Source organism: Pararge aegeria, chromosome 14 (assembly GCF_905163445.1).
Source record: "Pararge aegeria chromosome 14, ilParAegt1.1, whole genome shotgun sequence".
NCBI classification, from domain to species: Eukaryota; Metazoa; Arthropoda; class Insecta; order Lepidoptera; family Nymphalidae; genus Pararge; species Pararge aegeria.
The window spans coordinates 13,806,660-13,926,205 of NC_053193.1; the positions used below are offsets into that span (position 1 = coordinate 13,806,660).

The 119,546-nt window shown below is 36.3% G+C and overlaps 4 protein-coding genes across 7 annotated transcripts; 2 read left to right on the forward strand and 2 right to left on the reverse strand.

Annotated features, from left to right (window-relative positions):
• Nucleotides 1-52,101: 52,101 nt before the first annotated feature.
• LOC120629480 lies at nucleotides 52,102-54,122 on the reverse strand. The gene is made up of 2 exons (XM_039898421.1): nucleotides 53,925-54,122; nucleotides 52,102-52,320 (listed from the first exon to the last, which is right to left on the reverse strand). Exons 1-2 carry the CDS (start codon nucleotides 53,985-53,987, stop codon nucleotides 52,102-52,104), a joined length of 282 nt encoding a protein of 93 aa, XP_039754355.1. The 5' UTR covers nucleotides 53,988-54,122.
• A 1,581-nt stretch (nucleotides 54,123-55,703) lies between these two features.
• Nucleotides 55,704-61,628, reverse strand: LOC120629402 (deoxyhypusine hydroxylase). The gene is made up of 5 exons (XM_039898338.1): nucleotides 61,259-61,628; nucleotides 60,083-60,406; nucleotides 59,776-59,883; nucleotides 58,876-58,957; nucleotides 55,704-55,907 (listed from the first exon to the last, which is right to left on the reverse strand). The coding sequence occupies exons 1-5, from the start codon at nucleotides 61,536-61,538 to the stop codon at nucleotides 55,787-55,789; spliced, it is 915 nt and encodes a 304-aa protein (XP_039754272.1). The 5' UTR covers nucleotides 61,539-61,628; the 3' UTR covers nucleotides 55,704-55,786.
• Nucleotides 61,629-68,677: 7,049 nt separating this feature from the next.
• Nucleotides 68,678-80,700, forward strand: LOC120629419 (cytoglobin-like). 2 transcript variants are annotated; one of them, XM_039898360.1, is made up of 4 exons: nucleotides 68,678-68,786; nucleotides 70,889-71,049; nucleotides 77,816-78,041; nucleotides 78,815-80,700. In XM_039898360.1, the coding sequence occupies exons 2-4, from the start codon at nucleotides 70,895-70,897 to the stop codon at nucleotides 78,953-78,955; spliced, it is 522 nt and encodes a 173-aa protein (XP_039754294.1). In that variant the 5' UTR covers nucleotides 68,678-68,786; nucleotides 70,889-70,894; the 3' UTR covers nucleotides 78,956-80,700. The 2 variants fall into 2 exon arrangements, with proteins under 2 accessions (XP_039754294.1, XP_039754293.1); XM_039898359.1 differs by lacking the exon at nucleotides 68,678-68,786 and adding an exon at nucleotides 70,391-70,464.
• A 9,919-nt stretch (nucleotides 80,701-90,619) lies between these two features.
• On the forward strand, nucleotides 90,620-115,403 carry LOC120629509 (cytoglobin-like). 3 transcript variants are annotated; one of them, XM_039898455.1, is made up of 4 exons: nucleotides 90,620-90,880; nucleotides 110,897-111,057; nucleotides 111,608-111,833; nucleotides 113,297-115,403. In XM_039898455.1, exons 2-4 carry the CDS (start codon nucleotides 110,903-110,905, stop codon nucleotides 113,432-113,434), a joined length of 519 nt encoding a protein of 172 aa, XP_039754389.1. In that variant the 5' UTR covers nucleotides 90,620-90,880; nucleotides 110,897-110,902; the 3' UTR covers nucleotides 113,435-115,403. The 3 variants fall into 3 exon arrangements, with proteins under 3 accessions (XP_039754389.1, XP_039754388.1, XP_039754390.1); XM_039898454.1 differs by lacking the exon at nucleotides 90,620-90,880 and adding an exon at nucleotides 107,405-107,556; XM_039898456.1 differs by lacking the exon at nucleotides 90,620-90,880 and adding an exon at nucleotides 110,475-110,518.
• Nucleotides 115,404-119,546: the final 4,143 nt, after the last annotated feature.

A 119,546-nucleotide genomic window follows, 5' to 3' on the forward strand; every position in this document is an offset into this window, starting at 1 on the left:
GTACAATGCCGTAGAAACCGATTAGGGTTATAGATTTAATATTACTTCCATACTACTAATAGCTTGGCCCGTAACCATCTTAGACTGCGTGGTTACTTACCACCAGGTGAAATAGCCAGTTAGCTAGCTAGTCAAAGGCTAACTTTTCAGGATAAAAAAAATGCATTTTAAGTAATGTTTTAACCCTTTCTCAATTGCAGAACGATTAAGCAAATTATTGACACCAATTGAGGCATATAGTATCAAACCCGGCAGTCTCCAGTCAGGGTCAAAAAAAAGTTAACAATGCAAATATTTTCTCTATGGTAAATTCTCCATTACGTAAAAGTTAAGGCGTTTCAAAGACGGCTATCTCTCATACAAGACGCAATTAAAAATGAATGTCGGTAACAAAACCGGCAACCTCCGCATTCATTTCTTTCAAACATGGCAGTCTCCGTTCCAACCAATCAGAGCTCGGCATTTAGTATGGCGTCTGCTGTCACAGCGCAAAGATCTGCACGTGGATTATTGTCATTTTTATTGGGATTTCTTATTATAAAGTGATATTAGTTGTGTAAAATAGACAAATGGATAATCTAGTACGACCCTGTTCACCTAGACAATCGAGAAAAAGGAAAAGTGATCCAGAAAATTGGAAAAGAAATGTGGCCAAGAGAGAGAGGTTTGTATACTGCGATATATGGTTTTGATACTTGCCCATTACTATATTCTTATGTTAGTTTGGTTCACTTTTTAAAGTGAAACTTCTTTAGGCGTGTTGAGAGTAAAATTTCAAGGTCGTGTGACGGAAATACGTCACGAATGGCAACGGAAGTCGAAATTTCAAAAGATGTCAAAGAAGTTTCACGTGTGCTCGGCACACACGCTTTATTTTTGATTTTTGATAATACCATGTAGTACTATAAAAATGCGTAAAATGGACTTGGCAAAGTTACAAAACTCGTAGTGTCATTTTATTTTTTATTCTCATATCTTTTATAGTAATTGACTGCCCATGATAAAATTACGTTAATTTATTTTCCTTTTTCACTTCTTGTAGGTATTCATCGAAGCAACTTCCTGAGCGGCCAAGATGCGGACATGACACAAAAGCATTTAAATGTGGAACTGTTTCTATAGCTGATGTAAAATATTTCCATGATGCCTTTTTTAAATACAAAGAAAAATCGAAGCAAGATGCATTCCTTTTAAAATATTGTAAGCCAAAACAAATTAAGAGACGACGTGGAACAAAGGGTCCTCAAAGACAGAAACTCTTACAAACAAAATATACAATGTACTGTTCAAATCAAAGATGTACCATTCCAATATGTCAACAGGCATTTTTGAGAATTTTGCATGTAACAAAACACAGGGTTCAAACAATCATGGCACATTTTTTTAAGACTGGTACTTTATTACCTGAAAATCGAGGTGGCAATCACAAACAGCACAAATTTGGAGAAAAACTAATTGCAGTCAAAACTTTCATGACACTGACAATAATGGGCTTCTTCACAGTTAAAGGAATTACCTTTAACTGTGAAGAAGCCCATTATTGTCGAGGGAAATCTAAACGATTTTATTTGCCAGCAGAACTTAGCATTAACAAAATGTTTAAAATGTACAATGCCCAAGCAAATGAAAACGTAAAAGTGAAAAGAGGATATTTTAGAACCGTTTTCAACAATTTCTATAATTTGGGATTCGGATCACCGAGAACCGACGTGTGTTCAACGTGTCTTCAGTATGATGAATTGATTAAAACGCACCAAAAAAACGACGACCTACAAAAAAAAACCGATGTCCTAATACAGAAGAGAGTGCACAAATTGCGAGCGAAAGCTTTTTTTCAGTTAGTTCAAGAAGAGCAAGATGGCATGATAACACTTTCTTTTGATTGCCAAAAAAATAGATCTATGCCAAAACTACCAGACCAAAGTACGTATTATTCCAGACAATTGTATTTGTATAATTTTACAATAGTGCAGGGAAGTTCAAAAGCTGCACTGTCTCCAAAGAATACATTTGCCTACTGTTGGACCGAGGATAAGTTCGCAAAAAGCTCTAATGAAATAGCGTCAGCTGTTTATCATCGGCTTTGTTCGACAGATTGGACAGATATTACTAAAGTTCGTTTGATTGCGGACGGCTGCGGGGGCCAAAATAAAAATACCACCATGGTGGGTATGCTTGCTAAATGGCTAACATCTAAAGCCCCAAGTCATGTGAAAAACGTAGAAATTGTATTTCCGGTTGTAGGACATTCCTTCATTCCTCCAGATAGAGTCTTCGGGCATATAGAACGAGATATCCGCAAAAGGGAAATAATAAAAAACGCTGATGGTTATTTGGATATTATTAAAAATTACAGTACCATTATTGAATTAGGAAAAGGTGATTGCAAGGTTTATGATTGGAGAGATAGTTTAAAAACTGTCCTGAAAGATGTCGGTTCATGGCATTTTGCTTTTCAAAAGAGCAAGCGATTCTACATTAGGAGAACAAAAAGCAAAGTTGACGTTGTAGTTAAAGGGGATCTTTACTATAGAGTAAGTGATGGAAAATTTGGAGGCATAACAAAAAAGAACAAAAATATGAACATGCTTAATCCGCCAGAAATTCATTCATCAGGGAAAGTTAACAGTAATAAATTGACAGATGTCAAAAAACTATTGCAAACGCACTACGGAGACAGCTGGATGGATGATGAAGAGCTTGTGTATTTCAGAAATTTGATTCTGCCTGTAAATAATATGTACGAGGATGCTATCCCCTTAAATGACAACGAAAATGATACACTTTGCGAATTCCAAGATGATTCCCCAGACTTAAAAATATGAATCTGTATTTTTAATAAATAAAAAGAATATTTGATTACTATATTAGGGTTTTATTTCTGAAATCAACATTTGCATGGTATTAATTTTTTTTTAAACTTTTATTAGATTTCGAAGTTCTATCCTAACACTCAAAATATGTAAGTATCAAATCTGGCTAGTCATGCAATCACGTATCAAGATGGCGGCGTTCAAATCAAATACGGCAATATCCAACACTGTCCATATCAAAGTTGGCAGTCTCCACAAGTGTATTTCAAATCCGGCAGTCTCCATTTTAATAATAAAGAATTTACTACTTAAATATTACAAAATAGTTATATTTCATTACTGAAATTAATTCAACAATTCTGTGAAGATAGAATTTGTCAATATACGCTGATATCTAAAATTAATAAACCTAAGAAATGTTTTTTGTTGATAACTCGAACTTGTGACAAGTGGAGATTGCCGACTTTGATATTATATGCCTCAATTGTAAGTCATGATAAACATCTTATTTTCCTTCCCTCATTACTTTCAGTTAAGGTATAAAATACAAACACTTACATACCTACTTAGATTACTCTACCGTGCTGCTGTCAATGATTGATGACAATATGCATTCGGTGATAAATTCATGTAATTTTAATTTTTTACTGTATTCTAATTCAAATGTTTTATTGTAATGAAAGAGTTTCAGCAATCCTGTTATTCAGTACCTGTAACTGTTTTGACTTATAATGTAACTTTTAAAAAATTCATATGTGTTGTGTACTTAAAAACGACACTGACTTGAGTAGGTTCGCCAACTTCGGCGTGGTATTAGTTTTCGCGTTTTATTTGTATCCTAGCAGAATATAACAGTAGATCTATTCAGCGAAATCCAATCAACTATCAAAAATTACTTTTTTAAAAACAAACACTTTATCACAGCCTTGCGGAACGCAAGGCTGTGATAAAGTGTTTGTTTTTAAAAAACACAACGAACGAAAGGGAATTTAAGGAAAAGTAAAACAAATTTGTCACTGCGTACAAGTAAGGGCATGTAAGTAACAATATTATTAACGCCGTGACAAGCGTCACGGTGCTAAATTATGACCCTTTCTCGTTCCAGCACTTAATAGGGTCGCAGAAAATAGTATTACTTTGGGCCGCTATCGTCACTGACACGTGTGGGCGTCTTCAGACAGGCAGCGTGACACGTTACTAATTTCACCTCTGTGTACGCGAGGGTCAAGCCAACCAACCGAATAAACTAGATAGAATTCAAAAAAGTAGGTAGTGTTTAATTGGGTTGTACTCTTTTATGTTTGTTACCTCAGAACTTCGTCATTAATGAACTGATTTGGAAAGCATTATTATCAGATTTGCCCTGCTGGAAAGTTGGATGGTTTATATCTTTTCAACAATATCCTAGTATAATTAACGATTATGACAATTATGACCTGTTCGTCAGTTCGTACGTTTGTCCTTCAGCAGGTAGCAGCAGTTTTGTAGATGAATTAGGACAACACCAAAAACACATGGCACATTTTGACAACAACGCTATTATCGTTATGTACAAAGTGTATTTTCATATTAATATTTTTGGTGAGAATTGTGTCAACTTTGTCGTCTAAAGCCTAAATGCTTTGCCATCATAATATTAAAGCAATCCAAATTTGCCTAAGAGAGTATTCTGAGAGTTATTCTAATAAGGTGACTACATAGTTGTTTCCTGATTTATTATCATAGTATTAAGAACTTTAGTGGGACCACCCGATGGTAAGTTGAAAACTTACCAGTCGGCCATCTGTTTTGTCCTTCAAATTATTATAGTAAAAAAAATTACCAATAGACGCCAATAAATCGTTATTTTTGTGTTAATACCTTATTTTGGGGTCTTTTAGACCGCTTTCGAGTAACAGTAAATGTTGGTTCCCGCTTAAATTTAGAAAAGGACCGTAATTTGTATGTCACTTAAGTACCACAAATTTTAGGTTTAATGACACTGTACAGTAACCAAAAAGCCTTATTTATATTGTGTCTTACTTTGTTCTCTCGAAACAATTCAGAAATAATATAAGAAAATAGTGAATGCTGTAATTATTTGCAACCAAGCTTTTCACACCTATGGCTTACTAGTAAACCTTCAAAACCTTAAAAGCTTGCATCCTGGAGACAGGCAAAAGATAGGTACCACTTAGCCCTATATGACAAACGGTTCCTGTAGATTTTATATACAACCGAAATAAACTCTGATGGAGAATAAGAATTCTATAGACAAACCTCGACAGAATTCTATACCAATATTTAATACTATTTTTGTTGTTGTCAAGCGATGAGGGCCTAGTGGTTTGGACTTCGGCATCACATTCAGGGGGACAGAGTTCGAACCCTGCACCTCTAATTTTTAAGCTACGTGCCTTTTATGCTGGTTGTTAGCAATTAAATATCACGGACAATGGTAAAGAAAAACATCGTGAAGAAATCTGCATACCTTAGAGTGCCCAATCGTCTCTGGATCGTGAATTTTAGAACGCCCTACAACAGAGCTAAGTCAAGTACATCTTTATTAAAACAGGTCACTGTTTGTTTGTTGGACAGTCTGCTCATTTTCGAACGAAGGGTGTTGAGACGAGTGTTTGGTGTTATACAGGATAAAGTTTTTTGGCGCATTTAAACTTTTTAGAGAACCGAATGTAGTCAAAACCATTAAACTGTTAAGAATGCAATGGGCGGGGGATGTGCAACACATAGAAGGCACGAGGGCCCCAAAGAGTAATACCTAGGACTACTGAGGATTACCGAGGACTATCTACATATGCGGGTTTTGGGAGTTCAAAGCTGGAAAGAAGCAGCTCCTGACCGCCTCAAATAGAGAAATTAGCTTGACCAAGCCAAGGCCCACCCAGGGCTGTAGAGCTTTGGCGATGATGATCATCATATAGATGGCCTAATTGATGGCTTCATTACGTTTAATTGGGTACATTATAGAGAGATAGTAGCAATAACTACAGGTGTACAATCAAAACTAAAGAAAGTTACGAGAGTTCCACGTGCGCCCTGGTCTAGAAGAAGAAGCCCACAACACACTTAGCCGGGTGGAGCTATATCCAGCAATGCACGTCAATCGGTTAAGGTGATGTTGATGATGGTGATGACAGTTACCCGAGAGCAGAACTTGCTCCACAAATCCTAAATATGTTGTTACAAAATACCTTTGTTGTAATTATGGTTCAATAAAGTGTATCAAGTTGGTAAATAATAAATTACTGTCAAAGTTCCACCGCAACGCCGTCTTAGCATCGTTTAGACGTTCGTAAAATATAATACGTGAGGTCAGTGCACCCTCGATATAGTCTAGTCACTCGTTATTTGTACCTAGGTGTGGTAACAGACTTTATAGTCTAAGAGATACTTCTTTAGTATGAAAGCTCATGTCTATGTAGTTGTATACGCGATCCCTACTGACTGTGGTTTGTGTTGTACCTGGGTATGAGGTCCTGGCTTCCTTTTTCAAAGAGTCCGTACTTTATTCTCCCGTAGCTTCCAGAAACCCTTCTCGTAGTGTACCCGTTCCCTATGGTTTTATATGATGATTCTCCATAGTTTAGATTAGTACATCTGCAAGGCAATTTTCAACATAAATTTAGAATTTAGAATTTCTTTTACCTTACACCTTTTTGTTTATTATTTTGTGTATTTTTCGCAACTTAGCAACCATTATTATATTGAATGTATGATACGGAAAAGCTTGTATCTTTAGTGTTGAAGCTCATACGATACAGTTGGTAAAATTTAAATGAATTATTTTTACCACTGCTCTTCCCAGGTTGGTCATACAACGAACATATTGCAGAATATCAATTTCTAGCTACAACATAATAATATAATTATAATTATAATGAAAAATTAAAAATGTTGGAATAAAATAATTAAGTAGCAAATGATATTTAAAATTATTTTTGCAATAAACTTACGTTACCTGGCGGCAGGTCCTACTGTATTAAATTTCAACCGTAAAATGTGTATTTTTCGCCCACTGTAATTAGTAACAAAGTTTTATTTATCACCAATTCAAAATTAATTTTCTAAACAGAATTGCTGGTACAACTTTGCCGTTCAATTAAGCCACCGGCTCTTGGTCTACGTACTGTATTAAGTTCCAGTCGTAAAAGGTGTGTTTTGCGAATCCATTAGGTAATTGAACAAGTAGCGTTCGCCCGCCGTAATTTCTAATAGAGTTTTACTACCGACTGTCTGCAGAATGAATTTTAAACCGTGGAGCTCGCATCTAAATCACACGAGCTCAACAATAAACCTCCAAGAATAAAGATTGATTGCTTCTGTTAAGAAATTGCATTCCATACTAATAAGTTAGATTAAGTTTTATATGCCGTGCCGTGTGGTGACGGTAAATCGGAATACAGTTGTCACCACCCCGTTCTCTTCCCGTAGGATTCCTACGAGACGACCAGGGTAGCCTCGTCGGGACAGGGTAGACGTAATCTGTGCTACTGATACCATCTTGTGCAATATTGGATGAAAGAAGGCGTTTCTTTGCGGAATTCTTAAGTTGAATTTGCTATACTCTGCGAAAACCAGGAGAATTATATGGTGTAATTTTAAAATTCTTCAATCTTTATAGTTTACATTTCATTTGAAAGTCAACATCTCCGATAAAGCCACCAAATTTTACTCTCTTGCTCTATGTGTATATCTCGGTAACCACTTTTTTCTTTGGTGTTCAATAAAAGGGTAAGTATTCATTCATCAAAGGATGAAATGAATGAATGAATGAAGGGTCCGCACCGGAGCAGGTGCGAAACCTGCATAAAGAGTACATTGCGGAAGATCTGTTGGGTGTGGAGTATAAAGATTGAAGAAATTATAAATTACACCATACAGATTCACCTGCTTTTCACGGAGTAAGACAAATTAAGCTTAATTTTCATAATAATCTATTGAAATTATCAACCCGTCTGCCCAGCGTTGTGATTACATAATAATACCAGACTTAACTATTTACTATTGTGTTTCATATAAAAGTATCATGTCATGAGTATTACGAGACTCATTCTTCAAAGAGCAGAATTAAGGGAAATAATTAAAGCCAAGAGCTGGTCAAACATAAAACTTTTATAGTAGAATCGTTAGCTCAACCCAGTGAAATAAACAGACAAAACATTGGGAGCCGGCCATAAAACCGGTCCACGACTTGCTAAAAATTTAAAATTTCAACGAGATTTTTAAGCATTTTGCGAATATTATCCCGTGAAACTAGTTTTAATACCGTAATAATACGTCCGAGGGAAGTTTCGTCCCTCGTAAAAGAAGCGTATTTTTGCAATTCAAAACTTAAGACACCGCAAACCTTCGAAACTAGTGCTTTTCATAAAGTTTTTAGAACTCCTTATTATGGTAATTGGGTCCAAACGCGAGTCTTCCTATTGTCTTCGTTTTTATGTTATTAATAAAAGCTCCATAGTTGTTGGTGCAAGAAGAAAGTAAGAATAAGTTAATGTAGATAAAATTGATTACTTTTTCTAAAACAAACAATCCATATAAATTCCGTTGGTCAACATCGCCCGAAGATGCTTCGGTGTCGGAGCAAGACGTGAATCCGCGATCTTCGTAAGCGTTTATTACGGTTTTTTTAAATCCTGTGGTAATCGTTTGTTCCCGGGATGATAAGAACGTCTTTTCAACTAACTCTATGCCAAAAACCTAGTCGATTGGTTGCTTGGTCGTCAAGTAAGAACAAGCAAACCAAAAAATGAAATAAATACACATTTTTGCATTATGGATTAATGGATAAATAAATAATAAAACGCACCATACAGATTTGCCTGGTTTTTGCGATTAATTCAAATTTTAACATTAGTTTAATGTTCATTGTGTAGCCATGGCCTTTCGCAACAGAGCGCATGCTTCTATCAAAATCGTTTAGAACTGAACTAGAAACGGTTGCCAACCTGACTGTTACCTACAGTACGCCATATTATGACGTCACTAGAAGATTCGTTAATAGAGAATAACTTATATACCTATTTATAATTTTCTGTATATAATTGGTAATATTTCAAATGTAAATATTTGATGTTTTTCCAAATGGATTAATAACTATTCAGTTTGTGAAATTTCTTAACGGATACTAAAATTGTAAAATAATATTATTGGTTCGTTTTGTTAGCAACATTGTAAACGGTATCCGAGGCGAATAAAAGTAGAAGCACTGCATTATAAATCATCAATTTTTAACGAATATTTGTTAGGTTAATCTCTGCACGGTTATAAAAAAATTGGAATAAGTGAAATCGAGTAGTATTATTAAAGTCCTATCACCAAGTTCTCTAACAAGTTAATTTCGTTACATATTAAAAATCCTGTGGATACAATTATATCACTCACGGCAAAAGTTAAACTTCTGAAAATTAGCCTACTTGATATTGACATGGATATAGTATTAGGAGTATTAGGCTACGTAAATACTAGTTGTTCATTATTTTTTACCTAGCTTTAAAATTATTAATTGTTATATTACACATATAATATTATTCAATTTCCATAGTAACTTAAACAGGAAACAAAATGTGTAATGTATTCTACCTCATTCTCTCCTGTACATTTTCTATGTTTGTGTTTTTTTCTAGGTATTATTCAGAATATAGGAAATATTATATATATTTCTTTTCCTTGATTGTATGTTTATTTCTTCATCTTGACCCTTTTTTGTTTCATCGAGTTTCAAATCACTTCTTTAGTATGCTTTAGCCTCACTTTTAAAGTATTGATTGCGATATATTGTAGGGTAAAATGAATTCCTGCGTTATATTTAATACTATATTACCTATCACTTCAAACGACAAAGTTTTCAAATAACACTACAATTACCTACAATTCGTCTCTCTTTGCCTTAATTCAAATTGGCTATAAAGGATATCTTGTCCAGAAGCGAGTAGCTCGTCTTGCCCCGCCGCGAGTTGGTTTTTTTGTACGTTTTTGTCTTGTAAGTTATGTTATAATCTATTATATATTTAGTCATAATCTCTTTATTTTGTATGCGGCTATACCAAACTTATTCGTTTGGAGGTTTTATTGAAGTTATACTTCTTTTGGCGCATTAGGGAAAAATGGTGAGAGTAAATTTTTACGATGCACGCGCAAACCGTCACAAAAAACCGACACCATGAAGTAGGCTATAAAAAAAATTTAAAATTTAAATTAAAATTTTAGGTTTGACAGTTGACTTTCAATAATTCAAACAATACCTTTTTCTATTCTTAGTGTAATTTTTACTGCAAACGTAGAATAAGGCAAAAGATACAATTTTTGAAAAAACTTTTATCTTGTTACTCCAAATAAGTATAACTTCTAACGCGTGTACAAGACTACACACACGTTTTTTTTTTATATATAATGTTATGAGTACCAAACTAACATAGGAAACAATTAGGTTTAAGTATTATAAATATGTTATTACTTACAAAATAAATAAAAACAAATTTCCCTAGCTGTTTGAGTAGTTTACACAAGTCCCACCATTACTTTAATCCTTGATCGGGCTTCGTCTTTGCCCGCTTCATATTTAAAATGTGAAAGTTTGGATGGGTGGATGTTTGTAATTCAATTACACCAGAACGGCTGAACTGATCTGGATGAAATAGATATAGATACCGAGGAATAGATTTTTTTTGCTTCACAGAGAATGAGATTGACATGTACAGTAGTGGCAGTTCATGGGTCAGAAAATATAACATATGCCTATGTTGCCTATACACATGAAAATTTCCACGCGAACATTATCGTGGGCAACAACTTGTATGTATAGTATAAATGCAAAAGTTATTGCAGCACAAACCAACGATGGAACTATTTTTCGCTGTAGTTAATCTGGGGCTTACAATGTTTTTTATTCCACAACAAGCTAGCCCTTGACAGCAATCACGTAGCGGGCTAACCGGTTAGGGATATGGCTATAGGAATAAATGTTATATTAAACCAATACCCGTAATCGATTTTTAATCGGTGTCGTACGCTAAATCGTCTTTTTCGACCTAGCTCCGGCCGAAATACGTATTCCAACAAGCGTTTTAGAATGAAAAGATAGATAGTTAATAAAACAGTTTTTGGTTTAATCCCATAGGAAACTTGCATTATTCCGACGTTAAAACGTGTACATAATCCGATCCACAAACAATATTCTATGTTTAAAAAATCACGTCGATCCGTTGCTCTGCTGCCACGTGATTAAAGAATAAACGAGCAAACAGACTTTCGCATTTATAATATTAGTAGGGGGATTACGTGCAACAATTTTTTGCGTGAGGAACATTTTATTAATATAAAATGGAAAATATTTTTCCTCTATCAAAATGTGCAATTTTATTTTTTAAATCTGCCACCAGCAAGAGCGTCGTGTTAATTAATCACGCCACGGCCTCGGGGACACCATTGCATTACATTATTTTCGAAATAAATTATTTGAAGGGTACATGTTTCGACTGTCATAAAGTTAACGAGTATCCTCATCACGCAGAGATGTATACAATTTATTTTTATCAACCCCCGACGCAAAAACTACGGGGTTCTATTGGTTTTACATCTGTGTGTGTGTGTTTGTGTGTGAGTGTTTGTGTGTGAGTATGTGTGTATGTGTGTTGTGTAATTGGAGCGTGTCGGTGTGTGAGTGTGTGTGAGTGGCATCGTAGCTCGCGAACGGATAAACCAATGCCAATTTAGGTAAAACCTTCATGAGCGGGTTAGCACTTTTTGGGTGGACAAAAATAGTGGAACTAGCATCATCGTAACCGAACGCTTTTATATATATTTTTAAAAAGTGTCAAAGATGGCCGCCACTTCAAAAATTATACTTTTTCTCAACTCCCTTAATAGGAGTATCAATTTACTGTGTCGGGATTTTGTAGACGAAAAGGGAACAGGAGGTGAAGAACAGAACTGAACTCCTTTGTGGGGTTGAGTATACGCTTTTACAACATGATTCCTAAGGAAATTCTTGACCTACCAATGCATACATTTAAAAAATGTGTAAAAACGCATCTAGTACAGCGAGGTTACTATACATTTGATGAATTCCTCAATGACAAGGTAGAATGGAAGCAGCCAGCCTCGCTCTCATCTCACGCAAGATAGCAAAATGATTGTAAATGTTGATGTTGGAAAAGAGCAACTACTGAGTTTCTTGCCGGCTCTTCTCGGTAGAATCTGCTTTCCGAACCGGCGGTAGAGTCACACAAACATGCATACTTGACGTTTCAAAAGTGCTTATAAAGTAGGCCTACTTGAAATAAATGAATTTGAATTTGAAGTGTTAAAACTGCTAATTCAGCCTATTGCGAAAAGCGTCCTAATCCCTAACGCTTATACACACCCCAGGTTTATAAATTTGGCGGCTTTTAATATTAGAACAGACATAACCTTAACATTATGCGTTGTGAAGTCAAAATCTCGCAAGGATGTTACTGATGGTAGGTAATAAAAAAATTGCCTATTAACAAAGCGACATTTCGCAGAGTATGCAAGGAACACGTGATACATTTTTTTTTAGCATAAACAGTCATCATATAGAAGTGACTTAATACATATATAATAACAATCTTATAACATAGACTAAACATTGGCAAAAAAGTACAGTTAATTTACAATAGTAGAAAATTTTAAAAGCATTGAGTAGAGCATTAGGACAGTAAGGGGTGGGAAAGAAAAGAATAGGTACATGATTAAGTCAAAGCAAGAAAGAAAAAGATATAGTTGAATATAGAGATACTCGTATATCAAAAGTAAAATAAATAAATATACTACGACAATACACACTGCGCCATCTAGCCCCAAAGTAAGCGTAGCTTGTGTTATGGGTGCTAAGATGACTGATAACTATTTTTTTTTATGAATAATATACATAAATACATATAAAATACCCAGACACTGAAAACATTCCTGTTCATCACACAAACATTTTCCAGTTGTGGGAATCAAACGCACGGCCTTTGACTCAGAAAGCAGGGTCGCTGCCCACTGCGCCAATCGGCCGTGTAAAGGTACATCAAAAGTATTTTTCAAAAGATGCAGTATTTCCGCACAGTGTCCATCAATATATATAAAAATGTTATGTTGGTTTGTGTACGCTTCAAAAACTCAATATGTTCTGCACCGATCGAGCTGAAATATAAGCATGATATATAATCCGCATCAAGGATTGTTTTTATCTATTTTTTGCATCAGTCACATATCCGCGACCGCGAAACTACAGTTTTTTTTATCGATCGATGTATCAGTGACCGCGCCATTTGCGGAAAGCGAGAAAAATACTCGCTGACATATGTAATGTATTCTTTGTTTTGTTTCTCGTTTCTCAACCATTCCATAAAAATGCCACAGCGAAGCGTGGCAGGGTACAACTAGTAATATATAAATATCAAGTGCATGGCAACCCCGCACAGGTAAACGCACCGTTGGTCGGCCCCAACGAGGTGGAGTCACGACATAAAACGAGTCGTTAGGAGCCGCTGGAAACAAGCGGCCCAGGACCGTGGATTTGTAACTCCCTACAAAAGTCCAGCAGTGGACTTCAATCGGTTGAAGTGATGATGATGAACAAGTGGGTGCAATTACACCGGCCACCACGTCCTTCAAGCCGAAACACAGCAACGCTGCTTGAAGAAATTATCACCACGCTGATCAGAGTAGATGGTGTCCTACCCTACTGAGGTGGCACAGCGGACGCTGCTGCTCGTTTTCGGTTATATTCCCATAATCGCTTCGTACAAATAAAAAAAAACACCCGGCTAAGTTTTTTGTGGGCTTCTTCTGAACGGGTTCCAAACGCGTCCTGGTCTAGGACGCGTTTGGAACCCTCGTAGCTTTAGTTTTAAGTTTACGAATGTGGTTATCGCCATCATCTCACTACCTTGTAATTCTTATGTACGCATCGAAAGTGCCACCTATGGGCCTACTTGAATAAAGATATTATTGACTTTGACTTTGACTTTGACTTTACCACACCCGTGGGATGAAGAGGGGTGTTCAACTGTACACTGATCAGCCGTCACCATATGGCAGCCATTGACATAAAAAATATTCACACAAAATATCAGTCAAATATTCACACTCATAATTTCAGCCTACGACCGCCCACTGCACATAGACGTTTTTTAAGCAACACCACACCCGCAGTGTGATTAGATATCTCACTACAGGTTTGCGATAGGCGTTAATGTTGCGAACACTGCTGTTAAATCTCACTCTTATATAGGTTATGTGGGACTCGTTTTATACTCGCATTATACGAGTTGAAATATTTTTCATGTTCCGTAAAAAGCTAAAATAGTTAAATGCAATCAAAGCCAAAAACGTCTTAAAGGTAACCTAACGATATTTAAGCTAAAAAAATCCTAGACTAACAAGCCAAACTCTTCAGCTTTAATTATTATTTGCTCTAGGAACTTCGTAAAAAAGTTATTCAAAAGTGCTCTGTTATATATACATTTTCATAGTTTCCAGTTTTGTATATGTTTATTAGTTATCAAATGGAATCGATTCGTTATATTTTCGCGCTCTTTTTATCATATCTCGAAACTTGGTTTTTGTAGTTAACAACACTTTAGCTTTAGGACGGCAGCATAGCCAAACTAAAAACCACCACGGCATGCGTCAACCACCCTCTTGTTGGCTTTACTAGACGCCCGGGGAACCCGTTGTAGGTTGTTCTTCGCGGACGTCTACCAACCGCCCCAACTGAGTGCCAGGGCTCCGACTGGTCTACCTTCCGAGTGAGAGAACAAACAGTGCAACTTTGTTTGCACCATAATATCTCCATTGTAGTTGGAAAATTACCAAATGAGTGTCTTGTTGTTACAATCTCTCACTCAAATAGTGATCTCTTTGTGTAATTTTTCCTGTATAATTGAGGAAGACTGGCTACTGAAACACAGTTTATACTAATTCATGAAGTAGTTTCAATAGTGACAATGAACAATTGGATTGTTTTACAATAACACACACATAGGTATTTGCGATGTAAAAGGTACCTAATAACTAAAACCTATAAATATAATTTGTGAAGTTTTTACTTATTTGTAGTTACTATGTGTACAATATGTAAATTAATTTAATAAATAAATAAATAAAAATAGATATAAATAAATAAATATAAAATATCTCTGGAAATTGACCACCGTGGTCAAAATGGTTGAATTCAAATACTCATTTACCACATATCTTGTTGTATATGAGTAACTCTCTAACTTTTAAAGCCTCCACATTCAGTTTCAAACACTAAAACATAACTACATAATATGGGCTATATTGACTCTAGAGGGCTCCATATATTTTGAAGGTAAATAATAATTCAATATAGGTTTATTCGTTATCCTTATAACATCAGACCCAATTAATGTTTGCCATGAGCTGACAAATACAATATTTTCTCGTATATAAGATTACTGGGAATATATTCTGATATTTTGCTTATTAATGTCAAATATCCCCCAAATATAATGATATAACATTTTTTGGGGTCGAACGCCTCAATAATAATGTGGCCAACCCATATAGGATTACTTTAATTTTTGTCTGTACGTCAGTCCATGGATCAACACTGACCTTGTTCTTAATCATGGTTTTAAATATAAAGAAAAGACATCTTTGTTGTGACACATTTGTGTAAAATTATAACATTTGTGTCAGTTTTTGTAGCGGTCTCCACATTACCGAAATAGATGGCGCCACAAAAATCCTGCATCGCGCTAGCGAAATGTTCGGACCTCTGTCGCCGAGCACGATCATCCGCTCGGAGAAAGATCTTCCTATTGCTACGGTCGAGCGTATCACCATAGCTCCCGTACAGATTTACATAAAAATGTGTAGCAAAGAAGCTGCCTCAGCCATATGTTTCAGCCAACTCCATATCTTCATCATCGCCGAATCCTCACGACTAACGAACAATCAAACATATGCGGAAGTGCGTCTATTTGTCTTTTACTTAGGTTAAGCTGTTGATGGTTCTGTCAACAGCTTAACCTAGGTAAATGAAATGAATCTTAAAGGACTTTCATACTATATTTCACCCGTTTGCATCCCATATCTATTTTTTATCCTAAAGACCCAAATGCCAAATTTCATAAATATAACAAAATGTAACAAATATGACTAAATTAATACAAACTTTCTTCCCAAGTTTAAATCCTTTAGGCGTAAAATTTTACAATAACCTCTCTTAATGCGCCTCCAGGATGTTCTTAGAAAATTTTCTCAAAACTTTTGAATTTCTACGCTCAACCGCTAGTCTTCCAGCTAATCAAGACAAAACATTCATAGTTTTAGATTTTATTTTTTAATTCAACATTCATTTATTTCTAAATCAGACTTAAAGTTATGATTAATAATAATCACAAACTAAAATTAATATTTACAATAAATATAAGCGTCACACTTATGGGCAGGGTACCCAAAATGATGGCGCTATTGCCCCTTTGATTGCTAGACTTAGTCGTTGGGCTAAATAAGCGCGATCTCTTGGGTCACCAGACGTCAAGACCAATTTTTGGGACACCTTGTCCACCAAATTTTTTGTGTCCGAAGACCATGGGCCCAGAGATTATTTAGATTATTTTATTGTAAATTGTGAATCTCTCAATTTAACCATAGACAACTTAGCGTGCTCTCCGAAGCATGGAATAAGTAAAGTAACTAATGCTCATTTTCACTAACGGCGAACATAGCAATTCCTCTCATTAAGTAAGGCCTAATATAAGGAGATTCCTAGGCATAGGTACATCTACCGTTCACCAATAGTTATCACCTAAACCATAAGACTAAACCAACCATAAGGTATTTGATGTAGGCAACAATTACGTTTAGTGAAAACGTCCATAAATGTTATTACCACATCTCAGCAACACATCGTTATTCGAACGCCGTGCGAAACTAAGTAGTTTTTAATCTATTTTATGTTCAACTTCTACAAGAATTGGCCGACGAAATTCCTAGTTGGAGCCAACTCTTCTAATTAGGGAATCTCTCATGTTCCGACCTACATTCAGGGAAAGCATCGAAACAAAAGAAGTCGCGAACAAATTAGCAGCTAATGCCAGGGCGTCGCAAACTTTGCAGTTACAAAGAATTATATAATAATTACTAAACCGTGTTCACACCTGTCTGTCTTTCTGTTGGACAACTCATAAAACCTAGATTTTGTAAATATTAGAAGCAAGCGTTACTATGTGTGCCTATAGCAAATTAAGCTCATTTTCATAGCCCTAGGTTAAGTTTGTTACAAAAAGGAAAAAATGTTTAAAAAAACAGTATAATAATCGAATTTAATTCATCATTATATAAAGTATAAAAGGCACCAAAACACACTTTACTTACTATTATCATAGGTATAAAAGTGGTAATTGCTTGTTAAATCTTTCGTGCAATAACGATCAAGTTTTCATAAACGTTAAAGTAATTGCAAGTAAAGAATGAAAAAGTTACCGTTTCCGCGTATGTCTGCTTTAAAATATTTTGAAAAGTGCTCTCACTCTCAGTTGAAATGTGGCAAAACACTGGATAACTATCCCAACGTTATAAAATGTTTATTTGTATTTCTTATTAAACCGTAAACCGCAGCATATTTTTTTTTTTTTTTATTTAATGTTCAAAATAAAAAGTTACAAATATTTTTCCAACATAATTATCCATCCCCTTAGAAACTATGCGTTTATGGTGGGGATGGCAGGTTCGCAAGTGTTTATCTTAAAAAAAAGAAAAAAATTATTCAATTACTTAATCTTAATGTAAAAATATTTAAACAATCTTAATCAAACAGTTTACAACATATGAACAAGGTTTAACGGTTTTTTTTACAACAATTATATTATAAAGAAAATAGAATATTAATGATGAGTCCTGATTAGATCTTTTGTTAGAAACTGGCGTTGGCGTTAAATTATAAATATTATGTCCACTAAAAAGCTCTGATTTAAAGACTTCTAATAAGTTTTCTTCCAACCTTGGTATGCAAGATAGGTATTTAAAGACGACATAATCTAAAAAAAATTGAAAATCAACTTCGAAAACAAACAAGAGTAGCTTTAACATAAATTCTATCTTTCTATATAACATAAGATCTATCCTATTATTTTAATATCAACGTAATGCACAAAATCGTATACATAAATCGAATTAGGAAAATGTATTATTAAATAGTAACAAATTTAAAACAACACAATCACATTACAAAATGATCATCTTATAAGGAGTTTATTTTAGATTACTAAATAAACAAGTGATTTAGGTTTATTTATTTAACTTTCGTTTTGCTACGTCATATTACAGCAAACATGCACAGCAACCTGGACTTGTCCTAAGGTCTTACAGACTTCGTTCGTAGTAAAATCCACAATCATATGGTAACACTAGTCAACTAGTGTTACCATATCATTTATTATTCAGTCAGTCAGTTATTCTTTTTTTTCTACTGTTTTTTATTCACGGATTCTTTTTTATTCACTTTAATTGTGCCGAGTTTATTTATGGTTTACTCAAAAATATCAATGTTATTAAAAAGTTCCTAACGCAGATCAACTTTCCTGCTTATCCATTAATTGTTCGAGCATTAAAATTAAACTTTCCTTGGCATGAAATTTACTCCGTCACAGGAATTCCTATTATTACGCATGAATATTTATTAAAAAACATTGAAGTTCTTCCTTTTATATTTTTTTATGTATTAAATATTTTAGCAATATAATTGAACTACCATTATCAATCAATAGCCTGAACTACTGCTGGACTAAAGGCTAGTCCCAACGGGAGGGTTTATGCTTAATTTACACGCTGGGCAGTCGGGCTGCTTATCGCAGTAGAAGTTCGCAGTAGCACTAAGGACGCTGCTGCCCGTTATCTATTATGCTGCCTTAGTCGCCTCATACGACATCTGCAGAAAGGGGTAATGACAACTGTATTCTGATCCGTCGCCATCACACACTGTATAAACTACCTGCAGTAGTAGTAAATGGATGGCATTAAATTCATGGTAACCTTATTCTGACGCAAAAAGTTGTCTCGTCCCTCGCAAGTAGACAAATCGTTTTCTATATTTTCAACACGTCCCTGATACACATTCAATGTTTTCCTAGAGGGATTACGGGAAGGATTCGCCGGCGCAAATCTCCTCCAATATTTCCCTCACGACCGTTTCGTTCAACACTGAGTTTTCGCGAGCTTTCCCAGAGTTATAGCTATTCAAAAAATATTGACACAAGCCAATGAGGAATATGCTAAATGGCAACCTGAGAATAGATCTATCTATACATATTTAAAATAATCATACAAACTACGGCCGATTGCGTTATGCGGGGGATCATCCCGGAACCACCACTCATCAGACAACAGAGCTCACCATTGCGCCAAGGAGGTCGACGAAGTTGTAGGTACAAGAATATAAAGGCTATGAGTCACTCAGCGGGTGATGAAGAGACCTAAGTCAGGAGTATCTCTACGTGATCAAATCAGAAATGAAGAGATTCGTAGAAGAACTAGATTTACCGACGTAGCTCAACGAGTCGCGAAGCTAAAGTGGCAACAGGCGGGGCACATAGCTAGGAAACTGATGGACGTTGGGACGTACCGGTAAAATCAGCGATGGTTAATCCTCAACGAGGTGGACAGAAGATATCAAGCGTGTCTCCAGGAGCCGCTGGAAGCGAAAAGCACAGGATGTGGATTTTTGAACTCCCTAAAAGACAAGTCCGGCAGTGGACGTCAATCGGTTAAAGTGATAATGACGATGATCAGGACATCCAATTAAAGACGGTTGGTTGCTAACTATGGGCCTCATAAGAAGGCTCAGAGTCCCTCAACGGGCGATGGAGAGAGCTATGTTAGGAGTATCTCTACGTGATCAAATCAGAAATGAGGAGATCCGTAGAAGAACTAGAGTTACCGATATCGCTCAGCGAGTTGCGAAGCTGAAGTGGCAATGGGCGGGGCACATAGCTCGGAGAACCGATGGACGTTGGGGTCTTAAGGTGCTGGAATGGCGACCCCGCACCGGTAAACGCAGCGTAGGTCGGCCCCAAACGAGGTGGACAGATGACATCAGGCGAGTAGCTGGGAGCCGTTGGAGGCAAGCGGCCCAGGACCGTGCATTGTGGAACTCCCTACAAAAGACCTATGTCCAGCAGAGGACGTCGATTGGTTGAGATGATGATGATGATGGTTGCTGAGTAATGTATCCACCCTCACTTATAGTACGCTAAAATTTTTTTGCTAAACACAGAAAGACTTTCACATTAGTAATGCAAAATAGCACGCCAAAGCAAAGAATATATGTTTGTTATGTATTGTAAGAAGTGGTGATAGCCCAAAGGGGTAGGGTAGGGTTAAGGTAAACTTGACTTTCGGGGGGCCGAGTTAGAATCCCAGCACGCTTTTAATAGATGATCTACGTTTTGTACCGAAAAATATAAATTCGGCAGGAAAAAAACAAATATTCCAGCGATCCAAGTCGCGGAAAATAGAGTTATTTATTTAAGCACGTTTTCTACAACGTCGCACAAAACTAATAAAGCTTAACAAAGTTTGTAGCAGCATTACTTGAACTACAATACTTAATGGCGTCAACTTGAGACTTCGGAAAGTATATCAATAAGAGTTTCCAGTTTTGCTGACCCGTGGCCGTAGTTTGAATTGACCCTTTCCATGACTTAGCAGACTACTTTGGTAGCAGTTTTCCCTGCTAACTTGGGCGAAAGAAAATTACCATGCCGAATGAAAAAAAATGTTCCTAAAGTAGAGAGTTGCTGAAATGTTTGACGACCTCCCTGTAGTAGCGGTGAGCGCTGTGTACTATGTGAGAGGTCCGGGTTCGAGCAATTTGGAAATTTATACTTTCTGAATTTTCTCTGGTCTGGTCTTGTGGCAGGCTTCAGCAGTGGCTACATACCACCCAACAGGCAACACTGTTCCGCCAAGCGATAAAAGAGTTCCGGTACGATTTAATACTATAGGAATATATTAAATCAATGGCTTAGTACAGTAAACAATAAGTGCAAAAGTAGAATATTAATTAATCGATGGTTCAATATAACAGCCATTAAATAACAGGTTATCAGGCAACCAGGTTCTACTCCGTGATTTTGCAGTCAAGGCATTGGCAGCGGTTTTTTTTTTTTTATTTATTTACACACAAAACAGATCATGACGAAACCTAAACATAAGAACAACAACTAATACAAATAAATCTAGCCATTCTCCACCACATGCGGGTATAAATGCAGCCTGAGATGATGACGAGACGGACTTACGTTCTTGGATAGTTTCATACAAAATAAAAAACAATTAACATATCATATAAAAGAATATAGTGTAAGAGAACTATAACGTAATAAAATTATATCCCCCGCTTATATTCCTTGATAAGGGATATAATTCACGTGTCCACCTGATAAAACACGGAAACATGGAATAGGAGAAGTCGTCCGCCGTTTATTATTACACATATATTATGCGGATTTCCACGTGTTCGCCAGTACATACTGCTGTAGTAGAAGATCAATTTTTATCCTTTCCCCGGGAAGAATCTTAGCAGTCTGCCCAGGTCGCCAAGTGCTGCGTTTGATATATGTATTAGTCTATGTTAATAAGTATCCTTTCTTATAATTTGTATAATTTTTATTAGTGTTTTTACCTACACTTGGAGGAATTATCAATTTCTAAATTTAAAATGCATATAAAAAAATAGATGACGCTACAGTCGCTACAAGACTGATGTGAAAGGCATTTACTAATTTCGGCATCGACGGTAGGAGAGTCGTAGCTAAATTGGAGAAAGCGCTCAGGCCGCGATTGCCAGAGAGTCGCAGGTTCAAATCCTGTCGGTTCCGAAATTTTTTATATGCACTTTAAATTTATAAATTGGATATCCTTTCTTACTATATGACTTACTCATAATCGTACATACTGGACAGTAGGTACATTCCTTTAAATTAACAACAAGTTTCCAATCATCATCATTATTATCAACCTCAAAGGGGCAAGGGTCTCCTCACAGAATCAGAATTAGGCCCCAAAAAAGAAGAAGAAGAGTTTAGGCCGTAGTCCACCACGATGGCCAAGTGCGGATTGGTGGACTTCAGACGAATTTGAGAACATTATGGAGAACTCTCAGGAGTGCAGGTTTCCTCACGATGTTTTCCTTCAACATCAAACCAAGAGATACTATATAGCTCAAACTCATATAGCTTAAAAAGGTTAGAGGTGCGTGCCGAGACACGAACTCAGCCCCCCCAAAAGTTAAGCCAAAGCCAAACACTAGCCTATCAGTATCCAATACCAGTTTATATTTTAAAAGAACAAACAGTTAAGTTGTTTTCTGAATTGTCAGAATAACAAGGAAATTAGTAACCCCTTCACAGCATGAATAATTATCAACTTTTACAGTACCGCCTAAATACGCTGGTCCAAATTTTACGTGGTGCCTGAATAATGTAAGAACGAAGTTGGTACATAATTCCTCGAACTAGTTCCCACCGCCCAAATTTATTGTTGCTTGGAAATTGCTACATCTAAATTACCCGTGCTTTAAGATATGATTTTGTAAACAAACTTGTTTAAATCTTGAGGGGAGTTTGCGGTGAAGTTCTTGAGGTGAATTTTATCAAAGTCAAGAGAACGCAAACTATAAAAACTTACTCCCTCACGTGGTTATAAGGTTGATTAAATGCAAGGTAGAAGTGCTGCCATTTTGCCAACGGCCTAGCGGCCAATTGTACAAATACTTCATGTCAATTCGGCCCTACTGTTCTATATCACACGTTATATATTGGCATGCGCTGTTTTTCAACTTAACAGTACTTGTTGTAACAGACTTGAATCTTTTCTGCGACTTGATATAACTTTCTGGAGGCGCGTTTCAGTGACTGAACTCTGAACTCTGGCTATGTATTTAGTCGGTAGTTAGTTTTATATTGTTTTATTTATTATTTTACTTGCATAGTCATGGGGCCCTGTCAGGGCGTAGCAATAAGAAACAGTTTGACTCTAATAATTATTACAAACACACGATTTCTGTCTTAGGATTTTCTAATTAGTGTTAGTAGAAATATATATATACTAGAGGACCAGCGCCATCTGTCGTGCTAAACCATCCAGGGTGCCTCTCAAACGCATACCGAAAAATTCATTCAAATCGGTCCAGCCGTTTAGGTCATTAATCACTACAGATTAATTATTGTTCGGCATTCTGTATATAGGGACTATTAGACTAATTTTTCTTTGTATAGTTACACAAATATAACATAATATGTCGTTAATATAGATATATATATATATATATATATATATATAGTTTATATATATATATATATATATATATATATATTGTTTTTATTGCACTACAAATGAGCCCTTGACTGCAATCTCACCAGTGATGATGCAGTTTAAGATGGAAGCGGACTAACATGTTTGAGAGTATGGCAGTTATATTTAACCCTTACTCATAATCGGTTTCTACACGACATCATACCGGAACGCTCAATCGCTTAGCGGCATGTCTTTGTCGGTAAGGTGCTAACTAGCTTCGGCCGATGGCTCCCAAAAGACATGATGGATAAAGGTCAATCAGAAAATTAAACCTACTATTCAACGAAACGAAAATATGCTAGTAAGGTAGGTATGGCATTTAACGCCCAATGTGGAATAACGCCCGAATGCTAAAAATTGGGGATACTGCCGCACGAGTTACGTTACACGCCACGCACACATAGAATAAAACAATAGGAACGCACAGACGCAATGCTACGGGGCTCACGCCACCAAATGCTCAGTTGCGAACTTTACCTCATGGACGCCGGCAGTGCACGCTGTTATTATAAAAAATACTCTGACAAATTCGTAAGTTTTAGTATATTTTCTATAATTAACATATCTAATTTTGTGATTAGCGTTTATTTTAGATACCTTTTTTTCATATTTCATTGACGATTTGATTGATTTTTTTTAATTATGTGTGAAAATATGAGTTTTAGGTAGAAGGTACTATTCGGGTAGTAACGCCCCGTAAAGTGAGGTTTGGGCGTGAATAGCCTGTATGGGCGCTATTATCCTTATGTGGGCGCATTTATACAAGGCGTAAATTTCTGTGTATCATAATGATTTGCTTTTTACAGATCGGTGAAATGAATCCATCTCATTCCACACGTAAGAGAAGAGGGGAGTCTTGGTCGGAAGATACTATGAAAGATTACTGATCTCATTCATGTTTAATGTTGTACCCAATTCAGGGCGTTAATTGACGCGCTAGTCTGGGACGTCATTAGCCATCTACGTTTAATAGCGCCCAATAAGCATTTCATAATTATCTATATTTTAATTAAAAATCCTTTAGATGTTGATATTATATACCCAAGTTAGAAGTGAGATATTTTTGTCAAAGATGAATATGAAGAAAGTACGTGATGTGTTGGACGTGTTACAAAATTTGAATATTGTAGTATTTGTTGTTCATATAATGATAATTATAGTGCTATCTAAAAAAGACAATATAATATACTTTTAGGTTTTGCACGGCTCTAAGTCGAAATATTTATGTTTATTAAGATAATACGTAAATTAATATATGGGCGTTACTAAAAACTGTATGTTCAATAACGTCCATGACAGGGTATTCAAAATGTCTTTGTTTGCATTATCTTAGATGACTGAAAGCACTTATGTGTTATTTTTCTGTGTTCTTTATTTGTCAATAAAACTATTTTTCAAAACAGTTTTTAAATTCAATCATTTCATTAAATAATATATAGGATACCTTATTAAAAGAATTCTTTGCCACGAAACATTAATTCAGACTTTTTATTACCTTATAATTCTATTATATTTTACATATGACATTCTTATAATGACAATTTTTTATTTTTAATATATTTGCAATTGTTAGTGAAGTGAAAAAAAGTGGTCATTTATAGTAAATTAAGATTTACATAACGTAGACTGCGACTAAACATGTATAATATTTGTCATGTTTTAAGCAAACAAAAGAATTTGTATTTGAAAAGGCAAAATTAAAAATTACGTTTGTGTTTCCTTATACAAAAGAAACATTCATAAGTTTGATCTTAATGAGGTGAATCTTTTGCCTTTTCACTGTCGTAGAAAAGTTGAAAAGGAAGTCAGCTTTAGAAGATGCTTTGCATAAAGAACTTTTAAAAGAAGAGAGGAAAAATTCTAAAAAGCAAGTTGACATGTCACTTTTCTAGATACTTTTATTTTTGCTTTGCATTTGACGGGGCGAACTTCAATTACTTAAGATATTTTTTATAGTTTGCGTTCTCTTGACTTTTTATTTAAAGCGAGTCATTGTTTTTATATTTTTTATAGTTTGCGTTCTCTTGACTTTTTATTTAAAGCGAGTCATTGTTTTTATAAATCGTTGTGCTTTTTACGGTTCTGTTACCATAATTTAAATAAATTATTTTTGAATTAAAAAATAAACCGACTTCAATATAGGTACACCCAGGAACTAAAAATCAAACAATTCGATTCAATTGAATTTAACGGGACAACCTGGTAAGTATGCCCTTTAAAACGAAAAATTTTTCAAATCGGTTTAGGCGTCTTCGCAAACCCGGTGCGACTGTGCACATGGAATAATAGATAAATAAATTATAAATATACTACGACAAAACACACATCGCCATCGAGCCCCAAATTAAGCGAAGCTTGTGTTATGGTTAATAAGAAGACTGCTGAATCTCTTTAAAAATAATAAACATAAAAACTTATTAAATACAGATAAACAATCAGACACTGAAATACATTCATGTTCATCACACAAATATTTTCCAGTTGTGGGAATCGAACCCACGGCCTTGGATTCAGAAAGCAGGATCACTGCCCATCGGCCGTTAATACTTAGTTTGGATGATGCTCGATTTAAAATACTTTTCTATCAATTCTTAATTTCAATATATCAAACAAATTTCATCATATAATACACTTGTATACATATTTTAGTCGTGGTTAGCATACCTAAGAGCCTACTGACAACGACTTAGACACCGAGTACCTCCCGGTCTTTGAACCGTTCGAGAGATATAGTACTGAAGTGTTACGATAATGCAGTCATATTCATATCAAAATACCCACCAACTCAATGTCATGAACATTGGTTTTTAAGTATACATAATTTTAATTGTTTCTGTAAATCTATTCATTAATTAAAAAATGCTTATCAAATTAATAAAATATCTGGGACATATGAAGTTATAGTTATAAAAAGTTAAATTATTTACCCACTTTATAAAATAACAGTAAGACATGCTAAGATGTAAATACGTACATTTTGTACTTTGCCAAGTGCAACCCCCTTGTCGGGGGATATAATTTTTGTCTCCTGCCCGTGCTATCCCCGCTGGAATGGCGACCCCGCACCAGAAAACGCAGCGTTGGTTGACCTCTAATACGTCGCAAGGATCCGCTGGGTACAGGTCGTGAAATTTGGTTATTACCGTTACTATATCCTGAGTGAACTTCTATCGGTTCATATGATGATTATGATGATGGCAGTGTCAGTTGCCCGTAATTATGTAGAAAGAAGACTTCGAGCGAGTTGCTGAAGACAAGCTGTTAAACATACCACATACTTAATACGTCCATAAACTTAAACTTAATTACAATCTAAATATCTTGCACCAAGAAATTATCGATGTTAGACAGTTTTTCTATGCAATAGCAACACAGTTTCAAACGGCATGCACGTCGTTCTCGTCGGAAGTTGGAGCTGTTGATGATGTAGATTAAGATGGTAACCGGCTCAGCTGTTGCTAGGGATGGCGGTTATATTAAACTCATAAAGGCAGTCTATACGTCAAGTCAAGTCTACGGCAGGATGCTAACTAGCCACGACCGCAGCCTCCAATCAGCGAGACTAAAGACAATTTATAATTTCACAAATTACCTCTGTTGGAGCTCCCGCTTATAAATCGATGAAAGAAAATATTCAATATTTATTGGGAACAAATATGACAAGAATTTATCAAGGCCCCGAGTTGAATTATACGTGTTTTCTGAGAAAAATTCTCTCTAGCGAGTCCGGGAAACTATGTCAACAGTTTAACGGTTATTTTTATAGAAATAAAGATATTTTTTTCAGCTCGCTCCTATAATTTAATTTCGAGCCCCGTACGCGAACCGCTTCAAACATTTATAATTAGTGAAATGCCAATCGTTTGCCAATAAAAGTTTTATAGTGCTGCCGCTATTGACGTAAACAAATAGTATAACTTGAAACGATCAGTATCGCTGCTATAAAGTACCTACTGGAAGAGACAAACATCATCATTTTATCGACCTTACTGGCGCAATAATGTGACGGTGAGATAATCTTTACGTATTCAGTTTTTTTTTTATTCTTTGTGATTGAGACTAGTGTTTTGAGTCTGTGGTGTTTTAAAAAGAGCTTAAAACCTCTTTACTTTTATTAGAATTACAACTACTACCTTAACACTTTACCTAGATTTTATAAACAACTTTTACAGTAAGCTTACAAATTAACGTCATTGACTTATGACATACCTATAAGACAAAACGACCAGCGATAAAACGCGCTAAGCGATTTAGCGTTCCTACCGGAACGACGCGATGTCGTGTAGAAACCTATAAGGGGTAACGGCTTAATATAACTCCCATACTCCATAACCGCCGGGTGTGATTGTTGTCAAGGTGCAAGATTGTAGTGGCATAATTTCTGGGCTAAACATAAGTACCAGGACTCCATCAAAATTTAGTAGTTCGCAAATACTCACAGGCTTGCGGGATTATTTTGTTTGTGACCACGAACGTGTACAAGAAGATATGGTTGAAATAAAGTTGCGGTCGGGGGAGCTCCGGCAGAAACGAAATTCAGTACTTACTCTACTACGACCATGGAAAAAGTAACATCATGATTTAAACTAGAATATGTACACCGGCCTGCGCTAAACGATAATACGAAATACGCCGAGCGGAACTAAGGAGCTCCCATAGACATAACGCACTTTACGCGACGACTGTTACCAGCTAACACCTACCGCAAACCACGTTATAGAAAAACGTTGTATAAGTATAGAAGATGATCTAGTAATTATATGGCAATGGTATCGTTATAATAGTTTAACCATTTCGCTAAAGTTCGAGCTACACAATGGTGACCGCAAGGGGTGCGGAGAACCACACAAATACAGGACTATTTCCTACTAGTCGGGTCCTACGACGTCGTCTGTGTATCAGGAAACTGCAAATGCCTGTTTTTACTGGGTGTTTGTATACTCATTGATTGAAATATAACCGTTTCTATAATATGACTAAAGATAGCATGACAATTTAAGGCTAGTTGAAGGGGGTATGCTGATATGGTCTGTAATACTCTATGCTAATAATAAAATACTTTTGGTGCTCTACTTTTTTCTTGTGATATTAAGACAAAAAACAGTGGGTTGCCGGTATGGACCAGTAGCCAAAGACTTTAGCCGGATTCTCGGGGATCCTTGCTCGATCCCGGACACGCTCCCCTAACTTTTTGAAATGATATGCGTTTTAAATAATTAAAATCAAAATAATACATAATTTAATTTTAATCATCAACTTACTTTTATAATAATAATTTAGTTTTTTTCCGTTTGTTTCTGTTTTGGCTTATTGTGATTGTTTTTTTCTTTTTTTTTGACTCAGTTTGAAAAATATTAGTTCTAAAATCATAAGCGAAATTAGCATGCAGTGTTTACCTTTAAATGGTTTTGAATCCTCTGTGTAATTTATATATGACTAGCTGACCTCAGCGCCATCTGTCAGGCTGATTTGAGAATCTAAACCGTCCAGGGTGCCACCCAAATGCATACCGAAAAACTCATTTCAATCGGTCCAACTGTCTAGGAGTTCAGTGACATGCACACAAGATTTTTTTTTTTTATTTAGCCTGAGTCTAGCACTTGGCTAGCGTGGGCCTTACACCCTTATCATTCTGAGAGGACTTCATTCTGGAAGGTCAAGGATTATTGTAATAACAAACGATCTTAGATCCACGTAATCGCACAAATTTGTGTCAAGTCATTACATTTAATTAGGGATGATATAATTTAATTTCTTGTAACCATAAATATTATGTTATAATTATTGTAGTCGCTGGTTTAATTTCTATACTGTTTTAACAAATTATCTAATAACGAGCAATTTTAATAAACACAATTTTGATTTGAATTAATTTGATGTGATCTTGAAATGGTGATTTGAGGCGACCATTTAGACAGGTTGTTGAATGATGAGGCGTCGAATTGTATGTCGTGACAAATTTTAATTCCGACTCAGCGTATACAGAATACGTAAGGCCATAGCTTTGCTGGCAACTGTGCCACAATAGAATTGCCGGCAAGTTACAGTTGTAAAAGCCCGTTTACGAGTCACTAACTCTTGATTGACAACAAGGTTAGATGTCTATGACCTATTTACAAGCCATGTGTTCGTAGTTATAATACCCCTCGTACAAGCTTCATACTTGCAGTTTCCAGCTAGCTGCAGTTCGAAAGACTCTGTACGACCCACATACACGTAGTTGCAAGGAAAGTGCAATTTTTAAAGCTCGTTTAGAAACTACATAATTGTAGTTTCCAACCAGCTGCAATTGTAATACCCCTCGTGCAAGCTACATGCTTGCAGTTTCAGCAAATTACAATTGTAACACCCGTCGCACAAGCTTCATACTTGCAGTTTCCAACAAGCTGCAATTATAGTACTCCTCGTAAAGGCTACATACTTGCAGTTTCCAGCAAGCTGCAATTGTAATACCCCTCGTACAAGTTACACACTTGCAGTTTCCAGCAAGCTGCAATTGTAATACCCCTCGTACAAGTTACATACTTGCAGTTTCCAGCAAGCTGCAATTGTAATACCCCTCGTACAAGTTACATAATTGCAGTTTCCAGCAAGCTGCAATTATAGTACACCTCGTAAAGGCTACATACTTGCAGTTTCTAGCAAGTTGCAGTTGTAATACCCCTCATACAAGCTACATACTTGTATACCCCTCGTATAAGCTAAAAGTTGCTTATACAGCTGTACAAGCTACATACTCGTAGTTTCCAGCAGGCTGCAATTGTTATAGTCCGTTTACAAGCCCTTCTACAGGAGAGATAAGCCAATATGTTGCGTGTCGTGTCAATACGATTGATGATACCCGGCCGATATAATTAATGTTGTCATTAATTATTGGCGCGTGATTGTACACTCGACGTACAATATACGTAACTCTGCGAAATATTAAGAACGTGGGTAAGCAGTAACGGCATTATGAATGCATTAATAAATAGGTACGAATCTCCGATTTACAAGCTTTAGCACGTAGGGCTCTACGTGGAGTTTAATATAATATTTATAAAATATTAAATTATTTTTAATTTAGAATTTCCATTTAAATTAGAATTTCTAATTTGTGACTTTTTGTATATTGAATATTAATATTTTATGTAAGTTTTTTTGATTTAGTTTAGTTTTTAGTTATTCTGTTTTGTAATATATAGTGTAGATGGGTCACACTTACTAAAAAAAAAATTTATTATTATTGATTTTCATTTTTTTTTTTATTCTTAATAATGCTTGGAAAAAAAAAACACTATTAAAAATTTATAAGAAAAAACATCCACCCTCCGCTTGCGGGGCTTTTGAATGCCCAAGCAACCGGCGGTCAGGGCTCCGGAGTGAGGAACCTCCTCACAATACGTGCGGTTTCAAGAACTACTGCCTTCTGTATCCGACCCTTGATCCAACAACCAAGCGAAAGATGTTGGTCGAAGCTTTTCGTGAGAAGACCATTGACTGAAACGACGATCGGAACAATAACGGTCGACTCAACATACCACATGGCAATAATCTCGTGAGTAAGGTCCAAGTATTTGGATACTTATATTATTATTATTATTATTATTAAGCACAGTATTTTTCTTTTATAGTTCTTATTGACGGACCAATCAGATGGCCCTATGTTCCGTGTTGCTCTGTTTATATGCGATCGTTGTGCTATTATCAATTTACATTACCATTCTTACTAATATCATTAATACGAAATTAGGTTTGTTAGTTTGTCCTTACTTTACGCGCTTACTAAGCTACCGAAAGGACGGAGAGTAACAGAGGCTACTTTTCATTCCATGCAAACCAACGGTTCCCACGGGATTTAAAAAAAACCTTAATAAACTCGGACGATGAACGTGGGCAACAGCTGGCCTTCAAGCCGAACAACTTCGCAAGGCTCGCAACGAACACGTCCTAAAAATTACCACTATGTCCACAGACCATCAACCTAAGAAGTAAGTAGAAAACTCATGTGCCTGCGACCTGCGATAATTACACGGGTAACCACGCCCTTAGACCGGTAGGGTGATTACGTATCTAAAGACAGGTTTGCGACGCCTGTAAATATTGCGATCATTGCTGTCAAACGTGACTTTTGCATACAAAAAAAAAGTAACGTTACTCACCAAAGAATGCAAGATTTACGACTGTCGCAAGCCTTTCTTGAGATACGTTACCACCCTGCGAACAACAACAACGCTGCTGAGATAACCATGGCGGTAGTACCTACTTCACCAGACGAGCTCTTATACATCTACTGCAACTGGCTATAGGTAAAACTAGTTGTATATAAGTTGTTACTTGGTAAGAACAAGGATATTTTGTGATATACTACGTTTATGTGATGCTGACTGTATGCGTCACCTACTTCTTGTTGAATTAAATGCGGTTAGCACGTTAATTTTATATTCCGTACACATTTTATCCCCGGGTTGCATTAATACTTTTAGCTATTGGTTAACGCACCAAGCGGATGGCCCACCTGATGGTAAGTGGAACACCACAGCTTATAAACAGAGCAAAAACTCAGCCAGCCTGTGTCCATTAATTTAAGGCGTAGGTGTTAGGCGTCAAGTGCCTATAATTACACCGGCAATCGCCATCAAGACCGGAACGCCGTTTTGAAACAATGCTGCTTAGCGGCAGAAATAAGCATGCTGATAGTACTTACCCGGATGAGCTCTGTCACAAAAAGCTGTATAGGTCCAGTATAGGTCCATTTTATAATCAAAATAACAACAAACATGACAAAGTAATAACTAGAACTAACGAGGGACAAGGCAATGCCTAAAGAAGTCACGCCTACTAGAAGAAGAATCTTGGGCATTCGTTTACCTTTCACTAATCGATTTTCACGACGCAACTCACATAGCCTAACTCTAAAATTGCCACAATGTGTTGTATTTTTTGTTTGTCTTATCATAGTATGGATTTAAGGTAATTTAAAAAAAAAAATTGAATACTCAAGCAATGATTATACGATTGAATAGGCTGTATGGTCAATGATCTTTGCCTGTCGTGAAGAGAACAAATTAAAAAAAACAAATCTCCTCTTTTGTATCTATCAAGTTTCAGTTTACGAGTTCCCTAAGCGAACCAAGATTCATCACATCAACCGATAGACGTCCACTGCTGGACATAGGTCTTTTGTAGGGAGTTCCAAGTTCCACGATTCTGAGCCGCTTGGATCCAACGGCTACCTGCGACGCGCTTAATGTCGTCTGTCCACCTCGTTGGGGGTCGACCAACGCTGCGCTTACCAGTACGGGGCTGCCATTCCAGCACCTTGGGACCCCAACGTCCATCCTTTCTCCGAACTATGTGCCCGGCCCATTGCCACTTAAGCTTCGCGACTCGTTGAGCTATGTCGGTAACTTTGGTTCTTCTACGAATCTCCACATTTCTGATTCGATCGCGTAGAGATACTCCGAGCATAGCTCTCTCCATCGCCCGCTGAGTGACTCTAAGCCTTCTTATGAGGCCCATAGTTAACGACCATGTTTCAGAGCCATAGGTCATCACTGGCAACACGCACTGTTCGAAGACTTTCGTCTTCAGGCACTGAGGGATTTCTGACGAAAAGATGGCACGGAGTTTCCCGAACGCTGCCCATCCGAGTTGGATTCGGCGGTTCACCTCCTTCTCGAAATTGGACCTACCTAACTGGATCGTGTGTCCTAGGTATACGTATTCGTCAACAATTTCGAGTGCAGTGTTCTCAACGATTACTGGTTGAAGCGGAACATGAGCATTAGACATAATCTTCGTCTTGCTCATGTTCATTCGTAGGCCAACCTGTTGAGAAGCTCTGCTGAGGCCATCGAGCATCGTATTTAGGTCTCCCAGAGTCTCTGCCATTATGACTACATCGTCGGCAAACCGAAGTTGAGTGATGTACTCGCCGTTAATGTTGATGCCAAGTCCGTTCCATTCCAGAAGCTTAAAGACGTCCTCCAACGCAGCGGTAAATAGTTTCGGGGAGATAACATCTCCCTGTCGCACGCCTCGCTGCAATTGGATTGGTCTCGTAGTCTGATCCTGTATACGAACTGACATAGTGGCGTTTTTGTACAAACACTGCAACACTTGGATATACCGGTAGTCAATTCGGCATCTCTGCAGTGACCTAAACACAGCCCAAGTTTCCACCGAATCAAAGGCTTTTTCATAGTCCACAAACGCTAAGCAAAGTGGCCGGTTATACTCTTCAGTCTTCTGTATAACCTGCCGCAGCGTATGAATGTGGTCTATGGTACTAAAGCCCTTACGGAAACCGGCTTGTTCGGGAGGCTGGAAGTCATCAAACCTACGAGCGAGACGATTCGTAATGACTCTCGAAAACAGCTTGTAGATATGACTCAGCAGCGAGATGGGTCTGTAATTCTTCAACAAGGTATTATCACCTTTTTTGAAGAACAGAACCACCACACTCCTGTGCCATGCCTCTGGCGTTGTGCCTTGGTGAATAACGGAATCAAACAATCGCTGAAGGACTCTCAGTATCGGTTTTCCACCTGCCTTCAGGAGTTCTGCCGTTATTCCGTCATCACCCGGCGCCTTGCCATTTTTAAGCTGCTTGAGAGCCACACTAATCTCGTATAGGCTGACGTCTGGGATATCTTCGGTATAGTGTCGAGTTAATTTGGCTCTAGGATCCTTAGCCAAATCTTCAACAGGCGTCTGTACTGTGGTGTACAACTGTCCATAAAAGTTCTCAACCTCACCCAAGATCTCAGGTTTGGAAGAGACAAGACTACCATTATTGGTCTTCAGTCGCATCAACTGGCTCTGACCGATAGACAGATCTCTAGCGAACACTTTAGAGCCTCTGTTTTGCTCGATGGCATTTTTAATACGCTCTGTATTGAAGTGCCGCATATCACGAGTCTGTGATTTAGAGATCTGCCTATTAATCCGCCGGTAAGCGGACGCGTCTGCTATAGACGGTGTGTAAGTGACGGGGGTGTAAGTGGGTGTGGCTAGTACCAGTCAGCCTCCCAAATTGCCAACCTCACCTGCACGTGGTGCACCCTGCCGTTTAACCGACGAGGCTCTGGCGACCGACAAGTGGCGGTATAACCACTTCGAATTGGCTAGGCTGAACAAATGGCACAGACCGGTGTCGGGCAGCAGCGACGCCGGGGCGATCAGTCTAGCCCTGCGATGACCAACCCGCCTGCCCAGCGTGGTCATTATCGGGCATATCTTTAATGGGAAGGAGAAAAAAACCACAGCCCCTAGTTCCCGGCGGCCCCGCTATTCCTGGCTCTGGCAGCGGTTATGGTAACGGCGGGGCAAGGGGTGTTAAGAATCTCCGGCAGAGATTCCGCTGCCAACCCCGACGACTTGACCTGGCAACATACAACGCACGCACGTTGAGGACCGATGGAAAGGTGATTGAGCTGGAAGAAGTGGTGAGCAAGTTGCGCTGGGATATTATAGGATTGTCTGAAGTCCGGCGAGAGGGGGAGGACTCGATAATCTTGGAATCCGGCAACTTGTTTTACTACCGGGAGGGTGACCAACAGTCACAGGGTGGTGTCGGGTTTATCGTCCACAAGTCTCTCGTCAACAATGTTGTAAAAGTCGAAAGTGTGTCGAGCAGGGTAGCATACCTTATACTCAGAATTACCAAACGGTATTCGTTGAAGGTCATACAGGTATACGCGCCGACTTCGGCACACCCAGACGAGGATGTAGAGGTTTTGTATGAGGACATTTCAAAAGCCATACATGCCTCGAACACCTACTACAATATTGTGATGGGGGATTTCAACGCGAAGCTTGGCGAGCGAACTGGTTCAGAGTTGAGGGTGGGGCAATTTGGGTATGGGCAACGGAACCACAGGGGTCAAATGTTGGCTGACTTCATGGAGAAGGAGGGCCTTTATATGATGAACTCCTTCTTCAAGAAGCGGCCACACAGGAAATGGACCTGGATAAGCCCCGATGGTTCCACGAGAAACGAGATCGACTTCATCATGTCGACCAAACGGCATGTATTCAATGATGTCTCTGTGATCAACAGGGTTAAAACCGGAAGTGATCACCGTATGGTAAGAGGCACATTGAGTATAAACGTTCAACTTGAAAGAGTCAGACTGGTGAAGTCTACACTCCGGCCTACTCGTGCCCATATTCAAAACCCCGAGAGCTTTCAACTAGAACTACAGAACCGGTTCGGTTGCCTAGCAGATTGCGACACTGTGGACGATTTGAACAACAGGCTGGTGGAAACTGTCCAAACAGTCGGGTCCAAATTCTACAAGGCCCACCGTAGAAACAAGGCCAATAGGTTCTCAACCAATACACTCAAGCTTATGACGGAGAGGCAAGAGATGAACCAAGATTATAGGTATAAAATACCGAATCAAATAAACTTAAATGTAAATAGGCTGAATATTTAATTAGAAGTAAGACAAAATTGGCAAAAGAAGTAATGGAATGGTATCCTAGATATAAAAAGAGAAGTAAAGGTAGACAGTATTGTAGATAGGAAGATGACGTTAAAAATGTGGCAGGAACGATTTGGAAGAGGAAAGCTATGGATAGGGATTTGATTTAGGGACACTTGGATGCTGGAGACCAAGACTATCAAAAAAGAGAGAGATAGACTATCAAACTAAAACGGTTTTTACTTTATTAGTACTAAGAAGAAATAAGATGAAATGTAATTTACCTATAAGATTGATAATAAAGGCAAAATTATTATTTATTGACTTTCATCATATATTTTTTTTATTCTTAAATGATATAATAAGAAACAACACTATAAAAAAAAGTATATAAAAATAATAGCAATACGTTGTTATAAAGTGAAAGTCTAGCCTTTAGAATAAATTGCATGTCATGAATTTAAAAATGACTTAATTTTTTGAATAATCAAGATATCACTTGGTTCAACGCTAAAGAAAAACATTGCGAGGAAACCTGCATGCCTGAAAGTACTTCATAATGTTCTCAAAGGCGTGTAGAGACCACCAATCCGCACTGGGCCAGGATGGTGGACTAACTAACCTAAACCATTATCATTGTGGGAGGTAATGGGGCAATGAGAAGATCTCCTGAGGATGCTTCGGTGTCAAGAGCGTATTTCTATCGTATCTTGGTGGTGTTGCTTGCAGAAAAAATCCATATTCTTTTATTTCACGAAAACCTATTTTTAACAGGCTTACATAAAAGGAGGAGGTTCACAATTCGGTTGTTTTTTTTTATTTATTTTATTACATCAGAACTCTGTCATTAAAGAGATTTAGATTAGATTAATAAATTATTTTTTTGGTTTGAAACGGTATCCTTCCCTGGTGGTCTTATTTTCATCAGGTTAAGATCTGCTGAAGAGATCCTGGAGTAATCAAGGAAACTCTTCAAATATACACACCTATAGCAAGGAGAGTATTTTTTAAAGTAATTTGAGCATTTACTTTCGAAAAGCAACATTTGGTCAAATGAAACTGATGATGAAGACCACGGATGGCCATCGGCACTACACAATAATAAGTATAGCACGGGTTGCGATTTGATTGTGGTATATGGTTCGTAAGCAATTTTTGCTCGTCACAATAAAGCTGCTGATGGTGAGCCGGGAGAACTTCTCAACCATTAACGCCCCATGTTCGGATAAAATAATTTAAATTCTACTCAAAATTTAAACATTAATGAATGTCTCCACACGTAGTCTATGGTTAAATTAAAAAAGGCCGTAAAAACCGCGTAGTTTCGAAATTAAGGACTACATTGTAATAAGCTGCATAGACCGTGTCTTTGCATAATAGAAGCTAATTGTAATTAGCCCGTAGGAAATTCAAAACAAACATTGTCTAATGCAATAACAGTGTTCCTGAAGATTTTTGTGCCGTTTTTCATTTATATTCTATTAGCGGGGGTTGTTCTTGAATACGATTTTATCTTACTGTAATTGTTTGCTCATACTACGTTTTAATAAGCGCAACGGTATTGCTCAGCGTAAATGTTAATGGAATATGAATTTTTACGTAGGCAGAGTATATGTCTTTTTGTACTGTTATTAGCTAAACCATTATGCTTTTGGGTATATCAATAAAAGTTATGCTTAAAGACAAGTACCCCTTAGTTGTTTTAAAGCATAACTTTTATAACAAGCCAAATGAGGTTTACTGTATTTGTAATAATTAAGTAACTGTACAAGAATAAGAAAAGGTGTTAGCCTAGTAGCTTTCGGCTTTCCTTTCGAGCTGAACTGAACTGAGTTCGAGCCCCGGCACGCACCACTGACATTTCAGTGTTATGTGCATTTTGAATTTTATTTAAATGTCACTTGCTTTATATAGGAAAACTGCATTCCTGAGAGTTCTCCATAGTGTTCTCAATGTGTAAACCCTTTTCATTGTAAGAAGGGCTTACGCGCCGGAGACCCGTACCCTGTGGTGGGCCGGCAATGGGCAAATGATGATGATGATGATAAACTGTACAAAAGTAGTCGTAAAACTACGCAGTGACAACCATAATATAAGCTGTTTTTACATCAAAGTCGGGGAGACAATGACTTCCGAAAGCTTGTGATCCGAGATTATATCAAAACAAAAATTCACGCACAGATTCAGGTGCCTTTGATTTCAAGCTTTTACTTTTCAAGTTAGAGAATTTTGGCGGCAAAATGAAAATGGAAATACTACAATAATTACAAAAAACTCGACTGCGTCAATATCTGCCATTTTTATTAAATTTATTGAAGAACTAAAAAGGTATAGAATATTTTATTTTGGTTTTGAACTAAAAAGATATAGAATATTTTATTTTGGTTCACATACGCTATCGGAGGTCAAACACGCTCACTAGTTATTATCTGGTTGGTGATATAGATGGAGCAACTAAATCTCGGAGTGAGCAGATGCCTTCGACTGCGTCTGTGAAAATAAGCATACAAACACACTTTTGCATTTATAATATTAGTCAGGATTTCCTTATGTAATTTTGGACCTTGATTTATAAAGCCATAGTCAACACTACGGGAGCCTGACGAATTGCTGAGACCAAATCCTTTTATTGACATTGCTCGCTGACCTGTTTAAATAGGATGTTTTCCATTACGCCAAATGATCAAAGTCAGATAAAAAGCTAATAATTTGCTTAGGGACAAATTATTTGCGCGTCACAGTCCCTTTGGCGACCCGAAGAGATGAGCATTTATCCCTTGACCTATTAATTTATTCAGACGCGTATAGGTCTTTTGAATGATACCGAAACGAAATGTAATGAAAATAAAACAAACTAGTTCGCTTCACGACGTTTCGTGGATTTCACCAATCGGATTATTAAAATACGATTAAAATTGTAGTTTATAAGACGGTTGCTTATATAGGTTTCGTTACGAAAACACAAATGTGAGTCGTCATTTTGTAAGAGATTTTTTTTTAACTTTTCATTGTAACTTTTTTTACATATTTAATATTTTTCTTTCAACGTACTCTTTGGCCACGGCCTCACCCCTTCCATTTTGTGAGAAGACCCGTGCCCTATAGTGGGATGGTAATCGATTTATATGATAAAGATGAATGTTTGAATTAATTTGTATTGGCAGTGGGATAAAACCTCTGGGTTTTAAAATGATGGACTACAAATTCTGGTGGACTTCAAAAAAAATGTTTTATACCAGTGCTATGGTGGGTTTCGTTCGTTTTTTAGTTATTTTATAAACCCGATGGGATGGAACTCTTAGGTTTTCTGAAGGGACTTCTTTAGGACGCCAAGCTACGTCTTTGAAAACTTTCGCCATGATCGGTCCAGTGGTTGAGCATAACGTTGGTAAAAAACAAAGGAATAAACAAGTCGACTCTTTATTGCAATCTTCATCATATTAAACCATTACCGGCCCACTACAGGGCACGGGAAGAAGAGTTTTAAGCCGTAGGCCACAACGCTGGCCTAGTCTGGATTGGTGGAATCCACACACCTTTAAGAACATTGTGGAGAACTCTCAGGCTTACAGGTTTCCTCACGATGTTTTCCTTCACCTTTGAAGCAAGTAATATTTACAAATCCCGTGAAAACCATTTGCTACCATAGATAAAAAGTAGCTTATGTTACTATCTGTCATATCAACTAACTATGCCCACAAACAAGTTGTTTGATTGCTTTGTTAGGGCGTTAGGGAAGGACAAACAAACAACCACACTTTCGCTTTTATAATATTAGCAAGGATATCACTATCGTAAACTTACTGAAAAATACATTCAATTACTACATTATACCCTGTATTATATTTTTATAGGTACTCGTAAATCGCTGTTACAACTGTACCGTTTGCCAGACAGTAACACAGGTGCTTCTCACTAACGAGCCTGCGATCTATATTTGTTGCACGTACAATACTTGCCAATCGAATGCCAAATAATATCCTGAAAAACTACTAATATCCCCCGACGCAAAAACGACAGGTTGTTATAATAAGTTTAAATAAATTAATGTACTATGACAATACACACATCGCCATCCAGCCCCAAAGTAAGCGGAATTTGTGTTATGGGCTTACCTAGATGACTGATAAATATTGTTATGAATAATATACATAAATTGTATACGGATATACTTGCTTATTATATACACGGATAAGCACCCAGATTCTGAAAAATATTCATGTTCATCACACAAACATTCTCCAGTTTTGGGAATCGAATCAACACTCACTCAAGGACTCAGAAAGCAGGGATCAGCCGTCAAGTTCCACGTATCTTTTTGTGTGTTTGTGCGTGTCTCTCTGTCACATAGTACTTTCCGAACGGATTAACCAACTTTGATTTTTTGTTTATTTGAAAGGTGCATCAGTCGGGAGTTTTCTTACCTATGTTTGTTGAAAATCGGTCCAAGACGGCCGCCGCCACAAAATGGCAGATAACATATTGTATCAAAACCTCCACAATATGGGTATCAAATAAAAGATTTTGACTAGTATAATAATGTACGGCATACAACAAATGGGGGGTTTATTAATTTTTAATTTATATATTTAGAGAATATTGGCTCTGAATTCATCTTTAGGTTGAGACAAATAAGTAATGCGCAAAGGTTTACCCGGGTAAACCGTATTAGAGCCAATTTTGGTCAATTGTAGGTATGATAAGTAAATACGTTTTCATATTATGTTTCTTATGAATGCCGCCCGTTGTTGCCCGTGACTTCGTTCGCGAGGATATTTAATAAATAAATTATAAAAGCACTCGTACAGGAACAGGTGGTACGTAAACGCGACTAACGAGCTAGCGATCTGCATATCGATAACGTAACGACCAATAGACCAATGGTGTTACATACCAGTATCACATACATCTAGAACATAGATTACGTACAGCCATGCACAAAATTCGAAAAAAAAGTTAGTTTAGCAGCAGGTCTTTCTATATCTGGCTGTGAGAACACAAGGGTGTGTTTGTGTGTGTATGTGCACGCGTGCAGTGTTGTGTGCTCCTTTTGCATTTTAGTGAGTATTCAACTGTTTGGCTTCTCTCTCCTACCAAACTACAGTAGAGCCACTTTGATCGCGTTCTTCTTTCTGAGATAATAGTGGGAAACCTAACCAAGTAGAAGAGTATCTAGGTAATGTTAAACGAGACTAACGAGGTATGTAATCTGCGTATCGATAACGTAACCATGTCACACAGGGGAACAGTCGCTATAAGACTGATGTGAAAGGCATAACTAATTTCGGCATCGAGGGTAGGAGAGCCGTAGCCTAATTGGATAAAGCGCTCAGGCCGCGATTGCCAGAGAGTCGCAGGTTCAAATCCTGTCGGTTCCGAAAATTTTTATATGCATTTTGAATTTATAAAATTGATAATTCCTCCAAGTGTAGGTAAAACACTAATAAAAATTATAAAAAAAAATTATTTGAACAGAGATTGTAAAAAGTCTCTGACTGTTTTGGTTCCAAAACAAAGTAACCCTTGACTGCTGCTATCTTACCTGGTGATGAAAATGATGTTACACGTCGACTTCTTCAGGGTATGACAGTTAAATTAAGTAAGGGTGTTAACTAGCCTCGGCCGCAGCCCCCACCAGATCAGACCAGGGAAAATCCTGAAATTATAAATTCCATAGTAGTAGGTAAGCATTTTTTTTGACGTAATTCAAAAGTAGAGAGAAAGTAAAAATCAATTTTATATTCGAGAGGTGCAGGCGATGTTTAAACGAAACTAACGAGTTGGTTATCACGTTACAAAGAATATCGGTGTTGCATTTTGGCGGTAGCCCGTACACCTATTAATATTCTAGAACGTATAATATAATAGAAGGAAAAACATCGTGAGGAAACCTGCATACCTGAGAGTTCTCTATGAAGTTCCTACTACAAACAAACTGACTTTACGTTACAAAAGTGTTAATATGGGCGGATACAGTACTCTCACAATCATGTTGGTTAATCTCTAGTAACAAACTCATCGTCTACAAAAAAGTTCAAACAAACCGTTCCGTTCCGTCGAAGGGTCGAAATATCGACAATTCCAAAATATTATTTTGGTACGTACCCGTTGAACTGTATTTAAGAAATGTTGATTAACCACGAAAATCTTAGTATTAAAATCTTTAATCACGGTTTAATTTATATATACCGCGTAGTCACGGTTTAATTTATAGCATACATTCAGTAGAATGTATACTGGGAAGTACTAACGCCATGTCTGAAGGTGTGGTTGCCGATATTATTATAGACACATGAGCCCCAACACATACGGCTCAGGTTGATGGACACATGGAGGCACTTTGTAAATGCTGTTACACGCCTGCGAAGTGTTGCTCTGTTTAAAAGCGGTTTTCCACCTACAACAGGTACTTTGTAGGTAAATTAAGGATTTCTAATAAAATAAAAATCTCAGTCACACATAGAACAGCTAGGAGTTAATAAGACGACCTTTTCATTTCCAATAAAGTTTTACCATTTCAAATAGTAAATGCGATCTCCTAACTTCCACGGAGGTGCGAAATTGAATTTTAACACACTATTACGTAGCCTTTATACCGCGAAGGCTTAACCCATATAAAGTTACGAGCCGCTATAATTAAACTTAACGGCTTAAGTAGTGTTCATTGAATGTGTATTGTGAACGGGCTGTAAATTGTATGTATTCAAATGTTAGGTAGTTAGTTTTCTCCTCGACAAAGCCGTATCGGCAAAAGACTTAGCTGGCCCATAGAATCGATGCCATATTCTAAATATCAAAACAATAAAGGTCTCCGGCGTTTACCTTTGCTAAATTAAGCCCTATTTAAGTTTTTAATTCTCAATAAATCATTATTTATATCTTGAAAACCCTACGAACACAACATAACAATTCGTTTTGTATTCAATATAGTTCAAAAATACGAAATGATAGTGCGACTTATTACGCTTTTAACGACATCTGTTGATGAAGTATAAACGCACGAAACTACGTGAACAAAACATTTAATGCTTGTAAACCTTACCTCGATTTGTTATTTTGGTAAGACTGCGAAATAACAGTTCAAAGTGGGGTTAACCTTGTTTATATAACTAAATACACATTGACGTAGATATTATGTGACAATGTATAGGAATTGATTGATAGAAGGCTTAGTTATTTTAGCATCCTGTTAATTATTTAGTTTTCAGAATACTACAAATTCATTGAATTTGTATTGTGAACGATGTACAAATTGTATATATTCAAGTTTTCCCCGCCGACAAGCCGTATCCGCAAGCGAGCAAGCTAACTGTGACGTAAACCTGTTTTAAGCAGCACACGAATATACTTTACTGACGGTTCACCACGACTTCGTCCCGTTCTTTGAATTAGTTTGAATGAATGAATGAATATACTTTCATTGCACACCACAAAAAAGTACATAAAAAACGAAAAGTATAACAAAACATCGTATTAAATTTGGCAGCCCTATCGCTTCATAGCGATTGATAAGTATCATATTATGCAAAGAAAAAAAATTAAAATCCGTCTGGTTATTCCCGACGTTAGCACGTTCAAACAAACAAACAAAATGAATGTCACGCTACGAACAACCATTTCAAATGATTTCAATAACGTAGCGAAACAATCTCTGAACCCCAAACTGTACACTAGTTCCGATGTTTAAAAGCTCATTAAAAAGAAACCTTTTAGAAAAGCACAGTATTTTTTTTAAATAAAAACTCTACCATTGCCTTTTTAAAAACAGAAACCTTTTTTACATGCATTTTTTCTGATAGAGTACTCAGTGATTTTTATACTTGGTCACCTCGATTCAATTGCATGTGTGATAGAATTTCATATCGACATAAATGTTTAATTCCTTTCCATATATTCCATACATTTCGTAAGGATCTTCGTGGATTAAGTACGGAAAATTTTAATGGGCATCACGAAATTCTATTTTGTATTTACTCTCGAGGTAGATAGTTAGGTATACTAGTATTTCTTTTATTTGCTTGTAATGCTAGTCACTATCACCTCTACACAAATCTCACATGGAGTTTTGTCAAAAGTTTTCGGGGGACGACATCGTTCTCGTAATAATAATGAGGTGGGAGACGAGGAAAATACAAATAGGTGTAACAATGTCCGACCTAATGAAATGATTTACCAGAGTAATCTTGTCTAGCTATGTAATAACACTTACGTGTCCCATCAAAGGAGCCCTATCACACTACTGCAGGCGTTTATACTCAAGTTGTACAAACTTATTATGTGTAACCGAATTACGATATACAGTTGAAGGGTGCAAAAGTATATCTCATAATGAATCAACCTATAAAAATATTAAATTCAAAGAAGCATATTTATTTTTAAATACAAAATAATTCAAAACATGCTAAATGTTTACTTATAACAACCCTATTGAAGATAAAGGACGATATGAGCATATTACATAAGCTACGCGAAAGTGAAGGAGTAACTTTATTTTAATTTAGCATGTGATGTTACGGCTGTATCTGAAATGAAATGAAATGAAATGAAATAAAATTTATATTTGCCCACAAAATCGCTTACAATTGTAATACAAAAAAATATCTAACAAAAATCATGTGGACAAACAGGGTTCCGCCTCAGCACGAAGCCGCAGCGAGCTGCAGCGCTGGTTTTCAGGAGGACACAGTTTATATCTAAGGTCCACACCAATATACGGTCTTATTCTATATAATAACTTAAGCCTAAAAAAGCAATTTCGAACGGCTTCCAACACATGGGATTCAAACTGCAGTGAAGAATCAAAAATAACACCCAAATTTCGATCTGATTTCTTTCAGTAAAAACTATGGCAGTGGTTTAATCAAAAACTATTAGCGAAACTGAAATTTCATGGATAAGTCTAAGATACAGTAAATAATGTACCTCTAAAGCCTGTGAAATGTGAAGTAATATATTGGGTTTTATATACACGTTGAATAACTCAATAAGCTAAGGCACAGAATAGTTAGTAGTGCATAAGCACTGTAAGTATAGAAGGGCCATATGGCACCCACCTGTCAATGGTACCACCATATAGTTACAACAGCAGTTTTTTAATGTATTAGTTTGTTGGCCGCTTTGATGTGTATATAAATTAAACTGTGTGGACTGTATATAAAGCTGGTTATAATGAGAATAACAACGCTGGTAACAATTGTCTATAAAATCGTTGATCGCGTCGTCGGTGGTCCGTTTGCGAGTGCCTTTCGCCGCCGCGACCATGCGATGTCCCCGTCGACCCGCCTGGCGCCCCGCGCATCTCCTCCCGTGCGTTACAAACGAGTACCTATATCGTTCCCGCACAAGTTAGTTAGTTGTTAGGTTAAGCTGTTAGTTTTTTAATAGATGTGTACATTATAAATAGCAACAAACAAAAAACACCTATTCATAAAATAGCTACTCTAACAAAACAGCCGTTAAATTGAAATTGGCTCGCAGCCGTGCTGTGCGGTTATTTTTATATTTACCTATACTGAGGTATTGCAAACAAAATTCAACTTTACACTACAAATTAGGATTATCTAATATAGACGCACTAAATTGCGTGCGATTGCGTTTTAAGATGCTAATTATTCCGAAAGAGAATGAAACAGCATATAATACTTTAGTAAGTACTTCCTATTATTTAATCTATGCGGCTATTCGGTGGTGAAAAAAAGGTATAAATTCTTGAACATATTTCTATATAGAATATTAACTATTTTCATTACCTAAAATTTTCTCTAAACATCTAAAAGACCACATTTAAAAGTGAAAGTGTTGTTACAAACACCAATAGGAACAAAAAGACTAGTAAATATGGAATTAAACAAACACCTTTAGGAGCCAAGCAAAGTCATAGAGCAGGTGGATGAAAAGACGCGGTGGGTAAGGGTTAATTGTATAGAACAGCGTAGGAACGTTTATATCGGAAAATTATTCAAAAAAAAACAAAATTCATTTATATCAAGTAGGACTTAGGACTAATATAAGCACTTTTGAAACGTCAAGTCTATCTGTGTGTAGTGACTCCACCACCGGTTCGGAATGCAGATTCTACCGAGAAGAAGCCGGCAAGAAACTCAGCTTTTTTCCTACATCAACTATTTACATTTCACATTTTAACATTCATTTTTCTTTCTTGTCTGTAATAAATGTGTTTTAACATATTCTTTTAACTTATCCATTGGTAGTTGGTTTATCTGAAGAAGTACGCGGACGACGTACTTGCTTATTGGTGGTACGCCCTATCAACCTTAATAATTATAAAAAATAAATAACCTTTATAATTAAAAAAATATAAATAACCATTAATGCACTTTGACAAAAGTGCAGAATTTTATGTTTTTTTTAATTATTGGCGAAAGAAAATCATGCTAGTTTTTCCAAAGTTGAAAACTGCTGATGCCTTTAAATAATAATATTATTCAAAAAGTTAAATGCCATAATAACTCTTCTTGATATGGGTATGACCGTAAATTTTGTTCACATGTAAGGGCGAATATTAACTCAGGTTGAAAGTCTCACGAGGACACGTTTAGAAAATATATGGCGTTTAATTATATTTTTGTTTTTGTAAAAGACAAAAATACATAACATATGTATAATATAAAAATAATCGAATGTTGCCTACCACAACGTCGGCAGGCAACATTCGATTATTTTTTGTTTTTTAAGTTGTGTACAATAAAAAAGTGTATATTCATTCATTCTTTCGATAATCAACTTCACGCCTAGAATCTACTTTCATGAGTTTAGAAAGTTACCTATACCTTTTCTTAGAGTTTATGTAGTTGTAGTATGTATCCTAGCATGTGTTTCACCAACTTTTGGATGATGAGTTAACGTTAGGCGCCATCTAAAGTTACGACACCAATTCGGCGGTGCGTAATATTTTAGGAACTCGCAAACTGACACTTGACAGATTAAAAAATATAAATTACGTTTTTTTAGTAACCTTAAATCTATACGAAAAATATGATAATTCAAACACAAAATAGTACACCTTGTGACATTGTCTTCTTCGTCGTTAGTGAAAACGGGCGTAAGGTTCTAGAATAAAAATATGTGTGCCACAAAACTTTTTTTATTATTCCACTACACAAGTTAGCCCTTTGCAATCACACCTGCTCGTAAGTAATGTTGCAGTCTAAGATGGCAATGGGTTAATCAGTTTCTTCGCGGCATCGTACCGAAACGCTAAATTGCTTAGCGGCACGTCTTTGTCGATTGGGTAGCCACGGCCGAAGCCTCCCAAAGCTTATCAGAAGTTGTACAGGAACGAAGTCATGGAGAATTGCTATTATTACATACAGCTTATAAAACTGGTATCGAAGATTTTGTATAAATAAAAAATGATATTACAAGCAATCGCTTGATAATCCCGCGCAAACAACTCCGTATCGAAAATGTGCTATGAAATCGGGGTTTTCTCCGAGGCGGCACCTTAAATTGGGGTCGTGAATTAAGGATAAATTCGTGTTTTGATTAAACCTATTCTATTTCAAATAACGCCGGAATATTCGCTCTTTCAATATTTTATCTAAATTAAATTCGGATTGAGATTTAGAAAAAATTTACTCAGTATGAAACTCGAGCTCTTTGCCCTAATGATTTCTTAGGTTCTGCAGCAAGATTTTCAATATAATATTACGGCCCCAACATGCGGGCTTTAGACTGTTATTACCAATAAGTGTGGTCGATTAATGTAATGAAAAAAAATATATATATATAATTTACAGTTAATAAAACTTCCGTCGGTAGTGAAATTGGTACCCACACAATTAGGCTGATTGCTAAAAGACTTCATTAATATTATATTACGCTATAGTTCTTTAAATGTTTATAAAGTTTTTTCATCAGACCTATTGTTGGAGATATCAGATCAACGAGAGACACACATATTATAATAGCAGAGGTTTGCTCCAATAAAAAAATCTTAACGTGTTCTTTATTGGATTTAAACTAAAGCCTTATATTCATCATCATCATCATCAACAGCCCACAAGGGTCCACTGTTGAACATAGACCTTTCCAAGAGCGCGCCACGGTCACACGGCCACACATGGTCTTCCGCCTTTCTCATCCAGCCGCTTTCAGCCACCTTCTTAAGGAAATCTGTCGAACGGGCTGGAGGTCGTCCCACCACATTTATAAAGGCATTGATTTTCTATACAAACTACAAATTAAAGCAAAGATTTGTTACGCGTATAACAGTGTTAAGTGTAGATAGAAAAACTAGATGCTGAGTAAACAAGCGATGCGTTGTTCACAACCTACTATCTACTCAAACTATAGATAAGGCAACCAATGCGGGTATATATTAACGACAAAAAGTATTGCCAGCAGTCTCGCTACGGGCTAGAATCTACACGGGCAATAATCGTGAAGCGTAGCACTGCTTTTGTCAATGGTATACTATGAGCTAATATCCACTAGCTACGCTGAAGTACGACGTTGCTATGCCAAAGTGATGGGACGGAATCTACCTGAAAAGCGGACTGTTAAAGCGAAGCACGGTTGCACCAGTGTATCTAAATAATATCGGCTACACGAGCCATTAATCTTAAATATAACAATGCTATGGATATAAAGGTTGAACTAGCCAAGCGGGCGAGCAATGTCTTGTGACGGCCCAGTATCTACCAGCAAAGCGAGCTATTAACATAAACCAGTGGAAGATTCACTACAGTCAGAAAGATTTCACCGCACCAGATGGCTTATAAAATAGGCGTCCCTTGCTACGCCAATGTAGGGCTGTATATCTACTAGCTACGCGGGCTATTTTACACAAAGCATAGCCGGGCTACGCGTAACTACGGCGAAGCGACAATCACACGTTCTCTTCTATACTATTCATATTCATATCAAAGTGGGCTTGTAACAATATTAATAGCAGAAATAAAAATAAACTTCTAGTGCAGTTTACTAGGTAGGCTGCATAAAATTAGTAATTCATATAAGGGTATATCTTTTTATAACAAATTACCAGATGAAATCCTTGAGATGTCTCTCAATAAGTTCAAAGTTTATATAAAACGTAAGCTTATAGAAAAATCATATTATAATATTAAGGATTACATATATGATAAAAAAGCTTGGATATGAATTTCTCTTACTTCATAGCTCAACATTAACTAGACTGTGAGATGGTGATAACAAAAAAAACCTTGCTAAGTTTGTTGTGGGCTCTTCTTAGACGCGTAGCTCTTGTTACGCGCGTTTGGAACCCTCCTAGCTTTAGTTATAGTTAACGAATGCAGTTGTCACCATCACTAACATCAGTGTAACATGTTAAATGTATGAACTCTTTATAAGTGCCTGTAATAAGGTCTACATGAATAAAACATTTTTGAATTAGAATTTGAATAATAAGGAATTAAAATCAAGATTTCATCTATCAACTTTTGGCATTGTGAATATTCAAAATCTACTTCGGAGTGGTGTAAAGTGAGCCACGCATAACTTTCTGGGCGCGCTCGTAATCAAATTGACATATTCGCACTACCCTACTCCTCACAGCTCGCTTTTGAAATTTAATTAGGATGTAAGTACGTGAGGCGTGAATATTATAACAGAAACTTGAATCTTAATAAATTGGAAGGTAGCTTCAATAACTTTTTCTCAAAGCGTTTGCGTTCACACCAAGTGACTTCGTACACACAAACTCATTTCTCAATAGTTTTATACAAAGTACATATAAATATACTGTAACCAAAAAGAATAGAGCCACGGTATCTTATGCGTAATTTTTTTTAAATAAAGTGACGACCCAATTGCTTTTACTAAGCTTTGATTGTAAACTGTGAAGTCAAAATGTTCTGAGGATGCTCCGGTGTTTTATCGAAAAGTGCTTCTCAGAGTACATTTTGGAAGATCTATTTATTGCAGTCTATTAAGATTGAAGAAACTATGAATCGAACTGCACAGATTCACCTTCTTTTTGCATATAACAACTTTTATAAATTAAGCTTAATATAGCCAATATTCAAGAAATAGAAGTACTTACAGTTGCTTCACAGTTCACAGTATATTGTTTTATATAAATATAGTTTTTTTAAGACAAAAAATTACTCTTTATAAACAAAAAGTAAATATAAACCATTGAGTTACAAGAAACTGGCATTAACAAGTGACAACTGCATACTGTGTGCGAAAGGTCGTGTTTTGTGCGGTTGAGTATATTTTTATTACAGAATTTTGGACTTTTGGGAAAAGTCAAAACAACAATACTTTACAATTAATATAATTTCTTATTGACTAGAGTGTTAGGAAGCACACCGCTCCGCTTTCTCTTGCAAGACAAAATCCAACATCAACACATTACGGGCCCACTATAGGGCACGGGTCTGCCTGCTGCAATGATAAGGGTTAGGGCCGTAATCCACCACGCTGGCCAAGTGCGGATTGGTGGACCGGGACCGAATTATACCTTAATTTGGAAAATACTGATGTTATCATCAGAAGAAGAAGCTGGCAGGAAAGAATTTGAATTTGAATTTCTCTCTAAAAATCTGCCTGATCACAACTGCACGGTACACAATATGGCAGGCGCTAACAGATTTGTATCCTTTTTGTCGCTTCGCTGCGGACTAACGATATGTTATGTAAACATACAGGCCGAAATTCGCAGGTCTATAGCAGTTTTGTATAATAGTATGTTTAGTATAATAATATTTTTTTCACCATCACGTGTTCACCTCTGAATACAGAAATAATTTAGTATTGCTTTGAAAGATTTAATTAAATAACTACGCGATGACAACCAACCAATACATCAGCTGTAAAGTTAAAAGTCAAAAAGAATCATGAATTACTATGACAACAGAGACAAGATTCTTATGTGAACTTGAATTCACGTGTTAATAATATTAACAATCATATGATCCTATTACCGGCCCACAGGGCACGGGGCTCCTCCGACAATGAGAAGGGGTGAAGGCCGTAGTCCGCCACGCTGGCCCAACGCGCATTGGTGGACTTCCCACACCTTTGAGAACATTACGGACAACTCTTAGGCATGCAGGTTTCCTCACGACGTTTTCCTTCACCGTTGAAGCAAGTAATATTTTAATTGCTAAAAAACGCATATAAGTTAGAGGTGCGTGCCGGGATTCGTACTCGCCCCCTCGAAGGTGAAGTCGAAGTTCTACCCACTGGGCTACCACCGCATTTTTTACGGAATATCATTAAAGGTATACCTAACTTACTATAGTCGCTTAATTTAGTAAATTAAGCTCATGTTCATTGTACAACATTTAAAATAATTAGGCTTGCCAATTTTTTTTTTATTAACTTAAATAAGTTACTTGAAATAATAATCATTTCTCTAAATCGAGTGTAAATTATAATTCCTTTATAAAGATATTTAATATTTTAGTAGGCATCACATTCCATTTTGGCTTTAATATTGAGTAACTACTTATTACTTAACTTAAATTCGGTCTGCTGGGAAGCTTTGGTGGTGCCTAGTTTCCACCCCCCAGAGATACCGACAAAAACGTACCGCCAAGATATTAAGCATTTCATTCTTTAGGTTTAGGTGGAAAGTAAAAAAAATAAAAAGTATAAAAAGTATCGGGAGAGTGCCAACTATTTAAAATACTGGGAAACAGTAGAAAAAACGTTAGTAGAAAATCTTATATTCACAATAACTTGGTGATACCAAGTTATTTCCGTGTGTTTTTAATGTGCTCGTTAGTTATTCTAAGCCGTTGCACTGCGAGCATTTACGCATAATATATTATTACACGGACACATGACGCGTATAATAAATTTCCCCGTAGAAGTTATTATAATCTAAACGCATAAAGCTTCTATTTCTTCTAACAATTAATCTGCTGTAGTGGAATTAGATTAGCTAAAATAGTTGATCTTGGCAGCTGGGCAAAGCTCTGCTCTTACAGTATCAACATTTTTAATCACATGTCATTTGTTTCATGCCTAATTTAGGCACTTTTGAAACATCAAGCCTGTGTCTCGACAACGTTACGTCACCCGTTCTCACACGAGATAGTTTGACGGTGAGAATGATGTTTCCGAGTTATCATCATACTCATATCGATTGTGAGGAAAAATAATGAGATTATAAAGCAATAACAAAATATATTTTTTTCATCGCGCCACTTCAAATAAAATGTTGTTTTTGGCTTGTTTCCTTCAGGCATCATAACAGGCAAAGATCATTGATCAAACAGCCTATTCTATTTGTTTTATCTTTGTCGGGAACTTGACATACCGTTTTTTAGGCTCTGGATTCCTGTTGTTGGAAAAAAGTCTATTAGAAACCTTACAATTTTTATTTCTGCTTTTAAAATGCAAGCATTGTATTACGTTTTAATATTTTGTATACACGTGAATATTTATTTACGCTGCGTTAAATAGATTGTCAGGGGATATAATTTTTGTCTCATCCTAGGCACAGCTTGCCTAGTAGCTGGTGTTATTGCCGAAATGATTGGGTCATAGAATAAAAAAAAAATTGTATCAATATACTTTTATTTTTATTTAATACTTTTATTTTAGTAATCGTCATATTTATCGCCATTCATCCTCCGTCCGTTGCCCACGAAGGGCGTGTCGTACGCGTCGAAGTATCTCTTGACACGCCGGTCGCCGCGCACGTGTTGATACACCGCCTTCTCGAGTTGCTCCACCGCTTCCAGCGTGCTGCCGCTGAGTACCACCTCGCGGGTTAACCCCAGGAATGAGGACTGTTCAGAATCCAATATGTCGGAGGACTACAAAAGTTTTTCATCAACCCATTACCCGCCCACTACAGCACACGGGTCTCTCTCTTCTCGCAACGGCTAGCATGGGCAGGAGATAATTATAAATAAATAAAATAAATATACTACGACAATACACACATCGCCACCTAGCCCAATGTAAGCGTAGCTTGAAAAACATTCATGTTCATCACACAAAAATTTTCCAGTTGTGGGAATCGAACCCGCGACCTTGGACTCAGAAAGCAGGGTCGCTGCCCACTGCGCCACTCGGCTGTCAAATTGTCTCCTGTCAATGCTAGCGGTATCTTCAACTATTATTTTATTAACTACTAGAGCACAAGTGGAAATAATATCCAAATAATATATTATGTGTAATAATAAACGGGGGTAAACTTCTCTAAGTCCATGTTCCCGTGCTTTAGCAGGTGGACACGTTAATTATATCCCTTATCAGGGGATATAATCAGGGTATATAATTTTTGTGTCTTGCCTATTCTAGCCCTCCTGAGTGAGGAGTTTAGTCCAGCAGCGTGGTGGACTTAACTGCGGCCAAGTACGGATTGGTAGACTTAACAGCCTTTGAGAACATCTCTCAGGCATGCAGGTTTCTTTCTTTACCTTCACCGTTAAAACAACTGATATTTAAATTGATTTAAATTAAAAATGCACATAGCTCGGAAAGGTTGCCCAGCAGTGCGTGCCAGGGATCGAACTCAGTCCCTTCGAAGGGGAGCGGTTTAACCACTAGAATATACAAAAAATACCTATACTTAATACCAATACGGCTTCAAAAATTCCCAATTCCTTATCTATGAAGAAAAGTTTAGACGGCCTCGCTTACGACGCTTCGAGCACCTGTCGTCTTAGTACGAAGTGCAGGCTATGTGGGGCTTTATAATATCATCATTTATAGCACTATAAATGCTGATATTTTCGTGTGTTGACTGTCACTTCTCCCTCGGTTATCGTACGAGGCGACCAAGGGAATATAACTGAGAACGGGTAACAACTTCCTATATGCTACTACTATCATATAATTTTTTATTTTACCCCGCTAAGTTTGTTGTGGGCTCTTCCTAGCCTGGTCTAAGGAGTTGGAACCCTCGTAGTTTAAATTGGTGAACGAAGTTATAGCCATCCCCTTATGATACTGTAAACATATATGTATGAACGCTTCATAAGTGCCTGTGATAGACCTACATGTTTTTTTTTTTTTTTAATTTAATGCGAGAGCCAACCAGTCTTCCTGGCCTGGTGATTATGGGTAAAAGGAGAGACCTCGAGTGTATCAGTTGACTGTTATAGGCTATTCATGAACTATTCCCGCATCGGGGCAGTGTGGAAGGCCAATCGAGAGACCAAGATAATCTATATATTTTTTTTAGTAGCTATCGTTAATTATATAGAACCTTTATTTGACCTATACCACATTATAAAATCATACACTCACAACCTGGTAGAGATCTCAGAGAGATATGCTTTCCTTTGCTTACTTCATATATTTATGTTTGTATAACAATTTCTGGTACATAAATTATAAATAAATAAATCTGCACCTATCAGTTAGACTTTAATAGGCTGAAGAGCTTTTAACAGAATTAAATAAAACTTACCACAGAAGTAAATAGAAAACTTATTTGTATAAAAACACAATAGTTCAAATGCGTCAAATCCATTTCACTATAATTATAAACAAATCTTTAAAATATTAGCATAATTTAGAAGTTACACTTTGATCATATTAACATTAGTAACAAGTAATCTAAGGTGTATTATTTGTAATACCATATACATAACTAGGTATATTCACGTGAATATCCAAAGGTTTGAGGCGAAAAAATAAAATAAACAATACATTTTATATTAGTACTTTTTTTATTGCTTATTGATACAAGTATAATAAACTGAAATAGAAAAGTTATAAATATTACCTTTATAGGTACAGATGTATGCAACAAAAAAGATACTATGGTATGTTCTTAGCTTCAATTTTAGGGTGCAATGTGGTTCCACCATTAGTGATTAATAGTTTAATATAAATTAATTGAAAAAAAAAGTTTTTTTTTCGAATCTATAAAGTTCATCGCAACATTATATTGATCATGTTTCTAACTAAATTTTTTTTCCGCGATTAAGTAAAATTTAAAGACAAACACAGACTTTAGACAGAGTTACCTCTAACGCTGCAGTAAGGTTTTTTAAATTCTGGGATAAAATAAAAAGTACTATAAACACATGGATAGCTGATTTAATGTTATGTTAAATTTTATACAGGCAACAAAAGATTGCAAAAAATTAGAAATGCAAAACTGCAGACCGGCCACCGAGCAATTTAGGTAGCTTTTTAGTTTGCAACGTTCTGAAGTAGAACCTAGTCACGGTCTTAAATACCAAGCGGCAATGCTAAGTGCACAGCTGGTGATGAAATGTATCTTATTGAATATTGTGAACGAATAGACTATCCTATCCTACTATAAAGAACTTTGCTGAACTCAGCAAAGTTCTTGTTGTTTATACAGCGAGACGCCGCCGTGAGCAAAAACAAACGAGACGTTTTTTTCACATTACTCGCTTGACAATTATTTTTATTGAAAGGTCAAGAACACATACATTCAATAAGCTTAGCGGGTAAGTAATGTTGTATTGGAGTCCCTCTAGGAGGCTTCATGATTTGAATAAAACTTGTTCATACTAATATTGCTATCTCGCTCTAACGTATGATGGCGTCCCTGTCGCTCACCAGTGACTGTGAAGGGCGAGCGATAGTAAAAAATCCTCGTCAAATGTTATTTTCTCGCGAGGTGTGAAAAGTGGAGTATTCAACTGAAGAGCTAACTTCAGGCTGATGTTGTGGGCGCCCCTCGTTTGCTGTTTTACCCCCTTCTTGACGTATCTGATACCTAGTGCTAAGATGTGGAACGTCTTCCAACTGTGTTTCCTTCCACGTATAACTTGAGTACCTTCAAGGCAAAAAATAGGCATAGTGTATGCTAGCACACGCCATCCTCATATGAACCGATTAACGGCCCACTGCAGAGCACGAGTCTCCCACACATGAGAAGGGTGTAGTCCACCACGCTGGCCTAGTGGGGATTGGTGGGGTCTGCGGATTGGTGGCGCACGCCAACCTAGACAAAATCATTGCTTTCCAACAGGCGTGTATAAAAAATAAATGAAAAAAAAGGGTATTTATTTTATGGGTATATGTGCTCAACCAAACTATTTTCTGTGTTTGTTTTCCTCGCCATTTTGCCTGGAAGATATCGCTATGAAGCGATAAGGCCGCCAAATTGTATACGTTGTTTTGTTAAACTTTTCTATTTTTTTGTACTTTTTGTGGTGTGCAATAAAAGTTTATTCATTCATTCATGGTTTATTTGTGTCCGGCTTTGTTTTTTTTGCAACTCAAAAATTACGAACTAATCACACTTGTAAGATAATGCAGCAGTAAAAGAAGTTTACAGTTTTTTCTGAATCAATTTTGAATTGTAAGCAATGTGTTCGCGTATTGGAATTCCGGACTGTTCTCATAATCCGACATATCTAGTGCCACCTCGCAACTTTCTCGAACAACGCGTCTCGGGTCATCCAGGTACCTGGAATAAACGTTACACATAAGTGTTGGATGGATTTTAGTCAGTAATAGTAGAGCTTTTTGTGACACACAGTTTGTCCGGGAACCAGGGGCGTGCACTTCATACATGCACATAAGCACTGCATACCCAAATTATTTTATATAGCTCGTATTGGAGGGAACTTTTTCCATTTTATGCCATGCACCTACTTTATGCTTACCCTGGTCAAAAACCCTGTGCACGCCACTGCCGGGAACGTACTACCGCCATGCTTATTTCTGCCGCCAAGCAGCATTGTTGCAATACTGTATTGCGGTTTAATTACAGCCACATGAGGCTAAACACCTCCTCCGCCTCTGGGTTTATGGACACAGGGCGGCAAATTGCAGGACGTGTTCCTTACATGCTCTGCGAAGTGACCCCTCTATATTATGAAAATTAAGCTTAATTTGCTATACTCCGCGAACAGCAGCAGAATCTGTATGGTGTAATTTATAATTACTTCAATCCGTATACACCACACCAAACAGATCCTCGGCAATGTTACCATCTACGCACGTTTCACTCCGAAACCGGAGCATCCTCAGGAGATGTTGACTTTACAATGAATAATTGTTAACAGTATTCAACAAGTGGAGTATACGGATTGAAGTAATTATAAATTACACCATACAGATTCTGCTGCTGTTCGCGGAGTATAGCAAATTAAGCTTAATTTTCATAATATATTATGGATTTCCGCAAAGTAACGCATGCTTTTATCCAAATGACCGTCTGTCTATAGGCGATTTTTTGGTAAAAACTCATACTGGATATTTTCTTCATATTATATAATACGCACTGGGCCAGCGTGGTGGACTATGGAATTAACCACTTCTCATTTTTGGAGACCTGTGCCCTGTACTGGGCCGGTAATGGGTTGATATGATGATGTCTGATTATGATATGATCTGCATACATATAAGCTTATATATACTAGCGGACACCAGCGCCATCTGTCGGGCTGATTTGTGAATCTAAGCCATCCAGGTTGCCACCCAAACGCATACCAAAAAATTCATTCAAATCGGTCCAGCCGTTTAGGAGTTCAGTCACATACACACGCACACAAGAAATCCCTACTAATATTATAAATGTCAATGTAAGTTTGCTTGTTACGCTTTCACGCAAAAACTACCTAACCGATCCTCATAAAACTCTGTACACATATTCTTGGAACTGTTGGAATAGTAATATAGAATTCTTTTTATCCCGAAATTAAGCTCGGTTCCTTTGGGAGAGGGGATGAAAGTGGTGTTTGAAGATTTTACACCATAACTCCGACAAATTATAACCGATTTAAATAATTATTTTTGTAATGTAGAGGTTATAATATTGTGTTTAATTTTGCCCAAACTTTGTGAAGATCTGATGAATGTGGTTGGAGAAAGAGGACAGAACTCCTCAGCGGACAGCAGCAAACCCCTCATTTAAGGCTTAGCGATACTGAATACTTAAATTTTTTTTAGAACTAGGTACAACTTAATTGAATGCCACATCAAAAAACAAAATCATGCGCAGACGAAGTCGCGGGCAACAGCTAGTATATATATATAAATATGGGCTTCCTTTAATTAAAAAGGACCTATCGATCATTATTTTGACATAAATAATATTAATAATTGATAGAATTAACCCAGGTGAAATTGCATTATGTTCGCCTGTCCGTCTGTCTCAAAGACCCACAACGCGCTACGGTGGCCTGCGAAACATTTAGTGACAAATGTATGGAAACATAACAAGCATTCCAGGGGGCTGCAGGGTGGATTTGTTCGCTTTATTCACGACGTGATTTGGTAAAGGAATAAAAAAGATTAAATGGACAAATAAATTAGGAAAATAGTACCTCCCATTTCAGAAGATTAAATTATAACTCAACATAATATTGTTTTTTATTGGTTATCCAAATAATTAATCATTAGTTCGACAGCCGATTGGCGCAGTGGACGATCATGCTTTCTGAGGCTGTGGAAAACGCTTGTGTGATGAAAATTAATGTTTTTAGTGTCGTGGTGTTTATATTAATATTGTAAGTATTTGTGTATATTATTCATAAAAAAAATATATACATCAGTCATCTTAGTTCGGATAACACAAGCTACGCTTACTTTGGGGCTAGATGGCAATGTGTATTGTCGTAGTACATTTATTTATTTACAAGCTTTAATCTCAAAAGAGTACTTCTTAAAAAAACCTACTTGCATGAATGTTCTTCTTGTTCTCAAGGTAATGTGAAGTCTATCTATCCACGTTTGGCCAGAGACCCTTCTCATTCTCAGAATAGAGATCCTGTGCACTGTTGTGTGAGATGATGAGTTAAGGACTTCTCAGCTGAGCTAACCCATATAAGCTTCTAGGGTATAATTGAGAACAAAACTATTCCTTTCTGTAAATTTCATAATTGACTATTTAGGTTAGCTACCTAGGTGTTTTGTCTCAGGGTCAGAATCCATATCAGTCTCTAATACCCATCTTGGAAAAATACGAAGACACCCAAAAGAAAATAACTTTTTAAACGATTTATAGCGCTTATTTTGACGAGTAAGTAATTTTTTTTTATGTTATTTATTGACCTGATAGGTGATCGAGGCTACACCGGGAGTTGGAGCGATTATGGACACTTTGTAAGTTCTAGAGAAAACGATAGGGTAAAATTATTGCACGGCTGCATTGTGCTCGACCAAAGATATTGGACATTGGACAGTGCCAATAAGATACGAGATGATGAAGTAGAAATATAAATACTTCATCTAGAACCCATTACCGGCCCACCACAGAACACGGGACTCGTCCCACGGATGAGAAGGGGTTATACGCAAGCCTAGTGCGGATTAGTGTACTCCACACACCTTTGAGAACAATATGGAGGACTCTCAGGAATGCGGGTTTCCTCACGATGTTTGCCTTAACCGTTGAAGCAAGTGAGATTTTCATTGCTAAAAAAACTTACCTCTTCAAAACTTCAGTGCAATCTTCAGTACCTATAGAGCCCAATGCTTCGGCAGCCTCGTGTCGAACCATCTCATGTTCATCTGAAAATAAATAAATGTCCATGAAAGAAAAGACCTAGCTCTCAGTAAAATCTTCAGAGTTTGGAGCATCGTGGAAATTTTTGCCTGGTAGGAGGCATCGGCCGTAGCAATTAAGCACACTACCGGCAAAGACATGCCGCTAAGCGATTAAGCGTTCCGGTACGATGTCGCGTAGAAACCAATTAGGGGTATGGGTTTAATATAACTTATCTTATGAGGTATTACTCATATTAGAATAAAATAAAGCATGTCTTTAGGTATTCTACGAGATTTATTTCGGAGTGTGCTCAAGAACTATTAGATCAAATTCTCCCCGACCCCTGTACTTATTTAACAGCGAACCGCGTATCACCTTCCTAGATATATTTAGACCTAGAGACGTTGTACCCAAGACCACCACGAAACCGCTAAGCGGCACGTATCTTTTGGTAGGGTGGTAACTAGCCACGGCCAAAGCCTCGCAGCAAAAAATTAAGAGGTGCATGCTGGTGGTCAAACACCGATACAGAAAGACTGAAGTTTTAACCACTAGGCTATCAATCCTTAAATCTTGTATAGGATACATTATTATAGACATATGGATCCGAGCAAAGTTTAAAATTATTTATTTATTAAAGGAACAACAATAGCATGTTCACAATAGAAAGTTACAAAGATTTTGTTTCTAATCATTGTGACAAACCACTTAAAGGTGGGCACACACAGGGCACACACACACGCACGCACAAAAATTATGACCCAAAAGTTTAGTCTGGATTGCTTGACAAAGCAGAAATAATAGCATGATTATAAATTATACATTATCATATTTATTTTACCTGTATCTTTCAGCGTCTGTATAAGGGCCGGCACGGATCGCTCATCTTGCATCTGGCCAAAGACAAATGCCACTTCATGACGGAACAGTGCACTGCTGGCTTGGAAACCTGAAATCAATATGAATTTTATTTTGAAGGTTCTTCATCTCATAATCATCTTTTACAGCTGTGACGCAGAAACATAGGCCTACACACAGTAGGTAGATTTAAAATAAAAGCATGAAGTGGGACTTGTACATGAAATTAATTATACATACAAGTAATATATAGTTTTAATGCCATATCTTAATACAAAACCAAACCTCACCTTTAGCCAAAGCCTTAATACTCTCTGTAGTACGCAAGTTGCGTAAACTAAACATTGCTCTGTATCTCTCAAACAATGATTTATTTTCATCCAATAATATATCTGTTAGCTCTTGGATATCAACGACTTTGCTTGGGGGTGCAGGATCTATTGACGTATAGAGACTTTTTGATAGATTACTATTTTCTATGCTCTCATCTTGTATCCATTTAAGACGTTGTAAGGCTATTTGACATGTCTCAGCAACTTCTATCGCTGGGTCATGTTGGTACTTCTCTAGTAATGACTGCAGGTTTGCATCACCAATTGCACCAAGGGCTTCACCTGAAACATAGGCAAACATAATATTATCACACTGGGGTCACTATTACTAATAATAATACATATTTAAGATATTATTTTTAGTAAAAACAACTTTATATTATAGAAATTAAGCTTAACTTGCTATACTTCACTAAAAGCAGGAGAATATTGAATTTACAATGAATAACTGTTAAGAATTATTCATAGTTAAGTCAACATCTACTGAGGATGAAACAAAACGTGCATAGAGGGCACATTGCTATAAAGGTATACAGATTAAGAAATTATTAACACCATACAGATATTACTCCATACAGATTCTTTTGCTTCTCGCTAACTTAAGTATAACTAAGGTTCTGTGGTTCAAAAATGTTTTATCTCAATAGTCAAAAAATGGCTATTCTTTTCACAATATTACCAGTGGCTTTCCACTAGTCCTAGTAATTTTGTTAGTTTATAAATGTGTGCAATAAAATTGGCAGTGATATCTACACAAAACCAATATTAACATTGTAGATGACTCAAATGGGTAAGAACGGGTCATAGAACAAAACTCAATATTGCTAAATAAATTGTATCTATATTATGTGTTTAATCTTTCCATTAGCATATAGCACCACCAGCAGTGATGCAGCCTGAGTTAGTGAAAGCTTGTGTAGATGCCTATTTGAAGCCAGAAGATGCGTTCGAAGTGCAAATTAAAAAAAAGGGAGCAACAATTAGTTACTTTGATTAAGGTATATTCAAAAACAAACAAAGTGTAGTAACACATTGTTAGTTTTTGTTGAAGTGTAAAGTACCTACGCCTAGTAATTATAAATACGAGTTAGAATAGAATTTTAAAATTAAAGAACAGAACACGTAAAAACATACCGGCTTCATGCCTCACTATCGGATCCTGATTTGCGTCTTCCAACATACGTATTAACACTGGTATAGCATTTGTATCCTGCATTTGACCTAGACAGTAAGCTAGTTCGTGTTTTAACAATACTGATTCATCCCTAAAGCATTCACTAATGCATTTGATAGCGGTTTCTCCCCCTATATTGCGAAGTGCGAAGAGTGCCCGAAACCGTTCTTTCATAGGCCTATTGGGATCATTTAACACGTTGCCGACACTTTTGATGGCATCATCGCTTACTTTAACCATTTTAACACTAAGTTTAAAGTTAGTCGAATTCAATAAATACTAGCACACCAACAACGTGCCTAACTTTACAATTTCATCGTCAGTTGTCAACTTCAGTCCGCAGTTGTCAACTCAAGTGTCAAAACGATGACATTTAATGGCTTTTTTTTCTTCTTTATTCTGTGATTCTTTCGCAAAGGGAAAAAACAGAGATGTTTAGACGTAAAGCCATGTTGTCATTTATTAACAGTTTCATGCGTAAATTTTAAATAAAACTGCGTTCAAAACTGTACGACAAGACAATATAAATTCAAATTTCTACAGAACACATGCCTCACACAATTCTGCTAGACCCACTGACCTCTATAAATAGTAGAAGTAATTTTATGGAGTAGGTACATTTTTTTTACCTTAAAAGTGTTTTTCCTTCATTAAATCAAAAGTTTTTCCTATGATCTCAGCCACATAGTTATTATCAAACAGAACGCAGCTGAAAAAAAATCACTTCAACGCTTCATACGCACCTTTTAGTTTCAAATTTGAAAATTTTGCGAAGATGAACATTCGGTCTGTAATTAAAAAGTTTTAAAGCAAAGGTGAAAATATTTAATTACATAATATTTTTCACTCAATATTTTTTTCGCATATAGCTACGTACAGTTATAATTATTCAACATCGACCACAAAAATCACGTTTTTCCTGTTTATGAAGCATTATAAGTCAGATTTGCAAGCAGTTTGGAACCTGACGAAAAAAAATATTTTTTTCTCCATTGCGTCAGAGAATGACTATCTAAATATTTTCGTCAATAAAACGTAAATAATAATTAAATTTTTATTCATACCTTACTTCTGTTAGTACCTACACATTTGTAGTTAGTTTATTTTTAAAGCGAACTTTAAGAGAAGCATCTTCAACCTATTCATGTCCCTGTGTATTTAAGACACATTAGGTACAAGTTTACCAATACGCACTGTGCCAACGTGGTGGACAGTGGCGTGCACTTCACACATTCATAAAAGCACTGTCTACCCTAAAATTGATATACTTATAACTCGTATAGGAGGAGAATTTTAGTCGTTTTATGGTGGTGGACTACGGCCTTAACCCTTTCTCATTATGGGACGAGACCCGTTCCCTCGCCGGGTATTGCTCTCCGAGATCTCCGAGGGTGAACTTCCTAACTCAGCTGCCCGCTTTTCAAACAAATTGCCACTTCGTGGTCTTTTTTATTGCAATAATTGACGTACGTAGCAGATGGCCCACCTGATGGTAATTTATTTATTTATTAAAGGTACACCAACAGCTTGTTCACAATACATAGTAAAGAAAAATTACAAATATTTTGTTTCTAATCTGTGGGACTAGCTACTTAAAGGTGTGCACATCATTTCCTACAAAATTACCGATATTAAAACTACAAACTACTTCTAATAAAAATGCGAAAAGTTAAACAAAACTAATCATACAATGAGAAAAATAACAAAAGAAAACTAAAAATTACAATCCAAAAGTGCAGTCCGGATTGCTTGACAAAGCAGAAATAATAGCACGTTTAAAAACCTTTGGCCTTTGACAAAATAGATGGTAAGGAATAACAAAATAAACATGCAGAAATACAAAGAAAGAAGTTAGGTAGGTACCTTGAGATATGGCTGAGCAATCTCTTACTTTTATTTGCGAAAAGATTTCCATTTAAAAAAAAACACGTGGGTAGAGATACTATGTAAGTAAGTATGTTTAAGTTTTATCACATGACCGCTAACTGTTGTTTGTCACAATCATAATTATTAGCATTATATTATCAAAGCGCGAGATTTTCTATCTAAAAACATCACCCGCCCACGTTAATTTTTAGAGTTCCTTCACCAAAATGGTGAAAACGATCCCTTATGGTGACTTGGTCCGTCTGTAACAACTGGAACATAGGTTAGTCAAAACCTATTAAGTAAAACTATTGATATTTGTGTGGTGATTCAAATTAGCTAATAAAAAAAAATTATAAAAACATCTTTATTTTCACTTTGTACCTACTAGAAACGGTGATAGATATTGGGTAAGACTTCAGTTCCCCGTTTGGTGGGACAGAGTTTGATCCCCGGCACGCAACACTGACTTTTCGGAGTTATGTGCGTTTTTAATGCAATATATGTACATATCATCACGCTAAGACCAATAGGAGCATAGCACTAATGAAGAATAGTTCAAAATTAAGGTTTTTTTTTCTTTTGAGAGCTTCCACTACGTGTGAGCCGGAAACGATTAAAGTTAAAAGTTAGTTTCGATAAAACAATGTATGAAAAAAGTTGTTCCCATTTAAAAGTTCTTAAAAAGAGTCCGCTACAGCAAATGTGACTATGTATATCTATTAACGTATCTTATCTTTTGAATTATACGCAGACGAAGTCGCGCGGGTCCACTAGTATAGTATAATATTGATCGAATATTTAAGCGCTAAAGACTCACAGACTAAACGTAAAAAACTAAACCCTCTTTTTGCGTTGGGAGTAAACGAAACTACTCCACGTAATTCCAATTCCAATCCACAGTCCAATTAACTCGCACGAAGCGTTTTCCATCCACGTTATTGTTACGGACCGCTATAAAGGTATGGCCCTTCCGGCGTCAGGCCACGTGTAACTTGAGTACTTTCATGGCATGAATAGGTAGTTAGACCTCTTCTAGACATACACGCACCAAAAAGTTTAGTGATTTCTTTGTTTTGTACATATTTTATGCCATTGGTAACTCTTTGTGCATATATATACATACGGATGTAAGTTAAGGTTTAGTATCTACTCGTAGAAGTGCCTTTCAGTAGATTCAAATTCAAAGTTCATTTATTTCAAGTAGGCCTAGTTTATAAGCACTTTAGTCAAGTTAGTCCCTTTGTAGTGACTCTACCACCGGTTCGGAAGGCAGATTCCACTGAGAAGAGCCGGCAAGAAACTCAACTAACTAATGAAATATTGAAGCCCCTTTCCTGTTTGACCTTTATCCATTCTATGTTATAATAACATTTATGTCTTCCATTTTATAAATTGAAAATGCATATAAAAATTTTCGGAACCGACAGGATTTGAACCTGCGACTCTCTGGCCTCAGACTGATATGAAAGGCATATACTAATTTCGGCACGAAACGGTAGGAGAGCCGTAGCATAATTGGATAAAGCGCTCAGGCCGCGATTGCCGCAGGTTCAAATCCTGTCGGTTCCGAAAATTTTTATATGCACATTTTCAATTTATAAAATTGATAATTCCTCCAAGTGTAGGAAAAAACACTTATAAAAATTATAAAAATTTATGTGTTCACCCGTACACGGTTTCCTAAAAGAGCCCGTTCGGGAAAGTGGAACCGCCATGCTTATTACTGCCGCTAAACAACAATATTGCAATGCAGTGTTCCAGTCTGGAAGGCGTTTTTGCCGGTGTAATTCCAAGCACATGACACCTTCGCGTCAGGTTGATGGGCACAGGGCGTTTGCTCTTTTTATAGGCGAGGGCTTTCCGAAAAAGAACAAGTCTTTGGAAGCCGATAACAGACTGATAGTCTTATGATGTACCTAAGCTTCATTTTCATTCAGTAGAAATCAGTAGAATATTCCAGGTTAGAAATTAAAATTGGATCGTAGTACAAAACTATAATCGTTAAATATAGTATTAGTATAGGTTAGTATAGGTTAAATCCTAGTATAGGGGCAGAAGTTTTTCTCCTAATATATATAGATAGAATTTTATCTAACTTTAGATTGTTGTAACAATTAATACTAAGATCATTTAACTGATAACTAACATTTATAGGATTACATGAACGATAATTGCGGATGCGGATTAGCAGTAAGAAAAAATACGTATGGACGCTTTATACAAGTAGCTGGGATAGATCTTGATTTTTTGATTTTAATTGTTTTTTTTATTTAATACTGTACTTCCTACTATAGGTTTCCTATTAATTAGCAAATTATTAATTAATTATTATCTATTATGACACCGGATTAGACGACCATAACGACAATGTGCTTACCCCAAAAAAGGTTACTTGGCTTTGGAATGCATGTGCATACAGAATACATAAGTGCCGCACAGGCAATAGATAGTTCCTAACAGTTTAGCTATCATACAGTTTGGAAGAGCAGGACTCTTCCGAACTGTCACTGTGCACCTCCGCAGTATTTCAATTTTGCTTTTCCAGTGAAAAGCAACATTGAAACCACCATATTTCATTACACAGAACACTGGTTCTGAAATTCTGCATGTGATGAAAGATGGTTCAAACTGAGCAACGTGTTATGTTGCCCTGTACCATTTGGATTTATTTTCATGGTTTTGCATAGCATTTCTGGGAAATTGTTAAGCTTTGATAATAATAAAAATTTGTTATTAAAACCTCAACTTCGGACAATACATCAAATTCAAGACAAAAACAGCTGGCAAGAAACTTGGCATTCTCAATAAGGTCAAGCATTACTTCACGCCTGAACAGCTTCTCACCTAGTACCAAGCTCAGGTTCGATCTTGCATGTTGTACTTCTCCCAGTTATGGGATGGCTCTGCCAAGTATCAGCTTGATGCCTTGGATTCAGTGGATCTCCGTTCTAAAAGGCTCATCGGTAGAAATCAGTAGAATATTCCTGGTTTGAAAGATTTGTATCGATACGTGGTTGATATACCATGGACGCGTACGAAGCGATTTGCATCTTCGTTTTTGATTCGCACAGCGAGGATCTGGAATGCCCATCCAGCTTCCGTTTTCTCCAGAACCTACATTATGGGACTGAATAGGCATCTTTTAGGCAAGCACACTTCACCTCAGGATGCATCATCACTTACCATCAGGTGTGATTGTGCAAGCGCTCGTTTATATTGTACACTAAAAAATAACAAAATAATAGAGATTAAAAGTATTTTGTTACTAATTATTCGTTTCGAAGTTCCGTCAAATGTCAAGTAGACAATGATATCTTTAATGAAAATGTACATTGAATGATAGGAAAAATCGTTAACTGAGTTTTGTCAAAAATATCGCGTACCAAAAAACTAAACCTGCTCTTACAAAATTGTAAATAAAGCAATCTCAGCGCACTAATTCTCACTATCCCACAATTGAATGAATAAAGTGCATTCAGTATACTACTGATTACAGGTCCATTTATTTTAAACTTGAATCAATAGATTTTCGATAATGGGGGTTAAAAAATTACAGACTACTGTATGATGTCTAAGCTGTGTCGTACATGAACTACGCAAAAATAAATTCCACTCAAGTAATCGCAATAAAGCTTAATTCATCAGCACAGCGTGCATTATGTAATACGCGAGGTCTATTTACGCCGGGGTCATCGGTGTAAACTGCCTACAAAATATTATATGTTATATAAATAAATACCTACAGAGCGACGGTAGTCATGTGATGAATGAAAAACAAAGATGATAAGAAATGTGTAATGAGTAGATATGAGTAAGTAAATGTTATCTTGTAAATAATATTTAATTCGCCAATAGCCGCGAGGCAATGAGTGTGGTACTAAGTTATTCAAAATTCAAAATTCATTTATTTCAAGTAGGCCTAATATAAGCACTTTTGAAACGTCAAGTCAGTCTGTGTGTAGTGACTCTACCACCGGTTTGGTAGGCAGATTCTACCGAGAAGAAGCCGGCAAGAAACTCAGCAGTTGATCTTTTCCAATATGAACAATTTACGTTTTACATTTTATAATTCATTTTTCTATCTTGTGAGAGATGAAAGCGGAGCCGGATGCTTCAAAGCAACCTTGTCATTAAGAAATTCATCAATTGTATAATAACCTCGCTGTAATAAATGTGTTTCGGTATGTCCAAAATTACCTTAGGAATCATATTATAAAAGCGTATACTCAATCCCACAAATGACTTCTGTCCCTTTCTCAATTCAAATAGCACCCTCTCATAAATATTGTCATTATTATCAACTCATTACTGCTCCACTGGTCCTCAACAGAGTGCAAAGTGTGAGATTTTATACCTTCGTTTACTAACTCGATCGCGTGAAAGTTAACTTAGATTTATATGCTATCGAAGGAGCGTCAGTTACAATTTCGGGAAACCGTACTGTCACTAGATGGCGATCTTACGATGCCATATAAGTCGAAGTTAACTTTGACGCGATCGAGTGAGTAAACGTAGGTAGAAAATCTGACACTTTGCTCTCTGCTAAGTAGGCGGCCTCTCCGAGTAAGCAGGGTTTAGGCCAGAAGGGTTTTTTTTTAGCATTAAATCATGTCATGATTATTGGTCATATGATCAAAAATTATGAATTCTTAAGTAAAATCGTCTCAAGTATTCAAAACAAAAGACTTTTCCCTTTTACTGCGTATAATTTAGACGAAGGTATGGAACCGCGAACATGTCATGATATTAAATTCAAAAATTCAAAATTCATTTATTTCAAGTAGGCCTAATATAAGCACTTTTGAAACGTCAAGTCTGTCTGTTTGAAGTGATTCTACCACCTAATTAATTCTATTAGACGGTTTTTTTTAATATTTTCAACATGTTAATCTACCTACTTAGAAATAATCTATGTTGGCTTATATCCGGTTGGAACTCCTGAAGGACTCTATAATATTTTGGTACCAAATAATAACATTACATCTAATATAGAATATATATCATCTTTGAGAAGTATTGCAAAAACTGGCAAAATTATTCTTTTTAATCGACTTACAAAAAATGAGGAGGTTCTCAATTCGGTTGTATTATTTTGGTTATGCTTGTTATCTCAGAAGTCTGTTATTTATAAACCATATTTATTTGTTTGAGACGGTATACTTCCCATGTGAACCGATTAGGGGTATAAGTTTAATATAATTGTTAAACCCTAACAGGTTAGCCCGTTACCATCTTAGATTGCATCATCACTTACCAGCACGTGAGAATGCAGTCAACTTGTAGTGGAATACAAAAAAAACTTACTGATCACAACACCAACGATCTCTCCTAATCTGGACCAATTTAGAGATATTATACACCTCGAATAAATAACCGCTCTCACACATATCCCTATAAGGCATACCGCTGCGCCAGAGGGGTCTTCAAACACATGCAATCAACTCAACAAATACCAACTGATATGAAAGCATAAGCTATCAACTATAATTCAATATGAACTCGTTAGTGCCGTGACAACATCGTACCGTATTGCACGTGCTGAATCGAGAGTGCCGAACGAAAACACGTGTTTGTTGATGACACGAAAGTTGACATATTGACCGGATTAGAGGAGAAACGGTACGCATATTTCTTTATTTCTATTTTATTTTAAAAGGTGTATTCTCTTTGCGATATATGTATCTATATCAATCTAAATAATTTATTACGTGTTTAATATTTTAAATTGCTATAATTGTACCTACTTAGAGTATGTAAACAGTAGGTAAACCGTAAGTTTTCTCATCTTTGTCAGAATTCTGACATTCAAAACATAAACCTCACCATAAAAGCATAGTTTCTAAGGGGATGGATAATTATGTTGGAAAATATTTGTAACATTTATTTTAAACAATAAATTTAAAAAAAAAGTATTGGGGTACTTCTTAAGGTATAAACCTGCATTCCTAAGAGTTCTCCATAATCTTCTCGAACGCGTGTGAAGTCTACCAATCCACACTTGGTCAGCGTTGTAGGCTTAAACCCTTCTCATTCTGGGAGAAGACCAGTGCTCTCTCAGTGTGGGACGGTAGTGTTTTGATAATGAAATGAAATGAAATGAAATTTATTGTTAAAATTTTAGTCATTTTACAATAGTGTTTGGAATCCTGAAGTCAGTTTTAAAATAATACCTGTGTCTCAGGGTCCCCGCTCTTCTCCGTTTACTTTTATCTATCTTAACATATGCAGGATTTACATTTTAGAAATAGTTCTAAATTAAATCAACACTTAATTTACACAAGTCTTCTCGTAAGCGAGGTCCGGGGGAAAGAGGGAATGATGATGTGATTTTTAGAGCTACAGGTTAGTTGACAAATAATATTCCGCACTTGCGGAAATAATTTGAGCTCCATGCCTACGAGAAATCATAAACTATCTGCATATCGTCTGCGAAAGGTACAGTGTCGTTTTCTTGTGGTACGTTGATTAATAATAATATAACTTTGACCACATTGGGTGCGAACTCAACAAAATACGAAACAAATTTTATCTAAAGGGGTCCACAAACGGTGCAATGTGTCGCTTATGGCAAGCGATTGAGTGCACGTGTATCATTGCAAAAACACAATTATTGACAATTTTTTTGATCAATACTTCAATCCTTTACGATACACAGACAGGCAATATTATTGGCAATGTTAATATTATTGACATTCATACACTGTCGTGTGTCTATTAAGATACCTAAATCGCAAGCGATTTTGAAGATCGCATGCAATCCAGTGAGTTTCCACATGCAATAACACTCGCATCAGTCTTGCAAGAGTTGCTTGCTGTACCGTTTACATTTCGTCCGTTAACATATTGCACATATTCAAAATACTTACATAGGTTACTTACTGCACATTGCATATACCATTACACAAGTAACTGACTGGGTCCTACTTGCACGATCTTTCGAGTTATAGCGGTTGATCGCAGAGACCGATTGCATGTGCAGCACTGTCTAATTACGTTCCACGATAGCGAAAATCGTATAATAAGTAATTGCTGCCCATTTCCTGCGACTGCGATTGCAGCGACGGGTGTGCCTGTGCCATGAGACCTTATTCAATAAAGATGACAATTTTCTTAAAACATCCTAGTAGGTATTACAGAATCTGTAGATAATAAGGTCATAATGCCAATACGTCGATCAGCGGGACTTCTAAGTAAATTGCTATTCTATCTATAATTATCCATAGTCCACTTCCAATTCTCGTGTGATATCGGCGTGTGCGACTGTTTTATTGTTACTACCACTTGAAATAAAAATCACGTGAGTATTTAATCAACTTACCAGTACTCATACCAGTTTCAAACTTTTAACCCATTACCGTCCTACTACAACCACGGGTCTCCTTTAAGAATAAGAAGGGTTAAGGCTGTCGCTGGCCAAGATTATGGAGAAATCTAAGGCGTGCAGGTTTCCTCACAACAATTTAATCCTTAATACGCATGTTCATCGACTTAAAAAATTACAAACTTTTCATAAAAAACTTTCATCTCCTACATAACCATCTCCGGGATTAAGATTAAAAAGTTATATAGCGTTTCTTAAAAATTGGGCTATTAAATACAAGAAAGGTTTTTCAAGTATGGATAAATTAGTAATTAATAAAAATATCTTTAATATCTTATTGTTAGTAAATTTATAAGTTATACAGGCCTTTTTGTAGAGTATTTTATTTGCACTCTCTCAGGTTCAAATGGGAGGTCTGGTCAGCCAGCTTTGGTGGGGTGGTGACCCTGACGAGATGAACCCTGTATCAGGGTTGACCAAACGCGACATCTACGCTGTACAGAAATCCTGGGCTCCAGTGCACGCTAATAACTTAGCTGTAGGAACTGAACTATTAAAAAGGTAATTTATTGTTACTACCTATCATTTTATTTGCCTTGCTAGCGGTTACATATTCAATAACGTATCTCGAGGTACTGTGATCGATTTGGGTTGGACCAAGAATTTTACATGAAAACCGGGGTTTTCTGTGAAAAAGTAAGTATATTGGCGGTGCCTTCCCTGTCGGTCTCGGTTTTTTTATCACTAAATAATTGTTAAAGTCCACATACCCTCATTGTAGTCGCATGGTCTGTGCTCTAAAAACTATATTTATACGGAGTATCTCTACGTGATCAAATAAGAAATGAAGATATCCGCAGAAGACCCGATAAAGCTGAATGAGTTGCTCATATGGCGAGGAATATATGTCGGAGAATATAAAGACGTGAGAGCCCGCTCTGAAATGCGTGGCATTGGTAGACGTCCCACTAGGAGGGAAGACAACATAGAGCGTTGATTGGTTGATAAAGCAAAATCATTGATTATGGAAATCCCTACATCTATTTCTATTAGTGGACATTCATCGATTGAATTTATAATGAAAAGAAAGTAACGTCAGCACATGTGAACATGTGGCAACAAAGCGCTTGATAAAATTGACTTCCGAAAAATATATTCAATTCGATGTCTTTTATTTATTTATTTTTCTTATTTATGTACCTACAAAAAACAGCGTACATATAAATAAAATAAAAAAGAAAAGCTTATCTCTTCCATCCGCCCTTTGTTTTATAAAGTGGTATAAGTGAAAAGCGGGTACAATAAAATTATTAATTATACGTACTAAATATACCTACACAATATATCTACACAATAACAAAATACGAGTATTAGTCTTGTCTCATCAAATTTAGAATGAAAGAGATGTTTTTCTGTGTTTATTGACCGAATTTATTAATACTTCTGCGTTTGTTCCACATCAGTGCCGTTTTATGAACCTTGGACTCCGATGATCTACCAAGGAACTCCTCAAAAGGAAATAGGAAATGTGTTGTGATTGCATTATTGTTACAGCATTTTTAGGCAAGTGTCGACAGGTACATAAAGAATACTAAACTATTAACTATTCTTGATTCAATTTAGTTAATATAACTTTGCGTCATCGTAAATTTAAAATATCAAGTGAAGCAAGCAAATAAAACTGTAGCTAATACCAAAATTATGGGACTCATTTATTCTTTTGCTCCAGGCTACATGTTAACGAGCAAAAAATACGTGTCTCGTTATCCGAAAACAAAATGGAGCTTTGTAGAGATGTAGAGATCTTGTTCAATTTCTAATTAGTTACTTGGTGGTTGGTAACAAACAGAATTTAGTTTTGACCACTTTTTCCACCCAGACCTATTATATATTGTGAACTTGTTGTTGCACGCGACTTCCTCCCCGTTTTTTTTGCGGTTTTTTATCAATCTTACAGAAATCCTCAGATTTGAGGGGATAAAGTAACATACTATATCCGTATCCAAGATACAAGTTCTATGCAAAGCACTAAGATCGGTCCAGATGTCAAGCTGTGCTTATGTAACAAAGGCTGTTTTTGTAGATACAAACGTCACCCGGATAAAAGTACCCATTGTCCATCTAAAGGACACAAGCAGTATAAGTGCAAAATTTCATCAAGATCGGTGCAATGGTCGAGCTGAACAAAATAAGTCTTAGTAGAACTTTTTGTGACCGAGCTCGTCCAAGAAAGTACTACAAGAAACATCAGATTATGTTCATACCATTTAATGAGTAGGTTTTTTGTGACAGCGTACGTCTGGGACAAGTCCTACTACGGCCATGCTTATTTCTGCCGCCAATTAGCATTCCTTACAGCATTGCTGTATTCCGGTCAGAAGGGTATTCTTGCCGGAACTTAGCATCTAAGCCTCAGACGACACGGACGGCACTATGTAGGAAATGTTCCTTGCATGCCCTGCGAAGTGTTTCTATGTAGGTGTTTCCCACTTATGTGGCCAATGAATATCATCGCCATCCCACAATGGGGTTAAGGCCCGTAGTCCACCACGCTGGCCCAGTGCGGATTGGTGGACTCAACCTTTTGAGAACATTACGTGAACTCTCAGGCATGCAGGTTTCCTCTTGAAGTTTTCCTTTACCGTTGAAGCAAGATATATTTTAATTGCTTAAAACGCACATAACTTAGAAAAGTCAGAGGTGCGTCGAAATCGGTCCCTGGAAAGTGAAGTCGAAGTCCTACCTAATGCGGCTATCACCGCTACACTATACTTTTAATATAATATAAAAAAAATACAAATAAGTAGACATTCAGATTTTTAATTATATGTGCAATGAATTAAGCATGGATTGATCAGTTAAATAAGCCTGCGTTAGTAAAATCGCTTTAAATATTTCCAATTTACAAGTCTTGTTATTGGAACACATTCCTATTAAAATGTTTATTGCGCCCAATTCGAGTGTTATTCTAAATGAATCTCAGCAAGTGCCACACAATACTGCAGTGATTCAATTACATTTTATTGCTCAGATTGGTCTCGGATACAATGGAATGCTGAATGTCTAGGGTTACGCTGCACTATCAGCAAAACGATAATAATAAGTTTTTTTTCCTTTGCATTCGTTTTAGCCACAATATTCTCAATAGACTAAAATTGATGCTTGATACAATACCCCATGTAGTAATAATAAATAGGAATAATGTGTTGGTTTTAAAAAGTCATTTTTCAATCATTATTTTATGCATTTAAAGACGTTTAAGCTATGAAATAACGCGTTACTGACACCATTATATACGAAATATTACAATTTAAAAAAAACCTTTGTAATTCACACACGTCAGAAGTGTAACTGGGATGGATATAGATTCTCAGGAGAATTAGGATAACTGTAAAGTTTATTAGTTTCACCAGTATATAATATTACATTAGGTAGGTATATTATAATTCAGTTTCCATAGTAAATAAAACAAAATGTGTAATGTTTACTATCTCATTCTCTCGAATAATTCGACTTAATTCTATTTTCCATCTAACGTGACATGTACTGTTTAATATTTATGTTTGTTTTCGTTTTTGTTCGTTTCATCTAGTTTCACAAAACATTGATTCTAAAGTAGTTTCACTATAAAAATATTTCAAAATTCGACACTCAGTTATTTCAAGTAAGTACTTAGGCCCAATGTTTGAAACGTTAAGTTTATCTGTTTGTGGTGATTGTTCCACCACCCGGTTCGAATGGCAGACTCTACCGAGAAGAAACCGGCAGTTGCTCTTTTCCAAAAAAAACATTTAGCAATTAAACATTAATTTTTCAATCTTGCGATATATAAAAGCAGATCCGATGCTTCGAAGCAAACTGCTGAGATTCTTGCCAGCTACTACTTGGTAGAATCTGCCTTCCGTAACGGTGGTACGCAGTCGCTACAAACAGACAGACATGACGTTTCAAAAGTGCTTATATTAGGCCTACTCGAAATAAATGTTTTTTTTTTTTATTTTAAACTTGTAATTTTAAATTTAATTAATCGTTTAGTAATGTTTTATTATATTGCACTGTGTGTTTTTTTGTCTTTGCTTATTCCTCAATTATGTACGAATCCCATGATATAATTTAATGAATTATTTATTCAATGAAAAAAACATAGATAATATCAAGGATCCAATTTCAACTCCATATATTACAGTGAAGAGGTAGGTCTATAAGTTTTGTAATTAATAAAAGAAAACAGACGTTTCTTTAGAGGAAAATGTTAATTAAAATACAACGTTTTTCAAACACTCAGTCAGAAACATAATCCACCTTAACATTTGAAATGAAATGCCAAAATAAACATAGTTGCTGCTATTTTGAAATAAACAAGTCAACGATTTCCGATCGAAATTGTTATTTTGGAAAGATTCCAATCCAATTTACATATTACTAAATACTATTTTGACGACCTACCTTTCGCAGTGGTACGCGTTGCGGGCTTATAAGCAGAGGTCTCGGGTTTGATTCCCAATTTCATGAATATTCATATCCCAATTTCATGGGAATTCATAATTTCTGAATATTCTCCGGTCTAGTCTAGGCTTCGGCCGTGGCTACTACCCTACCGATAAAGACATGCCACCAAGCGAGTTAGCGATTACGATGCCGCTTACCAACCGATCAGGGTATGGGTTTAATACTAGATTAAATAAAAAAGCTTGGGTATGAATTGCTCTAACTTCGTAACTAAATATTAATTGATGGTGATAAAAAAAAACCGGCTAAGTTTGCTGTGGGCTAGACCATGGTGCGTTTGGAACCCTCCCAGCTTAAGTTTTTAGTTAACGAATGTAGGTATCACCATCACTTAACAATAATGGTAACATCAAAGTATGAACGCTTCATAAGTGCCTGTGATACGTCTAGGTACATAAATAAAAAATAAAAAAAAATAAAATTGTATATACTGCTATACCCCTCACAGGTTAGCCCGCAATCATCTTAGACCGCATCATCACTTCCGGGTGAGATTAGAGTCAACTAAATATAACGACGAAATAACTTGTACAGGAATTAAAAAAAAACTTTTATGCCGCTTGGGGAAATGCAGAATTATATATATGAGGATCAATAATTGAACGTAATGGATAATCATTCGTTTTCAAGATAGGGAACCCTCCATACGTCACACTGACGCACACTTGGCCAGTTCCTTTAGAAGGAAACCGAGTTCAGCGATTCTTGGCGTTTTGGATGAATTATATTTAGGAGAATGCTCTCAAATAGATTAATCAATGCTTAACTCATTACTTAGCAATTCTACTTAAGCTATGCTTATAAAATATTGCGATCCGCAACGCTTTATTGAACATCTCTGGTGGAAAAGCAGTCCAAAGTATCAATTCCGACAACAAACCGGTGCTATAAAACATGACTTCTCGTAAAGTAGGCACCCGTAAATACAATCGTAAATCATGAGACTAAAAACTTAACATAAACATTTATATTCATCATATTCACCCATTACCGGATCACGAAGAGAAGGGTTAAAGCCATAGTCCACTACGCTGGCCCAGTGCCGATTGGTGCACTCTACACGCCTTTGAGAACATAATGGAGAACTCTCAGGCATGCAGGATTCCTCACGATGTTTTCCTCCAGCCTTGAAGCAAGTGATATTTTACTTAAAACGCACATTACTTACAAAAGTTGGAGGCTGGGATTCGAACTCGGCCCAACAAAAGCCGATGCCGCAACCACTAGGCTATAATAATAATAAATAATAATGTTGAGTCTAGCGTTATTGTTCCGATCGTCGTTTCAGTCAATGGTCTTCTCGCGAAAAGCTTCGACCAACATCTTAAGAAGCTTTCGCTTGGTTGTTGGATCAAGGGTCGGATACAGAAGGCAGTAGTTCTTGAAACGGCGCGTATTGTGAGGAGATTCCTCACTCTGGAGCCCTGACCGCCGGTTGCTTGGGCATTCAAAAGCCCCGCAAGCGGAGGGTGGATGTTTTTTTTTATACATTTTTAATAGCGTTTTTTATTTTATTTTTAAGCATTGTTAAGAATGAAAAAGAATAATAATAAATATACTACGACAATACACACATCGCCATCTACCCTCAAAGTAAGCTGAGCTTGTGTTATGGGTACTAAGATGACTGATGAATACTTTTATGAATAATATACATTTAAATACTTAGAGTATACATATAAACACCCAGCCACTGAAAAATATTCACGCTCATCACACAAACAATTTCCAGTCTTGGACTCAGAAAGCATGGTCGCTGCAAACTGCGCCAATCGGCCGTCCAAAACACACACCACATTTACATTAATAACCATTACAACAACAATTGATCTTGAACTATTTATTCAAGATCAATTGTTTTATTAGTTCTCATAGCACTCATTTTTAATGTTGCTCAATGAAATATTTTTCAACATGTATTAATCATCATCAACAGCTGAACTAAAGGCCTCTCCCGATCCTATGGAGAATTTTTCCATTATCACCACGCTGGGCAGACGAGCTAGAGATCGCAGTATATGGTTGTAGTAGCACAGATGCCACTGCTGCCCGAACTCCGTACTACCTTAGCCGCCTCGTCAGCACCCGCAGAAAGAAGAGGGGTGGTGACAACTGTATTCTGATCTACCGTCACCAACTGTATTCATCATTCTCAGCCAATTAATGCCCCGTTGCCCTAAAAAATTCTCCTTTCTATAGGAGAGGAAGTATTACAGTATGGAGTTGGAGTTTAGGGTACACCTGTTTCGTAACTCCGTCGTACTTTAATTTAAAATTATACTCGGCGTAGGTATTTTGCAGAGAGTTACAATTCCGTGGTCTTTTGCCGCTTGCGTCAAACTTTTCCCTGGGAGTCATTTGATGCCGTCTGCCTGTAGTAGTTGGGGTCTCATACCAGAACCTTGCGGATCTCCAAGCTACGAGCCCCATCCATTATCAAACAGCTTCGAGAATCGTTGAGCTATGTCGGTAACTCAGGTTCTTCTACGGATCTCCTCATTCCTGATTTGATCACAAAGAGATGTTTCAAGTTTAGCTCTCCCAGGCGCCTATTGGTCGACTCTGAATATTTTTATGGGGCACATTAACGTAGTTGGCGACTACACGCACTGTTTGTAGATTGTTGTCTTAAGGTTCTGCATTTTAGGTGAAAATTTTACACGAAGTTTCTTTTCCATCTCGCGGATTACCAGTTAATGACTATATTACATACTCATTTTTCTGGTATATTTCTTAGTGAATGATCTCATCCTCCCATCCCTAAATATCCCATCTCTATAATAAAAACGAATAAACTAATTTTCCTATTTGCCTCCAGATACTTCCGTGCATATCCAGAAGCGAAGCAATATTTCCGAATGCTAAGGAACCTCTCCGAAGAGGATTACGACAGCAACATACAGTTCAAAGCTCACGTCATAAGTTTGATGACCTCCCTGAACCTTGCGATCAGCACGCTCAACCAGCCAGAATTAGTTGCGACTCTGATGCAGAAGCTCGGTGAATCGCATGGAAAAAGGAAAATACAGGAGCAGCATTTTCACGTAAGTTCCATACATCTATTTAACCGGCCATCGGTGAAATGAATTTGAATTTCTCATTGACGGCTCCTTGGCGCAGTGGGCAGCGACCCTGCTCTCTGAGTCCTAGGCTGTCGATTCCCACAACTGGAAAATTTTTGTGTTTTGAACATGAATGTTTTTCAGGGTATGGGTGTTTTGTATATTGTTTAAAAAAAATATTCAACAGTCATCGTAGTACTACCCATAATACAATCTACTTTGGGGCGATATGGCGATATGTGTATTGTCGTAGTATATATTTTTTTTTTAATTCATTAGTGCCGCACACACAGTTGGTGATTTTCCAAATAATTTTACTTGCCATATTTTTTATGTTCTTCAACTCTAGAACAAAGCTATTTGATACCATACACCTCGTTAATTTAACTATTTATATTCATTAAATAATTTAACTCATAACATTTAATAAATTTAAAATGTCTTTAATAAATTTTTAGTTTACAAACCAGTATAGAAGCAAAGCTTTCTATCATTCGGAAGCATTTTAACCGTCTGTAGGCAACACATATATATAAGTTTATTTTATTTATACATTCACATATTCACACTAACTCATCCACATATCATAAATAAACCGTCCTTTAGCTTTAGCGGCTTACGGTGATGACTGATCCCAGCTAAAAATCTCCAGTCGACACAAAGTCCTGTGTAAATTCCCTATCCGAGGTTCCTTCAAGACGTACAGGAACTAAGCTTTAAAAAATCATAATTTTTAATCAATACCTTTTTTGCAGGATTTAAAAGGCGTAATTGTAAACATGTTCATTGAAGTACTGAAACTAGATGACGCAACGCTCGGCGCTTGGGGCAAGACTGTAGGTTTCTGGTACAAGCATATCTTCCAGACTTTATCAATCCCAGATGAGCAGAGATAACTAAATACTATTTAATAATATTATAAACGGATAAATAATTTAATAATATTATATACATTTTATAAAATATATCAATGATATGAGGTAATATTACATTTTTTTACAAGATGGTAAAGCAAAGCTTACGTTACGGGCACAGGGATAAATAGGAGGGTATTGTTTCTAGAATCCAGAGTGTAGCGAGGGGACAATCAAGTTTTGTAGTTTTTTTTTACAATCTATACTCTATGGTTCATGTTTCACATCATAAAAGCCCCTAGAGACTTCAGTACATTACATACCCGCCTAACCTATTAATGTATTGCCTAACTTGACCTTTCAATACTAGGCTATTTAATAAGGCATTGCCGAGCGAGTGGTGTGCAAAATACTTAAAAGATACTACAGTTTATCATAAACGTGGTTCGTAATACAGGCTAAGTTTATGAGGCAACCATGTTATATGTCAGCTACCCGACCTGTTAGAAAAATTAGGCTTAAAATATATATCTAGTGTTTTTGAACCGTATTTTAACTGCATTTACTAAAGGAAAATCTAAAAAATATCATTTAACCGAAATTGGTGACATTTTTAACACGTTTTTTTTCTTTTTGTAAAAATTTTGAGAATAGTGTTTTTAAAATTGTGGTTTTATTTATTCCGAGCAAGATGCAGGTTCAGTTTTCTTTAAAACAATCTTGCGATTTTCGATTCGATTGATTCAAATACTTTTTAATAATGAATACTTTTGTGAAAGTCTAGACTGATATTTACAACCAAATCTTCCTATTCCTAACGGTCATGCATAAACACTTCGTATAAATTTCATAATATTGCTTTCTGTGAGTTAAAACACTATATATAAACTTTGCAACAGTTACATGTGAGGAAAATTAGTATCAATATTATACTTTGTACTCCATAGCGGTCAAGTGCAAATCACAACGTTATCAACCTGTTGATAATTGATAGTTCAGTAAAATTACTTGTCTCTGGCAAATACAGCAGCGACCGATAAGTAATAACTGATAAAACATAAATGTACTATAAATATAGATAAACTATGTATTCAAATATCTAAAATATATATATGACTGACTGAAATTAAACTATGCAAAATATATATCTAAAATATAAATGGCTAAGTTAGCATGTATCAACAAACATATCGTTGAGAATGTTAATAATATAATAGTTATATAAAAATAGAAATTAAGTAAATATATCGTTAAATGAAAGGTGATAATATTTTTTTAATATTGGCATAGCTGGAACGTCAAAATGGCAGATGTTTAAAAATTCAGCAAGTCACATTTTTGAGTAAATCTAGTAGAGTTAAATATAATTCAAGCCCATTGTAAAAATTCTTGACGAGTAATTCTTATAAATTTGCGTAGTTATCTAAATTATGGTTTATTTCAATTTACTTGCTGTTTTTGCGATAGTATAAAACGGCATTATGTGTAATGTAATTATGAGGAGTCGGTACATATAATATGAAATACTAAGGTATTCAAACGCACATAATATACATTTTTTGCTATGTACACTGACATTAATTGAATAGGAAACAAAGCGTTTAAATCAATCTTGATTTAAATGGATTTTTATGACTTCTGCTGCAATTTGCATGACTGCTCATCAACTTTTGCTATTAAATGGCTTAATGGCTTTGAATAATTCAAAGTAAAATGAAAATATACAAATATTTACATCTTAAATAATTCCCAAAGATTAAATATACAAAGTAGATTAAGTTATAAGATAAGTGTATTATATAATAGTACAACAAAATTAATATGATCTATTATTTTTATATATTTTTTTATGAATAAATCAATTTGTAAATAAATAATAATGAGATTTTATTTTGTAATGTTAATGTCTTAAGTTGTCGAAGAATTAAATAAATTCTTAATAAATAGTGTTTTATTTGAAAACAGAAGGAATGCCTATAGTATATACAACTTGTGTTGACTAAAATGTATTTATAGTCGCTAAGTCTGGTGTCTGGGTGTTTATATGTATATTTTAAGTATTTATGTATCATATTCATAAAAATATTCATCAGCCATCTTAGTACTCATAACACAAGCTACGCTTACTTTGGGGCTAGATGGCGATGTGTGTATTGTCGTAGTATATTTATTTATTATTATTATTTATTATTATTTAAAACGGCAAGTATGTCTGTTTGTAGTGACTCTATAACTGGTTCGGAAGGTAGAGTCTTATCATGTGTGTATTTTTGTAAATAAATACTTCGGAAGTAGCGTCGTCGACTTTCTTAGTCAGATTTTTTGAAAACAGGTATTGTTTGCTTCCTCTGAGCATTCCAATTACCATAGAGTCACAAATATTCTCGGCAATCATGACATAGCAACTTAAAAAAATGAAGGGGGTTAACTTAAGACAGATTAATTAATATCTATATATTTTTAATGTCATAATTGTCGAGATTTCCCGTAACTCTATGACACGTGAAATGCTTGGAAGAAGCAAACGATACCGGTTTTATTAAAATCATCTAGAAAAAGGCGATGACGCTGTGGTGAAACATCAAAACATAAATAATAATGTATTTATTTACAAAAATACACACATCATAAGAATCTACCTACAGAACCAGTGGTAGAGTCAGGAGAAATTGACTTTACAATGAATAATTTTGCAGTCATTGTAAAGTCAACATCTCCTGAGGTTGCTCCGGTGTCGAAGAAAAACGTGCGTAGAGAGTACATTGCCGAAGATTTCTTTAGTGTGAAGTATAAAGATTGAAAAAATTAAAAATAGAAATTACGCTTAACTTTCATTGTACATCATGGAATTCCGCAAAGTATCGCCTGCTTCCAACCAATATTTATATTGTCAATAATATTGGCTGTGTGCAGGCGGCCATACAATTCCACCTTTCCAACCCATATAAACTTATAAAATTACATCGCTCGTCAACGCAACGACGTAAACGTTTTGAACGTATTTAGGATATAAGGAATAAACATTCATAACTGCTAAATTCCAAGTCACGCTCAATTTCACCGACCTACATATTTTATTACGTGTAAAATGAGTCAGTCCTTTGAAGATTAATGCCTACATATTGCTCTTTGATGTTCTCGGTAACTTTGTACCGAATACCTACATACAAAATCGCACCTTTTCATACCAACAGGCTTTTTACCGGGGTTCTGTCACTATTTATTACCATAAGGCAAAGGCCTGGAGTAACGGTATTTGACTACTGATCCACCGCGCTACTCCATACAGATTGGTAGGATTTTACGATTATTTTAAAATACTAGGGATGTTTACGTCGATAGATGGGTAAACGAGATCTCTCATCCACAGAAGTGGACCAAAAGACCATTGTCAATTTCTTAACCACGAGTCGGGGTACCTACTGAGATATATTAAACGAAAAACCAAATTATTTAAAACCAAATTATTTACTACTTAAGAACTTTTGGTCCAACCCGGAGATGGAGCCGAGAGCCTCGTGTACCAATTGGACATGCTTTGCACTAGAAGAAGGTAGTCCATCTGTTGGTAAAATTTGAAATGTGTTTTTTTTTTTACTTTGAACATTTTAAGCTCACATTTTATATATATATACCCAGGTTATTAGTTTCGAATTGGCAGAAGTAGGTTCATTATATGTAAGTAAGTATCTAACCAAGACCTATGTCCAGCAGTGGACGTAGATTGGTTGACATGATGAAGTACCTAACAACATCTTAGGTGCGACGTCGATGGCCGTGATAGAAGACAATGCGTTGTCTCATCCATGTTGAACGCCATCTGCCGTCAGGTCGCAGTGTTCGAAAACTCCACCTCGACTGCAGGTTGTCATTTTATCACCAGCCAGTCGCTATGGTCGTTGTCGACCGCATCTACCGGTCGTTTACTTTCGGTCGTTCTGGTCATAGACCGCGTCTGTCCGTCGTCTACTTTCCATCGGCCAATCGCTCTGTTCACTTTGATCGCTATCGACTGTCGCCTACCGAGTGCTCGTAGTCTCGGAACACTCAGCTACCGCTGCCGGTCCTTATATATCATAATCAGATCGCTATGGTCGTTGTCGACCGTATCTACCGGTCGTTTAATTTCCATCAGCCAAAAGCCGGTCGATTTGGTTATTGTCGACCGCATATACCAGTCGTCTACTTTCTGTCAGCCGGTAGCCGGTTGATCTGGTCGCAATAGCCGCGTCTGTCCGTTGTCTACTTTCTATCAGCCAGACAATCGGGTCACTTTGGTAATTGTCGACCGCATATACCAGTCGTCTACTTTCTGTCAGCCAATCGCTCTGATCACTTCTTCTTCTTTTTTGAGTTAATGGCTTTTTGTCATGCCTGCCTCTGATCACTTTGGTCGCTGTCGACCATCGCCTACCGAGTGCTCGTAGTCTTGGAACACTCAGCTACAACTGCCGGTCTTTATCATAATCAGATCGCTATTGTCGTTATCGACCGCGCCTATCAGCCGATCACACTGGTCTTATCTTCCGGTCGTTTACTATCCATCCGCTAGCCGGCCAGCATGTTTGTAGCATCTACCATCGTCCATCATTGACCCCACTTCCCTGTGACGTAATGACGAGGTAGGTGGAAAATTTCTTCACATTCAAAATAATAAGTTCTTACATAATGGAGCTAGTCTCAACCAACATAAAATGTGATACAACTCGGAGAAATAAAACGTGCATTTAGATACAAGAGCCCTATACATATTTAACACTTTCGCTCAGTCACGTCTACCTCATTTCCTAAACACGTTCGGCGTGACAACTCCCTCGAAATTGTATTTTGGCACATGTTCCGTTCCACCTTCATGTTCCAATGTACTGCTATGTAGAACTTGATATTTATATTAATACCTCATGCGAAACACACTGTTAACTGACTGGTTGTACTTAGTATGTTTGATCACGAGGTCTGAGCTCCGATTATCGGGTCAGACTAAAAGTTGATTGAATTTGGGTTTTTCTGTATAGGTAAGAAATTATAAGCAGTTTATTTATACATAACAAATGATTAAGAAACATTTAACTCAACTAAAGGTAACAGCGAGTTAGAATCTATCTCTCTTTGAATAAAAGATGAGGGCCGTCCATGGGACACTCCATCGATCCACGATACACTTGACTGGCCGCTCTGCCTCCGAAGTTTTTTTAACACAATAGATCTTGCCATATACACTCAATACAGGTATATAGGCATAAAGTGACACCGAAAATAAAATAACAGCATCTTTAAATTAACATAATTAATTAATACTCAAATAACTTAAAATCTCATTATTTCAATAACTTTAATTGCACACTCGCAAAGTATTTTTTTTCATAATTATACCATTATTAATTACATTGCAATACCTTATGTAGATGGCGAAGCAAAAAAAGGTGCATTTCTCTGGTTACATTTTTTACCAGAAATATACCAAAAAATGTTTTTTTAATTTAACATAAATCCTGCGGGAACCGTACATTTTCCTAGGATAAAAAGCAGCCTATGTGTCAATCCAGGGAATAATCTATCTCCATTCCAAAATTCAGTCAAATTTATTTCGTCTACAAACATTCGCATTTATACCTACTCGTAATATTAGTAGGATTATTTGTTTATTCATTTAATTACTAATATTACGCAAGAGAAAGTTGAATTAAGGTAAATCTCACAGCAGAGGTATATGGAGGTGTTTATATATAAACCACTCGCACATACGTATATACTCGTAAATATGTATACAAGCACCTTAATTTTCAGCCACTCGCCGCAATCATTGAGGTAGCAGTTGCGTCGAAGGGCTTGTTGCAGATCCACAAGTCGAGCCCCAAGAGCCGTAATTGGGTCTGAATTACTCCGGACATACCATTTTTGGTTCGTCAGTCTTGACGTAGAACTCTTTGGGGTTCGAGAGTTCTGCGTGTCGTCTATTTGTCGTCAGCCGGTCGACCTTGGGGTAAGGAAACCTTTAACAGTAATAGAATTACTGTTAAAGGTTTCCTTATAAGGTATATATAATATTTTCTCTAATATATCATGTAAAAGCTGCATCTGCGATCGTACATCTCGCTCTCGGTGGGGCCAAGTTTGATCCTCGGCAGGCGCCTCTAACTTCCAAATCTTTGCGCGTTTGAGCAATGAAATATCACTTGGCTAAACAGTGTAGGAGAACATCGTAAGGAAACATGCATGCCTAAGAGTTCTCTAAAATGTTCTCAAAGGCGTGTGAATTCCACCATTCCTTAATTTGCCAGTGTCCTTCTCATTTGGAGAGGACACACATGCCCAGTAGTGGGCCGGTAATGAGTTCATGTTCACATCTTGTGCTTTTTCTCTTTCTGTTGTATATGACCTGCCAGATACTTTCTTAAATTATCTTAATATCTATATATATATATATATATAAATATATATATAGATATTATGTAGGTTACGATAATATCTATATATATATATATATATATATATATATATATATATATATATATATTATCGTAACCTATGCTATGCGCTTAGCTGCTTTGTGAGATGTCATTGTATTGTTTGTTATTGACTACTTAATGGTTTTCCCTAGAGACTGAATCCCAATTGCATCCATAGTGTCAACATGCATGTATCTGTGATCAATATTCTACTCTATAACTATAATTTAGCACACGCCGCCGGACAATGGGTCGTTATAGATAATTATCATCGATTATCCATCTTAAGACAACGGCTTCGCACCTCATGGCAGAGGTGACAAACCATAGGTAGGGAAGCTAGCACGGAAATCAGCTAAGTTCTAATAAAACTACGAGATGGCGTTGGCAAAAAGAATATCTCCTGATGTAGATTGTGATTCTTGAATAAGTTAAAGCTGCGTGTATCTAAAAGTTAACGAATGTACTTATCACCATCACACAGAAAACAAAAAAAATGTTGGCCACCACGGCGCTACCGGTAGACATCATTTATAATTAATAAAATATGTTTTACATTTTATATATTAATAATATTTTATTAAAATTTTGAGTCATATATTATTATGTAGCTTACAGAGTTTGGCTTAACAAAAACCGTTGACATTAATGTTTTGCTTACATACTTATTGAACAGTCGGTGATACGACCGATGTCGTGGTATCTCTTTCGCGTAATATTCGGGCAGTTACTTGTTGATATATTGTGCAAAAGATATAGCGCGAAATCGGTCGCCATTTATAAATATCTATTCTTTAATGGCGCAGGTTATACCTTTTATTTTTTATTCCAATACAAGTTAACCCTTGAATGCAAAAATCACCACAGATGGTAATGGACTAACCTGTTTAGGGATATGACTGTTATAAGCCATATCCCTTTTTAGTTTCGGCACGTTTTTGTCGGTTGGGTGGTAACTAGCCACAGCCTATGAATCTCTCATCACCTAAGAATTAACTTAGTATTAAATGGCCAGTGCCATCGCATCAACGCCATTGCTACATTCGTGAATATTTTTATTACATAATAGACTAAGCAGCTTTCGCTGAGTCTATATCATATCTTGTTCTTTTTCTCTTTATGATGTTTGTAAAGTTTTTTCTTAAACTGATTTAGTTATACTCCATTATGGGCAAGGCATTCTATTTGTATAACTCTATTGCTGATATAAGTCTGGAGTCCATATTTTGTTAAAGATACAGGGATACTTGAAAAGGTTCAGAGAGGAGCCACTAAACTGCCAAGGGAATTCAGAAACCTTTTATATGAGCAAAGGCTTGCGAGCCAGCACCATCAAAAGTAAGCGAGAAAGAGGCCATCTCAGTGAAATTAATAAAATATTGAATAAGTATTACAAAATGCTAAGTGACTAACCGTTTGTTCGAGAAACCATTCTAAAGTGGAGTGGTTTTTAATGCTTAAGTGTTAGTCGTGGTCACGGTTTCTGTATGTAACAATTAATTTTTTTTTTCCAGAACATTCAATCGACGAACTGGCAGACAAAGTGGTTCAAGCCCCCGCTTCCAAACTCGCCTATTGGTTGGTCATTATAAAATGTTCGCCATCCCTGGTAAAGTGTGGAGAGTGATTGTTTATAGGTTGCATTGTCTAGATGCGTATTGAAGGCACCTAAATTAGCGATGGTGTCTCATCTTGTGCATATAAAATGCATTATGCAATTGCAGTTGAAGAATTGGTCGTTTTATGCCTACATGGATAGTTAATAGTCCAATGTAGGTATACTAGAATGTTTATGGTCCATGGTTCTATTAAAGGACGGAAAACATTAGTACCTGCAAATAAGGGTAGATGACAGTTTTCAATAGTTTTAATACTTACTACATTGTAGCATTGTTACTAATAAAATGATGTAAGAAGCCAGTTATATATATAGGTGCAATGTACGTAAGTATGTATTAATGTAAGTGTTGAAATGTCGGGCCCGCCAGTCCCCCTACGCAAAAGAGACGGGGTGTTATAAGTTTGACGTGTCTGTATTTGTGTATCTGCATGTATGTCTGTGGCATCGTAGTCCCCGAACGGATGAACCGATTTTGACTTTGTTATTGTAACCCCTTGACTGCAATCTCACGGCGTCTTTATCGGTAGGGTGGAGATTAGCCCCGGCCGAATCCTCCCACCTTATAAAGTGGGATTACTTAATACATATAATTTCAATAATAATTCCTGATTTTTATTTCGATTATCCTTGGTCATAAAAATATATATATATATATATATATCTAACATAACAAATTTGTAAAAGCTTATATTCTTATCTATTTTTATATTTATTATGTATTTTCTTATATATTATTATTTATATTTTCATTCAATCAAGGAATAATAAAAGGCTTTTTTATTTTATTTATTTTTACTTATTTATTTATTTAAACATCTTTATTGCGTAATAAAGGAGAAATTACAAATATACTTTATTTATTATTATTTACAGAAGTTTCTCGTAAGTTGTTCATTTACTAAAATAACGTGTAGCGTTTACTTTGGAAGCTAATGTGATGCATGATTCGTTCCACAACAACCCTTGTTAAGAGAACATGTTCTATAATGAAGCAATACTATATGCAATATATAATAAACAAGAGGAAAGTTAATATAATGTTCGCTTCAAAATATCACGTAAGGTGAATCATTATTTCGTCCTTAAGCAACTGGTATTCACCAAAATCATCTTTTATTTATATCACGAAAATTGCGCAACTATAACCAGTTAAATCGGTGAACAAGGACGTTTTCAATGAGGAGAGCTGATCAATGAGTGAATCAGCATCACGAGCTGCTATATGTATATAAATATATATATATATAGCCATATGTATATATAAATATCGCTTTGAGCGTTAAAGCATTTTAAAAATCGTTAACTCTTGCGTAGATTGAATTATCTGTAAGAGCGTTTCATAAAAATTTATTAAAGGCGCGGGCGACCGTTCCATTAATAAAAAAACACTAAAAATTCTGACACCACTGTCGCATGCCGCATCTAATACGGCTCTTAATAAAAATTTAAAGAACAGACAGCTTTAGAATTTAGGCCATCTTTTTAATAGAGCCAGAGTTAAATTACTTGGGAAAGTAACTCTACCGCTAAGGTTCTAGTTTCTGCCCTAGGTACTAAATATAAAAGAAGAATTGAAATACAGAATTGGAATTAGAAAAGAAAAGGCGGCCTTATCGCTTAGTAGCGATCAATTTATTTTCATACAATATATGAATACGATACAGGTGTGAAATAAGGTGTGATAGCCTAGTTGTTAGAGCTCCGATTTCCCTTCGGTGTACTTTTACGAGTCCGTTTTTAATTTAAGCAATTCAAGTATATCTTGCTTTACAGATGAAGAAATAACATCGTGAGGAAACCTGTATGCCTGATAGTTATCCATAAAGTGCTCAAAGGTTTGTAGAGTTTACCAATCCGCGCTTAGCCAGCTGGACTAAAACTTATTGGACTTAAGGGCTAAAAATATTATAAACATACACTACATATATAACTAAATATACAGTTTAATAATAACATAATCATATTGTTAGTAACTTACTGTATGGAAAGTAAAGTAACATATATTTTTACTAAGCAAAACATTCCAGCTCACGTCAGCATTCTAATAGACACTGACAGCGAGGTTAAGCTTTAATAAGGAAGAATTGTCATTGCTTCAAAGAGGCCTATGTCCAGCTGTGGATACATATCAGTTGATGACGATGAAGTATTCTAATAAACAATACAGCGAAGTAGACACGAGTATAAGGCCTTACGTGTGTGTGTACTCATCGTCATCATCATCATTAACTCATCACCGGCCCACGACAGGGTCCTCTCAGAATGAGAAGGTTTTAGTCCACCACGCCGGCCACGTGCGGATTGGTAGACTTCACAAGATCTTGAGAACATTATTGAGAATTCCAAGCATGCAGGTTTCGTTGCGATGTTTTCCTTCATCGTTAAAGCACGTGATGATTAATTATTATACTAGTTGCTGTTGCCCGCGACTTCGTCTGCGTATGATTTTGTTTATCTGGCGTTCAATTTAGATGTAGTTCTAAAAAAATTAAAGTATTCAATATCGCTAAGCCTTAAATGAGGGGTTTGCTAAGGAATGTCCTCTATCTCCAACCACATTCAGATCTACACAAAGTTTGGACAAAATTAAACACTTATTATAACCTCTATAGTACAAAAATAATAATTTAAATCGGTTATATTTTGTCGGAGTTGTAGTGTAAAATCGTCAGAAACTTTCATCCCCTCTCCCTAAGGAACCGAGCTTATTGTCGGGATAAAAAGTATCTTATATTCTTTAAATACTTCCAAGAATATGTGTACAAAGTTTAATGAGGAGCGGTTAAGTAGTTTTTGCGTGAAAGCGTAACAAACAAACTTACATTGACATTTATGATATTAGTAGGGGTGGGGATAGGGATAGGGATGTTTACATTAAGGTCTAATTTAGTGCATAACACAAATACACTTCATAACTACTACATAGCTACGAATTTCATACGTCTAATAATAATATCAAGTGGTGATAGCCCAATGGGTAGGCTTTCGATTTCACTTTAGGTGGAGACCCGTCCCCTATAGTGGGTCGGTAATGGCCGGTAATAATAGAATTTGGTTTAAAAAGTAACTTACTCTACAACGTGTAAATGAAAACCGTAATACTTCACAGGCTTTAGTGGTAAATTATGTACTGTCTCTGAGACTTATCTGTGTAACCGAAAACCCAATAGTTTTTGAGTAAGCCACTGGAATAGTTTTTACTGAAAGAATTTAGATTAGGCCGTCTGACCTCACATGCAAAATTAAAATCATGTGACTCCTGCTCTTTTATTATGTACACGTCGCGTCGCGTAAGTACTATGCGCGTGTCAGTCTTTTATCTCCAATAGGGTTGTCATAAGTAAACAACGTTTGTTTGGAAAAATAAATATGCCTAAATATATGTTTTTATTCAATCATTTTACAGGGTGATTCATTTTGGAATTTACTTATGCATCCTTCAATTTATTTTGTTACACATTGTATACTTACTTAATGGCAAAATGTTGAGCTCACGTAACCATTATAATAAACTACACTACAGCAAAGTGGAGATTAGGCGTTACTTACGAGTACGCGCCCTACGGCGAAGGGCGGGCGGGGGCAACGTAAACAAGTGAAGACCCGACGATAGTTTAGTACTCGCCCCGACTGCGTACTCCGAACACGCGTCACGCCGAATTTCGAGTCAACGACCGATAATACATCGGCCACGCGCGAAAAGTTTGCCAAAAACCGATAAAACAGCAAGGCTTTTCACGAAAACCACCTGAAAAGTACTGCATTAGCTGCGGATTGTGACAAAAGTGCGGTATTTCCAGAGACAGTGAACATGTGATGTTTATGTATGCAATACGTGTGAGGTATATTAGCGCCGGTCGCACTATTAAGTGACATTAGACGGCGCATATGTGAAAGGTATGAGTAGTGCCACGGAAAAAGAGCAATGAATCTTGGGTCGTTTCTAAATTTACATGTAAATGAGTACTTCTTGCCTATTTTTTTGAAATAATTGTATAACGATTGAAATATTAGTTAAATTATATTTATAACTAACATCATCGAGAACGATATGGTCTAGTTGTGACAAAGCAAATCGGTTGCTCTAATTTAGGAACACTGATTCAATTTCATATTTTCGTTTATCAAATAGCCTTATAAAGACTCTTAAAATATTTCTTTTATCTTGAAAGGATCTTAAAGCATCGCTTCTAGGCTCACCTTAGATATTTGATTTTTACTTTAGCGGACTGGCTGAATTAAAGAACCTTGGAAGTCCAAAGTCAAAATTGACCTTTGACATTCTTGCATTCCCCATTCTAACCTGTCGGATACGGTAATTAACACTAAGACACTGAAAACCTTCTAAAACCTATAACCTACCTTCTATAACCTACCTCAGCTACGGAGGGCATTACTTGAGTCCGCAAACCCGCATTCAAAGCACTATATATCATATAACGTCTCTATCTCAATTAAAAGATAATGCTTGCGTGCCTGTCCATTGCACTATTTCGGCCATAGACGATGATCAATAATATACCGTACTCATTTGCATATTATTGTATAAATAATACAAATTGCAAGTAAGCGCCCTTATTTCGTGACACCGTATATACTAACTACACTATGCCTCCAGCCTGAAAATGACTTGGGGCATTACGGCCGTATTTGCCTTTAATTAAATACCACAGGAAGACCAGTTCTTCACTTATAACCTGATGCGAAGTGATGAACTGGAGGTTCAAGATTAAAATCGTATTTCTTAGTCTCGTAAACTGCTTCTTTGGTATTACAGTAGGATCACGAGATATTGGGTTGGATTCTTAGATCGTTCTGAGAAGTATATAGTTCTTGGAGTGCAATCAAAACTAGGGGTATGTCTAAAGCTTACTCCGAGCGTGTCCTAATACAGTACAGTACTCAACAAGCATTCGTTCAATATGCAAGATTAAATAGCGCAATACGCTCTATTCTTTCATATCACGTGATTTTGAATGAGACAGATTAACGAAAAAGTATATTGTGCAACTAGTTATAGACAAGTTGTCGATTGCCCACGAAAGCGAAGTTGAACGCACGAGAGAAGCGAGTGCGGTCACTCGCTTGAGTGGGTAATCGATGTCGCACTTGTTGTTGTTGAGTGCGACAAGAATAAGTAAACTTGTCGCACTCAAATTATTCTTGTCGCCAAATTTTAAAATGGGCAAACGGTTCTTTTTCAACCGCAACAGCGAGCGTCTAGATACTACTTTCCCCACATGAGTGATACAAAATCTTTTGCCAAATATAATCAGATAATTTTAAAAATACCTATTTTTGTAAGTAATTATTTTTGCCAACGGTGAGCGCTGTGGATTTAAGTAGGAGGTCCCGGGTTCGATTCTGGCAGAGGCAATTTGGGAATTTATAATTTGTGGATTTTCTGTGGTCTGGTCTAGTGGGAGGATTTGGCCGTGGCTAGTTACCACCCTACTGACAAAGACGTGCCGCTAACGATTTAGTATTGCGTTGCGATGTCACGTAGAAACCTATTAGGGGTATAAATACCATCCTTCCTAATAGGTTAGCCCGCTACCATATTAGTCTAATACTAATATTAGCATCATCACTTAACACCAGGTGAGATTGCAGTCGAGAGAATAATAATAATATGAATGAATAATGAATGAATGAGTAATATGTATTGCCATGTAGTTAGTTAATTTAAATTTATGGATTTGTTACAATTATAAACGCCTTACAATCTGTTTTCCTCGTTTTTTCCATATTCTAAAAAATAATAATAATAATTAATTCACTAGTTAATATTATTTTGCATACTTACATGTGTGGTGTTATAGTCCACCACGCTAGCCAAAGGGCTGTTTAGTAGACTTCACATATTTTTGAGAACATTATGGAGAACTCTTAGGTTTGCAGATATCCTCAGCGTGTTTTCCTTTACTAAAAACCAAGTGAAATAGATAAGGTACAACGCTCTTAAATTCTAAAATTTTGAGGTACATGCCGGAGATAAATTTTTTCACCGTATATATGTATAATACTCTGAAAAAGGCCAAATCTTCTTAATATTTATAATGGTCTCAGATTAGATGGCCGCAGACCAGGGTGGTTGCCGAGAACTCAGATACATAGTATTTTTAGTTTTATTAACTAACTAACTACGTAATATATATCGTTTTAAATAAAAGAGGAAAACACAAGAGATAAGTAACATACTACTTTAGCGGTGCTAGAAAGAAATCATGGGAGTGAAATTATACGATGTAAACACACCATCACAAAAAACGGCACCCTGAAGTTATACCGTCAAGGTATACACTTTCAATTGTCAGAGTCTGCGTGCGGTGATATAATTAATTCAATTGCACAAAAATCTCAAATTCTAATGTTCAGTGAAACTTTGTGGTCCGATAGTGAGATAACTAGATAATGCGTTATAATAAATTTTTCAATGTATTAAGCACTTTATTTTATTGTCAGTGTCGTTTCTCTACAAACGTAGAATAAGGCGTAAGATAAAACTTTTGAAAAGAGTTTCATCTTGTTACGCCAAAGAATTACCTATAACTTCTAACGCGTGTACACACTCATTTTTCCCCCTAATAGAAATAAAGTATTTTTCTTTTTAGTGGCTTTCGAAGATTTTTTTTTTTCAATAAAAGTGCTATTGCATACTTACCAATTACGTCCATTAGTTTTTGGATACTAAGTTCACATTATTTTAGCTGTCTTGACTATAATGTAAACATGCTTTCGTTACTTATTTTTAAGTACAGTCACTAGCCAGTTTGAAATATTCAAAAATAATATATATATATTTTTTTTATTTACTGTCTATTTTTGTATTTTTGTGTAAGTATTTGACACACTTAAATACTTACACAAAAAATCATAAATGGAGTATAGAATAATATGTTATCTAGTTCGATTGCAATTACAGCACCTGTGCATACTGCTATATGTTTACGACAGTAACATATCAAATAAATAGCTGTATCCTTTTAAAAGATAACGAACCGCGATACCATGGAAATCTTTATTAATAAGATTTCCATGCGCGATACCATTTAAATTAATTTACATTTTATAGTAACATACTGATAGCAATTCCATTCAATGATTTTGTACGAGTCGGAATGTCATTTTCCTTCCTGTAATAGCCTGCTACGGGGTTTCAATGAATCAATTTATAAAATGACATTAATAGCTGAGGACGATGATGATGATAATGCAAACCTACATTCAAGAGGAAAATTCCTGGGCCATTGTGTGTAAGCGGTTTTTTTTTTAATTAACTTATAAAACGTCTAAGTATATTAAACAATCATTAGTAGTCCTTCCTTATATTATGAATGCGAAAGTGTGTTTATCATTCTTTTACATGCTTAATAAGCAACCAATCGACTTTATTTTTGGCATAGAGTAATAAGTTTAAGGGTAGAAGCAGTGCCAGATTAAGTCGGGGTCTGTAGCAAATTTAATTTCAAAGAGCCCTTGAAATTAAGTATAACTTCTTAAGTATAACTTAAGAACCCATAGCATTTCAAGGGCTCTTGTATAAGAATATAATTTGTGTAAATAGTCGTGGTAAAACTACAATTCAATACTTAATGTCTGTCTGTCTGTCTGTCTGTCTATCCGTCTGTCCGTCTGTCCGTCTGTCCGTCTGTCCGTCTGTCCGTCTGTCCGTCTGTCCGTCTGTCCGTCTGTCCGTCTGTCTGTAGCAATTTCTACTCTTGCTACGTCGATAATGCGGCACTGGGTCGAAGAATAACACGGGGTACTTTTACTCTTAGTAAAACAATCACTCCCGCGGGATTTGTAAAACCCACAGAATTAAGAACATACAGAAACCGTATACTCGAGTAATATTGAAGCATCAAAAACCACTCCACTTTAGTTATGTTTCTCGTACAATGGTTAGTCACCTCACTCCATTTAGCAGTTGAGTAATTATTTTACTTGGATATTGGATAGAAGCAGGCGTTACTTTGCGGAAATCCATGATAAATTATCAAAATTAAGCTTAATTTGCTATACTCCGCGAAAAGCAGGAGAATCTGTGTGGTGTAATTTATAATTTCTTCAATCCTTATACCCCACACCAAACAGATCTTCGGCAATATACCCTCTACGCACGTTTCGCTCCGAAACCGGAGCATCATCAGGAGATGTTGACTTTACAATGAATAATTGTTTTGATAATAATTATTTTACTCCTATTGTTCTAAACTTTTACCATAAAATGGGAAAAATGGGAAAAGTTTGTGAGCAAGCAACATTCCGCGGGTGTGCAGGGTACCGTGCGCGGGGCGTTTTTACTGTTTTGGACACAATGCACTGCATGGAATAATGCCTGAATGAGGGTTCTGTATATTCTCAAACGCGGAAAAGAATACCGGCAACAGCTTATTCGGAAATTAATAAAAACATTTACTTTTTGTCATTGATCGACCACTGAGCCTCAATTAGGAAAATTTCTGAAAACTTTAAGCAGCAGTGTTTGATACTAGTCTGTCACTCTACTCATTTGTCACTAGTCTGAGATCACGTATTACTAAACCGACTTAAAAAATAATGTTCTTTCTTTGTTACGAGTAGGTACATCATCGTTCCAAAAAATGGAAAGAAATGGAAGGCAGATTCTATCGAGAAGAAGCCGGCAAGAAACTCAGCTCTTTTCCAACATCTAAAAATTACATTTTAACATTCATTTTTCTATCTCGTGAGACATATAAGCAGACCCGGATGCAACCTTTGCTTGGAAGCATCCTACAAAGACGTTAAAAAATTAATCATTTGTATAGTAAGCTCAAGGTAATAAATGTGTTGTACAATATTCTTTAAACCTTGGTGGTTCCAAAATTTCCTTAGACATTACAAAAGCGTAAACTCAATTCCACAAATGACTTCTGTATCTTTCGCAGACGATATGCAGATGACACTAATTTATGACCATTTCTTACAGTTGATTATTTATATCCACTTTTTTTATAACGATTAATATTTTGTCTTACAAATACGAGCGACTACTTACTATGTAAATATTATAAAAAAAAATATTATTATATTAACCAACTGCAAACAATCGTAAAAACAACTTTTCTAACAGAAATTTCAGACAAGGATTTATGTTCGAAGCTCTTATGTGAATTCAAATAAAACTTCCAAATTCCACCTGACGACCCGAAAATTTTCCGGTCACGAAGTTTTCCGTGCTCGCGGACTTCAATAAGCGGCTGAACTTCCTCGTAAACGTTTATGGGTTCAATATCTGGGTCAAGTTCGGTGGGGGTGGTGAAATTTTCTACTCTATATGAAATAGCTAACCTACCTTGAAAATAATGTGAGACCGAAACTGACTTAATTGAACGACACAAAACCTTAAAACAATTTATTTATAACGATATTTTGTACTAACATTCCATTTATTTAAAGTTCAGAAAAGTATTGAACCATAGATTTACTAAAGACAAGTGTTTGTATATACTCGTAATGCGGAGCGTTGATAGCTCAGTGGGTGTCTTTGATTTTACTTTTGAGCGAGTGCGTTTGAAACAATTAAAATACCTCTTGCTTCAACTGTAAAGGAAAAGATTGCGAGGAAGGAGGATGCAGGTGCATGCCCAAAAGTTTTCCATAATGTTCGTAAAGGTGTGGGAAGTCCACCAATCCGCACTGATCAAGAGTGGTGTCATTGTGGGAGGAGACCCGTGCCCGGTAGTGGGTTGGTGATATGATGATAAATACAAGTAACATATTTAAACCAATAGCTAAAGACATATCATTTATACTAATATATAAAGCTGATGAGTTTGTTTGAGTACGCGATGATCTCCGGAACTACTGGTCCGATTTGAAAATTATTTCAGTGTAGGATAGCCATTTCATCGAGGAAGGCTATAGGCTATATATCATCTCTTTACGTGGCACATGTTACGTGCCACTAAAAGAGCAGGGTGTGTGGACCCTTATAAATAAAGTATATAAAGTTCAGAATTATGAGCGTTTTCGGCGTTGCATAGGGAGACGCCAGAAAGACTTATGCTATCCCGGAGATTCCAATACGTGCCGAGGGTAGCTACCGAACCCTACCCCAGAAGTTGGGTATTTCACCAGGAGATTTCCTGAAAAAGGGGTCAATAGATATAAAATCCAAAATCCGTTTTTCGAGTAGGTACAACAACTATTATATTAAGTGCCTGTTTCACCAACTTCGGATAAGTGTGGAATAGCTTATCCACAACTTTTGTCTTTGTCACTGGACATGAAGTAAGAAAGTGTAAAAACTTATGTTAACACTTGTCAGAAGATCGTAAAACAGTCCCTAACGAGGCCCTAAGTAAGTATAACCTTTTCGATTATGTTGGTATGATGCACAATTCCTTGTGTTTTACAAAGTAACAAATGAAATATATTAGTGTAGGTACCATTTCCCTAGGTAAACAAACAATTCCACGATTTATGTTCGGTTAAACTTTTGTATTGATTGCTTTGGATTTCATCCAACATTTCAATATCGGTTCGGAAGTACCTATTGTTTAACCCATACATTTCGCAATCCATTTTGCGACAACTTTGTTTTGTTTTGCCGTGTCAAGGATATTTCAGTTTGCGGCTTGCATCCGTTTGCATTTCCCCTGTTCGCCAGGAAAACGTTTAGTATTTGAATGCAATATTTAATGCAGTATTTTATCATTCATATGATATTTTCACTGATGGACATATGTATGTATGTAAGCACTTTATTGTACACCAAAGAATGCATCAGTCCCTACTTATGTATTAACAACATGATGGTATGTACAAAAAGGCGGTCTTATCGACAAAGAGCGATCTCTTCTAGACAATCTTCAGGCTAGGGAGTTATCGTAAGATGGACAGGTGTCTAAAATAAACGTACATGCTTATAAGTAAATAAAGTAGTAGGTAGTACAGCTTTTTGTGAACGAACTCGCAAGGGGAAGTAATATCGCCATGCTTATTTCTGCCTCTAAGCAGCATTATTGCACATTATTGACGGCCGATTGGCGCAGTGGGCAGCGACCATGCTTTCTTAGTCCAAGGCCGTGGGTTCGATTCCCACAATTGGAAAATGTTCGTGTGATGAACATGAATGTTTTTCAGTGTCTGGGTGTTTATATGTATATTATAAGTATTTATGTATATTATTCATAAAATTATTCAGTTATCTTATTACCCATAACACAAGCTACGCTTACTATGTGGACTAGATGGCGATGTGTGTATTGTCGTAGTATATTTATTTATTTATTGCAATGCTTTGTTTCGGTCTGAATGGCGTGGTTTCCGGTGTAATTACAGGCACACCTACGCCTTAAATTGATGGACCTACGGCGGCATGCTGCAGGAAGTGCTCCTTGGATGCCCTGTGAAGTGTTTAAAGGGTTATGGCCTCAGTCCACCACGCTGGCCAAGTCACCGTCCGGAACCCCGTCACTCCAATCGAAGCCTGAGCCGAGGTTCGGCTTCACATGAGGCGCCCTCAGGCTTCGTTAATTCGAGCCCTAGGGTTCAAATTCTTCCTGGCAGAGCATCATGCCAGCACGCATTTGACACGCACATGAAAAAAAAAGACTTGTAGACTCCACACGTCTTTGAGAACACGGTAAACTTAGCAAAGCTTCCCACTTTCTGTGTATATATGCTTATACTATGCTTTGCAGATCTTTAAAACTACGCCACGAATTTTAATGAGTTTTTTTAATATATAAATACACTGTCAAGTTTGGAGGTTTCTTATATGATGTCTTATGAAAAACTCATTTTTTGCGCTTAGTTTCACAAAAAAGTCCGAGATAGCATGTGTTTATCTTAAAAGAATAACCCACCGTAACAGTTTTTATTTTTTACATTTTACGAAAAAATTATAGGTTACTAGCTGTTGCCCGCGATTTCGTCTGCGTTTGGTTTTGTTTTTTGGTGTGGCATCTAAAATATTAAAGTATGTAGTATCGCTAAGCCTTAAATGAGGGGTTTGCTGCTGTCACCTGAGGAGTTCTGTTCTCTATCTCCAACCACAGTTTGGGCAAAATTAAACACATATTATAACCTCTATAGTACAAAAATAATTATTGAAATCGGTTATAATTTGTCGGAGTTATGGTGTAAAATCGTCAAACACTTTCATCCCCTCTCCCAAAGCTTAATGTCGGGATAAAAAGTATCCTATATTACTTCTAACACTTACAAATGTACAAAGTTTCATGAGGATCGGTTAAGTAGTGTTTGCGTGAAAGCGTAACAAACAAACTTACATTCACATTTATAATATTAGTAGGGATAGGGATAGGGATAGGAATAGGGATTTACAAAACTATTTTAAATAATACAGTACTATTCTTTATCCTTATCTTTAGATATGTTGTGTAAAACAAATATCTTAGAGGATATCAGAGATTTAAAAAGCGGAGGGTGGAGGCCGCGACAATCAAACATCCGAAAAAGAAATTCATATTTATACACAATTACACACTTACATACATCACACCCATGCAAAGGCGGGGTGGGTCGCTAGAGTAATTGCATAAAATTAAAACGCTCATATCTCTGACAGGGGGATCGCAGGCTTGATGAGTAGCTACCTCCTAAAACATCTCGCACTACTAAGCTAAATTAATCGTTACAAAACTTCATCCTTCTATATTTTTAGTTCAACAGTGACGGCTGGACAGACATTTCCGACGTTAGATTTTATTATAGTTAAATATAGATATAGCCGTCAATGTTGGCGCCATAATATTTACATTATACGTAAAACAATGTTTGCATTCGTTGACAAATTATTACATGTAGCGTAAAATTGAAAATCACCAAACTTTGTGTCAAATATATAATATCAATGCCTCGTGGTCGTTCGGTTGGCGTATTCGACTGCGGATCTTGGGACATAGGGTTGTAATCCCAGCACGGCTAAAATAGGCAGAAGACAAAAAAAAAACCGCTGTATACATTCCACTGAGAAGACAAGCATCACGACATATTATTGACATATTATACATATTATTTAGACATGCACGGAGAGTGGATCGAACTAATGGCGGAGTTACAGATTTTATCCTTCCTCCGCGGAGGCAATAAATTCTGCCCATGCTAATGTTGGTAAAGACTATTATAGTTCGGTATTAAAGGTTTGTGATAGCCCAGTGGGTAGGAATTCGACTTCACTTTCGGGAGACCGAGTTCGAATCCCAGCACGCACCTGTAAGTTATTTATCTAAGATATGTGTTGCAAAACAATTAAAATATCACTTGCTGTAATGGTGAAGTTAAAAACACCGTGAGGAAACCTGCATGCTTGAGAATTCTCCATAATGTTCTCAAAGGTGGAGTGGAGAGGCGTGGAGTCCACCAATCCGCACTGGGCCAGCGTGGTTGACTACGGCTTTAACCCCTTCTTAATGGTAATGGGTCTATATGACGATTATGATTAAGGTTTTATGTTAAGTATCTACTCCAGCCCTGACTTTGAGTACTGGCGTTGTCTACCCCCCTAGAGGCGAGAACGTGTTAAAACTTCGCATCGATCCCCGTAGTTATCACTGTTGCGGTAATAAAAAGTCGATGATGATAAACCGAAGCTTTCTGAGGCACAGGAATGGAAAAGGCGATCATTCTGTCTTCGAGCTGGTTTTCCAGATATCTTTCTTCCAGCTATATTGTAAGGAACTTATCAGTGCATAGACAACTTAATGAAAAATGATTTGTAAGCAAAACTTAATAAAGCAAAGCGAACAATCAATATTACTGTAAATAAAAATATATTATTTATTTCAAGTAAGCCTAAATATAATTCCAATTAGATAACACATAATAATAATTACAAACTTACATTAATATTTAAAAAAATATAAGCTGTTAATTTATGGGCATGGTACCCAAAATGCTGGCGCTATTGCCCCTTTGAATTGCTAGACTTAGCCGTTGGGCTAAATAAGCGCCAGCTCTTGGGTCACCAGACGTCAAGACCAATTTTTGGGACACGATGTTAATAAACTTTTTCGTGTCCGAAGACCAGAATAGTGACAATATTATTATCAATACTTCCATTTTTCATCCCTCGTAGCCCATACACATAAGACTTTCAATTCTTTAAACGAAAAAGAAAGAATTATAATTACAATGGAACTCTTTATTACACCAAATAATAAAAAAAAAAACAGGAAACAAAACTTATGAACTAATATTGGGCGTAAGGGTATACTGGTAGTGATCTCTTCCAGGCAACCAATAAAGGTAAGGAGAACAAAGAGTTAAGTAGTTATGGTTGGTTCACAGATAAAATAAAAAAAGGAAAACTGATTTATTAATTTTTAAAACATACCTATGCAGTAGCAGTATTAAGTTAAGAGTATAGTTATATGCTCTTAACTTAAACACTGCAGGGCTAGCACTAGCAGAAGACAAAAATTATATTCCCCGGTCATATCCCTTATCACTTAACAGGGGATATAATTAACGTGTACACCTGCCAAAGCACTGGAACAAGGAATAGGAGAAGGTTACCCCTGTTTATTATTACACATATATATATTACTAGTTGTACCCTGCCACGCTTCGCTGTGGCACATTTTCATGGAATGGTTGAGAAATGAGAAACAAAACAACGAACACTTTACATATGTCAGCGAGGGTTTTTCTCGCTTTCGGCAGATGGCGCGGTCACTGGTACATCGATCGTTAAAAAAAACTGATAAAAACAATCCTTGATGCGGATTATATATCATGCTTAAATTTCAGCACGATCGTTGCAGAACTTTTTGAGTTTTCGAAGCGTACACAATGCAACTTAACATTTTTATATACGAGTACTAGCCGTTTCCAGCCCGCTTCGCTGGGCGAATTGAAAAAGGAAATAAATTACATTTTATGTTTCATTTTTATTTATTTTTTTCATATTTTTATTATTCTCCTTTTTTTTTATTTTTGTATGAACATAAATAGGCCCCGCGGATAGATCTGTTAGCATCGATATTGTTTAGACTTACTCAAATTCCAAATTCCATCGATTTAGCCTGTATCTTTCATCCAGGTGATTTTTCTCACTAATATTCATTGTAACTTTCAATGTGCAATCATTATAACATTGCCGTGCCTTTCTTCCAAAAATTAATAATAATTGACATGAAGAAAAAAATTTGAAATGAGCATTGAAAGTTTAAGTTAAAGTCATTGCAAGTCTCATATGTGAAGTTGAAATCTGTCAAGGTTCAAGTGCGACGAATTTTCTGTTAACTAAAATTTTCTCCGTGACATCAATTTTTTATAGAAAATTAATTGTGCATGTTTTTTATGAATTCTATTGGAATAAGTAACTAAATTTCTTTTCCACATCTCATGTGCTTGGAAAATGCATTCATTTTAATCTGTTACATTTCCGCGATCCCGCAATAAAAGAATTCGTCGGTTATGTAGTCTGCAAAAGTAAAATGAATGTAAAATTCTTAGTCCGTTGATTGGATAGCTACATGTAAAGTTAAGTTTTTGAAACCTCTCAATGACTTTTTCTCCGCTGCCAAAAAGACGATTGTTGTAAGGAAATACACGAATACCCCTACATACACGAAGATAACCACCAAATTTGGAGTCTGTAGAAGTTACAGGTTAGAAATAAAAATTTTAGATTTTAACACCCACCCCCGCAATTCCTGTCGGAAGTAGACTTTATTGAAATCCATTTTGAGATGTGCTTTATGTGAATAATAAAAGATTCCTACCATATTTAGAATTTTTAGAAGCTATATTTCGAAATTGAAATTTTTTATTGTTAACACCCACCCCCGCGAACCTGATTGGAGGTGATTCATTGTAAAATCCGCTCGAAGATCATTTTTATATTACATATAGAACACTCTCACTAAATTTGGAGTCTATAGGAGCTATCGCTTGGAAATTGAAAATTTTCATTGTTAACGCCCCCGCAATCTTCTTTGGGGTGGGATATCGTAAAATTTGTTCATAAATCATTTTTACATCACTTATAGAAAATTCCTACAAAATTTGGAGCTTGTAGGAGCTTTAGCTGGAAAATTAAAAATATTAGTTGTTAATACCCACCCCCGCAACCCCCTGTGGGGTGATTTTACGATAAAATTCGTTCATAGCCTATTTCTACACCTCTTACAGAAGATTCCTACCAAATTTGAAGTCTATAGGAGCTATAGTTTAAAAACGGGAATTGTTCATTGTTAACGCCCCCGCAATCCCCTTTGGGGAATGCATTTCTTAAAATCTATTCATAGCTGACCTCTACATAGCAAAAGTAATATTCCTACCAAGTTTCACGTTTCTAAGTCTTATGGTTCCCGAGATTTCGTGGTGAGTGACTATATAGATGGGAATTCTTCGATTATCATCGAAATTTTTATCTTTTTATCGGGCTTTTTTAAAATTTTCTTACATACAAAACTTTCTCCTGACAATTCTGAAGATAAAAAAAAAGCCCAATTGGTCCAGCCGTTCTCCACTACCGTGAGTAGATTCTTAGCTGAATGTAAAAAACCATAATCCGTTTAATACACTCTGTTGAAATCCATGAAAACAAAAGAATCAAGAGAAAATGCTTATCTTTTGTTTTTTTAGCGGGATAAATGTTCATAAAAGTAAAACAGCAATAAAAAAATGAAGGAATGTTGGAATTCAAAAATTAGATAGCCATAAACCATCTAGGAAAAATTTCGCATCGAATGGTGGTAGTTTCATGTCGATACGATCAGTGGTTTAGGCGTGATTGAGCCTCAAACGAAGACCATTTTCATTATATATATATAGATATAGATTTGGATAATATTTCCACTTGTGCGCCAGTGCTCTGAGAGTAGGAAAAGCTGTGGAAGAAGATAAATTTTTATCTCTTCCCCGGGGAGATAATTGTCTCCTGCCCATGCTAGCCGTGCAGTATTAGGTAGGTATTTCCCTACACTTAATTGGGGTTCCTTTAGGAAAGGTGCCGCCTTTTTAAGGGTGGGTTAACCCAATTATCGTGGCATCAATTTGGTTAACGTGTGACCCGTATTACTTAAGCTGATTAATTGCCATGTGTAGTTGATTGCGATGTAAAAATAGATCATCATTGAATGAATGAATGAATGAATGATTTATTTATTTCTCCACATTACTTATAAGTATGAGTACAATATAATGTTGCTTACGGGCTATTTTGTTACACATGTGGGGACTGATGCTTGAACTAGGTAGAACCTGTATTTCAAGCCACCGGGGCCTTTCACCAGGATAAAGTATACAAGGATGAATATAATATAGTTTTTAATATAGTTTATTATCTACATCATTAACTATTAGATAAACTGTTGCATTTTAGGTAAACTTAATTTTTAGGTAGTTTGCTGCATTTTTGCTGGGTTCTACCAGGCACCCTTGTTTATATAGAATTTATGGGTGGGAACCTGTTATTAGTTTTAAGTCAACCAATTTTTTAACTATTTAGTATTCACAACTTTTTGTTTTCCAATTCAAGAAAAATGAAAAATATAAAATAAAAAATATAAATAAAATAAATTACAACTTAGTAACTTAGAGTTTCGGTAATACTTGGTTGATGTTGGAAAAGAGTACCGAGTTTCTTGCCGGCTCTTCTCGGTAGAATCTGCTTTCCGAACCGTCGGTAGAGCCACTAAAAACAGACATACCAACTTGACGTTTCAAATGTGCTTATAAAGTAGGCATACTTAAAATGAACGAATTTCGTATAAAGTACATTAACTGCGCCACAAAAATCTACTACTACTTTTAAGGGGGTGTTGTTGTGGCAGAGCTGGTCTAGAACTGAGAAGTTTTGCTGTGTCTATAGGCGATAATTTTCCACTTACCATCAGGTTGGCAATCTGATTTTTCGTCACTGTTTACTATAAAATAAGACTATACTTGTATTATACTACGATAGTACACACATCGCCATCTAGCCCGAAAGTAAGCGTAGCTTGTTTCGAGTACCAAGATGCCTGATTAATATTTTAATGAATAATATATATAAATACTTATAGTATATATATAAACACCCAGACACTGAAAAACATTCATGTTCATCACACAAACATTTCCCAGTTGTGGGAATTGAACCCACGGCCTTGGACTCGGGCGCTGCCTGCTCAAATCGGCTGTCATAATATTTCATTGAGACATTAAAGTAAATAGTTTTCAGTCTCTAACTTCGTATGGAAAAAAGAAGAAAGTATATTGGATAGAAGAAGCAGGCGTTACTTTGCGGAAATCCATGATATATTATGAAAATTAAGCTTAATTTGCTATACTCCGCGAAAAGCAGCGGAATCTGTATGGTGTAATTTATAATTTCTTCAATCCTTATACTCCACACCAAACAGATCTTGGGCAATCTACGCTACGGATCTACGCACGTTTCGCTCCGAAACTGGAGCATCCTCAGGAGAGGTTGACTTTACAATGAATTCCGTACAGATTCTCCTGCTTTTCGCGGAGTATAGCAAATTAAGCTTAATTTTCATAATAAAACCAATTATATATAATTGTACCCTACACCTTACTGCTCTATCTTATTTGCATTTTTGTGATTTTTCTATGTGGTTCATTTACATTAATAGTGTATTAATTCAGATATCATATGGACGAGTCAAAATAATGCATTTGAAGCCGAAAATAATTTAAGAATTAAAAGGCAATTCAAAGACTGAGCCATAGCGGAACGTGGCCGAGTACATCTAGTTAAGTTATCTACGACGAGATATAGTTAGATATCCCGACTATTTGTTAATCAATAGTTTGTTTCCAGCAAACGGCTAATATTTGGTAGGTAAATATCACCGCCCAGACTGTTTACAATGAGAACGTTCCGTGAAACCTGTAATTTCATAATAAACATTTCATTTAGAGAAACTAGCTATTGCCCGTGTTTGTTGCAGTTTATTACGGTATTTTTGCAAATCCCTTGGGAACCTTTCGTTTTCCTGGAATAAAAAAGCAAACACTAAGTCAAAAATCAAGTTTATTGGTTTCCAAGTGCCAAGGACGTGAAGGAAGGCCGAACAAGCGATGGTGGCTCAGTGGGTAGGACCTCAACTTTACATTCGGAGAGCCGAGTTCGAATCCCATCACGCGCCACTCATTTCACTTAGTTATGTGTGTTTTAAGCAATTAAAATATAACTTGCTTCGACGGAACGGAGAGTTCTGCATAATGCTGCCAAAGGCGTGTGTAGTCTTTACCCCTTCTCATTGTGGAAGGGGCCCGTGCTCTGTAATGGGCCGGTAAGGACCTGACATGATGATGATAATAAAAACCTAGTAAGGAAGTAATGCGTGGAAAATAGAGAAATGTTAAGCAAGCGCGCGTCGCTTCTCTCATAAGCGAGATCTGGTTCACCAGTAACTAAGCTTAAACACTGCTCTAATGCGAGTTCGTTATAACAGGACCATTTGTGTGTATCTTTCAATCGATTGCTGGGTCGTTTGATATAATTGGACTCAGTAGACTGCTTTTCCAGGCAGTAGAACAACTGCATGGTCCGCTAGCTTAAAATGCCGCTCGTGTGTTTGGCACCTAATTCCTCATAAAGGGCTGGGCCAATTTAGATGAAATTTTTGAAAACTCAATTGCATATGATAGTAAATTACGCTGCTTTATCGGGCAGGACGACCGGGTCCGCCGCGTGGTGACAACTGTATTCTGATCTGCCGTCACCACACGGCAAAGTGCTTACTGTAAAAGTTGTATAAATTTTGGCACCTATATCGCAATGGATATGAACCGAAGCTAATAAGCATCGTTTACGCACACTCTAAAAAAAGAAAGCCAACTAAGAGAGATTTTCTCTTAGTTGACGTTATATAAATTATAACAATTATGATAATAAACATAACAACAAAAGCTGATTAGTTATAGCAGCAAGTTCATTATAGATTGAACTAACAATGTAGGTATGTTCATTGATTCTAACAAATAAATACGTTGTTTCTATTATTATTTACTTCTTTGTATGATTAGATCATTTTTAATTATTTAGCTTAGACAAGTACGTAAATTGAATCAGTTAAGAATATGCCTTAGTTAAGTAACAATAATAGGAGCAATACAGTTGCCCAGTCCATTGAATTATGATAAACAATCATTATCATCTTATTTGATGTATCTATGTTCTTGTTAGGCTCGTATGGAATCAAGATGCTTGATCACAACAATCACTATCTTGTTAGGAATAACCAATTTTTTTTTAGAGTGCAGTGTCATGGAAATGAACCGTTTTCACTGCGTAAACGAAGCTTATTAGCTTCGGTTCATTTCCATGACGCTGTGGAATTTCTACTTAACTTCCTGTTTCAAAGTTATCATAGAAACTATCAGCAAATAATTCCTCGAAAGACAGCTTTATAAGACCTGTCTGATAAGGGTGAGCTGATGACAATAACAGTATAGTAGTTATTAAAACAAAACTGATTGTCAGTACACCAGTTGTGTGCTATCATCTGTGTGGAAGGGTTCTGTGAAGAACAATCATGCTTTATTTTTACCTGTGCTCGACATTTGTGTTACTATCTGCATTCGTAGTGCTGAAAAGGGTTAAGCTTGGAAAAAAGGTTTGTTTCTTTTGTGTTTTATGTATTCAAAGACACCTAGTCGCTTGGTTATAAGAATTTCATGTTATTGTTTGTATAGTGTAACACAGACAGACATACAGACAAAAATTTTGGACTCAGTATCGATTAAAAAGCATCTCCCGGTCAAAATTTTCAAAATATATTAAATGTACAGAAATCTTCCAGTTACATAATAAATCATTATAAGTAAAAGAAGTAATTTTAAATTACTAGGTAGCTAGCTTTTATATGCATAAACCAACCAAGTTTCCACAACATAATAAAACTTAATAAAATTAAAGAAATGAATCAACGACACAATATTCTGGCTTAATATATTATCGTGCCACATGATAGGGTAGGAGATGTAAGGATGTAAGACGAGGAAAATGGAGAAATTTAAAGCAACCTCAAAAATAAATAAATTACTACATCCGCGCCCGCTTCTCTTATGAGAGAGTTGGTCTGATCCACCAGTCAACTATGCTTAGACACTGCTCTGATTTGTGTTCGTTATAACAGGACCATTTGTGTGTATATTTCAATCGATTGCTGGATGGTTTGAAAACAATTGGAACTAGTAATTTTCTATTTGTTATATACCGGAACGCTAGATCGCTTAGCGGCACGTCTTTGTCGGTATGGAGCTAGCCAATGGCCGTAGCCTCCAGACCAGACCAGAGAAAATTCAGTAATTATGACTTCCCAAATTGCCCCTGCAGGAAATCCAACCCGAACCTCCAACTTGAAACCACAGCGTTCAGGAGGTCGTCCTATTACAATAGATTGCGCCTAGAAATCGATCAATCCCAAGAAGAGCGATTTCATGAAGAAATTCATTCTTTTAGTTCGCAAAACGCAGGAAGCAAACATGAAAAGCCTGTGTGTTCCTGGCATGCCATGCGAAGCGTTGCCCTTTTTATAGGCAATAGTTTTCACTTACCATCGGGTGTTTAGTCCGTCCATAATAAATAGTATTTAAAAAAAAATCGCTGATAGCCTACGCTTAAAGTTCGACCTGGCTGGATGAGGAATCTTAAACCTAAGCTTTTCCTAGGTTAAGTAAAAAAGGGTATTTGTGTAATAAACTGTAGGTAACTAGACAAACAAAGAAGTCAATAATCGCCGCAATAGAACTCCAGGTAGCATTCAGCAAACTTGTTTGACGTACTGCTTATCAACAATTATTTGCCAAGCACTCCAACAATGTCAGCTAAAAGTAATCAAGCGAAACTTTGCTGATAAGACTGAATACTTAAAGCTTAAATAACTGTCAACGTTAACAAATAATTTCCTGCTATTTGCGTTTTAAATAGGACCAGGAACTTTTTTGTTTCGTTCTTAGCATTCTGTTCGCTAATTAAGTTGTTAGGATAAGCTTAGAAGAGCCGAGGCCGAGGGATTTAGGTAATCCATGTCTCCCTAGAAGTCAACCGATCGGCCGATCAGTCTGAGATTGCGTAGGTATTTGAAAATTAAAATGGTATTAATTTCAGTTAGGCCTAGTTTATAAGGCCTTAGACGCTCTACCGAGAAGAAGCCGGCAAGAAACTCATTATATTTATCAAAGTCAAAGTCAAAAATATCTTTATTCAAGTAGGCCCAAATGTGGCACTTTTGATGCGTACACAAGAACCACACGGTAGTGAGATGATGGCTATAACCACATTCGTAAACTCAAAACTAAAGCTACGAGGGTTCCAAACGCGTCCTGGTCTAAGAAGAAGCCCACAACAAACTTAGCCGGGTGTTTTTTTTTGTTATCACCATCTCACAATGTCATTTTAAATTATTAGAAGAGCAACCTGGTTAGCAATAATTTACACCAAAGCTTTTTTATCGTTTACATAGTCCTTTATACTATAATAGGACTTTTCTATAAGCTTACGTTTAATACTAACTTTGAACTTTTTAAGAGACATCTCCAAGATGACAATTGGTAGTTTATTGTAGAATAGTATGCAATTTCCTTTAAAAAAATTATGAATTTTATGTAACCTAGTATATTACACTGTAAGTTTATTCTTACTTCTAATGTTTAAATTATTGCAGTCACATTTTTTCTTAAATTTAGAAATGTTTTTATGAACGTACATTAAATTTTCAAATATGGTACTGACTATACACTGTCATTATTTTAAAATCTTTAAATCTATCTCTCAATGACTCTCTCGGACCCATTTTGTAGATAGAACGAACAGCCCTCTTCTGCAGCACGAAAATAGTGCTAATATCAGTATATAGTATATATAATATAGTATATAGTTATTATGTTGTCTAGTTATTTTCTATATGTTATCATACCGGAACGCTAGATCGCTTAGCGGCACGAGTTTGTCGGTAGGGTGCTATGGCCGTAGCCTCCAGACCATACCAGAGAAAATTCGAATATTCAGAAATTATGAAATCCCAAATTGCCCCGGCTGGGAATCCATCCCGTATATGTTGTTGTTCTTGTTGTTTATGTTGTTATATAGCTGGCCAACTAGCGACGGCCCATAGCACTCAGATGCATCGTAATTGAAAAATAATAAACAACTTTTCGATACCTGTCAAACCACTCCCAATTATTTGCTCTTTCATGCACCAAAATATTTTTCTTTAGTTTAACGCAACAACGCTCGCTACATTATTGTACATACACATTATTGTTTTATTTTGCATCACGAATCTAAGAAGGCTACGTTACGTCTGATGAACTCTTGAAGTTTATAGTCCTGCAAAATACCAGCACTCAATAATATGACAATAAGGATTAGATTGGACAACATGGAGACCAGTTTTTTGAACTTATCCCGTTAAACCCTCTGGCCTCGAACCAAGCTGTTGCAGCAAACGTTTTGGCAACGTTGTGTATCTACTACTGTACTACTGTAGGTTTGAAAGTCTACAAATCTATCATTGATATCGAAAAACAACATACTTTCAGTCGAATGACTGATACCAAACAAACAACAGACTGGTAAGTACCAGTCGGTACTGAAGGCAAATTTACTTTAAAAAAACTCGGCTGTTGGTCGATTACATTTTACAATATATCAGCATCTCTCCTTTATAATTAAAAAGGACGTCCTAAAACTTATAAGGTAACATACCTTATAATAAGTTTATTTTGGCAACTATGGCTTTTTTGTAAGTAATACAGCTTTAAATGACTATGTCAGTATACCCATTAATCGGGCAAGCACTGACATAAATTGCTGTAAAATCTTCGTGCTAACATATTCAGGACTCTATTTGAGCTCGACCGCAGCCACATGATTGCATAAAAGTCTTTAGTTCGCTCCCGAGCGAACATGCCTGAGGAGCAGAATGTTAATCTTTTGTTTCTTGCACCCAGGTGGCGATGGGCAGCTGGTTAACCTACTTCTGGTGGGGCGGTGACCCTGACCTCGTGAACCCACGGTCCGGACTGACGAGAAGGGAGGTGTACGCAGTGCAGCAGTCCTGGGCACCAGTGTACGCTAATTCTGTCGCTAATGGAACAGAATTGTTAAAAAGGTGATATATCTGTTCATTTAGGATGACATGTCTATGTCTATGTCTCTCCCCTTTTTTACGGATATCGTACGAGGTGACTAAGGAAATATAACAGAGATCGGACAGCATTGTTTTCTGTGTCATCACCAACCCGACTGCCTAGCGTGGTTATTGTGATTATGGGAAAACCAGTGAACTGTTATAGGATGATAATCTCTTGATAGGGATTGAAGCTACCTCCCTGTCGCGCCAGAGAGCGCAGTGGCATTATAAGTGGGAGGTCCCGGGATCGATCCCAGGCAGAGGGTATTTAGGATTTTTTCTGAAATACCTCTAGTCGGATGAGGCTTCGGCTTTCGGGTGTGGATTACCACGTCTTTAAACTGATTAGGAGTATTGGCTGTAACTGCTAGGTTATAACCCCTAAAAGATTAGCCCGTTACCATCTTAGGCTGCATCATAACTTATCATTAAGTGGGATTGCAGTTAAGGGCTTTTTGTAGAAAAAAAAAAGTAGTCTACAAAGCCGCAAACGTACGGATATGAAACTTATTTAGTCTCGTTTTTGTAGATTGTTCAGGGCGTATCCAGAAACAAAAGAGTTTTTCAAAATGGTACGAAAATCCTCCGAAGATGACTACGCCCAGAACCCTCAGTTCAAAGCACACGTGATCAACCTGATGGGATCCCTCAATGTAGCGGTGAACAACCTGAACCAGCCAGATGTGGTCGCGGCCATGATGAATAAACTAGGGGAATCACATGGAAGGAGAAAAATACAACAGGAGCATTTTTATGTGAGACCAATTTATTTTTATCTATAATCTCTTAGTGTCAGCTCACACTGATAAGAGTGGTTATGCGTCGAAAGATGTTTGAGGAAGTTACTACTCACTATTTTCTTCACAAAAATAGCCGCTTTAAGCGATTTTTTATATGCATTACATAGGTTTTAGCTCTAATATGGCGCAAGGCGCTGCAAATGTGTGATTTTGCCTAGTTCATTTGATTTAGTGCCTATGTTGTGACGGCCGTTCAGAATACTGTTTTCACCACCCCTTCTCTTCCCGCTGGTGTAATATACAAAGGAGAACTTGCAGAAGCGTCCTCTGTGCTACTACTAAAATATCCTGCGATCAACAACCCGTCTGCCCAGCGTGGTGTTGTTGTTTTGTTGTTGACAAAACTTGTTTAAGTCTGACCTGACCCTAATTGATGCAGCTAGATCACGCTACTCCTTATATCAAGCAAGCTGTAGGAACCTATTACAAAATGCCTTAGAATATTAGAAATTATCGTTAAGAGCTGGCAGCCATACTTGTTTACATCTGAACAGACCCTAATAAATAGATATATAACTGTCGCAGCGGCGATAGCTTCAATGTCCATCTTGATTATACTACTAATTAAAATTAAACATTGCGATTGCGTAGGTACGTTGCAACAAGATTATAGACATCTGACCGACTATTTAATGAGTCAGAGATGAGCCAATATGAAAAGGAACTATAACATCATGTCGAGCTATTACCGACTAAGTGACAAAACACAAATTAAACATAAAACATAAATAATTTAGCATAATACTACAGAATTCAGCCATTATTACATTGTGTCCAAAAACATTGAAAACGCCCCGCGTACGTTTCACTTCACAACCGCGGAACATTGCTAGCTTACAAAATTTTCCCATTTGCCGTATTTTATGGTAAACTTTTAGAACATTAGAAGTTAAATAATAACTGCTAAATGGAGTTAAGTGATAATTATAATAATAATTTATTGCAAAATACACGGCAAAAAGGTGTTACATATTGGTTAAGGGTACAGTGTATTGCCAGTAATTTGGCATGCAATGTAAAACAATAGGTGCAGGTGGTGACTAACCGCCGCGCCTGAAACACTACTACAGTGGAGAGGTTTTTGATGCCTCAATTTTAGTCGTGTACACGGTTTCTGTATATTCTTAATTCTGTGCATATACCTTTTATAAAAGTTAATTTAAAAATTCAATTATCAATCTGAATATTGTAAAAAAAACTTCAAACGTTAAATAAAATTTATTTATTGTACCTATTAAGTCAGCTCGCTCAATGTTTATTAAATATCTCTTTTTACGATGATGAGATAGAGTACAGAACTTTGTTCGTTAGATCCCTACCCGCGCTCGCTTTATTTAAATTTTTAGTTAGTCGGATTTGTTATGGTTTTATAATCTTCGCTTCTGTTCAATTTAGAGGTATCCTCTTTATGCCAACAGGACCTAAAAGACGTGTTAGTGAAGATGTTCATCGAGGTGCTAAAACTTGAAGGTGCGACGCTGGCGGCCTGGGGAAAGACTGTGGACTTTTGGTACAAACACATTTTCGAATCCCTGAGCCCAGGGAACTCTAGATAACCAACGTCAGAAAAAGTTACAGTGAAGGTTAACGTTTGAATTAAGAACACCAAACCTGAGAGGCGAGTCGAGATACTTTTGAATCATATGCTAATCTGTGGTTCGATTGTTGTCTGAATTTATGGTCCTATTTCTGCGCATGTTTCGTATTTCAGCCAAAAGTAGAGACGAAAAAGCAAATAGCCAGGCAAAAAACTAACTGACATCACTGCCGCATTCAATAAACGAAAATCGACCTCTTGTGAAGATGACCTTAAGATGCCTTGTCTCGAGCTGTCGTAACATACTAAACTGTCATTTTGACATAAACGATTGTAACAAAAACCAAATTATAGTCGTGTTCATTAATTTAATATGTTAACAAATATAATAACGCCGACTACGACTGTAATTTTGTTTCTATATTTGCAAGCTATCAGGTCGTACTTAGTATAATGTATAGTAGGTAATTGAGGGTCTAATTATCTAAAATCTTTACATCACTATACTCTTAACCTACCTTACCTTACCTGCAACTTTGCTAATGTCGTCTATCCAACTGACAAGTGGTCTACCGTCTAAGGCATATGATACTGATTTATGTGGTTTGGACCGTATAAACTAAGCAGCCTCAATTAATAGTACTCTGGTTACCTCGGTATCCTAGTACCATGGTCTTAAGAGCTTCTCTGATGACGAAGGGCATCATCTCTTTTTCTTCTTTTGATTTATGGCTTTTCGTAGTGAGGGCACCATCTCAAGTGTCAGTTGTGTAGCCGTCAAGTTAAATATGACGAGACACCTGGACCGTTTGCTGATTGGAAGTTAGAATACGAAGTTTTGAATTCGATGTTATTTTATCTGTATTTTATCTCGGATTCATAAAATATATTTGTATTTATTCGTAACGCCTTCGAATAAGTTAGATTTAAGTTAGATAGATGCCTAATTATATTAGAACAACAACTAAAATATACCTACTCACATGTTGTAGTTAGAGAGCTTTTAACCTATATAATCAAAGCTTCCTTCCTTTATGGTAAATACTTTATGTATTGTAGGTGTCTCGCTACGTAAATAGCGCGCTAATAGTCGACCTAAGCAGTGAATTATTAAATATACAAACCCTTTGCCCAATAAATTAGGGTACAAAATAGATCATTAGGTATATAATTCATATTTGAATAACCTGCGACTTTACAAATGTTTTATCCAGCTTATAAAAAATAATTGTACCTAATAGTACCTACTGTTAAATAACAATAGGCATGACGACAGTAACAAAGAACACTAAAATATTGTAGTGTACAAAATACATTGACTGGCTACAATACACTTTTACGGTTCCAATCTTAATGTAAATATCATGTTACCCATAGGTGCATGTACCAAACGTGTAAATATAGAAAGAATATCATTGTGTACCTACCTAACTACTATCTAAACAACATTGAGCGTGTTTTGAGTCTTTTAAAGCCTTAAGAGAAGCAAAGCTGGAGAGGCAAAGTGGGTGGAGGGGGACGGAGCACTGAGGACGTTGGGGTCCCTAGGTGCTGGAGTGGCGATACAGCTTTATTTAGCGCATATCATTCGTCAACCCCCAACTGTGGGCAGACGACATCAAGCTCGTCGTACGTAGTCGCTGCGGCGCACAAAACCTAAGTCCAACTGTGGACGTCTATCGGTTGAGAATATGATGAAGGCCTAAGGTACAATTTTTACGTTGGCAAAACGCCTGAAAACATATGGATGCGAGGTGCTGTGTTTTCAAACTCTGTTATTTAAAAGGTGCAGTCAGGTGAAATTTTACTTGAAGTGTGAACTTACGAATTCTTTTTTGTAAGGCCATAAATGTCTCAAAGCAACCTCAATGTCGATTGGATGTTTTTCGTTCAGCTATGTCAAATTAATATATCGTGTACTCTAGACAATTTGTTTAACGATTAATTATATTATAACTTGTAAATAAATATTCCTTTTATGTACTATTTTTGTCTTGTTTTATTTATTAAAAATGAAATCTACATTGTCCAGAAAGAGTTGTTTCTTTTATCAATCAAAATGTCGGTGAGTTCCCAAGAGTTACACATACCCAATCGTATCACACATGTGCGACTAGTTGGGATTTTTTTCTAATCGAGTAACACTCCCTTGGGCGTGACTCGTTGTCATACCTATTTATTTGTATGGGTGATGATGAAAGGTAAACTAATCAGGTTAACTATTACCACCACTCTACTATTAGTCACAAATTCCCACCGACACACTGTCATAATTTGTACTTTATGACGGAACTATTAATTAGTTGTTAAATTTTCATGCATACAATCGAGTCTTATAAAAACTTAGAAATTTTATTCTAGTAACTGAATATTTTTTTTTTATATGAATCTAAACTTATAACAAAACTGTAAATTCGTATTGACAAGAATTGTCAAAGGGGATTAGTGAAGTAGCCCAAATAAACAATTAATTAATAACTATTGGTTGTCCGCGAATTTGTTTCGGTTTTTTAAAAATCATGATGAATTCCCAACGAGTCAGTGTGACAAAATTGGCCGTGATTCGTTGGAAACACACTGGAATGCATTTTCCTATAATAATCAGTTCACTTACTGTTTCGGGCGAAGTACCTAGTCACAAGGACTGAAAAAAAATTTAAAATGGAAAAATTTAAATTAAGTAAAGAAATAAAATAATTTAGACCAATTTTATTGCAATGCCCCGGCGGGGCGTCATGTCAATTATGTATGTGCATGTGGCAATTAATAATAAACAATAAAATGCTTAAAAAGATGGGTGCAATTGCAATTGAACTTTTCCTTGAAATGGTACTAAGTGAGAAGAGCACTAAGCGAGTATGGCAGCATGTGAAACAGTTTAGCTTTAAGTTTATGCAAGCAATGTAATGATAAAAATTCTATTAGATAGGACTAAAGAATTTTAGATTTGGTCTAAATAAATATCTTTCGTAACGTCTTTTTCAACGTAAGAAATTTGACATTTTGAATGTAGAATGTAAAGGCATCTCGGTTTTATTGTATACCCAATTACTATCAAACTATCTAAGGATAAGATGGGGATAGGTATTGTTTTAAATAAAACTCACATTTTTATATATATTTTTTTTATTTTTTTTTTTACAATTATTCAGATAACATACATATCAAACCAGCCGAAGTATGGCTAAACCCATTTATTATCTAAACTTATGAACAATACAAGAAATTGATACATCTCAAATTCACCTTAGTTTAAATATATAGATATATTATATATGCATCCACTCTACATATAATCTACAACCTACTTATTCATAATCTAATTTTTGCATAAATTCAAAGTAAATATGCCCAAAAGAAATATTGTTGAACTATGAATATACATATAACTTTTTGGCAATTAATTGAGTATCATTTCTGTGCATAGCAAAATTAATTTTTCTTTAACATGTAACTTAGATCTTATTCATAAAGAGGCCACAAATATAACAGCTTTTCTGTCGTCAGTTCGATTATATAGGGACTTTTGTTAAACATTTATTGCCTATACTATAAACATTACTCTTATGAAATGTAAGAAAAATATCCTTACACGATAACTGAATTAGCCTAGCAGTGCTGTGCAGTAAGAGTTGAGGGTGAGCCGCAGAACAGCTGCGTGCGGCGCGGCTGAGCTCCGCCGCACGCCGCAAGCCGCACGCGACTGCCCTGCGGCGCCCCTTGTGCGTACACATTGCGCTAAGTACCGTGACTGCGGCGCGCCGCGCACGGCACCACACTTACATTACATATACGTTACAATACAACACTTCACATAATGATCAAAACAACTATTTGTCATCTACATAAAACTTTCTCCAAATGTTTATATTAAAATATGTCTACAATTATTGTAACTTCTAATTAGTTACAGCCAACTTTACAAATAATTGATACATTAGACTCTCAAATAGATCTCTACTAACTATTATTAATGGTAAAAAATAAAGAATAAAATACTTCTAAACATTGCATTTCAATCACATAAGGTTTAGTTTAATTATACAATAATAACATCTTTTTAAAACCCGAACATAATAAGTATTACGAGAACGTTGATATCGTTGAGTTCTGGAATGGAAAATAGCACACTTAAATTCACTAACTGTTACACTTACATAATAATTATTGTTCTCCTGTTTTGTTTGTAAAATACAATTGCTTTAGGTAGTTTCAGAAAATAACAATAAAAATATATTAACTATACGATACGCCGATACAATTCATTATATATATATATATATATATAGATACCTTAAAAAATAACTTAAAGGAAGGTTAATACAGGTGGGTGTACCAAATAACAGTGCATTGCGTTTGGTAAGTACGGGAGAGCGATAAATAGTTGATTATACGTGAGGTTACTGAACGAGGTAATACAGATTAAAGGATATGAGACCGTCGAAGTCGCCCGATCGGACGCGCGACGCTTGCTTCTCTTATTTGGTACGCGAGGACGCGACGCGCGACCGCGGAGCCTCGCGCGCGCAAACAAGCGCCGTAAAGACAAGGCACTGGGGGCGGTCCGGATGAACCTCCGCGGGCGAAACTCCGACGGCGGCGGCCCCTAAGTCGCTGCTAGCTAACAACGCCATGAGACGCATCGACGACTTACTATAAAGTATATTTGCTTTTACACACTTCAAGAGATTGAGAATATACGAGTTTCAAATAAATGCCGAAACAGATACAAAAGAACTTAAGGAACACTACAGAAGCAATCAAATTGCGAACACATTTGTACTACATAAAAATTAATACACAACCCTTTGCGCGAAAAAGACTGAAAAGTTCAACTTTTTGTCACAATGAAACAGGTAACACTTATAGTGAAACGTGGGAGATTTTTTTTTTGTCGCATCCGGAAACACGCCGGAGAAAATCTCGACGTGAGTGGGACGCGCGAGTTATAAATATAATAATATAATTTTAAAGTACCTGTTTCATCACCAGTTAATACTACTACATCTTTAGAATTAAATTTTCTCATCACAGAGACTTTTACACAGAAAAAACCTTTTACATTATTAGTCTATTGATATCATTATGCAAATTTAGTGTCTGCCTATTTAAAATACGAGTCAAAATACAAGCATTGAGGATTTTTTTTTAAATATAATATATATAATTGCTGTAATGAGACGAGACAGCTTAAATCTATACTAACAACTTACCGAATACCGATATACAACATTATCTTTTTTTTTTTTCATATCGATATTGTTATAATGTATTACGTTACTGAGACAATTTTTTATTATATCTAAATTGTACTTTAACTCAAAGGTGGTACCAAAAAATATATTTTATCATTAAAAACAACGCCAATCGTTTTAATTACTTTAGAGAGAAATCGAACACTACAATACTAAAAGGCAATTAATTAAGTTCTTTCTTTATTATGATAACTTAAGCAATTCATTATATATCAAACAACCTAACTCAATTACGGGATAACGGATATGAATACAACAAATTGATTCGAATTAGAAATGTTACTAGATATGCAACGTTTTAAGATCATATAAACTCTAGCCTTCACACTGACTTTTTAATTACTCTAAAGATCTTCGGGCAGATTCTGTATTTGAAATTAAATATTCAGTTTTTTTAGCATGAATTTATGGTAAGGAACAGTCATGAGATAACTTGTAAATATTTGTGTAATAATTTGACAAAATCTTGATCAGATATTTGTAACATATACATAAGTTTATTCAAATATCTAAGGACAAAGCTGAACTAAATGAAAATTAGAACCAACCAAATATTATTAATTTTACCGTCAACTTATGAGAATTATGATGTTTTTAAGTGTTACGATAGTTCTTGTGCTTGTATTGTAAGACTTATTTAAAAAAAGAAGTTTTCATGATACTTTGTCTATTGATTAATATCTATCCATTTTTGCTGTTATTAATTGGTTAAGAATGAATATGTACAATGTATAATGAATATGTACAAAATACATTGTACAATCTCACTTGTCTATTGGACACGACCCGAAGATCTTATGAAGGCTAAAGCTAAAATTAATTGCAAATGGGCATCGGTGGTAATGAAACTTACAAAAATTTCAGTCTCTACGTATA

What these genes read in the sequence shown, in the direction of transcription:
- LOC120629509 (XM_039898454.1), top strand. Translation starts at nt 107,476, where the DNA reads ATGCTTTATTTTTACCTGTGCTCGACATTTGTGTTACTATCTGCATTC. An exon ending in GGGTTAAGCTTGGAAAAAAG is followed by an intron (nt 107,557 to 110,896) that starts GTTTGTTTCTTT and finishes TCTTGCACCCAG; the next exon opens with GTGGCGATGGGCAGCTGGTT. An exon ending in GGAACAGAATTGTTAAAAAG is followed by an intron (nt 111,058 to 111,607) that starts GTGATATATCTG and finishes TCGTTTTTGTAG; the next exon opens with ATTGTTCAGGGCGTATCCAG.
- LOC120629480 (XM_039898421.1), bottom strand. Translation starts at nt 53,987, where the DNA reads ATGGATTTGACGCATTTGAACTATTGTGTTTTTATACAAATAAGTTTT. An exon ending in GTTTTCTATTTACTTCTGTG is followed by an intron (nt 52,321 to 53,924) that starts GTAAGTTTTATT and finishes AAACTTTTGTAG; the next exon opens with TCCTCCGACATATTGGATTC.
- LOC120629402 (XM_039898338.1), bottom strand. Translation starts at nt 61,538, where the DNA reads ATGGTTAAAGTAAGCGATGATGCCATCAAAAGTGTCGGCAACGTGTTA. An exon ending in GATAGTGAGGCATGAAGCCG is followed by an intron (nt 60,407 to 61,258) that starts GTATGTTTTTAC and finishes CCTATGTTTCAG; the next exon opens with GTGAAGCCCTTGGTGCAATT. An exon ending in TATTAAGGCTTTGGCTAAAG is followed by an intron (nt 59,884 to 60,082) that starts GTGAGGTTTGGT and finishes TATTGATTTCAG; the next exon opens with GTTTCCAAGCCAGCAGTGCA.
- LOC120629419 (XM_039898360.1), top strand. Translation starts at nt 70,895, where the DNA reads ATGGGAGGTCTGGTCAGCCAGCTTTGGTGGGGTGGTGACCCTGACGAG. An exon ending in GGAACTGAACTATTAAAAAG is followed by an intron (nt 71,050 to 77,815) that starts GTAATTTATTGT and finishes ATTTGCCTCCAG; the next exon opens with ATACTTCCGTGCATATCCAG. An exon ending in TACAGGAGCAGCATTTTCAC is followed by an intron (nt 78,042 to 78,814) that starts GTAAGTTCCATA and finishes CCTTTTTTGCAG; the next exon opens with GATTTAAAAGGCGTAATTGT.